Below are 141,038 nucleotides of genomic sequence, written 5' to 3'. Positions count from 1 at the left end.
TCTCACAGGAGGAGCACAGCCAGTGAAACCTTGCTGAGTGAGTGATGAACATGTGTGTGTCCCTAGCAAATACATCATTGCCACCATCCTTATGGGGCACTTCTATGACCCTGTGCTGAGTACCTTGCATAGACTGACTCCTTAAACCTCCACAACAGACTTGAGAAAAAGGAAACCAAGACCCAGAGAGGTTAAGTAACTTGCTCAAGGTCACACAGCAAGCAGATGGCAGAGCTCGGATTGACATCCTGATTCTTTTTCTTTTTAAAACAAATTTTTTTTTTAGTATTGGTTTTTATGTGCTCGTTTATTCTGCTGCGCTGGGTCTTGGCTGTGGCACACAGGATCTCCCACCTGTGTTGTAGCACGCAGAACCTCAGTTGCGGCCTGCGGGATCTTCAGTTGCTGTGTGTTAGGTCCAGTTCCCTGACCGAGGATCGAACCATGCCCCCTGCGCTGGGAGCTCGGAGTCTTACTCATTGGACCACCAGGGAAATCCCAAATGCTGAGTTCTTTTATTATCGTGGTCATTTTGTTCCTTCTCCCTTTGGGTGGGTGCAATTAAAACTTTTTAAATGGAAGTGGAACATAATCTGGGTCTCTACTTACTACACTTGCCTGTCTAGACGGTCTCAAACAGATGGTCCCATTCTGTGCTTTAACCAGTCTTCTGTTAATAGAAACCTCAACATCCATCTCCAGCCAGGTAGATAGCCAAAGGTGTGTGTAGATGGGGGCGCGGGTTAGGACCAGGAAAAGAGAGTTCAGTCTCCATACGGCCCTGTGAAGTGAGGTATGCTGTGTGGTCCCTGAGGACTAGGAAAATTTCCAGACTCCATGAGGGCAGGACCACCCACTTGGCCAGAGGTTATTTGTGCAACCTCCTTCAGTACCCTGGGCCTGAGACCCACTCTTTGTGCCCACAGTTGGGTGATATACTAGTTTCCTATGGCTACTGTACAGTTCCCAGGTGGCTCAGTAGTAAAGAATCCCCCTGCCAGTGCAGAAGACACAGGAGAGGTGGGTTCGATCCCTGGGTGTGGAAGATCCCCTGGAGGAGGAAATGGCAACCCACTCCAATATCCTTGCCTGGGAAAGCCCATGGACAGAGGAGCCTGGTGGGCTGCAGGGCCCATGGGGTGGCAGAGTCGGCCACACCTGAGTGACTGAGCTTGCATGGCTGCCATACAAAATTACCACAAATTGGGTGGGTTATAAAGAACAGAAATTGGGGACTTCCTTGGTGGTCCAGTGGTTAAGACTCTGTGCTTCCTGGCTGGGAAATTAAGATCCCACATATTGTGTGGGATGCCCCGGGCCCAAGGGGAACCCAGAAGTTTATTCTGCCACAGTTCTAGAGGCTAGAAGTCCAAAGTCAAGTGTCACCTGGGCCATGCTACCTCCAAAGGCTCTTGCCATTTAGTCACTAAGTCGTGTCTGACTCTTTTGCAACCCCATGGACTAGAGCCCACAAGACTCCTCTGGCAGTGGAATTTCCCAGGGAAGAATACTGGAGTGGGGTGCCATTTCCTCCTCCAGGGGATCTTCCCAACCCAGGAATCAAGCCCAGGTCTTCTGCATTGACAGGCGGGTTCTTTACACTGAGCCGCCAGGGAATCCCAAAGTCTCTAGAGGGAGTATGTCCTTCCTCGCCTCTTTCGGCATCTAGAGGGAGGCTCCTGGTAATCCTGGCGCTCCTTGGCTCCTTGCATGGTTGTGACCTCTGCCTCCTTCTTCACGTGGACTTCTGTGCCTTTATTCCTTTGAGTGTGTGCCACTCCCCTTCCTCTGAGGGCATCAGTCACTGCGGGTGAAGCCAACCCTAACCCCATACAACATCATCTTAGTTTCATTACATCCACTTAATAAAGAAGTGAAAGTGAAAGTGTTAGTCACTCAGTTGTGTTCGATTCTTCGACCCCAGACTGTAGCCTGCCAGGCTCATCTGTCCGTGGGGTTTCCCAGGCAAGAGTACTGAAGTGGGTTGCCACTCCCTTTTCCAGGGACCGAACCTGGGTCTCCTGCATTGCAGGCAGAGTCTTTACTATCTGAGCCACGAGGAGAGTCTTATTTCCAAATAAGGTCATATTTACAGGTCTGGGGTGGTGGGGTGGGACTTAAACATCTCTCTCTCTCTCTCTTTTTTTTTTTTTTTTTTGGTGGAGAGGGGACACAGTTTAACTCCTGACAGGTGATTACAGCCAAGGGTGTGGCCAGTTTTTCTCAGGGCCTGGAATGGATCTGGGAACTTTTTATTATTCAACCAACGAACTTGGAGGGACAGCTGGGAAACTGGCGTGGAGGAACAGGACCCTAGGGAAGAGATTTGGGGAGCTGGATTTTTGTCTCTGTGTTTCTTGGAAAATAGAAGTCTTTAGACAAAAACTCCGCTCTCCCTTGGTCTCAGAAGTATGAGAGGCGCTAGGAGCCAGGAGGGAGGGGTCTGCTGGGATTAGGGCCAAGGCCAGGTAGGGAATTTGGGGCTTATCTTGAGGGCATGGGAGGGTTTGAGCAAGGGAGAAGCCTGAGTGGATATATTCTCTGGGAAGATCCCATGGGAAGTTGTGTAGGAGCAAAGTTGGCAGCGCCGGCCCACTGGAGAGGGTGTAGATGAGGCCAAGGAACGGGTGCAATGGGGAGACACTTGGGATGGGGAGGGGCCAGAACAGGCCTTGTCTAGACTTTTCAGCAACTGAGGGAAATAAGATTCAGCGAGGCGAAGAGCAACCAATCAGGCAAATAATAACAACAACGGTAATAATAACATCAGTAAACATCTCATGATGGTTCACTCTCTGTTTTGCACAGGTTACCTGGTTTCATCTGCACAACCCTAGGCCATACAGGTATAAGGTTCTAGAGCCAGACTGCCTGGGTTCACACGTCTCTCCCCTGGCCTCCCTGCTGTGTGACCTGGAGCATATTGCTCAACTTCTCTGTGTCATCTTTCCTCATCTGAAGAACAGCCCCTCCTTCTGGGGGCTGTTGAAGAGATTAAATGAATGAATACTTATAAATTGCTTGGCCTGGGGCCTGGCATAGAGGAAGGCCTCTGTAAACACTGGCTATTATTATGCCCATTTTACAGATAGAGCAATTGAGGCTCCAAAAGAGTATTTTCCAAAGGTCACACAGAGGATCACCCTAATGATGCTGGCTCTTCTGTGTCTCCTGGCCCTTATTGAAGTCTGAGGCCTGACTCCCAGGGTCTGGCATCCTGTGTCACCTGGAGCCTGGAGTGGCCAGGAGGCAGGGTCCAGCGGAGCGGAAGACCTTCTGTGAAATCTTGTGTCCCCCTACCCCACTGTGGGACAGCCTGCAAGGGCCTCAGGTGAGCCACAAGGAAAGTGGTGAGGGCAACAGGTGCTGTCAAATCTGACTCTATTTAGCTGGTGCTATCGGAGAAGGCAATGGCACCCCACTCCAGTACTTTTGCCTGGAAAATCCCATGGACAGAGGAGCCTGGTGGGCTGCAGTCCACGGGGTCGCTAAGATTCGGACACGACTGAGCGACTTCACTTTCACTTTCCACTTTCATGCATTGGGGAAGGAAATGGCAACCCACTCCAGTGTTCTTGCCTGGAGAATCCCAGGGACGGGGGAGCCTGGTGGGCTGCCGTCTATGGGGTCGCACAGAGTTAGCGACTTAGCAGCAGCAGCAGCAGCAGCAGGAGCTGGTGCTATGGCCTTAGATGGGCTTCCCAGGTGGTCCCGTGGTAAAGAACCTGCCTGCCAATGCAGGAGACATCGGTTCAACCCCTGGGTCAGGAAGATCCCCCAGAAGAGGAAATGGCAACCCACTCGTGTATTCTTGCCTGGAAAACCCCATGGACAGACAGACCTGGTGGGCTACTGTACGTGGGGTTGCAAAGAGTTACCACAACGGCTGAGCACACACACACGCACATGGCCTGAAATAAGCATTTTAGTGGTGCTGAAAAGGTAACAGCACGGAGAAAGGAGCACCATGCATCACTTAAGGGGGGTGCTTGGGGCGGGAATCCCCCAAGGAAACCCATTTTTACCTTGGGGAAATGACCTGGGGCTGGGCAGGGGGTTTCCTAAGAAGCTCAGTCCTTGCCCTGTGGGTCTGAGTGCCACTGAGGCCTCACTCTGTGATCCTAGATGAGTCCTTGCCCTTCCAAGCTCTCCCTTTGCACATCAGCAAAACGTGCTCAACACTTGGCCCAATCATAAAATAAAAAGGACAGGAACACACTTCACCTGCACTTTGCAGAAGAGGGGGACACCACAAACAACCCCAGTGCCCAGCACAAGGGGCCCATGTGGCATCCTGAGAACTTTGCAGCTGCTTTATAAATATCCATACAACCTTTAAAATACACATGGTGCAGGTGGGGCTTCCTGAGCGGCTCAGAAGGTAAAGAATCTGCTTGAAATGCAGGAGACCTGGGTTCTATCCCTGGGTCGGGAAGATCCCCTGGAGATGGGAATGGCTTACCCACTCCAGAATTCTTGCCTGGAGAATCCTATAGGGTCACGAAGAGTCGGATGTGACTGAACAATTAACACTTTGTGTAGGTAGCGTGTGGACTGAGAAAGACAAATGTCTGACGTCTGACAAGCACTTTAAATATTTCTTGAATGGTGAGAGGAATAAAGGCATGGGTGGTTAGTTCTCACTAACTGTTGATAGGAAGGAGAGAAAGAAAAGAAAAAGAAGGCTATGTAAGACATGCACCCACGACCCAGAGTGATCATCTCTGCAGGTAGGTTGAGGTGCTGGAGAAGAGGAGGGCATTTTATTTCTCATAATTTTTAACCTTTTCCACTGCAGTATTATCGTTGTTTCCCTGGTGAGCATCTCTCTCTCTTTTTTTCAGTAATTATTTATTTGGTTGTGCTGGGTCTTAGTTGCGGTATGTGGGGTCTAGAACCCTGACCAGGGATCGAACCAGGCTTCCTGAATTGAAAACGTGGAGTCTTAGCCACTGGACCACTAGGGAAGACCCCTGATTTACAATCAATCAATCAATCAAAATTTTCACAAATAAACTAGATGTTCACAAGTTGATTTGAAAAGGAGCCGATGCATAAAAATGTTCCTTCATCTTTTTCCGTCTTTGCCCTCATAGAGAAGGACGGATGTGCTCTGGGGGTCAATGGTGGTTCTCTGAGAATGGCAGGTTTGCTGGGGTTTCAATTCCCTTCTTCATAGATCTCAGAATTTTCTATAATGAGCATGTGTTTTTCTTTCTGAACAGAAACACACACACCCACACACACAACGGCATTCAAGAGTTGGCGATGTCCCCGGGGTGAAGGAAGTCACACTTGGTGATCCTGTCCACCTTGTCACTTACTTGAGGGCTGCAGGGTGATGCTAAGTGCCACCACCCGTCCCGGGCACTGCCCGTGGGCTGAACGTATCCTGTGTCTATGGGCAGCCTGTCCTCCAGCCCCAGTGGGGCCGCTGTTCTCCGAAAGTGTGGATGGTTACCCTGCATGGCTGTTTACCGGCCGTGAGTTGGTCAATCCTTTGAGAGAGGCAGAACCTGGGCTCAGGAAATGCAAGGGACTTTCCCAAAGACATACAGCTGTGAGATCACTGGCGGCACCAGGATTTTCTTTTTGCCACAACTTTATAGAGATGCAACTCACTTACCATGCAATTCATCCACTAAGGGGTACAATTCAGTGGTTTTTAGTACATGCACTAAATTGTGCAACTAAACCCACCCTCTAATTCCAGAACATTTCATCACCGGAAAAAGAAACAGCCACTCCCCATTTCCCCCTCCCCTGGCCTCTGGCGACCACTAATCTGTTCTCTGTCTCTATAGCCTATTCTCGACTCGTACAGATGGACCATACAAATAAGCATGTGTCCTTTCATGAGTGGCTTTTTTCACTTAGCAGACTGTTCCTGAGGCTGATCCATGCTGTATTGTGTCAGTATTTCATTCTTTTCATGGCCCAGTAATATTCCACTCAATGGCCATGAGTCTGAGCAAGCTCCAGGAGTTGGTGATGGACAGGGAAGCCTGGCGTGCTGCAGTCCGTGGGGTCGCAGAGTCGGACACGACTGAGTGACTGAACAGAACTGAAGATTCCACTGATGGATATACCACATATTGTTTATCCATTCATCTGCTGGATGGATATGGGTTGTCTCCACTTTGGGGCTCTAATGAAGAGGGCTTCTGTGAACATTCCCGGGCAGGTCTTGTGTGGACCACAGCAATCTATGGGAGAGTTCAAGCCGTACCACATCCTCGCCAGCATTTTGTTATTACTGGTTTCTGATGGTTATTTTGGCTTCCCCAGTGGCTCAGTGGTAAAGAATCCGCCTACAATGCGCAGTTACGGGAGATGCGGGTTCGATCCCTGGGTAGGGAAGATCCCCTGGAGGCGGGCATGGCAACCCACTCCAGTATTCTTGCTTGGAGAGTCCCATGGACAGAGGAGCTTCTCAGGCTACAGTCCACGGGGTTGCAAAGAGTCAGACGCGACTGAAATGACTGATCACACGTGCATTTGTTATTTTTGCCACTTTAGTGTGTGTATGTATGTAACTGATACGCAACCGACATATAACAAACTGCCAAAGAGAAAGTATACCTTTTGATAAATTAATCTCTTGGGAAATAAGGAGGTTTGGGGTCATGTCATATTCTGCTTAGGCACCAGGATTTGAATCGAGGTCAGCCCCGCCCCAAGGCCAGGGTGATTTCTGCTGGTGGGGCCCACCGCCTTGGGGCGCAGAGGCTGAAGTGTCCAGTGGGCCTCAGCTCTGACTCTGCCATCTGGGTCTCTTCTCTCAGCAGAGGACAGGTCTGCAGAAGGTCTGGAGCTCCAGGCACCAGCCCCTGCGACTGGAACTCGGTCCTGCCTGCACGGAGCACCTACTGTGCGCCAGGCCGGGTCCCAGGCGCTCCTGCTACAGGAGCAAACAGAGAGGCTGCTGTGTATTCTCAGGGAGCTAACAGTTAAGGGAGGGGAGTGAAACGGTGCAGGGCGCTATGAGCGGGTGCCAGCTTAGGGGTGTGGGGGTATTTAGGGAGGCGTCCCAAGATGGCAGAGAAGAGGAGTGAGCCGGGCAAGGAGAACTTGAGTGGGAAGAGGAAGTTGCAGAGGAAGGAACTGCTAGTGCAAAGGCCCTGGGGTCAGAACGTGCTTGGTATGTTCATGATGTGGTTCAGTGTGGCTGGAAGGGAGAGAGATGGGAGAGGGCGTGGGAGAGGCGGGCAGGGACCGACCCCGCACGGCATTGTGGGCCAGGTGTTTGGATCTTATCCTAAGCCATGGGAAGCTGCCAGGGGATTTTATGCGGAGGAGAGACTTCCCCTTGGCTGTGTGTGGGAAATAGACTGAGGGGACTGAAAGGAAGCAGGAGACAAGAGGAGGCACCTGCAGGCAGCCACTTCCGCCTGGAGAGTCAGCTGAGGAAAAGCCGGTGGGAGGTGCATTTATGCGTGGGCTGGACGGGGTCGGAGAGCGATGGAAGGAGGGGACAAGGCAGAGGGAAAGAGGGCTGGTGGAAAGAAGATGGAGGAATTCTTTAGAACTCTTTTCTCGGTGGCGCCTCCCCCAGCCATCTCTGCCGGAGCCCGCCCCCCGACCTGCCCCACCTCCGTGTTCCTCCCGCCCGAGGCCTGACCTCGATGGCTCCCGCGAGAACCAAGTGGACAGCCCCCTGCACGCTATGGACCTTCCCACCCAGCCCCGCAACTCCCTCCCTGGGGTCCCTGCCCTGGCCTCAGTGAGTTTCCCCCACCAGCCACCAGCTCTGAGAGGGCAGGACTAGCAGCCAGTTCCGGGCCCAGCATGCAGCAGGCTCTCAGTCAATAGGTGGTGAATTAGTTAAAGAAGGCTGTGGATGACCTTGGTGCAGAGTATGGTACTAGGGAGCCACAGAGGAGTTTGGAGGAAGAGAGGTTGAGTTCTCACTCTCCCCCTCCTCACCCAGGCCTGTGGAAGGGCAGAGGCTCTGCGGGATCTTCACCGAGGTGGAGCAACCGCAACCGGTTCTAAAGCCCTTCTGTGAAGGTCATCACAACAGCCCTTGGGAGACACCAAGGCTCTTCCTATCACATCCCTACTACACGGATAAGGAGACTTGAGTCCCAGAGGGAGGAGGCATTTGCCCAAGTTGCCCCTGGGGTGATAATGGTCGAGCAAGCATTTGAACCCAGACCTGTCTGACTATATAGGTCCTTATTTAATCTTCTTTGTCCTCAGAAAGCTTTTTCAGGGGCTTCCCTGGTGGCTCAGTGGTAAAGAAACCACTTGCCAACGCGGGAGACACATGTTCAATCCATAGTCCAGGAAGATCCCACACGGCAACTAAGCCGGTGAGCCACAGCTACTGAGCCTGTGCTCCAGAGCCCGGGAACTGCAACTGCTGAAGCCCGTGGGCCCTAGAGCCCGTGCTCTGCACCAGGAGAAGCCACCACAATGAGAAGCTCCCACGGCAACGAAGACCCAGCACAGCCAAAAATAATAAATAAATAAAATTATAAAAAGTTTTTTCAGAAAAATAAAAATGTAAAAGTTAGCAAAAAAAAAAAAAAGATGGGGCCCAATGGGGTGGGAAAGAATTCCTCTAGGTAGAGAGGCCCTTCTAGAACATTCCAAGCGTTAATACAAACATGTATTAGCACCTGTGTTTGGTGGCCTCTATGGAAGAGACCTGAGGGCTGGATTATAAGCAGGACTGCTGCAGACATGGACAAGTCTTTGCGTGGGCATCTGGGTTAATTTCTCTTGGGTGAATGTATAGGAGTGTAATTGCTGGACTGAACAATGAGCATTGGCTTAACTCTCTAAGAAACTGTCAAACCATTTTCCAAAGCAGCTGCACCAATTTGCCTTCTGACCAGGGGTGTACGAGGGTTCCAGCTCCTCCATGTCCTCACCAACACTTGACACGGCCAGTCTTTTAGATTTTAGCCGTTCTGCGGTTTACTGGTTTCTCATCGTGGTTTTAGATTGCACTGAACCTCTTTCCAGACACTTATTCACAATCCGCAGATCTTGACTAGTGAAGATATACAATAGTCAAATCTTTTGTCTGTTTTAAAATTGGTTTCTTTTCTTATCGCATCTTGACAGCTCTTTATATATTTTGGATTCAAATTCTCTATCAGATACATTTGGCAGATAGACTGAAGAAAGAGTTGTAACATATGCTGAGAACACTGGCTGGCAGTTCTGTTGCTATCATTTCATCCCTGTGGCTTAATGTGCAAGTGTTAGGATTCAAACTTCAGCTCTGCCACTGCCTGCCTGTGTGACCTTGGGCATGGGACTTCTGTCTGTGTCCCAGTCTCTCCATCTGTAACGTGGTTCACATGAGGGTTGAAAACTCTAAAGCGGGTAAGGTACTCAGCATGAGTTAAAGGCTGGAAAAAATTAGGTTATTATTATTACTATTATTTCAAGCAAAGTCAAACAAGTTCGATGGAATATTGTGTCTTCGATTTGTTGTGGCTGCTGGAACTAAGGGAGCTGGTCTGGGTCTGAACAAGCGTGGCGATGGGGTGACCCTGCCCCAGCATCACCTTGTTGCCTCTCATGAGTCCTCGTTCTTCATCCTCACAGCAGCTCTGAGCGCTCAGAGATACTCAGCACGTCTGACCGAGAAGGAGCTGAGACCAGGGTCCCTCGTGGCCTCACCTGGCTCCCGTGGACCAACATCAGAGGTTGGCCATGAGATCAGTTCTGGGAGAGTTATGTCTCCACTGTGGCCGACTGGGGGCCAAAAGGGGTGACACATTGGGATTCAAAATGTTGTGAGAGTGGGGACTTCCCTGGCAGTCCTGTGGCTAAGACCCCCAATGCTGAGGGTGCGGGTTTAATCCCTGATAGGGAGAGCCAAGACCCTACACTCCTTGCAGCCAAAAAACCAAAACAGAAGCAGTATTGTAACAAATTCAAAAGACTTTAAAAATGGTCCATATTTTTAAAAAATCTTAGAAAAAATATTAGTGAGAATGGGGATGGAGTGGAAGTTGATCAAAGGTGAGACCAAACATTGTTTAAAATAAGTAAAATAAGGGACTTTCCTATTGGTCCAGTGGTTAAGATTCTGAGCTTCCATTGCAGGGGCCGTGGGTTGAATCCCTGGCTGGGAACTAAAATCCCACATGCTACACGGCACAGCAGGTAAATAAATAAAATTTAAAATCCAGAATACAGAATAGAGAAAACGATAGTTGTGTCCCTCTGGTGTAGTAAAGATGAGAATTATTTTAAGAAACTCCTGTGTCACGCACTCACACACAAGCAAAAGCGTACAACGGCCCCGTTTGTCCTAAAGAACTAAGTGCTTTTCTTTCAGTTATTTTCAGTCACTCTTGCCTGACTTGCCAAGTATGTGAACATGTTGTCACTGTCATACCTTGCCAGGGGTATGAGCAAGATTTGTGTTTCACTCTACTGGTTGCTTCTAAAAGTCATCATCAAACATCTGCAAAAGCCTGCAGGGCAGTTAAGTGAATATCTTCCTGTGGGCTCTGTTGATTGAAAGTCTTTCACTCACTTGAAATATACACATATATTTACTATAAAGGAGTAAAACAAGGCTCAGTTATAATAATTATTGTGAATATGGCCAACTGTATTAAAAACAAGAAAGTTCAAAGAAACATAAATGAAGCATATAAAACTGATGGTTAATACAAAATCCTAATACAATTGGATGGAGCGTCATTTTTTTTCTTCAGCAAATGATTATAAATAATTAAACGACAGTAACAGAGCAGTCACATTAATTCTAATACTTGTACCATTATGTGGTTTGCTAGCTCTCATAACAAATCATAAAATTCATAATAAGAATTTAACCTTTGAGAATGTAATGTATTTCAGTTATTTCATTTCCTCTTTCAGGAGTCTTTTAGGAAAAAAAATCTTATCGGGGCATATTTAGAAAATGAGGGAAGATTTAGGGAAAATGAGGAACCCACAAGGCCCTTTGTCCTCGCCAATCAAACTGCAAAACCCTGGACATCCTGTGAGAGCTTTAAGTACATACTTTCCATACTATTTCCTGCCTTCAGGCTACAACGCCATACGAGCAACGTGCTGGAGTTATTGCTATTCGTGCAACTGCTTCAGTAGCTGAAAAGGAAGGACGTTTTAAATTTGCCCAAATCATGAATCCTGGGTAAAAGCCCCATCTTGAGAACATATTAGTAAAAAATGTGTCTGGGAATCCATGGCCGTGGACCCAGCAAGCCACTGTCCTGCCCATGCGTCTGCTGAGAGAGGCCATCTCTGCCGCGTGGTGCCCTGTGGGAAGGGGTCCCTGGGCAGCTGACGGCAGAGAGAATTTGATCTTCCCAATTCGCTCAAAGTTTAAAATGGACTACTAGTCACTGTGATAATAAAATGGATAGAGGCAGCCCTGGAGGCTCAGGGGTAAAGAATCTGCTTGCCAGTGCAGAAGACCTGGGCTCCATCCCTGATCTGGGAGGATCCCACATGCCGCCCATGCTCCACGACCACTGAACCTGAGGTCTAGAGCCCGGGATCCACAACTTCTGAAGGCAGCGCTCAGCAACAAAGAGAAGCCACGGAAACCAGACTCACCTCAACTGAGGAAGGGCCCGAGCAGCAGCGAAGACCCAGCACAGCCAAAAATACTTAAATAAATAAAATTTAAAAACCAATGCATTAAAAAACGGACTGACAATTTTAAATCTTCTGATAGGATTTTACATTCCCTCTCCTCTTTCAGATGCATTCCATGGTGGTGATACTCAGCTTCCAGAAAACAGAGAGTTGTAACCATTAGAAAATTTCGCATTGAGCCAAAATGTATATACAGGGTTAGGAAGGGACAGCATGCAGCTGGTATGACCGACGGGGCAGAAAGGTGGCCCAGGGACAGAGAGCGAAAGGGGGGTGGCAGAAGATGTGGCATGAGTGGGGGTCTGAGCAGGGCTGGGAGACAGAGCACAGAGCGGGCGCGAAGACCCGACAGGGTTGGGAAGGCCGGCTCAGGAGGAGACGGGGCTCCCAGAAGTAACCGCTGGTGCAGAGATGAACATCAGGGTGGGGTTGGATAAAGGCCAAAGATGGGTGGCGAGAAGACCGGGGTGAATGTAAATCTGGGAGATAAAGTGCATCAAGATAATGTGTGGATCTGGAGACGGACTGGCAAGGAAGTAAGGTGAAGGGCTTAACTGAAAAAACAAGGGCTGGAAAGCGGGGCTCCGAAGAACGGGGACTAGGAGACCTGGGGCACGGTGTGTTTGATAAACGGGGGGGGGGGGATTAAAGAGCGAGATGGAGGGAGTGGGAGCCAGGAGGAGAAAGGGGGCTGCAGAAGGCTGGAGCGGGGAGGGGAGAAAGGAGACAAGATGATGAGAGGCGCTTGAGAGTGAGAACAGAGGAGAAAGAGACAGGAACCTAAGAGAGGGGACACGGGAGAGACGAGCCGAGACAACGTGTCCCTCGAGAGGCCGGAGCCGGAGGGACGGATGGAGAGGATGCAGACAGAGGCAAAGAGGGAGAAGTGGGAAGGGAGGACGGAGAGGGCGCCGGGTTCTTAGCCCCTTTCCTGGGAAACCACGGGAAAGCCTGTCTGCAGGGATGACAGACAGAAGCGGGGACAGATGACATCAGAGCGAGAGCAGAGCACAGAAGAGGGGGCTGCGGCCAGGCAGCGGGGACCAGACAGGGAGAGAAAGACCCTTCAAAACTGCTGAGAGGCACTGGGAGGCTGGGAGGTGCTGTGGAGGGAGGAGCAGGGCGACTCAGGAACGGTGTTCTGTTAACGCCAGTTGCTCAGATACAAGCACAAGTGCAGGGATCATCGCAGCAGCGACTCGGGCACACTGGGGAGATGGGGTCACCGTGCCTGCCGTGTCACCCACAGGGACCCACAGCCAAGCTGGGGGGCACGCTGGCCTGGCTCCCGGAAGCCAGGACATCGGCAGGCAGGAGGGTCTTGCTGCATGGAGGAGGGGTGACAAAGGCCAGGGAGGTGAAGGCGGCCACCAGCTGCGTCCCCTCTGAGCACGAGTGTGTGTGAGCATGAGATGGAGGAGGGGCCCTTCTGAAGGTGGGTGTGTGACGGTGATGACACGGAGAAACAGGCTTGACACCGGCTCACGCTGGCCCAAACCTTGACTGCAGCTGGAAGTAAAACGCCAATCATGGAGCGTAGCTATGGGACCCCAGGTGTACCGGGCAGGAAAGATGAGCGTGGGAGCTGAGGGATGTGGTGGTGGTGGGGGACACTGCCTAACAAATGCGGGAGCAGAGGGAGTAACCCCTTGTGGTCTGAGCTGACAAGGGTCTCCTGAGTGACGGACTGACACGCAGAAATCTGGGAGAGGCTGGAGAGGAGCTGGGTGGCAGGGGCGACTCTCGCAGGGCTGGGGCTGAATTCCTAAGTGATGGGAGTAAAAACCAAACCCGGTACATTTTTGATCAAAGAGACCGAAGAATGCCTAGGGGAAGCCTGGGAGAAGCCCAGGGAGAGCCCTGGCCGGCACAGGAGCGGAGGGGATACCAACGCAGAGGAGGCTGGTGCCGTTGCGGGCAGAACAGCTGCCTCTTGGTTCCCAGATGCTTGGAGAGGAGAGAAGCTAGGTGAGACAGACATGGTTTGAGGGGTCAGGATTGGGGGACCTCCTCATGCGAGGACCCCACTCTCCTCAGATACAGACATGATTGAGAAACCCCATCCTCCCAGGACACTCGACATGCCTCTGACAACAGAAATGGAGGGTGGTGGTGGTGGTGGCGGTGTGTGTGTGTGCCCTGGAAACAAACGTAGGCATACAGAGATTCACGGACCACGTGTTCTGCCCTGTCTTCTGACCCTGTGGGCACCTGGCGCTGGCAGCTCAGACAAGCTCGTCCAGATGCGGCCCCCCTGAGACCACCTAGGTGTTAGTGACTGATGCACCTTCACACGGAGGGGAGCCCCTGGAGGACTCCCACCACCATCGGGGGCCGGGTGCCCCCTGTTCTGAAAGCTTCCTCCCTCTGTTCCTCCTCTATTGCCCTGACCAGTCCCAGCCCTAAAAGATGGGTATTAAGACCTGGCTGGTCCCACATTACATCAATGGACCACATCATTATGAGTGTAAGGGACCCTAGTTAAATCCCACCATGGCCACCAACCTGCTGGGGGACCTGAGGGGGGGCCTCTTAACCTCTCTGAGACTCAATTTCCTCAGCTAGAAAAGGAGAATTATATAAATTCCTGGACTGGCCAGAGAGGTTGGAAGGAATGGGAAAAAAAATAATGCATGAGACACCGCTGCTGCTGCTGCTGCTGCTGCTGCTGCTGCTGCTGCTGCTGCTGCCGCCGCCAAGTCCCTTCAGTTGTGTTGGACTCTGTGCGACCCCATAGACGGCAGCCCACCAGGCTCCTCCATCTATGGGATTTTCCAGGCAAGAGTACTGGGGTGGGGTGCCACTGCCTTCTCTGAGACACCTCTAGTAAATGATAAAAAAAAAAAAACAACGCTGGCTAAGCGTGCTCTTGCCTCAGGGCCTTTGCACATGCTGTTTCTCCTGCCTAGAATACCCTTCTATTAGCTAATGGAAGTCCGCATGACTCCAACCTTCAAAGAGACTTCTCCTGACCATCCTATTATGAGCCATTTCATGCATTCCCCACCCCCCTCACAGAGCCCCTCCCCACCACCTTCACTCCCAGGCCCCTTCCTGCTTGATTTCTCCTCGCAGCACTCCCCATCTGACACTTTATTTTAGGTGTTTATTTGCCAATGTCTGGCTCCCCTACTGGAATTTCAGCCACGGGAGGGTAGGGCGTTTTGTGTTTTGTTCACTGCCTTATCCCCGTCTCTATAACAGTACCTGGAACATAGTAGGTGCTCCACAGAGAAGCCTCAAGCAGTGGACAGGTTCATTAAAAAGACCCCACACCCGTCTATGTGACTCTGGTCAGTTTCTTTCAGCTCCCGGGGCTTGGTTTCCCCCCTTGCAAAAGAGGCTCAGAGAAGCTTTTCCACCTAGAGTTTGCTAGGAGGGTCTCAGGGGATGGGCGGGTTCTGAAGCTCTCTTCGGTCCTGTGAGCAGGGCTCCATCAATTCCGGCTGGGTTTTTTGTTGTTGTTTGGTTTTTTTTTTAATGGATGTTTATGAATGTGGAATTCTCGAGGCTGCGTCCCGGGAAGGGGGCCCTTTCTGCAAGGAGCCGGCCAGGCCTCCGTGGCGCAGCCCCGCCCGCGGGCCGCCGGGCGCCCCTCCAGGCCGCGGCCCCCTCCCCCGCCGGCCCCCAGCGAGACGAATGCAGCACACGGCGGCCTTTATGGGGCCCGCAGACAGCGCGTCGCCAGGCTAACCCTGCGTGGAAAATTCGGAGGTGGAAGGCAAGGCGCCTTAATGAGGGGGCCGCCAGCAGCGGCGGCGGCGAGGGGGCGGTGGGGGCTGCGGGCCGGGCCGGAAACGTGAGCCGGGCTCCGCGGGCGCCCTCCGCCCCCGCGCATTCCCCAGGCCTCCCGGGACCGCGCCGCCCGTGGCCGCGGCGGCCGGCAGGTGGAGGGAGCCCGGGGCTCTGCGCTTTCCGCCCCGCTGGCCCTCCCGTCCCGGCGCCTTGCTGCTCTGTGCCTCGACTTCCCCGTCTGTAAAGTGGGCCCTGCCGTCTTGTGCGCACTGGGCGGGGGATTGGGGGGTTGGGGGAGGAGAGGATTAAATGAGTTGATAGATGCAAGGGTGTCCAGCCCATGGGAAGCCCTGGACAGAGCTAGTAATTTATGGGTACTATTAACTTTATGATTTCATCGGCCACAAGTTGCGGCTGAAGTATTCAGGAGGGGCTGCACATTTTGGATCTAGGGGGCTGTTGTCCAACCGCCTGCGGTGAGACCGGAGCCAGGCTTGGAGTCAGGGCCGTCCCTGAAGAAGAGGCCGTCAGCTTAAGGATAGGGCCGGGACCTGGAGTCTGACACAGCTGAGTACCACTCTGAAGCTTGAGTCAGCTGAGGTGTTGCTGTAAGCCTCAGTCTTCCCGTTTGTCAAATGGGCACGGGGCAGGCACTGGACCAGAGGCTGGGGAAGAGCAGGGAGCAGGACCACCACCACCCCCTACAGCCTGCGGACTCCTGGGCTTCCACTCCCCTGGAGGTGACAAGGGATTCCCTTGAAAGAGGGAGATGAATAGTCACACAGGTGCTTATGTAATTAGCACCCTGGGCCCTTAGGGTGGAAGGAGGGGGTGGGGAGGAAGAGAAGCAGGCAACGGGGGGAACTGCAGGGAGGGCAAGCTCCTGGAGGCCCCGGTTCAGACTGGGACTCAAAGGAGGCAGGAGCAGAGCTCAGAGCAGCCGGATGGCGGCGGCCTGTCACCTGCTCCTCCCTCCACCTGGACACCTCCACGGCTCTCAGCCCACTTCATCCAGCCTCTGCTCAAAGGTCACCTCCTTAGCCAGGCCTTCCCAGACCACCGTCTAAACACACCCCTCACCAGCACTTTCTCCTGCCCCTGGCCCTGATTTGTGTCTTGCTATTGCATTATACATCTTTTGGCTCATGTGTTTCTTCTCTTGAGTGTTCCACCTCCCCATGAGCCGGAAGAGAATGGGGATTTTGCTCACAGTTGTAGCCTCTGCTCCCAGACTGGCACACAGTAGGTGCTCAATAAATGAGGACAGTCAGTTCAGTTCAGTCACTCAGTCGTGTCTGACTCTTTGCGACCCCATGGACTGCAGGACGCCAGGCCTCCCTGTCCATCACCAACTCCCGGAGCTTGCTCAGACTCATGGCCATCGAGTCGGTGATGCCATCCAACCATCTCATCCTCTGTTGTCCCCTTCTCCTCCACCGTAGGTAGGTGCTCAATGAATGGGGAATGAATGAACGGATGGACAGAGCCAGGCATGGAGGACAAAGAAAGCCTCCCCTTTGTTTCCGGTGGCTTTTTCTGGCTTGTAGGGGACAGGTTTCCTGAGCTACAGGCAGGCAGAGGGTCAGGTGAACGGAGGGACCGGAGGCAGAGGGCTCCAGGGCCCACCGGCTGTTCCCGCCGCCGGGGCCCTGCAGAGGGAAGCTCATTTTCAACTTGCAGCAGCAGCCCCCGCGGCAGTGGGGCGGGCTGGGAGTTGGGAGCCTGCTCTGCTGTCATTGCCACTGGTGAGAAATCTCACACGTTGTAAAGGCAGCTAGGCTCCCTTCTGGCTGGGGCAGCCGGCTGGATCCGCCCTGGGCCAGCCGGATGTTTCCCAGGGTCCCCAGGCTGGCGGGTGTATCTGGTGGGGCCTCCGAGACCCTGGGAGGAAGAGGTTCCTGGCGGTGGAGCATGGACCCTGTGTTTCCAACAAACAGGATAACGTAGAGCTCCAGGTGAGCCTGCCGGCCCGGGGTTCAAATCCCAGCTCAGCCGTTTGTAGCTGGGGGAGCCTGGGCAAGATGCCCATGCTCACTGTAGTCCTTACCATAACAAGGTACAATAATAATAAAAATGTGAAATAATATAGTACCTGGACCTGGTTCAGGGGCTCTTGCCTGCTTTCATGCCATGGACCCGGTTTATGTTTCTAAATTTAGATTTCAATTTATAAATTAAAGTGTACAGGATGAAAAGGAAACCAGTTATACTGAACTAGTCAAATGTTTGATATGGTGACAGCCGTACTTCTTTGCTAACGAATTTAATGATAAGATGGGGCCTAATAACTAGGGTACTTTTGATGTTGAAAAGAGGATAAAGACTATTTCTACAACACTGGAGAGGGCTATGGAGCTGTTTGTGATTTCTGAGCGACAGAGCCACGGTCCTGCTGAGGTTCGTCTCCCAAGTCCACCTGTACGGGCAGGAAACGCCACGTTTCAGTTGGCTAATAAAGATGCACCTTTCTGGACTTCCCTGGTGGTCCAGCAGTAAATAGTCTGCCTGCCAATGCAGGGGACACAGGTTCTATCCCTGGCCCGGGAAGATCCTACAGGCCACAGAGCCACTAAGCCCGTGCACCACAGCTCCTGAAGCCCATGCACCTAGAGCTGGTGCTCTGCAGCAGGAGAAGGCACCGCGGTGAGAAGTCCGAGCCCTGCGACAGAGAAACGAAGACGCAGCGCAGCCAAATAAAATAATTAAAAGGAAGAAAAAAGATGTGCCCTTCTTTCCCCGTCCTATTTCTTGGGTCCCTGAGTTCCACTGTGGGCCCCTGGAGGTAGTGGTGAGTGATGAGGTCTGCTGGCGATGGTCCAGGTAGCCAGGAGCCCAGGTGAGTCTGGTGGGGACAGACTCAGGTGTTCTAGAGAAGGCACTGGATACAGAGTCCCTGGAGTCTGGGTCCAAATTCAGCAGCTTCTAGGAGGGAAGATGGGGCGGGGCAGTAAATGTCTGAAGCCCAGCACAGGGGTCTGGGCCCTCCTAACCCCTCCAAGGTTAGGGAGATGTTGGAGAGGAGGGGGAAGGGGGCTGTGAAACAAGGGAGGGACCATTCTGTGCCTTGGGGCCTCTCTGGGACCTGTGTCTGTGTGTAAGTCACTGATTTGCGTTGGTGTCATCGGGGTTAGGGCAGGAGTATGTGTGTGTATATTTCTATGGAAGACAGTTGGGAGGGTGCTGGTGTGTGTGTGTGTTGGGTGGGGAGTGTAGAGTGACGGCGCGTGTGAGTCTGTGTGTGGATTTGTCGGTGGGTACATTGGGGGGTCAATTCTGGGAGTGGACTGCATCTGTGTCACTTTGCTGGGGGACCCTGTAGGAGCTGGATGTCTCTGGAGTGTTCGGGTTGGGGATCTTTGCTGTCAGTTGGTGTGTGAGAACGTGGGTGCCTTGGGAGGCGGATGGAGGGATGGATTGTGTGTGTGAGCACACATCAGGGCTGGCGGGGGGCGTCCGGTGTGTGTCTGTGTGAGCGTGTGTGGCCCTGTCACCGCCGGCTCCAGGCCCGGCCACATAAACTTCGCACCCCTGCGGGCGGGCGCTGGCGGCCCCGCAGTGGCCGCGCCAGGCAATGGAAAGCAGATGGGCCGGGATGCAGGCCATATGGGGCGGGGGGCGGGGGCGCATTCTTCCCTCCCAGAGCCGCCAGGAAGCCCCCTGCCTGCCGGCCCCCCATCAGGGCGGGAGCTGGAACTGACACAGTAACAAATGTCCCGCAGCCAGCGTGGAGCCGAGGGAGGCGGGGGAGGGTGAGTGTGTGCGCGCGCGCGTGCATGTGTGTGTGTGAGAGAGGGAGATTGTGTGTGAGCTGGGGAGTGACCCAGGAGATGCTGGCTCTGGGGGAGGCTGCCGTGAGAAGCTGAAGCGGAGCCCAGCGCTGTACAACCTTGGGTACCATACGCAGCCGCTTGGTGCCTCCGTTTTCTCAGGGGCAAAGTTTTCACAGCAGGGTGGCCATTGAGGATGGGAAGTTTGGACCTACCCTGTGTCTCACGTCAGGGTAGGACCCCGACTGCAGCAAGTTAAGCAGATACCGATGTAATAGCAGCTAGACTTGATGGAGAGCAGGACACTGGAAAATGGCGAGGAGCTGGGCTCTGGAACAGGACTGGCTTGGGTCTGAATCCCCGCTCTGTCTTTGGCTGTGTGGCTGTGGGACAGCCATGGCCCCCTGCACCTCAGTTTCTCTTTTGTAAAGTGGAGGTAATGATAACAGTAACAAGAGCAGCAGACACAGCACCTCTTTTGCCCAAAAGATTCATCTGGGCAAGGTGCTTACCGCAGCAGCCAGGCTTAGGGACAGCTTTTCACTAAGTTCCGGTTGTGAGCATCAGCTTGAGAGCCTCAGCAGGCGGGGGGTGGATCTCCTGGGCTTTGGGCCATTTTGCAAGCGAGACCCAGAGAACCAAGGCACTCAGCTCACCTTGGGGGGGGTCACATAAGAGTTAAGGGGCGGAGCTGGGTTCAAACCAGGCCACCTTTCAAGGGGGCCCGGCTCCCCCCAGCTCTGTCCTGTCCCCAGTGGCAGGAGCCAGCCTCGCCTCCAGGTCCTGCCTGGCCTCAGGCAGCGCCAGGTCCAGACTCTGGCTCCCCCCTCCCTTTTGTGTGACCTTGGGCAAGTGCCTGAACCTCTCAGAGCTTCAGGGGATGATCCCTGCCCCCAGGCTCAGAGATGAGCAAATGGACAGACCGTTCTTCTCAAGGCAGGTGCCCTGGAAGTCACCCCTGTGTTCTCCTGGAGGCTGAGATGGGTGAGGGGCAGCGGTGGCTGGGGAGGGCTCGGGAGCTGAGGCTGCCTCTGGGTAGCCTTGACCCAATCTGTTCACCTCCCCAAAGGGATATTTTTCCAAGGAGGTTGTCAGCAAGCTTAACAGGATCAACATGTGTTAAGCCCTCCTTTTCTTTTTTTAAATGTTATTTATTTAAAAATTAAAAAAAAAATTTTTAATTGGAGGATAATTACAATATTGTGTTGGTTTCTGCCATACATCAATGTGAAGCAGCCATAGGAAGTCCTCATTTTCTTGAATGTTAATCCCTTATGGGCTAAATCAGCATCCACCCAGCTTCCCTGATCCTGGGTCCAGGGATTTGGGGTGGGGCCAATGCTTCGCCTAGGGGTAGGGCATGTGACCCAGCACTGACCAATCAGAGCACTGCATCCTCTCAGCAAATGAGAGGCAGGCCTGGGATTTTAGCTGGAAGCAAAAAAAAAAAAAAAAATACAGTGCTTTCTATCGGGGTGGCTGGTTGACTAGAAGCTTGGAGCGGTGGAGTTCGTCTTGCTTCTATGAGTAGAGAGTTTGAATGAGAGTGGAGCCAGGAAAAATGGAGGAAAAAACAAGTGCTGAAGATGAAAACGAAATACCTAGATGCCGTTGTGCCTGGCACTATTATGGTTCCCGCTTTGTGGGTGAGAAATTGAGGCCAAAGCCAGGGTCACACAGCCAGGCAGGGGCAGGACAGGGATTTGAACCCAGGCCGACTGGCGCCCGCGGCTGTGCCCTGAACCCCTAGACTCCACGGAGCCCTTTGGTGTCAGTCCCTCCCCCTCGCCTGGAATTCTGTCACCCAGCCTCGTTTTTTGAACTCAGCTATTTCTGATCATCCCGAGGGAGAATGTTTCCTGCCTCTGGCAGAAAAATCAGGGGCGAAATGAGAGCCCTGTGGTCTGGCCCTAAACTCAGTTTGGGCAAGCTTGGCCAGATGAGAATTCTTTCCTTCTCTCTTTTTCCTTTCCTTTTTCTCTTTCATTCTTCCTTTCCTTCCTTCTTTCCCTTTTCTTTCTTCCTTTTCCTTCCTTCCTTTCTTTTCCTTTCCTTTTCCCTCTTTCCTTCCTTCCTCCCACCCCTCCCTCCTGTCTGAGATAAAACACTGTTTACTCCAGCCCACTTCTCACCTCTGCCTGGGTGACCTCCGTCAGCCCTGCTCCAGGCCTGGTTGGCTGCATTAGACCCCAGTACAGCAGCCATCAGCAGCCCTTATTCAAACGCGGACCCCAGGACCTCGTGGATGCGGGTGTGTTTGCACATGGGGTGGGGGGCAGCGCTGGTGGCGATGAATACCCGGTGGAGATTTGGATGCAGGTAACTCATAGGACACTTCCCGAGGGTGCCCTTGGAGGCTCTTGAAGATCAAGGTTGAAAGTTATGGGAGAGGGGCGGGGGCTAGGGAGCTACTGCCTCTGAACTGGAGTGGACTGAGGCTGCGCCCTGAAGGAGAGGCCCTCCTAGTCCTTTGACTGTTTGGATTTAAGTGAAGTGAAGTCACTCGGTCGTGTCCGACTCTTTGCGACCCCATGGACTGTAGCCTACCAGGCTCCTCCATCTGTGGGATTTTCCAGGCAAGAATACTGGAGTGGGTTGCCATTTCCTTCTCCAGGAGATCTTCCGGAGCCAGGGACTGAACCCAGGTCTCCCTCGCTGTAGGCAGAGGCTTTACCGTCTGAGCCACTAGGGAAGTCTGTTTGGATTCAAGTTCCACCTCAATTGATTTTTCACCCTGGGGGCAACTGCCACAATCTCTTTGAGGCTTGGTTTACTCATCTGAGAAAAGGGAGATTCGAAAGAAAAAAGACGCAGTATGCGCTGAGCTGTTAGTGTCTACAAGGCTCTCAGCTTAGCACTCTGCATGGAGAAGGGCATTAAATCCTCCCAGCCCCAGGAGGTGAGCACTGCTGTCCTTGCTAATTTTTCAGAAAATGAAACGGAGGCTCAGAGTGGTCAAGTGACTTGCTCGAGGTCACACAGCTGGTGGGTGGCAGAGCTGGAACTTAGGCCCTGGTATCTGGCTCCAGACCCCATGCGCTCATCAGTCCTGTATCAAGTTTCAGCCTCGTTTGTGTGGTTCACTGTTGTGCCCCTGTTGCCTGGCATGTGGTCTCACCGAACATTTGTTGAGTGAATAAACGATCACCCATTGGAGGGAGCTGACCCACTGAAAGGTGCTCTGTGATGGCTCATTCTCCCTCAATGCGGGTGATGTTAAAGCAGTGGTAATCCTAGTTGGTCCTCTCGCCCTGCTTTGAGTAACAGGGATAGTTAACAGTCCTCCACTGAGGGTTATCACCAGGGTCCTGTGAGATAACCCTGGGACACTGATCCCCACAGCGTGAGCCAGTTTGAGCAGCTTCCTAGTCTCTCTCTCTCTTTTTGGCCACCCCACGCCACATGTGGGACCTTGATTCCCTGACCAGCCATCGAGCATGGACCCCCTGCCCTGGAAGGCAGAGTCACAGCTGCTGGACCAGCAGGGAAGTCCCTCTGGTCTCTTCTTCACTCTCGTTTCCTGGTGTGACCCTGTCTGCCTCATGGGCCACAGGGGGCTCTAGCTAGTGCCAAGCACACAGTAGGTACTCAGAAGAGCACAGATAGATCTGAGCGCTTGGTGTGTTGTTGGGCTTTTCAAACACTCATCATCTGACCCTCCTTTTCCCCCACAGCCAACCCCCAAAATGGGGCCCAGCACCTGGCCCCTCCGTTTGCTGAATGCTTGAATGAAATGCCCAGCTCGCTGGCTGTGTTGGCAGAGCGTGTCTGGAGCAAGCCCCGCCCGCCGCCCACGGTCTGCCCGCTCAGAGCCAAGCCTGGGTTTCCACATCTGCTGGTGCTGCCAGGAGGTGAGCGGGCCTTTGGGGAGGCAGTTCCCGGCCGTGGAGCTGGGGATCTGTGGGAAGCCTGCCAGGGGAAAGAATTTCCTTCATGGAGTTAAGCTGGGGCTGAGTAATTCCTCGGCCCGCGGCGGTGGGGGGGAGGGCGGGCGTGGGGCCGTGGAACTCACCAGCTCCAGCCCAGCCTGGAGCTCTGCAAGCTGTGGCACTCTGGCTCCAGGCCCTGCCCCCGGCGTGGAGAGAAGGGTCCCGGGGGGGCCACCGTCAGCATGGATGAGTCCCTTTGCCTCTCTGAGCCTCGGTTTCCTCATCGGTAGTGGGGGAGGGCAGCTGTCCCAGCCTGGTGGGGTTATTCTGAGATTCAGGCTGGGATGTGTTTTATCATCCTTGGAGGACGGGGGCTGTCTAGGGGTGCAGATGGCCTGCCTCAGGAGTGACAGCCCTGAGGGCCTTGGGTGAATCACTTTGCTCTGCAAGCCCCGACTTCCCCCCAGGGTCTGGGCCTGGGACAGGAGCTAGAATATTCTCAGAGGCAGGAACTTCTGAGCCATCAGTGAGACAACGGCAACCATAGTAATAATGCCTGTGCATTTCAATCACTGCTTCACCTGTTTGTTCTTTCAGCTGATATACTTTAGCTCCGTTCGTTCGTTCAGTGAACATTGGTAAATACATTTCGTGCCAGGCTAAGGCGGCCAGATGTAGCACAAACAAACACAAGATCCATGACAGCTACGAAAGACCCGGGACACCCAAGTAAATTTGAATTTCAGATAAGCAACAAGTCATTTGTTTTAGTGTAAGTATATCCCACGCAGTATTTATCAGGGTAAATATATCCCACGCAGTATCTATCAGGGTAAGTATACCCCATGCAGTATCTATCAGGATAAGTATAGCCCACTGCTATCTATCAGGGTAAGTATATCCCACGTGCTATCTATCAGGCTAAGTGTATCCCGCATGCTATCAGGGTAAGTGTACCCTGTGCAGCCAGGCCCTGTGTGAGGTATTTTGCTCACATGCCCCATTTCTTTCTCACACTGCCCTGTGAGGTGAGAGCTATCATTCGCGTTGACCCACGAGGAATTGGCGGGTCAGAGAACTGTGTCCACCTGCCTGTCCTGTGGACATCCTGACTGAGGGCTGGGACTCAAGTCCTGGGGCTGGGGGGGCCTTCAATAGAGCCCCGCTGACTCACTCACCCCCTACTCACTTCCTGGAGAGCAGTTTCAGGAACACAAGACCAGGTTGGTAACTGCATAGCACTTTCTCCCTGCCTCAGATGTCACCTGTTGGTGAAAATCCCTGTGGGTCACCCAGGGCTGGAGGCTGTCATGGCCAGGATGTGGCTGGGGAGCTGGAAGGGCTGCACCCCCAAATTGTGTGGGCAGAATGGGTGTCGAGAGGGAGGGAGACAGGGCCATAGACCCTAGTCAACAAGCAGGGACTCATGGACACCCCAGGTGAGGCCTGAACCAAGAGGGGACCCCTGGAGTCAAACCTGTCCCCAGCGCATGCCCTTGGGAAGTCTTAGCCCCTTTTTGGGCTGAACCCCATCTACTCTCAAAGAGGCATTCATTCATTTACTCGTTCATTTATTTGTACTTCTGCAGATATTTCTTGAACACCTACTGTGTGCCAGGCACTGTTCTAGGCATGGGGCATGAGGGGATACACCAGAAAACAAGAGACACCAAAAGCCTTGCTATCATGGAGCTGATGGTTTCACACGGGAGACAGACAGTAGACACATAAAAACACAATTTCAAGTGGGAAAAGTACTAGGACGAAGATAAAGCAGGCAGAAGTGACTGAAGGTGACTGCTGGGGACCCCTTGAGACAGAGCAGTCCAGGAGGACCTCCCTGAGGAGGTGACAGTTGAGAAGAGACAGCGATAATGAGAAGCAGCTGGTCCCAGACAGTTACGGGGCAAGGGCTCCTGGCAAAGCCATCAGCAAGTGCAGAGGTCCTGAGAACAGAGCATGCCAGGTGACTGAGAGAACGTGTTGCTAGAATGCAGTGAACCAGGTGGGGGCCTGGTGGGGCTGAGAGAGCAGGGATGAATCGTGGGACTGAGCAGGCCACAGTTAGAGATCTGCTTGGCTCCCTGAGTCACCTCCGCCAAGGAGCCTTCTCTGATGACCTTGGCCAAACTAGCCCTCATTTCATTCTTTCTCATAGCACTCACCGCTCTGTGGCATCAGAGTCTCTATGTATCAGGTGAACAGCAACGCACTGTCTTTCTTTGAGCGTAATTGCAATGTCAGCGGGGTAGCGTTACCTACTGGCTACCACGTGGCATGGAAAATATGGCCACAGAACCCGAGCGTGGGTGCCGTTGATGGATGGCAGGGAACACAGGCCCTGGGGTTTGTGGACTGTAGTTTTGACATGATTTAAGCTTCACAAACCAACTCTGGAACCCAAGCCCTGAGTACAATGAGATTCTCTTGAAATAAGTTAATAATCCTGGCTGACTTTCACTGGATGCTTACTGTATGCCAGGCACTGGGCTAAGCACTTTGTGTGAATGGTAACAGACACATAAAATTGACCGTTTTAACCTTTTGAAAGTGTGCAGTTCAGTGGCATTTAGGGCATTCACGGTGTTGTGCAAGCATTACCACCATCTAGTTCCAGAACATTTCCATCACTCCAAGAGGAAACTCTGGACCCATGAAACAGTCACTCCCCATTCCCCCCTCCCTCTAGTCTCTGGAAACCACTAACCTACTTTCCATCTCTGTGGACTTGCCTTCTCTGTGTATTTCGCACGAATGTCTCATACGACGTGTCGTCTCTTGTGCCGGGCACCTTTCACACGTTCATTCATGTTGTAGCACGCATCAGTACTTCATTACTTTTTACTGCTGAATAATAGTCTATTGTACGGATATAGAGGGCTTCCCTGGTGGCTCAGTGATAAAGAAGCCACCTGCCAATGCAGGAGACACGGGTTCAATCCCTGGGTTGGAAAGATGCCCTGGAGAAGGAAATGACTACACACTCCAGAACTTTTGCCTGGAGAATCCAACGGACAGAGGAGCCTGGCGGGTTACTAAATCATGTCTCAGTCGGACACAACTTAGCGACTAAGCAACAGATGGATATACCACGTTTTGTTTATTCATTCATCAGCTGATGGACATTTGTTCCTACTTTTTGGTCTGTTGTGACTAGTGTTACTATGAGCATTTGTGTACAAGTTTTCATTTGAACATCTGTTTTCAATTCTTTCGAGTATATACCTAAGAGTGGAATTGCTGGGTCATGCAGTAATTCCATGTTTAATTTATTGAGGAACCATCAGCTCAGCAGTTTTTAAAGCATCCATGACCTTGGGAAATCCTCACAACAAGCTAATGAGGGAGGCTGTGCCTTGCCCCCATTCTGCAGAGGAGGAAACTGAGGCTCAGAAAGTGGAATTCATGAGTCAACTTCACACTGATGAGAACTGATGAAACTGGGAGAGAGAAGGAGAGGGAGGCCAGGGCTGTCTCTGGTCCATCTACAGAGGAAGCTGAGGAAAGTGGTTAAAGGCGGCATTTCTCTGTTGGACTTGCTAGAATGTCAGTCCCCCTTGGTTCTTCCTGGCTGTGTGTCTTAGGGCAAGCTGACTCACTTCTCTGGGCCTCTGTTTCTCCATTCAGGGGTGTTTAGGGCAGAAATTCCCTCAGATGGTAGCTATAAGGATGGGAGAAGCCTACCCCTGCTGTTATCATTAGGAATGTTGTGATGCTCATGGCTTTTCAGACACAAGGGGAAGAGATTTCTCCATGCCTGAGATCTCATGCTCTTGGTTTGAGTGAGGCTAGGGGGTGCAGAAGGGAGTCGGGGACTCCTAGAATCTCCTCTCCAGAGAGGCTCGGGGGGCAACGGGCCCCGAGGCTGGAAGGGCTGGGCCAAGGGCTGGGCCCAGGGCTGGAAGCGGCGTCCACCTTCAAGTCCCAGATCCGTCGTGATGCCGGATGTTTCAGATGGGAAAAGAGCACGCAGTTTTCCAGAAATGCTTGGACGCCACCTCATCAGAAGCGAACGTAGCCTGGGTCCATTACGTCCCCAGAACCACGCCGCATTTTAGGCCAGAAATAATAACTCGGTTTGTTACGTGGATGCCAGCGAATAAAAAAATCTAACTTGGACATGTAACTCTAACGGGATGGAAGGGGTGACTGAGAGATTTCACAGATGAGCTTTCAATGCCAGCTTGGGGCTGGGGGTCCCTGACCCTCTTGGTTGAACTCAGCATAGACTCGGGCTGGCAAACTCGGGCAACCACGGGAACGTTTGCTAAGCACTTGCTGTATGCATCGCCTCAGTCCACCGGAAAAACGACACCGAGAGGCAGTTCTGTTATACGCCTTTCTGTGCAGATGGGGAAGCTGAAGCCCAGAGAGGTGGAGACACCAGCCCCAGGCTGAACAGCGAAGAGGCTAAGCTGAGGCTTGAGTGCAGACAGCCAGGAACCGGATGGAGCCTGCCCTCTGACCCACCACCGCCTTCCTCGGGGAAGGCTGGGAAAAAATGTTTCGTGTTCTGCAAAACTAAGTGACCGTGTCCGGCTGAGGTCACTGGCTGGCGGGTGGGAGGTTGTTGATGAGGAAATGGGGAGGGGGGCAAAGGCACCCCAGGAAGCACCCCGTGTCCCTTTTGCTGGGTACTTTACTTCCTGGACGTTGGGCCTGGCTGTTTCTTGGTGAGTGTTTGTGGATTGAGGGGTTAGCAAGAGAAGGGAGACCCCGGTTCTTGTGCTAGGGGGCTGTTGGGATCCAAGGTCCGGCCTGCAGCCCAGGGTCCCTCCTGCTTGGGAGGTACCCAGGGAATTGTGTGGTCTGTCTACGCTCCACCCAGCCTCTGCCCGATACTTGCCAGCTGGGCACCGCGGCTGCCAGCACCGTGTCCCCAGGGTGCCAGTTCCGCTTTGTGACTGTGGCTGGTATCGCACGCAGCGTCTCTGCAGCTCAGTCTCCTCCCCTGGAAAGTGGGGATAACCCCCCACCCGACAAGCTTCGGGAAGGGTTACATAGTTGGGGCCGCCGCCGCCGCCAGAAGGAGTCCACGTAGAGTGTCTGCCCGGCCCAGGGGAGGACTCCCGCGGCCAGAGCACGGCCGGCCGGGCGTCAGGCGGGAGGGCCCCCGGTGTCGGCCAAGGCTGGCTCCTGCCCGGCCGCCTGCCCGGACGGACGTTGGGGGAGGGAGGCCCCATCCCGCCAGACTCCTGAGTCACCGTTTCCCGGCCCTGCCAGCACCGCGGGCCGGGGGAGGGGGAGGGGGTGACCGAGAGCTAAGATCCCAGGGGTGGGACCGAGAGAAAACCCTCTGTCAGGAGCAAGTCAGATACAAGGGCGTCCTGGGGTGTCAGGGCGAGATCCTCCTACCTCCCTGGTTTGCAGGCAGCAAACTCGATCCCCAAATTTCCTAAGCCCCGCCCCCCATATGCGCACATACTATACGCGCCTTCATGAACTTCTTACTGTTTTTCTTCTTCTTTTTTTTAAGTTAACTAATTAATGTTATTTTTGGCTGCGCTGGGTCCTCCTTGCCGTTCAGGCTCTTCTCTTGGTGCAGTACACGGGCTTCTCATTGCCACGACGCTCGTGTGGAACACAGGATCCAGGGCCTGCCGGCTTGAGTAGTTGCCGCTCCCCGGCTCTGGAGCCCAGACTCAGTAGTTGTGTCGCAGGGGCTTAGCTGCTCCACGGCACGTGGGACCTTCCTGGACCAGGGATCGAACATGTGTCTCCTGCACTGGCAGGTGGCTTCTTTACCCCTGAGCCCCCAGGGAAGCCCTTCTTTCTGTCTCTTGAATTTGTAGATTCAAGAGACTGAGACTCAGGGTTCCAGCCTCAGGGACTTTGCACTTGTTCTTTCCTCTGCTTCAAACACTCCAAGGGACTGGCTCGACCCCTGGTCAGGGAACTAGGATCTTGTATGCCATGTGGTGCAGCCAAAAAAAAAGCCATACGGTGGGCCGTGGCAAGGGTCCGGAAGGAAGAATCAGGCACAGGTGGTTTGAGCCAGGATGCCAGGGGGAGTGGCCTCCATGTTGGTGGGTAGGGAAGAGAGGTCTCTTTCAGAAAGTGGTGCCACAGAGTTTGAAGGAAGTTAGGCTGGGGCCATGTGAGCATCTGGGGAAAGAGTTTTAGGCTGCGGGAACAGTAGGTGCAAAGGCCCTGAGGCAGGACATGGCTGGCAGCACCAGGGAGCAGCAAGGAGGCCAGTGTGGCTGGAGCAGAACAGGCATGAGGGGAGGAGGTCGGTCAGGGGCCAGGGTGGGCAGGTAAGCAGGCCATGGCAAGGATTTGGCTTTTGCTCTGAGTGAGGGGGGAGCCCCAGGAGGGTCCTGAGCAGAAAGGGCAGCAGAAGTGGGGTGACATGGTCAGATTCCAGGTAGATTTAGGGGGAGAGCTGGCCTGTCTCCAAGACACATTAGGGAGAAGGCTAGGGAGAGAGGGGTGCCCGGAAAATGGTTGGGTTGGGATCAGACAGGCAGGCAGGGTCCCCCTACGTCCCCCTTGTCCTGATTTGAGGTCCAAGCGTTGGACCAGGACCCCGCCCCACAAGGGAATCCGGGCATTCAGGGTCAGGCTTGAATCTGTGTTGGGTAGCAGGCAGCTTCTCACTGGTCAGCCTTTCTCCAGGCAGGGGGATGACCCTAATTCTCCTTACCTTCTCTTTCATGATCAGGAGGCTAACCAGGGCCTTGGTCGGGCCTGGGAGGTGGCTCGGTGGAGGGGGCCTTTCAGAGCCTTGCAGGGGGGAGAGGTGATGCAGAAACCACAAGCGCGGGACAGAAGTGGCCTGGAGCCAGCTCAGCACCCACCCCCACCCCAGACACACACACACAGACACACACACAGAGACTTCGTGTCTCATCCCTCTGGCCCTGGCTCCCCCCACCCCCAACACGATCAGGACCGTGGGATCCTGTCCAGAGCCTCGGCCAGTGAGTCAGCAGGAATCACCCCAGACGGGAGCCAGTGCCCTGGTGCCCAGACCAGAAACCACACCTGACCTGTCCAGCTGGGCAGGAACAGGGACCAAGTGGGTGGAAGAACCCCCCGGGCAGGATAGCTGGGGGGAGGTGGTGAGCTAAGACCCCCAGACCCAGAGCAGCTCTCGGCCGCCTGCCCCCGAGGGTTCCCAGCGGGGTCTAAGTGACAGTTTGAGCAGGGGTTTTGGCTGTTCTGTCCCGTGCCGCTGGGGCCGTGAGGGTCAGCCGGCCTCTGCTGCCTTGGGTTGGGTTGTCGTGGTGCATCCTGTCCCTTTCACTGTACTGTTTGTGTTCCACTGTGTGTTGCAGTCTGTTCCAGGGCCTTCCATTCCTCTGTGTTCTTGTTTGCTTAGTCAGGCAACAGATGTATATTGGGCACCTACTATGTGTATGGGTGTGAGAACTGGACTACAAAGAAAGCTGAGCACCGAAGAACTGATGCTTTTGAACCGTGGTGTTGGAGAAGACTCTTGAGAGCCCCTTGGACTGCAAGGAGATCCAACCAGTCCATCCTAAAGGAGATCAGTCCTGGATGTTCATTGAAAGGACTGATGTTGAGGCTGAAACTCCAGTAGTTTGGCCACCTGATGCGAAGAGCTGACTCATTTGAAAAGACCCTGATGCTGGGAAAGATTGAGGGCAGGAGGAGAAGGGGACAACAGAGGATGAGATGGTTGGATGGCATCACTGACTCGATGGACATGGGTTTCGGTGGACTCCGGGAGTTGGTGATGGACAGGGAGGCCTGGCGTACTGCGATTCACAGGGTCACAAAGAGTTGGACATGACTGAGCGACTGAACTGAACTGAACTGAGCTATGTGCCAGGCAGTGTTCTAGGTGCTTGAGTTACAACTTTGAATAAAGCAAGATCCTGCCTGAAGGAGTTCATAAAGAGACTTGTTATTTGTTCGCTAAGCTGTGTCCGACTCTTTGTGACCCCATGGCCCGCCAGGCCCCTCTTGTCCATGAGATTTCCCAAGCAAGAATACTGGAATGGATTGCCGTTTCCTTCTCCAGGGGATCTTCCCGACCCAGGGATCAAACCTGAAATCCTGCATTGGCAGGTAGACTCGTTACCACTGAGCCACCAGGGAAGCCCGTATAATACTGTACTGATTTTAGGCAAGAATATTGGAGCGGGTTGCCATTTCCTTCTCCAGGGGATCTTCCTGACCCCGGGATCGAACCCACATGTCCTGCCCTGGCGGGCGGCTTCTTGGTCATTGAGCCTGGGGACAAACGAAAGAGCAGCATCAGGTTGTGGTGAGAGGAGTGGAGAGAAGTGAAAGACCAGTGACATCATCGTAAACCAGAGCTGAGCGGGGAGGGGCTGCCTCAGCAGTGAGCTGGAGCGTGGGCCTCACAGAGAGGGTGCCATTTGAGCAGAGACCCGAAGGGGCTGAGGGAGGGGGGCCCCCTAGCTATCTGAGGGTCAGGAAGAGGATTCCAGGTGGAAGGAACAGCAAGTGCAAAGGCCCCGAGGCAGGACCGTGGCCGACGTGTTCCGGAAACAGCCAGGAGGCCAGTGTGGCTAGAGCAGATAACCAAGGGAATGTTAGGAGAGATGGGGTGGGAGAACAAGTCTTCCGTGCATTTCAAGCAATTCAAGGATTTCCAAGAATATTTTTGCTTTCTCCAACAGATTTATAGCAGCAAACCCCCACCGTCGGAGATGCATCTGCCGGTATTCTGGGCCAAGCCTTTGCTGTTTGGGGCCTGATCCTGCCAAATGGTCTTCCTGCTGCCTCCCAAGCTGGGCCAGCTGTAACAGGGCCTGGGACCGGTTCATCCCTTCCTTCCCTCCTTCCTTCATTCCTTCCCTCGTGTATCCATTCATTCCACCAGCATTTACTGAGCTGGAATAGTGAGGAGGGAGACAGATGCTATCCCCACCCCGAGATGCTCAGAAGTCCTGACGGAGGATCCCAGAAAAAGCTGCAAGCACAGGCTGCCTGTGAAGAGGGAAGTAACACCCACTCTAACCATAGCAGTGAATGCCTGGGGCCCATCGGTTTTCTGAGCCTTTACAGAAATCAGCTCATTCATTCTTACAGCAACTCTGATTGTCCCCATTTCACAGCTGGGGAAGTCAAGGCGCAGGGGCATAAGGAGCAGGATGGGCAGAACCAGGCTTTGTCCTTGGGTACTAGGTTCGAGCCCTGACCTCCCAAGGCATCCCACTGGTCATCAGGTCTAGGGAGAGGGGCCTTATTGTCCAGTTCATACTGTTGTTAGTGTGAAAGAAAATGTTTAATTAATAAGATGTTGCAAGCACAGCCTGGGTATCCACTGTGAGAGCAGGGATGGCTGTGGGGTGATATCACATGGGCAGGCTGGGGGCCATCCGGAGAGGCTTCCTGGTAGAGGCCAATGCCAGGCAGGGGGGAACAGGAGCGACAGAGCTCCTCGTGGTGCTGGCGGAAGCCTGGGTCCACTGGGGTGCCCCGAATAGCAGGTGCCTGTGTGAGCGCGTGGGGTGTGTGTCCAGGTGTGGCGGTGTGTGTTTCTCTCTGTGCATCCATCTCGTGTGCCTCCCTTGGGGCTGTCGGTGCTTCTGTCGTTGCTGGTGCCTCTGCCGTGCACGAGTGTGTGTTGTGTATCTGGGACTCTGTGATTGCTCACGCACAGGGTCACGTATGTCATGCGTCTGTTGCGGGTCAGGGGTCAGGTGTGTACTGAGTGTCGTATGGCTGCTCTCTACCTGACAGGGGAGGGGAGATGAGTGCGCCTGTGATTGTGATGTGATCTGTGAAAGTGTCTGGGTTCCTGTGGGTGCGGGGCCGTGGGCAGGACCCTGCCTGCAGACGCACCCCAGAGCATCAGCCGTGTTCTGCATCACAGCAGACAGGCGGGGTGGGATGAGTCTGACCCCCAGGGCAGGAGGCTGAGGACCCTGCCCCGAGCCCACTTCTCCATGTCCCCCAGATAGCCCCAGAGCCACAGGAGGAGGCCTCGGCCCCAGAGTAGCTCACCTACCCTCTCCAGGCTTCACAGTGCCTGCATTGGGTCAGAGGCCCCTGTAGAAGGTGTGGAGTCAGGGGGCAGCAGGCTTTCACAGGAAGCGGGGGTGCTGGAGCAGCCGGGGGGCTCATGGGGAGCATGAGCAAGGCAGACCAGGGTTAGTGCCCGTGCCTGATGGGGGCCGTTACATGCACCGAGCTCACGCCAGAGCACCGGATGAGACAGTATGCTCTCACACGTGCACAGATGGCATACAGAAGGACAAGTGAGCATTCGAGGGTAGACACCCGGGGACAGACAGACACACGTATGTAGGGACAGATGTGAGTGCAGTGACACAAAGGCACATGAGTGCACAGGCAGGCGCTTACACGCGCAGAGGGTGGGCCACAGGGCTCGACGGGGACTTGGCGGCAGGCAGGAAAGGAGGCCCCATGCCCTGGGAATCGGGAAGTCTGGGTTTTGACAGAAATCTGGGCTGAGGAATTGTCGTTGTTTCAAACCCTATGGGAATTGAAACGACTCTTCCGTCCCTCTGTGGGTCTGACTTGATCCGAGGGTCCCCAATATTTGATCTCTGTCTGTCGGCTGAGGCCAGAGGGGAGCTTGCTGTGTGTCCACGAGAAGTTCCAGGCCCCTCTGTGTTCAGTTCTCCAGGGCTGGGCCTCGGGGAGGACACATGTGGTGGAGGCCTGGGACTGCCGGGGGAGAGCCAGCCCAGGACAGAGGAGGCACTGTCCTGCCTGCAAAAGTCATTTCTCACCCCCACCTCCACCCTACCCGTCTCCTGGCGTCTGTCAGGACCTTAATGGATAAAACATCCTGCCAGCGCTCAGGCCCTGCCCTCCATCCTGAGACCAGCGCCAGCTACGGGCCAGTGGCTCTGGGCACCCGTGGGTGGAGGGGCTGGTGTCAGAGTTGGTCTACCAAGTCCCAGAATGTGGCAGCTCTCAGCAGGCCATGGGCATTGTGGAAGGCTTCCTGGAGGAGGTGGTGGGGCTGGAAACTGCTGGCATTATGGAAGGCTTCCTGGAGGAGGTGGTGAGGCTGGAAACTGCTGGCCTGGGAGTCAGACACCTGGGCTCAAACTAGACCCCTCAAGATCAGTGACTGTCATCTTGGTCACATCTGTGTTCCCAGCTCGCACTCCAGAGCCTGGTACACAGTAGGCACTCAATAAATTTTTGTAAAATGAAAGGACAGAAAACAGTAGCTTTGGAGAGCATCTTCCCTATGTAAGAACTGTGAACAACCCTAAGCTATGCTACGTCAGTTGCTCAGTTGTGTCTGACTTTTTGCAACCCCACGGACTGTAGCCTGCCAGACTCCTCTGTCTATGAAAATCTCCAGGCAAGAATACTGGAGTGGGGTGCCATTTCCTTCTCCAGGGGATCTTCCCAACTGAGGGGTCAAACTTGGGTCTCCTGCATTTCAGGTGGATTCTTTATTGTCTGAGCCATCAAGGAAGTCCGAACAATGCTATGAGGTCCATTTTATTATTTTCTCCCACTATATATATGAGGAATCAGGCACAGGGAGGTTAAATCCTTTGCTCAAGGTCACACAGCTGACAAGTGACAACTCTGGGTTCAAACCCAGGCATTTCTGCAAAGCCTGGTGTGCTTCACTCTCAAAGGATTCAGTGTCCACCTCTCTTACGGGACTGAAGGCCACAAAAGCAGAGCTTGTCTGTTTAATCCCTGCTCATATATTTTGCCCTGGCACATAGTAGGTGCTCAACAAATATTTGTGGACTAAATGACAAGAGCCCTGTCTCTCTGAGTCCTCAGACAAGTCACTTCTCTTTGAGCCCCAGTTTCCTCATCTGTGGGACGGGGCAGTTTAGATGCTGGGAATCCGGGTTTTCCCAGAGCCCTGTCTGGATGGGTAAAGACTGCCCTGCAGCCTCTCCAACTTTGGACCCCAGGGGTGACCACGCTGTTGGCCCCAGACTTGGCAACTCACCCCAGTAGGCAGGTGCAGGGGCTGGCTCTCTGGGCCCAACTTGGGGCTGAGAACCTTCCAGCTCCTAGCAGGATAGGACCTGAGCTCATACGTCTGGCCGCCTAACAGGTCTGAATTTCCACTGGGTTAAGCAATGCCCCACCCCACCCCAAGGAAGGAGATCGGAGCCCTGTTAAGTGGAACAGCTGCTGAGTGCAGGGTCCATCCTCTGAAACCTGGCCACTGGCCCCAAGAGGTGGGGCAGCAGGGCTGTGCCCATTTTACAGATGGGGAAACTGAGCTTCCCAGAGGGCCAGCTGCTCACCCAAGATTCCAGAGCCCAGATCCTCCTGTTTCAGGCCCTGTCCTCTGCCTAACCCTTCAAAAGAGGGAAAAGCACGAGAAGGTTCCCCCCAGAGCAGGAGGGGGTCTGATGCCCCCGCAGACAGCAGGGAGGGTAGGCTCCATGCTCTTTAAAGGCCCCTGGTCTTTTGTGACCCAGGAGCAGCTCAGCCTAATGTTCAGATGAGAACACTGAGGCCCACCTTGCCCTGTGCAGTGAGCACCCCTCTTCCCTCCTCGTCAGCCAGGCCCCCCCCCCAGACATCCTCCCCTGTTTCCTCCTCACTTGGATGCTCCTCCTCTTCCAGGTTTCAGTCCAAACCTCCCCTCCTCAGAGCGCCCTGCAGCTGACCTCACCCTGAAGCCCCTTTCATTTGTCACCCTTATCATGTCTGAATCATTGGGTTGGTTTCTTCCCTAGCTTGTTAATTCTGTCTTCTCAGTGGAAGATCATCCCCCGAGAGCTGGCGTCTGTCTCATTCTTCTCCATCTCCAGACCCAGCCGAGGGCCTGACAAATCCATATCTGCTGAACAAGTGTTTTTCAATGAATTTGGACTTGGCTAAGTGCCTGATAGGTTTTCAGCCAAGGCTGTAGAGACATTCGATGGTCCAAGGAGGGACGAGTTAGAAGAACAGGGAAAGCGCACACACCGGAGCTCTAGTCTTGCTTGCTGTGTGACCTTGGGCAAACGCCCTGCCCTCTCTGAGTCTGGACGGCCATTGTCCCAGCTGGAATAAAGGATGATCAGAAACTGCCCCTTGAGTGGCTGGGAAGCCTCGGTAAACTGTGAAAATTGGAACTGGCCTGCCCTCAGCAGGCGCCCACACGCTCCCTGCCCTGGCACCCTGAGGTTCCCCAGCTGCTCGGGGTCAGTGGAGAGGCAGCCCACCAGTGTGTGTGTGTGCTCAGAAGGAAGGAAAACGTGAATTGGCTGCTCTCTCCTCAGGCCAGGGCACGGGTCTGCCTGGCCCAGGTCACGGAGCTCAGACACGGAGCCGGCAGGGTGGAGAGCAGGCACCCCGGGGCCTCCAAAACCATCCGTGGTCGTGGGCATTGGGAGCACTTGCAGGGCCTGAGGGTGACGGAGCGGGAGCAGGTGCGGAAGCAGGTGTCCACTCTCGGCATCGCTGGGGGTGGGGGCGGGCAGTGCCCCCACGGCTGCCCAGAACCGGCCTGGCTGGTCGGACACCTGTCCTCTGATGCTTTTGTCGGGAGCTATCACAGACATGAGCCAGGCTGGGGGTGGGGTGGGGGGATGGAGAGGAGGGAGGTGGGGCCTGAGGGTTGCATAAGAAGGGGCTGGGGGAGGGGGACCCGGAGGAGCACCCCAGCCCTGCTCCTTCAGGCTGGGACGACCGGCAAGTCGAGTCAGTCCTCTGAGCCTCTGTTTCCTCATCCATAACGTGGGGCTGAAACTCCTCTGTGCGCAGCGTCTGTGCTTGAAAGTCGCCCAGGCACATGTGAGGGGCGGGGGGCAGGGGGCCCTGAGGAATGCTCTGGGGCCTCAGGCTGCCCACCCCCTAACAGACTTTATCATTCTTTCACTGAAAAAAAGGTTCCTGGGCACCTACTGTGTGCCAGAGCCATGCTGGGGACATTGGAGTGGACGGGACCCATGAGGACCCTGTCCAGGGGGAGGAGACCCACAGGCGAAAAGAATGAGCCAGAAAATTGCAGGGTCCTCCCTGACAGTCCAGTGGTTAGGGCTCTGAGCGTCCACTGCAGGGGGCGCGGGTTCGATCCCTGGTCAGGGAACTGAGATTCCCCTCAAGCCACACGCTGGGGCCCAAAACCCCTCCAGACGGTGACATAGGCAACGAAGAATTGAAGGAAGGCGGTGTCAGAGGGTGACGAGGTGGGGGCTGCTTTAGGTGGGGGGTCGGGGAGGCCTCTCTGAGGAGGTGACCAGGCGCAGGGGTGGCTTGGAGGAGGAGCAGCTCCAGAAGGGCTTGTGGGCTCCAGTTGGCCAGCCCCACGGCGGGGCAAAGGGCCTGAGATGCAGCGAGAGCTCAGAGCTGCTTAGCCTTTGCAGAGGAGCTGCCGGGAGGCCCCTGTGTTGAGGGGATCTGGCCCGAGGGGACCCTCCCTCCCTGTTCCCAGGGGTCGAGGCCAAGGGGCAGGGCAGGGGCCAAGCTGAAGGAAGTGGGGCCAGGACCCCCGGCGGGTAGCCTCTAGGGGGACTGCCAATATCCAGAGTGCCGGTGACAAGACCCAGTCCCAGGCGGCAGGAGGTGGGGGCCTGGGCCTTCATAAACAGCCACGGCTCGTAAAGCTGATCAAAGCTGCGGGCCTGTCCTAGCCCGGGCGACTTCCTGTAGGGCCCGGAGCCGCCCAGCTTGTGGGAAGCAGCCTCTCTGGCTTGCTCGAGGGTCTCTGTGTGGTGGAGGACGGGTCCCCGAGCTGGTCTGGCCTCATTGTCCCCACTCTCATCTGCGGGGCTCAGCGGAACCTCTGGGCAGCCTGTTTCGTTCTGCGTTTTTGATAAGAGCTCAGCCCCTGGAACGGAGGATCTGGGAGTCCGAGCCCCAGTCCTGCCACTGTGTGACCTCAGGCAGTGAACCCCCCGCCCCCAACCCTAACAATTCAGTCCTCAGCTTTCAAATGGGGTTAATGGTAATATCTGGGCTTCCCAGGTGGCACAGTGGTAAAGAATCTGTCTGCAATGCAGGAGGCTCAAGAGACACGGGTTCAGTCCCTGGGTTGGGAAGATCCCCTGGAGAAGGGAACGGGCTCCCACTCCAGGACTCTTGCCTAGAGAATTCCATGGACAGAGGAGCCTGGCAGGCTACAGTCCATGGAGTCGCAGAGTCAGACACGACTGAGCAACTGAGCACGCACACACACAATGATATTAGCCGCTTCAACATCCTAGAGCCGAAGTTTAATGATGTAATTTATAATGATAGTTTCTTGCTCATCTAAAGATGATGGTAACGATCCTCAGGCACCCCAGTGGAGCAGCCATATCCCAGGGAGCAGGTTGGACTGAGGTTTGTGGGGCAGAAAGTGAGAGTCTGAGCCCCTCCACCGCTCCTCCTGCGTGGGTCTGGGCAAGGGGAGGCCCCAGAGGCGAGGATTCCCAGCTTGTCTGGCCACACCCCACATCCCCGAGAGAAGCAGCACTTCCCAGGTCTCGGGCAGGGCCTCCTGGGGCCTAGCCTGGCTCTGGAATCCCAGGCGTCTCACCAGCTCTCGCTGAGGCTCTGTTTCCTCAGCAGACAAAGAGGGATGAAAATCCCCTGGAGGATGAAAACAGACCCAGGATTCTGCCTAGTCTCCCCAGCTCCCCTCCTGGTCCAGCCCGGTCCCCGCCTGCCAGGATTATCACAGTGACCTCATCCGAGGCTCCCTGCATCCCACATCATCCCCTTGCATTCCCTTTCATCCCCCTGAATCCCTCCCGCATCCCCCTACCGTCCACCCTCTGCCAGAGAACCTGGGTCAGACCACATCCTTCCTCTGCTTAGAACCCTCTGGGGCCCCCACTCGGCACAGAAAGCACCCCCACCGCATGCAACCCACAGGCCCAGCCTGGCCTCCCCCACCCTCCCCTTCATTCTCGTCCAGTCTCAGCACATAAAACCACTGAAGCCTGTGCTCAGACTGCCCTTATCAGCTTCTAACACACTATATAAAATACCGATTTATGTTGTCTGTCTGCCCCGTGAGCATGTCAGCTCCATGCGGGCAGGTTTTTCTTTTTTTTTTTTTTTCTTTTTCTGTTTTGCTCCCAGTTATATCCCCTGTTCCTAAAAACAAACGGTTAATAAGTGTTTGCGGAATGCCTGAATGGATCCTTGTTCAGCTCTGGGAGGCAGGCGCTATTGTTATTTCGATTTTATGAAGGAGGAAAGTGAAATTGAGCAAGGCAGGAAGTGGGTGAGTTGCCCAAGATCTCAGACAGCTGGAGTAGGGGTGATAATAATAATAATAACCCAGCTAAGACATATTGAGCTCCTTCTATGTGCCAGGCACTGGGATGTTGGAATAGAAGGTGAAAGCCAGGCACATGGGCAGTGCTTTATGTGGGATGACTCTTGGAATTCTCAATGGGACTTTCTGTAGTAGGGATGGTTAAACCCACTTTACAGATGAGGAAACTGAGGCTCAGAGGGATTATGTAGCAGGTCTCTAACAACAATAGAGACAATAACCCCAGTTTACCAAGCTCTGCTCTAGGCACTGACTTCATATCCAGGATCCTTCACCTGTACCACGCCTTCTATTATACTTTACCACAAAGAAACCCACTTCTGAGAAACGCGGTGATTTGGCACTGGTTGTAAGACGGGATGAGAGTTTGAGCCCATTGCCCAGGTTCTCCTGTCCCAGGACATGCCTGGCGCTGGCAGGTGGAGACGCCCCAGTACAGAAACCCATTACGTGTTCAGTGCCTCAGAGCCTCTCTGGCGCCTTAGTGCCTCTCTGGTGCCTTAGTTTCCCTAAGTCTCTTTAGGGTCTGTGGGCTCCCTTTCTGTTCTTAGTTGGGACTCCCGTTTTCTCTAGGGAGGGGCTGGAGACATGGTAGCAACTCTGCTGTGTGACCCAGGGCAAGTGGCTGTGCCTCTCTGAGCTGCCAGCCTCGACTGACTCCATGGAGTCACATTTTGCTGACAAGGAGGCTCTGGGCTGGGAAGGAGTGAGGACTCATCTTCCGAGGCCGGGCACCTGGGGGCACCTGTTACCAGGAGGAGGTAACAGCCACCTTCACCCCTGCGCCAGGCCTGTTCCCTTCCCATGTGGCCCCATTAGAGCTCTGCAAGCCCCCAAGGGGTGGGTGCAGCCCTGACCACCTGGCCTATCCGCCACTATTCCGACAGCCTTAAAACAATGTTTTTTTAATTTATTTATATTTTCGGCCACCCTGGGTCTCTGCTGATGCGTGGCTTTCCGTTCCGCAAGCAGGGGCTGCTCTCCAGCTGCAGCACTTGGGCTTCTCATTTTGGTGGCTCCTCGGGTTGTGGCCCTCGGGTTCTAGGGTGCAGGGGCTCAATAGCTGTGGTTCCCAGGCATAGGCATGGGGAATCTTCGCGGAGCACGGATCAAACCTGTGTCCCCTGCATTGGCAGGTGGATTCTTAACCACTGGACCACCAGAGACGTCCCTGGCTGTCTTTTCTCACTGGGAAAGAGAAGTGAATAATCAGGCCACACGCTCCAGCCACCCCTCGACCCCCGCCAGCCAGCATCCCTATCTTTCTTGAATCTGCTTCCTTCTACCTTCTCCCGAGGCCTGAAATCAATGGCAGCCCCCCGCCACCCTCCATGATCCATTCTCCTGACATTCAATCCCTGTGATTCAGGGCTCTGCCTCTTGTGCAAACTGGGTACTGATTGGGAAGTGAGAGAAGTACCCTGCTGTGGTTCCCGAGCCCAAGGAAGCTAGGGTATCTTTTGCAGAGGGCTGCAGGGATCTTTCCAAAGGCCTCCCCATCATACCCTCGCCTGGGGTGACGACGGCTCAGTGGGTGGGGCACACTCTGTGTGCCAGTGCCCCTGTCTTACAGGAGGAGGAGCTTGACGTCAGTGGGCCACAGCCACCTGCCTGGGGTCACATAGCCCGGAGGTGGCAGAGCTCTGTGACTACAGAGCGGGAGCCTGAGGCCCCAAGAGGGGAAGGACCTTTCCCAAGGTCACACAGGCCCTGTTAGGATCTAGATTCCCCACTGAGGCTGAGCCAGAGCTGCTGGAGACGCTGAAATCCCAGGCTAAGCTTTCCCACGGCCCTGGGATGGGGGTGGGGGACTGCCTGGCATTTCCTGTTTGGGCAGGACCTGAGTGGGGAGACTTCCCGTGGCCCTCCCTGCTCTCAGGAAATAATCCGGACCAAGGGGCCTGGCCCGTCTTCCCCAGGATGCAGTGAGGGGCAGAGGCTGGGAGCTGGGCTCCTGCGTTCTAGGCTTTCTCGCCCTCATTGTCTGTGTGTCCCATTCCTGCCTGTCCCCCCAACCCCATCACTCCACCCCCGAGTCTCTGCATCGTCGGGAGTCGCCATCATTACTATCCAATGAAGAGATTCAGCGGAAGTCCCAGGCCCTCAGGAGTCCCAAGGCCATGACCCTGGAGGATCACTTCCCCCTTCCGAGCCTCAGTTTCCTCCTGTGTTAAATGGAGTCATTGTGCGGATGGAATCAGAAATGCCACCTCAGCACTTTGGGAACTCCGCTGCCCGGAGGGAGGGCGTCATCAAGGTCCTGACACTGACCTGGCGTGCGGTTTCCAGGACGGAGAGCTGAGGTCGAGGAGGTCAGGAGACCCACGTGAGGACACAGCCGGCCAAGGCCGCTCCGCTGCCCTTTCCCGGGAGGAAGTACGCGGGCCGAGAAGGCACCCACAGTGTCAGATGCTCAGTCCAAGCCCTGGGCCTGCCATTGCCTGCCTCTGTGGCTTCGGGCAGGCCACCCAGCCCCGCTGAGGCTCAGTTTTCTCTTTGGCAAAATGGGAGGAGCGAGCCTGGTGGTGGGACTTAATGGGCTAATGAAGCATGGAAGCCACCAATGGTGGAGCCTGACACCCAGCAGGCCTTCGATCCACAAAGTCTCCTTCTGGAGAGGGGGCTGTGCCAGGGCATCTTGGCCCTGTCTGGGGGGCAGGGTGGGCTCCTAGATGGGAAGAGTCGAGAATGCAGCTGGGCTTGCCGGGGCAGTGAGGCCTCTGTGAGAGAAGGACCCGGGTCCTCTGCACCTGGGCCCAGCTTGCTGCTGCCGCTGCTCTCTGCTCCCGACCTGGTGGGGCCTCTGCTGCCTGGCTCCCCATGCTCACCGGTGCTGCTCTCCGGCCACAGGGGCCCCCCCTTCTGCTCCTCCCTCCTCCAGCTCACTGCAGCCTCAGTTTTTTGCACCTTCAGTTCTCTCTCCCTGGATCACCTTTTCCCGGTGTTTTTCCACCAGCAGACGTTTTATTTTTAGGTTCTATCATTAGAATCTAAAACCGGACCTTGAATATTTTAGGCATTTAATAAATATTAGGTCCGTGAATAAATGACTAGATTTTGATTTTTGATCTCATACAAGAGTCTTTGTGTTTTAATAGGCCCATTCAACCCGTTTACATTTATTGTTTACAGGGCTATGTTTGTGTCATCCTGAACTTCGCTTTCTGTTGACTGAATGAGTGCATGAATGAAGCAGAGAAAATTGTAGGTTGCTGGGGTGGGCTGAAATTGGGGCTTCTCCAAACTGCCCTGGGCCATCCAGGGTAGAATGGATGTGGAACTGACCCCGGATGCCTCACTCTTGCAATTATTTATTCCACTGCCCGTGGCCCCCAGACAAGGGCTTATCTTCCGTCTCTCCCAGGCTTCCCTCCTCTCTTCCCTCCACCTGCCCCCAGGACGGCCCAGGGTTTCAGTTCTGGGTTCTAGAGCCAGATCTGTGTGCCCAGCTCAGGTCCCCCATTCACAGGGGCATGGCCTTGGCTTACCTTCCTGAGTCTTCCTTTCCCCACCTGTAAAGTAGGGGTCCCGGTATCAGCTTCCCACGGTGACAGTTGTTGGAAGGATTAAATGGAAGAAGGTGGGTCGAAGGGCTCAGCACAGCGCCTGGCTTACTGTAGGCACTCAGCACGCCCGAGGCTTTATTATTTTGTGGCTGTGCCTCAGTTTCCTTCCATTGTGAATGAGGCGGCCTGTCATTCCCTGCTAAGCACTCAGGGTTCTGTCTCCACGTTCAGAGCTGGAGGGCTGTTCAGTCTACCCTCTCGTCTCTGTCTCCCCCAGCCCTTAGAGAAGGTCATCTTCCAGGACTTGAGGGGGTCCCCGGAGGCCTGACCCACCCCCAGGATCTGCGGAGAGGAGACAACGCAAGCTATAAAGAGCGGTTCATTCCTTCCCTGTGGCCGTACCAGCACCGTCCCATCACACAGATGAGGAACCCGAGACTCACTGTCTCACTGAATGCCCAGAAATGCCCTGAGCACCCACTGTGCTCACAGCCTAGTGGGAAAGACAGGGAGAATACAACTCATGGTGACCTAAATGGGAAGGAAATCCAGGGAAGAAGGGATACACTCCATGTGTGGCTGGCTCACTTCACTGTACAGCAGAGACTAACACATTGTTAAGCAACTATACCGCAAAAAAGAGAAAACTTTAGATCAAGTGCCTCGCCCAGCCCTCTAAAAGGCTCCCAGAGAGCGTTCCGACACCTCTGTCTGTTGTCGGGGGGCGGCCGGGGGACTGTTCCCTTTCCACAAAAGGAGAAAGCCAGGCCAGAGAGGGCCATCCCGTGCAGAGCCGCCAGCTTCCCAGGGTGGGGCAGGCTTCCTGCCTTTGCTGGGCTGCTGCCCCTGCTGGGAAGGGAATAGTCTTCCTCGTGGGGATCCGGCTCCGTGTTCAGGGCGTCACTTCCTCAGGGACCCTTCCGGGCTGGGAGGGCAGGTCCGCACCCCAGGGCTTCCTCTTGTTTAGCGTGCGTGCCTCTCACTCCCACGGCTCTCCCGGCGGAGCGAGTAGTGGCGGTGCTTCCCCGGGGGACTCTCCCAACCCCCAGGGGTCCAGCCACCTGCAGCAGGTGTGTGGCCGCTCCCCCAGCTGCCGTGTTTGCAGGATGCCTGCGTGGATGACCGGCATCCTCTCTTGAACTTCAGCTCTGCGAGGACAGGCATCTTTGCCTGTGCCCTTCACCAGTGGGTCCCGGTCGCCTGGCACATAGTAGGTGCTCAACAACTATCTGTGGAGAGAAGACAGGAAGGAAGGAGAGAAGGGAGGGCGGGAGGGAGCGGTTGCAGTTCGTTTACCCAGCTTTCATCTGTTCCTTCAGCAGGTACTTATGGAGCGCCACTGTATGCAGGGCCGGCAGCACAGGTTCCTGCCCTCAGGGCGCAGACTCTCTGGTCACGAGCAATTGTGACGTCAACTGGTAAAGGGGAGGAAAGATGGAGCCAGAGACAGGCTGCCGGAAGGAGGGGTCAGCCGACCAGGCGGGGCAGGCCCGGGGCTCCTCGCCCCGCCCCGCTCTCCCTCGGCTGCCAGATGCTGGGCTGTCGTAACTGCGGGCAGCCCGGGTTGCCAAACACCACCACAGCTGCGTCACTGAGAGCCTGGGGGGTCCAGAGGCTGGGGGGTGGGCAGCCCCCTTACCCAGGCTGGTTTCAGCCCCCAGGTCAGCCAGGGCTGGGTCAAAGGTCAGCCCCGTATCCACGCTTAGTCACTCTCCGCAGTGGGGCTGCGTGGCTACGTGCTGCTGTGGTTTGTTTTCAGCTTGCACCAGGAGTTCAGGAATGAGGCGTGAGCATCCACATCCCTACCTCCAAGAGAGAAATGAAACATGCCGGGGCCCGGGGAGACCTCAGGGCCTCCTCCACGCCCTCCCTCCAAAGGGGCCTTCATCCTGAGCTTGGCCTTCAGGACCCTGTGTGTGACATCACAGTGTTACCTTGCTGACCTCTGTGTGTCCCTGGGCAGGTCACTTAACCTCTCTGTAAGGTGGGGGTGATAAGAGTCCCTGCCTTGGAGGCCTGGTGGGAATAAATTAGCTATCTATCTGTGTCAGGCTCCCATGAGGGCCTGGTACACAGTAGGCGCCAAGTAAGCACCGGCTGTGGTCCTTACTGTCCCTGAGCCTCCAGAAGAGGGGACAGAGTGCTGTCGCTGGTGTGAGGGTCACTCGGGGTGAGGCCAGCGGCCACGTCAGCGGCTGACTGTGGCGTGGTGGCGCTCAGGTGTTCTAGTTCATTCCGTTCCCCTTCCTTTGGGTTTGCCCTTCCCACCAGCTCTGAAAACCCGGAGTCACCCTGCCCCCAGCCCCAGGCCTGTGTACTGAAGGATGGGTCTGTGGAGCGAATGAAGGGGGCTCAGTTTCCTCATCTGTACAATGGGTCTTACAGGCCCAAAGAATGAGCAAGTGCCTGAGGACAGTGGGTGCTTTGGGAACCCGTCTGTATTTCCTCCCTTCCCAGCTGTGCTCCTCTCCCCCTCCCCTGGGGAGGCGGCCTGGACCCCACCCACCTCAGAACAGGTGTTTTGCCCACAGATCTGGGCTCCCCATTGACTCTTTCGTTCATTCATACCTTCACCCTGTCAGTAATTTTTTTTTTAACTTTTTGGCCACACTCCATAGGATGTGGGATCTTAACTCCCCGGCCAGGAGCTCCCCTGCATGGGAAACACCCAGTCTCAACTACTGGACCACCAGGGAAGTCCCTCAACAACTTTTTTGAGCATCTACTAAACTCTAGTCTGCAGGGATATGGAAACAAAGAAAACAGGCAAAAACCTCTGTAGATATTCTGTTAGTAGAGATAGCCATCAGAGATAGTGTGAGTCAAGCTAAGATTCTCAGGGGCCCAGGTTGTTGGGGGTGGGTGGTCAGGGGAGGCCCTGCCTGCCTCAGTCTGGGCACTTGGGGAACGCTGTGCGATCAGACCAGAGGATGTAGCCAGGTTAAGAGTGGGCGGGGGTGTCCCAGGCGCCAGGACTGGCCCCTCCAGCAGGTGGGAGAGTGAGCATGGTAATTCGGGGACCAACCTCTGGCTTGGCCTGGATGGGGGCAGGGAGAGAGAGGGCAGGGGGGAGCTGGAAAAGGCCTGACCTGACTTAGGTTTTACTGTTGCTCCGGCCACAGTGTGGAGCCGGGACTGGGGGAGCACGGTGGCTGGAGGCGGGCAGACGGGAGGGGAGCCTGGAGTCCTGTCCACCCATCAGAGAACAGGAGGGAGGTCAAGTAACCCCGGAAATAGGCCCAGGATGTGGCAGCTGCGGATTCCTCCCTTCTTCTGGGGAACTGGATCAGGCATCAACATCAACTCCAGCATCACCACCATCACCTCCAGCATCACCACCATCACCCACAACATCATCCTCCAACACCACCTCCAGCATCACCTCCAACGTCACCTCCAACATCATCCTCCAACATCACCTCCAACATCACCACCATCACCTCCAGCATCACTACCAGCATCATCACCATCACCTCCAACATCACCACCAAGACAACACTTGGGCAGCGGCCGTCAGCCGTTGCACTGCTCACTCCTTTGTCTGGCCAGGCACTTCCAAGATGGGACCTCCCCACAGTTCCATGTGGCGTGACATCCCATGAGGGTGTTCACAGCACATTTAGCACCAGCCCAAGATGGAAATCAGAGAAGGCAATGGCACCCAACTCCAGTACTCTTGCCTGAAAAATCCCATGGACGGAGGAGCCTGGTAGGCTGCAGTCCATGGGGTTGCTGAGGGTTGGACATGACTGAGCGACTTTACTTTCATGCATTGGAGAAGGAAATGGCAACCCACTCCATTGTGGAGAATCCCAGGGACAGGGGAGCCTGGTGGGCTGCCTTCTGTGGGGTCGCACTTAGCAGCAGCAGCCGCAAGATGGAGATAGCCCAGTGGTACATCACCTGTCACCCGTCAAAACCACCAGATCCATCCAGAAAGCAGAGGGAGGGGCCGGATGGTGAAGGATTTTGGAGCACAGACCTGGGAGCCCGCCTGCCCGAGTCTGAGTCCTACCTCTGCCAAGCACAGCTGTGTGGCACTGGGGAGATGCCTTGACACTCCATGCCTGAGTTTCCCCATCTACAAAATGGAGATTAGAACCTCCTGATAGGATCGCTTTACCTTTCTGATGCATTCATTAATCCATGTAAAGCATATGGAACCGTGCCCAGCACACAGTAAATCCTTTGGAAACCTTTGCTGCCGTTATTATTATTGTGAACATTATGGTTATTATTCCTCGGCAAAGTGAAAGTCACTCAGTCGTGTCCAACTCTGCGACACCATGGACTGTAGCCCGCCAGGCTCCTCTGTCCATGGAATTCTCCAGGCAATAATACTGGAGTGGGTTGCCATGCCCTCCTCCAGGGGATCTTCCTGACCCAGGGGTTGAACCCAGGTCTCCCTCATTGCAGACAGATTCTTTGCTGTCTAGTGGTAGAAATATGGATTCATCCAAGGGAGAAGAGGCAGGCCCAAATGTAAAGTGGGCTGCCAGTTGGAGAAAAAGGCAAGAAGAACAACTCGATTGTGTGCGTAGACGCTCGCAGCCTCTCAGGAGATCTGAGACACTGCAAACACTGGATTTGGTGCAGGGAGTGCGGACTCGCGGGCAGTGGAGAGCCACCCTGACTTCTCACTCTATGCTTTTACACCCTCTGTGCTGAGTTCCGTGTGTGTGTGTTTCCTCTGTGCGCTTGCATGTATATTCAAAACCAAACATGCCAGAAAGCAATTCCGCGCGAGGTTCCCTCCGGGAAGGCCCCGGCGCTCCCCACCCCCACCCTCTCCACCCACCCCCGCGTCCTGGCCTGTGTGTGTGGCCCAGTCTCGCCTGCTTTTCAGAGCTCTAGGCCTTGGAGCAGGTCCGAACTGGAGTGCCCTGCAAGAAACGGGGCTCCTCAGAGACCCCCAGAGCGACCTTGGCTCCGGGTGGTGCGGGGTGTGGGGGCTGGAGGGGGTGGTCCCGACCTGCTGATGAGAACTCCAAACGCTCCCAGCCCCGGGGCCGCTAATCGCTTCCAGATTGGCCAGGTCAGGGCCAGGGCCCCCGCCGCCCGGCTCCATAAACAGCCCGTCGCTCCAGATGGCGGCTGGCTCCAGCCTGGCGAGCAGGTTCACGGGGGACTGGGGGGCCGCAGCAGGTGGAGGACCCCCGCCCGCCTCGTCGGGGCAGGGAGGCCCCTCCCGCCCGCCCCGCTGCCGCCATCCCGGCTGCCTAGAGGCAGCACACCGGGGCCAGGAGTGGGAGTTCAACCCATTCCTCAGAGGAGAGAAACCGAGGCCCTGAAGGGGCCAGGGACGGGCCCAGCTTGTTGGTGGACAGAGACGTGAGGATCTGGGGCTGGGGCTCGTGGGTCTGCTCGGCTCTGTGAGTCCAATGCACAGTGGGGCTGCAGTAAAGACCCAAGTGAGGAAACAGGGAAGAAGAGAGGGAAGGGGGAGGCATTCTGGCCCCCTGGGTTCAAATTCTGACTCTGACTTTTAGTCCCCGAAGGAACCAATTGTTTCTGCTTTCTGAGCCTCAGTTTTTTCATCTGTGAAATGGGGATGGCCAGGGTGCTGACCTTGGCAATTGCAGGAACAGGGACCTGGCTCTTGGGGGCCGCGGGGCAGTGTGGGCCGTGTACGTTGCAGGCACTCCGTTCTGTCTCTCTTTCGCCCTGAGTCTCCTTCCAGTCCTGCTTCTCCCCCACCACACCCCCGCCAGAGAGCACAGGGGCCTCCTCCAGGAAACCACCTTGACTGCGACTCAGACCTCTCGCTTTGTGTCAGGTACTGGGCCCTTCCTGTGGCCCTCCCCAGCTCTGTGGCATGCCTGGCACCTGTGCTATTTGCCCCCCTGGCAGGTGAGGAAATCGAGGGTCAGGAGGTACCTGTACTGTTGCCCCGGCCCTTGCCCCTGCAGGTGGAGAAACGGGGGCACAGTGAGGGGCTCACCGCCAGGAAAAGGCAGAACTGGGTGTTCTGGAGGCTTCGCCGGGCCCAAAGTCAGGAAGCCTGGCCGCGTCCTGCCACCTGTTGGCACAGGAGCCGAGGAGCCGGGCCTGCAGGCCCCAGGAGGGTCCTGGGTCATGCTCCCCAAAGAAAGGGGTATGTGGGGAGTCCTGGCCTGATGGTCTACCCACCGCCGCCTGGAGCCCAGGCTGGCCCCAGTGTCCCTCGGGGGCTGGGCAGGAGCCTTGCTCGCTGAGCAGGGACACAGCTACTAGCGGGCCGAGCCCCCCGGTTTTCCCCGTCTTGATCCTGGTATCCATCAGAGAACACCCCGAGTATAGCTTTGTTGAATGAGTGACAGAGGAGGCAAAAGATCCATCACATATAAGCCAGGCCAGGCACAATTCTCCACAGTTAACTTAGGGTAACTTCTTTTTTCATTTAATTTTTTGCCTGTGCCACACAGCATGTGGGATCTTAGTTCCCCGCCCAAGGGGAACTGCAATGGAAGCATAGAACCCTAAGTCTTGGGCTGCCGGGAATCGCCCAGGGTAACTTCTTTAACAGTCTGCGGGAGGCACTCTTACAATTTCCATTTTACAGAGGAGGCTCAGAGAGGTGGAGTACCTTGCCCAAGTGCACACAGCTAGAGCTGGGCTTCGCACCCCGGTCTTTTAGGGCCAACGCACACGCTCTCTACCACCGTTGCCCCTCCCAGGGCAGCAGTAAGCCCGAAATGAGTTCAGTGGGCACCAGGCACATAGTAGGTGCTTTCCCACAGCCCCGCCCCCCTCTCCACCATCACCTGATGCCTGGATTCACATTTCGGCCCGGCCTGGAGGTCAGTGGCCTGTTCTGCCTCGTGCTGGAGGAATGTTCGCGGTGGCCGCGGCCCGGGTCCGAGAAGAAAGGCGGCCTTGTGGGCGAAAGGTGAGCTGCTGGGTGGGCGCGGGGCTGTTTACCCAGAGCTGGGCGTGTGGCTCGGGGTGGCGCCGCTGTCAGCCGCGCCGGCTGCCCCGGGCCTGTGCTGGCCTCCAGATGTGAGCTGGCTCCAGCCGGCCGGGGCCCCCCCACCCCGTGCACAGAGGGGCTTTATCAAAAGCGGCTGTGAGGAGGCCCGGGAGGCCGCCTGGCTCCAGCCTGCTGGCTCCACGCCCCGGGCCTGCAGAAGCCGGGCGAGTGGGCTGGGGCCGCGGTGCCCAGGGCTGCCTCTGCCCTCCCGCCAGCTCCTCTGCTCTGCGCGGGGCCTCCGGGGGCCCAGACGGAGAGTTACAGCCCCCTTGTTCCAGGAAACTGAAGCTCCGGGAGCAGTCTGGAGGGGTGACAATGCAAGAAGATGTCTTTTAATTTTCTGCATCCCTGGGGCGAGAGGTAACCGACAGAAAACAAAGCACAAAACTCAGTTCAAGTCAGGGGGTGCTAAGGGAGTAGCGAGTGAAGACGCTCGTGGGAAGGATAAATTGCAGGTTCAGGATGGCGGTTCCTGTGAGCCAGGAAGAAGACTCTCTCACTGGGTCCCCGTTCTCTCCATATTTTCTTTCTTGGGTTGGGTGGTAGGGATGCTATTCTTTATATTTTCTTTGCTGGCCTGAACTATTTTGTATTCATAAATAATAATAACTGAAGGGGAGAAAAAGGAAAAGAAAAAGCCAAGTCTTCTTCCTGTTTCTGACCCTCAGCCTGCCGCTGTTAAGTGTCTTCTGGTGCTTTCCAGGGATTGTCTGGGAATCCACAAACAAATCCACATTTCTCTTCTTTCCTATTTTGTTTTTGTTTTACAAATAGTATCAGGGGCTTCCCAGGTGGCTCAGTGGTAAAGAACCTGCCTGCTGCTGCAGGAGACACAAGAGATCTCTGGGTCAGGGAGATCCCCTGGAGGACAACCTGGAAACCCATTCCAGTATTCTTGCCTGGAAAATTCCATAGATGGAGGAGCCTGGTAGGCTACAGTCCATGGGGTTGCAAAGAGTCAGACACAACTGGGCACACACTCACGACATACGCTGCAGCACTGAGCTGTTTTCACTTAACAATACTATTCTGGGAACCTCCCTGTGGCCTTGTTCTTTTTTTACGGCTGTGTAGTATTCCCCCCAAGGCAATGGCACCCCACTCCAGTGCTCTTGTCTGGAAAATCCCATGGACGGAGGAGCCTGGTGGGATGCAGTCCATGGGGTCGCTAAGAGTCGGCCACGACTGAGCGACTTCACTTTCACTTTTCACTTTCATGCATTGGAGAAGGAAATGGCAACCCACTCCAGTGTTCTTGCCTGGAGAATCCCAGGGACAGGGGGAGCCTGGTGGGCTGCCGTCTATGGGGTCACACAGAGTCGGACACAACTGAAGCGACTTAGCAGCAGCAGCAGCAGTATTTCCCCCAGGGAAGGCACTTTGGCTTACTCTCCAGGCTCCCCGTGATGAACTTGTAGGTTGTTGCCTGTTATCACTACCACACACCACACTGAGGTAGACCCCAACTCCATACATATCTTCTGGGACTTAGGCAAGTCTTTTCTTTCGTTTTTTCAGGCAAGAATTTTCTAGATGATGAGCTCTTAGAAGAATCCTAGAGGAGTCCTATTTTCTCTTCTGAGAGTCATGCTCATCTGCCCTCCCTGAAGACTGTTTCCTTGAGTCTGCCCACCAGCAATGGTGCTGACTAGGAACCCGAGACCAGGAGCCAGTCAGCTCTTCTGTGGGGGGAGCAGGGAATGGCTTCACAAGGAGTCTTTGGTGAAAAACCAAGCCAAAACCTCCCTTTCTGGGTTTTGTTTCTCTTTGAATACAAAAGAGAAACACATTCTTTTCAGAAACCTTAGCAAATAAAGAAAATTTAGGGGAAAAAAATTAGAAAAATAAAGCCTGCCTCCACCCCCATCCTCACGCAGCCAGCCACCAGGGGGCTGGATACAGACCAGGGTTTGGGCCCTGGGTTGAGCTGGCTTCCTCTCCATCCCCACACCTGACTTGCTGTGTGACCTCAGGCAAGTCACTCAGCCTCTCTGGGCCTTGTGTCCTCATCTGTAACTGGGGCTCCCACGGGTGCCAGTCTTGAAAATCAAATGAGATCACAAGGGTAAACACAAAACGCTTCATAAGCAGAGGTTGTGGCAAGTTTCCAGGACTTTCTGGGATCTTAGTTCTCTGACCAGGGATCAAACCCATGTTCCCTTCAGTGGAAGGGCAGAGTCCTAACCACTGGACCACCAGGGAAGTCCCTGCTCCATTGGGCCCACAGCCCAATGACACCCAGGATGGACATGTCCAGACCCAGCTCCATGCCCACCCACACAGATCCCACAGCTCCGTGCTCCCTGCTCCTGCTTCCAACTAGACCCAGAACCGATGGCTGCTCCCCAACACCCACCAGCAGACCCCTCCTCACAGGTGTCCTCACTCCCTGCCTCTCTTCCTAACCATCTCCACTCACAGGCCAACGGGGCGATCTGCCCAGCAGCCACCCCCCAACCCTGAGGTACACGCGGTCGCATCTGGGGACGTTTTGGTTGTCACAGCTGGCAGTGGGTGGCGGCCAGAGGTGCGGCCAAACTGCCTTCCCACTCCCAGGATGGCTCTGTGGCACAGAACAGTCTGACCCCAACATTTAACAGCAGAGGATGAAGACCTTGTGTGAGCTCCAAGTCGTGTCTGTTCTCTGCACTCACCTTCCACGGCTCGCTCCCAGCTCAAACGGAGAACAGCCAAAGTCCTCACTGTGGCGGGCGAGAGGCCCCGAGGAGCTCCGTGACCACCCCGCCCTCCTGCCTTCCAGCCCTCCGCTGCAGCCACAACCAGCTCCTCCCTCTTCCTTGGACCCTAAGGTGACCTCACACCACAGGCCTTCCCTCTGCTTTTCCCAGACATCTAACAATCCCTCCTCCCCTCCCAACTCTCTGTCAAATGTCACCTCCTCCAGGAGGCCGCCCACCCTGATCTGCCTATTCAATATCTGCCACCGCCTGAACCTTCCTGCCTTCTTTCTCCCTGGCACTGAGTCCTAATACCTTACTGATTTGTCTGTGTCTGTTGCTCTGCCTAAAACACAGGCTCCACAAGGGACAGACAGGGCTGGCTTCTTTACCACTGAGCCTGTAACACAGCCCCCATCAACACACAGTAGCTGGTCAATAAAGGCTAGTGGATTGACCAGTGGGCTCAGCCTCACATCAAGAAGGCTGAGAACTGAACTGATGCTTTTGAACTGTGGTGTTGGATAAGACTCTTGAGAGTCCCTTGGACTGCAAGGAGATCCAACCAGTCAGTCTTAAAGGAAATCAACCCTGAATCTTTATTGGAAGGACGGATGCTGAAGCTGAAACTCCAATACTTTGGCCACCTGATGTGAAAAGCTGACTCATTGGAGAAGACCCTGATGCTGGGAAAGATTGAAGGCAAGAGGAGAAGGGGACGGCAGAGGACGAGACGGTTGGATGGCATCACTGACTCAATGGACATGAGTTTGAGTAAGCTCCAGGAGATGGTGAAGGACAGGGAAGCCTGGCGTGTTGCAGTTCATGGAGTTACAGAGTCAGATACGACTTAGCGACTGAACAATGACAACTTACCCTCCCAAGTCTGTGGTGTCCGGGCAGCAGCTGTGGACAGAAGAGCTGGAAGCTGACAGTTTGCCCCTGGAGTGGAGACCCAGAAGGAAGTCCCTGAAGCCATGGACTGGAGTCTTCCACATCCCTGCCTGCCTGCCTGGTTGCTGGTCCCCTCACCAGGGACAGCAGCGAAGATGGAGGGGACCCCAAAGGCAACTCCCCAACCATTGCCAGCATTTATGGGGCACCAACTGTATGCTCCACTCTAGACTAGGCAATGTAGAGGTTGTACCGCACTGAATTCGCAGCCACAGACTGTCACTTAACCATCTCACTGGCCCAGGGTAGGCAGGGTGACACTAGTCATCCATGTATTCAAACAGTGTGAAGCACCTACTGTGTACCACTGACTGTGCTGACTGCACCTACCTGCCAAGAAAGATAAGTCCCAGAGAGTGGATGTGGAGAAAGTCAGTGCGTTTTTCTATCATCAAGGCTTTCAATGATCATTGCTTGTTTACAGAAAGCATTCTTTTTGTAAATAAATAGACTTGGAGAATTCCCAAGTTCAAAAAATACAACCCTATCATCTTCGGATGCCGGGAGGAAGTATAGGGGGCCTTGGGAGCCCCAAGGGGGCGCCTCTGGGATCAAGGAGGCTCCCAGGAGAGGGTGAGTCCTAAGCTCAGGCCCCAGGTCTTGTGGGCAGGGACTCAGAACCGGGAGGAGGGTCACTGCCCAGGCCTACCCCAAGGCTCCTCCTCTGGTTGTGGGTGTCCCGAGTCCAAGTTCACTGGTGGAGTTTACTAGAACATCTCTTCTGTAATTAGCTGTTTCTGTCTCTCCCCAGCCCAGCCCTGCCCTGTCTGGTCAGCTACTCTGTCCCCACGGCCTGGGGCACACAGTAGGCACTTGCAGTGAGCTGAATGGTGTCCTTCCCCCAGTTCGCATCCACCGGAAGCTCAGAATGTGGCCTTATTTGGAAATGGGATGTTTGCAGATGGCATTAGTCAGGGATTGTAAGATGAGATCACACTGGACTGGGGGAGCCTAAAGTCAACAGCTGGTGTCCTTATGAGTAAAGGACACAGACACACAGAGGCCACGTGAAGAGGGAGGCAGAGACTGCAGGGCAGTGTCAAGGGGCCAGGCAGCGCCCCCAGGGGCTGGAACTGCCGGGGAGGATTCTTTCCTGGAGCCTTCAGAGGGGACAAGGCCCTGCTGACACCTTGATTTCAGAATTCTCCAGAACTGTAGGAGGATGAATTTCTCTCTTTTTCTTTTTTTAAATATGTATTTACTTATGGCTGCGCTGGGTCTTCCTGCTGCACGCAGGCTTTCCCTAGTTGCAGGGAGCTGGGGCTCTGCTTTGTTGCAAAGTGCAGACTTCAGAAGTCATGGCATGTGGGCTGAGTGGCTCTGTGGCACGTGGAATCTTCCTGGATCGGGGATTGAACCTGTGTCCTCTGCATCGGCAGGTGGATTCTTATCCACGGCACCACCAGGGAAGTCCAAGAATAAATTCTTGTTTCAAGCCCCCAGATTTGTAGCAGTCTGTTATGACAGCCACAGAAAATACACACAGATTCCTCAGTGCATACAGGTTCCTCGCATGGATGATCACGTGGACAGAGGAAGGAGCCAGGAGCCGCTCAGCTTCAGCAGGTGGTCCGGACCAGTCATGTATAGCCCCATGACTCTGTGTCTGGGTTTGCAGTCTGGGGTGCCTGCTTGGATTCTGGGGGTAGGGGGTGCTGGAAATGAGTCTAGCCAGTGTGGAGGTGGCTGTGAGGAGCTGTTGAAGTTGGCTGGCTGAGCTGACAAGGAAATCAGGTTCTGCAGGCATCACTCCCTCCCAGCCCCCAAAACTCATGTCCACTCCCCACTTGGACGCCTGGGGCTGAGGTTCTGGGGACCTCACCTTCCACGACACAGATGACTTTCAGACACGCTGCAGCCAGCATGCCTCCCCACATCCTGGACACTCCGCCATGTGTCCACCCAAGAGACTCGCGGCGCCTTCCGTTAGAGCCCAGAGCCCAGAGCCCAGGACGCGGGGAGGGAAGTTCTCCACCTGTCTGCCCTTAGTCCCTCTCACTGTGGTCTCTGGAGGTCGGGAGATGGCGGGATGCAAGGGAAGAGCCTAGAACCTGACTCTGCGTTGAGTGATGGGATGGGTGAGTGCTTGTCCCACCCTGAGCCTCAGTTTCCCCATCTGTAACCGGGGGAACGCTGTCAGCTTCCCGGAAACTGCCGTGGACAGTGGATGAGATGAAGTCCGCCTGGGCGGCCAGGGCACCTGCCCCTAGGTGTCCACTAAGAGGAGGCGGCCTGTGGTCCAGCTCTCCCAGAGCGTGACTGTCCCTCTGATCCTTTCAGAGCCCAGCCCCCTGCCCCGTGGGCCTGTCCAGTGACCCCACAAGGCCACCCCACCCCTCAGGAGCTCCATGTCTCCAAAAGGACCAAGGCTTGGATTTCATGCCCATAAAATGCCTGAAATCAAAGCAGAGCTCACAACATGGAAGGTTTTTGAAGTCAGCTCAGGACAGGTGGCATGAAATGGCGCTTCTCTTGGGATCTACCATAAAGCAGGGTCTATGGCCTGGGAAGAAGGGTAGTGGCTGGGCAAAAGGGGCACCTGGCATTTTAGCAGCGATCTGAATTCCAATGAAGGCTTAGTCGTCCCAAGTTTTAGAAAAGACAACTGGGAAAACTCAACTGAAAAGATCCCTTTGCTTGAATTCGAGGCAATGAGGGACCCCATGGTGGAAGGGTGGGGACTTAGGTTCCGAAGTGACAGTTCTGATCCCTGCTCTGACAATTACTGTGTGACATTGGACAAGTTGCTTAACCTCTCTGTACCTCAATCGCTTCATCTGCCACATAAGGGATGAAAACTGATCCCTCCCTCAACCGGTTGGGTGAGGGAGATCCGAGGGGCTTTATGTGACGTGCGGCCCCACCCCTGGGGCATGTTATTATTGTTTTTCCTAGTGACACAAACGTTCACGTCTCCGGACTTAAGGATCTGCTGAGCCAGCCCCTTCGCAGATATGATCTCACTGAATCTTCCCTTGGAGGTGTGCTCCCTCGCCACAGCTGCTGCTCAGAGAGGTAAGGACACTTGCCTGGGGGCACGCAGCTGGCGCGATGTGATATAAACCCCAGTCCTGGCTGCAGAGCCCATACTCTTAACCATTTCTCTCTGGGAAACAAGACAAGCTAAAGGAAAGAGACCTCATCATCCCCAGCGTCCACACAGGCTAGAGCAGAGTTTCTCTGAGCTGGGTACCACCACGGACGCTGTGGACTGGCTCACTGTCTGGGGTGGGGAAAGACTGTCCTGGGCACGGTAGGATGGTAGGATGGCCTCTACCCATCAGATGCCAGTAGCACCCCCTCCCCCACCAGTTGTGACAATCCTAATGTCTCCAGATGTTGCCAAGGGTTCAGGGACAGGGCTGCCCTTGTCCGAGAACTGGCTGGAGTGAGCGTGTTAACATACTGGCATGTTTCCTTCTGGATTTTTTCCCCTACATTCACACACACACACACACACACACACACACACACACACGACATTCTTGCCTGCTCCTCAGATTCCAGGACCCCTGCACTCGTCTCGAGAGCCCCCCCTCCGGAGTCAAGACTGTAGCAGCTGCAACTGATTTGTGGTCCGGCCACAGAGCAGAGATGCTCAGACCCCCATTAGAGCCCCCGGCAGCCAGCTGTGTGTCTCGGGTCACCGACACCCCTCTGAGCCCCGGGGTGCGGCCCACGCCCTCCTCCCACACAAGGGCTGTGCTGGCCTTCGGGAACTCGGGTTGTCCCCGGCATCCGGTCAGGGCCGCCACTTTTGTGACTCATCTGAACAGAGCTGTGGTGGGTGCAGAGACCCCCCACACACGGCCCTTGCAGATTCAGTCCGGCCTGGCGGGCTGGGGTCTGCCTCCCTGGGCCTGGCTCACACCAGGCTCCCTGCTCTGCTGGGACTGAGGGTGTCATGTCTATAATTTTGCAGGAAGCACAGGCCTTGGGTATAAATGTCCCAGGACATCAGCCTGTCGGTCTTGGGCTGGGAGTGAGGAGGGAGGGGTAAGAGCACCCCTGGGGCTGGGTTTGTGGCGGGGGTTAGGGGTGGGGGACTCAGGGCTCTGAGTCATGGCCTGTGGTCAGGCTGGGGGCACTGAGGTTCTGGGGCCAGAAATCCGCCCGAGTCACCCAGCATCGCTAGCCTCTCCCACCACCTCGGGGGCCTTCGGGATGGATGGGGGGAGTGGGGACACCAGGAGCTGCAGTGGCTCGTGGGCCCCCTCAGACAATCACTGAGACCTCAACTTCTCCTTCCATAAAATGAGATCGATAAGGTGTCCCTGCCTCGTAGGGCTGTGGGTGGTATTTCCATAAATGTGCCCAGCATGCAGAAAACTGGAGTCAATCCTTGACTGTTACTTTTTTCTTTTTAATTAAAAAAAAAAAAAAAAAAAGACTTATCTGCTTATTTTGCCCGTGCTGCGTGGGCTTTTCTCCAGCTGTGGCGAGTGGCGGGGCTGTGCAGCTCAGCAGCTGTGGTCCCGGGCCCTAGAGCACAGCTCCATAGTTATGCGCGGGCCAGGTTGCCCTCCGCCTGTGGGATCTTCTCGGATCAGGGATTGAACCTGCGTCTCTTGCGTCGGCAGGTGGATTCTTTACCACTGAGTCGTGTCTACTATTCTTAATCCTGAGGCCATCTCTCTTTTTCCTGCCCAGGGGGCACAGAGGGAAAACTCTGGACCCTGACCCTGCCAGGTTCAGATCCCAGCTCATGTGGCTCACCCCAAGCTAGTGACTTAATCTCCCAGAGCCTCAGTGTCCCCATCTGTCCAATGGGGGCCCCGACCACAAGGGAGGATGGGTGGGAAGGACATGAGTTCGGGGGTGTGCACTCAGGCACTGTGAGTTATTCAGTCCATACTGAGTCACTGGACCTGGCCAGCAGGTTGAGTAGCTGATCATCTCCCTGGTGGAGGGGGGCAGTGGTTGGGGGCAGGCAGTTAAGGCAGTGTGACGGGTTCGAGGCCACGCTGGTCAGAGCTGAATCTCACTGAGTGGCTCAGAGCTGCATGACCTGGGGCCTCGGGTTTACCCTGTTACCATCAGAAGACCCCAGGGCCGCGCAGCAGAGGGCTGAGTGAAACGTGGGGTCCAGTCCCGAGTCTGCTCTGAGCCTCACATGAGGCTGTGCCCCCCAGGAGGCAAAGGATGTCCTCACCCAGGTGGGCTCCACGTGCAGGACGGGGACCTCTTCCTGCTTTGAAAGCCGCGGTCAGGCTGCAGAGACTTCCCCATCTCTGTCTGTCCTTTTTGACCCCCACCTGCCCCGGGAAGCTCAGACACAGGCCCTAAACTCCACTTCATGGCACCCCCCACCCCGCCCTGGCTGCCCCAACGCAGCTAGCTCTCTGCTCAACTCTCGGATGCAACGCGGTGTAACTCTCACACCTGCCCCTGGACGCCCCCCACCAACTCGCTGCTCCTGAGCCTTCCCTGGGGGCAGGAAAAGGCCATTTCCTGGGCTCGGCCCAGGCCTGGGGGCACCCCAGGCTCCTCCCCTCCCAAACCCCACATCCACCCCTGGAGCGATCCCCGCGGCCCCGATGTCTGAACATTCCACATCTCAGGGAACCTGAAAGGGCAGGGAAAATAGTGAGAGGCAGAAGATGGGACAAGGCGCCCCTTCCCCGATCAGCAGCATGTTGTCCGTGCCTGCCCACCGCCCGCTTGCTCTCCGGGGGCGCCTGGGGGGCTCCCTCCTCTCCTCGCCACCTCCCCACTGGGGGTCTGCTTCCGGCTCCTCTCTGGCCTCCTGTTCCACCCTTGCCCCTGCGGCCTGCAGGGACTCCGTGAATGCCTGGGTCCCGCCGCTCCTCCTCCGCACAGCTCCTGCCTGCCTCGGGGCAGAGGGGGCTCTCGCCGCGGCCCTGTGGCTCCAAGCCTGGTCTCCTGGGGCTCAACCCCCCCTTCCCCCTCACCCACTCTCTTCCAGCCACACTGGCCTCCTGGCGGTTTCTCCAATCAAGAACGCAAGCTCCAGCCTCGGGGCCTTTGCACCGGCTGTTTCCTCCACCAGAAAGACTCTTCTCCCAGGTGCCTACAAGACTTGCCCCCGTGCCTTTCTCAGGCCTGTATTCGAATGCCACCTTCTTGAATCTCAGGCTTTCCCTGACTGACTCCTGTCACCAGCACCCCCTCTTCTTCCTCCGTGTCCTTCATGGAATTTATCACCAGCCACTACGCTGCGTAACTGAGTGTTCACTTGCTTATTGCTCCGCCTTCACCACATGCAGAAGGCCAGTTTCGTGAGGGCAGGTGTTTCTGCCTAGTTTATTCCCTGCTGTGGCCCCGGGCCTAGGGCAGAGCCTGGCACACCATGCTGTGCTGTGCTCAGCCGCTCAGCTGTGTCCGACTCTTTGCGACCCCATCGACCCCGCCGGCCTCCTCTGTCCGCAGGATTTTACAGACAAGACTACTGGAGTAGGTTGCCGTTCCCTTCTCCAGGGGATCATCCCAGCTCAGGATCAAACTCAAACATCTCTTACGGCTCCTGCATTGGCAGCAGGTTTTTTTTTTTTTTTTTTTTTTAACCACTAGAGCCAGCTGGGAAGCCCAGCTGACACTCAGCAAGTGTGAAAAGTGAGAGTCGCTCAGTCGTGTCCGGCTCTTTGCGACCCCACGGACTATACAGTCCATGGAATTCTCCAGGCCAGAATACTGGAGTGAGTAGCCTTTCCCTTCTCCAGGGGATCGTCCCACCCCAGGGATCGAACCCAGGTCTGCCGCATTGCAGGTGGATTCTTTACAAGCTGAGCCCCCAGGGAAGCCCGACACTCAGTGGGTGCTTATTACACACTTTCTGAATGAATGACCAGGGATGCTGCTGCGTCCCTGGGTGAAGTGGGAAGCTCCAGGGAGCCCTATGGTTCGCGATCGCCCTGTGACTGTCGCACACCGTGTTCCCTGGAATCCACGGCTGGGTAGGCGTGTTCTCAGTGGGGGTTTGAGGGAAAGGGGTGGCTGAGGGTCCTAAGTGTTTGCAGTCAGATTCCCAGAGCTGGGTGCTTTTCAGGGGCAGGGCGAGAGCGGGGGACACGGGGGCTCCGGGGTCTGGCTTCAGGCCTCTGACCACAGTGTCAAGTTTGTGGAGTGAGAGGGTCAGGAAGCCACAGTGAGAACAGTGCGGCCGGAAGTGGCCGTCTTCGGCCTGAATTATCTGGGAAGACAAATAATCGCGTTCCCAAGAACCCATGGCCTGGGCGCCGGGAGCCAGTGCTGGGGCTGAGGGTGGGGGTGGGGCTGGTCTGGGCAGGTGGGCCCCGCTGGAGGTTCAGAAGGTTGAATCCTCAGCTCAGGGCGACCCGAGGGAACTAGGGTGCAGACTGGGCCGGTGCAGAGGCCTCCAGACTGTGAGTGTCTGGGGCGTGGCAGCAGGGTACGGCCTCTTGGGAGGGGAGACCACCGCTGTAGGCTGGGGTGCCCCTCAGGGAGGCCCCTCCAGCCCCTGGAGCTGCCTGAGCCTCACCTCCTACCAGGCCTGTTCATACCCATCCCCCAGGTCCTGGTGGGGGCAATGGGCCAACACAGGGGACCGCTATGCTACAAGCCACAGATAAAACCCGACAGCCCTCCTTGGGATGGTCCCAGGGCCAGACCCGGGGCAGACGACGGTGATTGATAGTAATAGTAATAATAGTAGCTCATATTGTGTTTCAGCCACTTTCTTGCACTGTCCCGTTTAACCCTCACGTCACCGCATGAGGCGACCACGCTCACTCTTCCCACCACAGCAGTCCTCAAGGGCCTGGGAGGGCTGCCTTCACCCCACTGCTCGCTCCTACCACAAATACCCTCGCATACTTGTGCCCAGCTGCACTGACTTCCTTGCTGTTCCTCAGTCCCGCCAAGCTCATGCCTGCCTCAGGACCTTTGCACCTGCTATTCCCGCCTTAGAGGTCATCTCTGACCACCCATGTGAAGCAGTTCCCACCCTTTCTCCTTTCTACCACGTCAGCTCACTGTACTGTTCTTTTTTTTTTTTCTAAAAAAATTATCTGTTTTCGGCTGTGCTGGGTCTTGGCTGCAGTGTGCGGGCTCTCTAATTGCAGCAAGCAGAGGCTACTCTATAGTTGCGGGGCGCAGGCTTCTCGTCGCAGAGCACAAGCTCTCAGGCGCGGGCTCAATGGCCGTGGCGCACGGGCTTCATTGCTCCACGGCCAGCGGGCTCTTCCCACACCAGAGATCCAACCCGTGTGCCCTGCACTGGCAGGTGGGTTCTCAACCACCGGCCCACTGCCTCACTGTCCTGCTCTTACAGCCCTGATTCTGTTGTGAAATTATCTTGTTGATTCATTATCTCTGTACTCTCTGTCTCCCATGCCTGGAATGACGGCAGAGACTTTTCTGTCCATTTCTGCATTCCCAGTGCCTGGCGCAAAGGAGACCTTCGGAGACCTTCAGACAGACAGACAGGCAGACAGATGTCCATTCTCTGTGTGCTGCTCATGACTGCATGGGCCAACTGGCCATCCTTCAAGAAAGATGGTATTTCATCTAGGCTGGACCCCAGCCCAGGGCAAAGGTGAGGTGGGGGCTTCTGTAGCCCCCAGATCACTGCCTTCCTCTGGGGACAGGCCTGATGTTCCCAGAACCTCCTGCCAAAACTCGACCCAGGGAAATCAGATATCAACTCATTTCCCTCTCCACTCCCTACTCCTGGACAAGGCACGTGGACTCTGGACAGTTTCTAGGCCACAGAAAAGGGGGCTCAAGCCATATTGAGAGAAGACATCTGGGACTGTACAGGGCCTTTTCAGCCAGAGATGGGCCTGGACAATTCCCAGCCAGGCTGAATATGAGGCCAGAGTGTGTAGGGAGAGACTTGGGACCAAGGTGCTGAAACCAGGGCAGAAGCAGCTGGATTCAACAAATCCCGGGTCTATTCTTCCACTCACTCGTCAAGCGTCGCCTCCCTGGTGCCCAGCACAGGGCGTGGTGCAGCACATCCATGTGCCCACTGATCCATCGGTGCAGAGTGCCCATTATGTGCCAGACACTGACAGCTGCTACTATGGCCACGTGGCACGCCTCTTCCCGCCCCAGGGCCCTTGCTCCATGGTTCTCTTCACTCAGAATTGTCCACCCTGCCGAGTTCTGGGCATGCAATTTCTTCCACACATTTGAAAACGCTACCTCTGCAGAAAGGCCCTCCCTGCCCAGGGTGGCCTTCCCATCTTGTTCTCTTGCTGGGATATTTCAGGTATGTGCTTAATACTTTGAAATGACATTGTAAATTCACCCTGACTGTTTTGTCTCCTCTATTCCAAAAGGGAAGTCGCTCAGTCGTGTCCGACCCTTTGTGACCCTATGGACTGTAGCTCGCCAGGCTCCTCTGTTCATGGGATTCTCCAGGCAAGAATACTGGAGAGGGTTGCCATTTCCTTCTTCAGGGGATCTTCCCAACCCAGGGATCAAACCCAGGTCTCCTGCATTGCAGGCAGACACTCTAACCTCTGAGCCAACAGGGGCAGCGATTTTAGTTTGCTTTGTTCTCTGCTGTGACTCTGGTATAGAGATCTGCACACAGAAAGAGCTCAATAAATGTTTGTTGAATAAATGAATGAACAAGCCAGTGAGTGAAAGCTCAGGGATAGGGTTTGGCTCCTAACCCAGAGGGAGGAGGTGATCTGTAACCTGAGGCCTGAGGGAGGGGGAGAGGGTGGGCTGGTGAAGACTGGAGGAGAAGGGTTTTGTCTTAAAATGCTTTTCTCCAAGGGAGGGTTAAAAGGTAGCTCAGAGGTGGTAAGGTGATTAAAATGTTAAAAGCCTTTAATCTATTGACACCATGAAAGTTGAGATATTTTACTAAATCTTGATGTCTGGCTTCTGTCTCAAAAAACGTAAAGATATGGCCATCCTGAGCTCTCATTCCAGAGGCAAGAAGGTCCGTTTCCCAGCTTGTAACATCAGCTCCTTCAAGCCTTTGAGTTTGTGACCCCTGAAGCCAGAGGCCAACTTGGCATCGCTGCAGGACCCCACCGCGAACACCCGGGCTGGGCGACCTTGGGGACGCCTTCTGAGTCCTAGGTTCGTCCTCAGTAAAAGTGGGCTGGTAGCGCAGGTGCGCTGGTCCTCCAGGTGTGGGGTTGGGGTGGATGTGCGCCAAACGCACACGCCCAGATGCCTGCGAGGCCGCTGAGAAGTGGTCCATCCTGTCCCGCCCTCTGGGCGTCCGTCTGCAGCGCGTGAGCGCCCTCTGCTGGCCCGAGCGGGGGCGCAGCCCTGAGCCTCAACTTGGAGCCCTGGGGCCTGCAGACCTGGAGAGTTTGTCTCTGGGGCAACAGGGTGATTTCACAGTAGCTTGAAGGGTTTGCTGTGTGCTGAGGACCGTGAATATCTCACGGGCGCATAAAACGTTACGTAATGCTTAGCACAGTCCTGTGAAGGGAGCCCAAGGGCTCTGTCCAGAGCCACACAGCCATAGGTGTACTGGGGTTGGCGTACATGACTCCAGGTCATATGCTGAGATCCGGAGAGAGAGAGGTGACAATGCGAGCCTCTCCGCTCACCCACCCGCGTCTTCACCAGCTTTACCTGGAGCCGCCAAACTCCTTACTGGGCTGGTCCCTCTGTTCGCCCGCCCAGTTAGCAGTCACTCTGCGAGTTCTCGGCAAAGCCGCCGGGACCCTGCCCTCGCCACTGCCCTGGGTCTGGAGAGGAAGGCGAGGCCCCGCTCTGGAGAAGGATTCCTGAGCTCGCGGAAACCTTCTCAGTGTGTCCCCAGGACACCTCTCGGTGCTGGAGGCAGGGATGTGGATGAGCCAGGTGAGCACCGACCTGCATGGTGCCCGTTCCAGAGAGGGAAGGAGGAATCAGTAACCGAATCAATCAGTTCGTTAGGTATGAATACTTGCCAGGAACAAAACAGCATCGACTAATGAGGACAGCCAGCCCGGAGTGGCTGCTCTAGAGGGGCCGGGGCTCTCTCGGGGGTGGGGGGCGTACCTGTGCTGCCTGTGGTGGGAGCCCACCCCATGGACACGAGGAAGCAAGTCCTGGGCCTGGACACCAGAGGGGCGAGAGATAGCCACATTTCGCCTGGGGGTGACGGGCGGAGAGCCCAGAGAGGTGGCCCTTGGGGTAGGAGGGGGAGGCATGGGAACTGGCTGGGGGAAGCGAGAGGTTTCCGAAGTGCCAACCTAGTGCGCTGGCGGGCTGCTGCCGCGTCTGCGCTTCTCGAAGACCCCGGGGCGCGGTGGGTCAGAGCACAGAACGCAGGCCAGCGTCACCCAGCCCCGCTCCGCGCGGTGTCAAGAGGCCACCGAGCCGGCCACCTGCCTGTCTTCCACCCTGCTCGCCCACCGGACCCTGAAGCGGACAGGCCTCGAGGAGGGACAGAAAACGTGTTCCGCCCACCACCCGGAAGGGCTTCTGATCTGAGCTCTTTGCATCCCAATGGCCCGCGGTGGCTGGAGAGGGCGGCCACCCATCGCTGCCCCCGCCAAGCCACACAAGGGCCATCTGTTTACGCTTCAGATGACGGTCTCAGACAGCGAGGATGTCTGTGTGTGAGGCACTCCTGCAAAGCAGGAGGCAAAAGGAACAGAGATGACGTGATTGAGAGGGATAAAGGGCTTCTCAGCTCGAGAAAAGATACTCGGCGTTATCACGTGAGAAAGTGCACGGGAAGCCATGAAATAGCACGATTCAGCTCAAAGACGGGCGGGCAAGGACGCATGAGCGCAGATAAAGGGAAGGGAATGGAAGGAACCATCTTGCGTTGTTGGTGGGAGGGCGAGTTTGCTACTTCTTCGTTTGGAGGCAGTTTGAAAATGACGAGATTAAAACTGCCCGTGTCCTTGGCCGGAGAAGCCTGTTTCCAGGCATTCCCTCGGCGCGGGTGCGGCCCGGTGCGCTGAGGCTGCTGGGCCGGGGCGGAACGTCAGGGATGACCTCGGGGTCTCCATGAGGCCCCGGTCCCTGTGGGTGGCACACGGTGTACTGGGCGCTCAGCAGCTGTCCAGGGGCCTTGAGAGGTCCTGTGGGTGAAAGACACGTCTGGGGCAAGAGCGGAGTGGAGGCCACACGCCCAGTTATGCTAAGTGGGGGAAAAAAAAAAGAGAGCGGGCGCTGGGGAGCGGGTCACGGCTTGCGCGTGCGTGCTCGACCTCGGAAGGCTGTGCAGCGCTCCGGGACTCGCCTTGACGGGCGGGGTCAGGAGAGGGGGGAACCTCACCTTCCGTTCTGCCCCCTGCTACTGTTTGAAGCACTGTCCAGGTTCCTGTAGTCTCTCTTTGGCGAACATAAAAGTGGGGTCTCCAGCTCAGATTTCTCATCACTAGAGTAAGGGGCAGGTTAATTTTTTTTTAGCAAGGGAACTGATGTGATCTCTGTCCTTCACTGCTGGGGTGGCTGCCACCTCTGCTTATCACAACCAAGATACTCTGTGCGTGCTGTGCCAAGTCGCTTCAGTCGTGTCCGACTCTGCGGCCCCGTGGACTAGCCCGCCAGGCTCCTCTGGCCATGGGATTCTCCGGGCAATAATACTGGCGTGGGTTGCCATGCTCTCCTCCAGGGGATCCTCCCGACCCAGGGATCAGACCCAAGTCTCTAACGTCCCCTGCATTGGCAGGCAGGTTCTTTACCACTATCGCCACCTGGCAAGTTCAAAGTACATACACTGGCCGGGCATTGAACCTGCGTCTCCCTCGTGGGAGGCAGGAATTCTACTACTGAACCACCAATGCCTTGTAGACAAGACTCTTTACTCGTCAAACCTAAAATGTTCATTCATTTTTTAACATCTTAACATTTCTGGAACTGGGACGTTCCTTACAATCAGTGGCATCTTTATAATTGGCAGCATTTTTTTCTTGGTAGTGCATAAAATAACGGTCCATCTCACAGAGCAGGATCTCAGACTCAATGAAATGTGGGTCTGTTTCTTGGGGCCCCTGCGGCCACCCCATTACTTGGCACCTTCCACCTGGGCCACAGGGGTCCTGCCCATGCTCTGAGGACCCACCACATGCCCCTGGGTAGAGCTTCCAGGACTGCAGGCCTCCCAGGGGTCAAAGGCCACCAAGATGACAATCTGGGGAGGAGAAGGTACAGCTGGTGATGGAGCTTTACGTCCTGAGGCCTTAACTGTGGCCAGCAAACTGCGATGGTTCTATACAGGAATGAAAAAAATGTGTGTGACACACTAATGTTGGGAGATCTCACATAAAAATCTGTATCAGAAAGATTACACCTAAAATTAATATAATACTGTAAGTCAACTATACTTTAATTAAAAAAAAAATCTGGCATTCACTGAGCCCACATTCCCAGCACGTCAGGCACACGCCAGAACCTGGAAGACATGGCCGGTGACTTCCAGTGCCAGGGCCAACAACTCCAAGGCTGGTGCTGAGTGCTAAGTCCTCCCCTCTTTCAAGGCCCCCTGCAGCCACTGGGCCGGCAGCAGGTAACTTCATGGAGCCCCCAGGAGGAGGCCCCAGGGGGTATGTCCAGTTGTCACCCCCATAGCCCAGAGCCACGTGCGGCCCATACAGCCCACCCTAGCATCTTCCTGCTCTCAAATGGAAAGAAGAGATGCTCTCACAAGCTGCCCTTCCTTAGAATGTTCTCTGCTCGAATCCTTGACGTCAAGACCCGAGTCCTTCACAGAGTTCTGTGGAGCAGGTGCGGGCCAGGGAAGGGAAGAGGACTGAGTGTCCACTTGCCATGGGGGTGAAGGGGTGGGAAGGGCAAGAGGCCCAGCAGGACTGGCTGGCCGCCAGCCAGAGGAGCGGGCCCTCGGCAGGGCCGGGTCTGACCTGATACCACCCATGTTGCTGCTTCACAGCCGGAGGCAGCAGGGCACCGGTACCCCTCACCCACCCCCACCCAGGGGCCCCAGAGCTATCTCAGCAGAGAAGCAGCTCAAGGGCGCTGCCCTCCCCACAAGGTCGTGGTCAGAGGTCACGGGGCAGCGGAGACCCCTCGCTGGTTTGCTGGTGGTCAGGGGGGTGCTTCCCTCCCCAGCACCATCAGGCCTGCAGGTCCACATCGTGAACAGTGACAGCGGAGGGACCTTCTCTCATGGGCAACCTGGCAGGGACTGGGGATCGGGGGCCACACCACTGAAGAAGTACTCTCTGCACCTCGCAAGAGCGCTTCCTGTCCGCCCCAAGTGTAGGCCGTAAGCTTGAGACCACTTGTGAACACACCGGCCAAGATGAGGGGCAAATCGCACGACTGTGGGACTATCCATAGACCAGCCTGGAGGCTGTGCCAGGAGGCTCCAGGTGAGTCCCGAGGCTCTAGGCCCAGTTCCCCGTAGCCACCAAGCAGGTACCGGGTGCAGAGTCTCTGCTTTCCTATCTGGAGGTCCCCGCACTCGTAGCTGGGGGTGTCCTGGCAGCATGCTGAAGCTCCCCTCCTCTGTCTCCCTTGTGAGCTGACTGAGGGTGAGGAGCCCGCCGATGTCCCTGGCCCGACCCCCTTTCAGGGCAGCTTGAGGCAGCAGCTCACTCCAGAGGGCGAGCTCATGAGGGCCGTTAGCAGGAGGTCTGGCAGCCCTTTCTGGAAGGTGGCCCGCTGTGATCCACCCGACTCCCTCCAAGCAGTCACTGACGTCCGCTCTGGCCCCAAGGGACAATCTGGCTCCTGGCACAGACACCTGGGTGGTGCCTGCTGGTGGTCAGGACCGTGGCAGGGAGCGCAAATTCTGAGTCAAGATGGCCACGGACACGTCCTCACCCCTCACACAGTGGGTGGCAGACACACTCTCCATCCGAGCAAAATTCTTGTTTCAAATGCTAGGAACACATGGGAGAATTGTTTTTTTCTCTTCCATCCAACAGACAACTAAATCCAGCTACTAAGTACTAATAGTTGTTACTAGCAGGGACTTACTAGCTTGAGTTTCACAAAGCAACATTTCAAATCTAAGGGAAAACCCTATCCCTCCTTTGCTGGTTTTTTAAGACAGGGGTTGGCAAACTATGGTCCATGGGTCAGATCTGGTCCACTGCTGATGTTTGGCCCTCCAATGAGGAACGATCTATACAGAGGAACGTCTGCGATTGATCTGGTAACAGGGAATACTGACTCCGAATCCCAATTACACTATCCCCTAAAGAAAAGCATTCCATTCTCCTCAGTGTACCTGTCACCATTACAAAAAACTGTACTCAATTAGGATGTTTTGAATTTCATCCAAAAGTTGTGGAAATTTTGTTTTCTCGTTAAATAAACACATAATTTCTTTGATTTTGCCTCTTGGCCAATAAAGCTTAAACAGTTGGGAATTCTCTGGCTGAAGAATGGTTACAACTCTGCCCTCGAGATCTCACAAGCCAGAAGGAAAAAAAAAAAGCCTAAATGTTAATACTAACTTGGACCCACTGTAGAAAAAGTTCCCCAACACCTGCTTTTGGAAGTCAAATTGAACACCAAAGCATCTAAGACATTCAATTCTAATCCTGAATAAATTATATGCTGAGGAAGAAGAGCACAGCTTCTTAAATATTAACGCACACTTCTTTTTATTATATTAAAATCAGGCAATGGTCTGACAATAAAAAGACTGCTTATGGAATACTGTTATGTTAAACTTTACTTACAGGATGTTAAACCCTTAGAACTAAGGTTTCCTCCAGAAAAATATTAATGGAAACATCAATTGCTTTTCAGACTTGATAGTTGCTGCTTCAAAAGGTGGTTTTACACAGACACTAAAAAAAAAAAAAAAAAAAAAAACCCTTGGAGCACAATGAATTGATTTTATTTCGGTAGGCATCCACATCTCAGCATTTAGTGGTCCTGAACAGAAAAGTGGAAAAACGCAGTGATTCGCCAGGAATTTCGGGGGTCTGCCGTGCACACCGAGGTCTTTCGTGATCCCTGCTGAGGGCCGGGAGAAGCAGCAGCACCAAAACCAAAGTATGCACCGGATTCAAGGCTCTTGTCGCTCCAGTTGTCAGCTTCCGAACCAGACCCGCGTGGACTCAAAGGACGGCCCAGTGAGAGCCCTGTGTGAAGCTTCTTCCATGTTAGAAAGCCAAAGCCTCTACAGGAAAAGGACAATTCATTCAGAGGGGTCGTGTGTGCTTCCAAGTGGCCTTCCTCCAAGTTTAACCACCAAGGAGGCCGCGAGCTGGCAGGCCTGAGTAACCCTGGTGACTGTTCTTTTCACCTTATCGAAACCTGAGCTAAAGAAACGCATCAGCTGACGATGACAGCAGAGGGTGGCAAGGCTGAGAACCCAATATTCATTTCCCAGGCTGGTGGAGAGTAAATTGTGGTTCCAAGACTAAATGAGGGGAGGTCAGAGACTCTTTCCAACCTTACCTGATGGCTTCTGGCCAAAGCAAGGAAGCATCATGGGAAGTGTTGGGTGGTGGTGGTGCAGAAAGGGACTTGAGGAGGAGGAAGGAAAAAGCAGCACCCCTCGATTAAGGTGGGGGGAGAAGATACGGGGAAAGCCCTGAATTCGTCACCAAAGGCCAATTTCAGAGGGGAGCAGAGGGGTTACAATCTATGCCTCGGCCAAGGGCGGCAGCGGAGGGTGGGGGGAGGAGGATTGATGGCTTGGAAGAGGGGCGTCACTTAAGACTTAGAGAGACCACGGATGCGGACAGAGCAGCCCACAGGCCAGCAGTGTCCCCCAGGCCGTGACCTGAAACCTTCACGCCTACTCTAATAAGCCACGCCTAGCTGCAGGGCTGTTGCAGGGAGGCGGGTGGGGGCGCGGAGAGGCAGAGACCCCAGGCCGTGGAATCAGCAGCAAGGTGGCTGTGTGATGTGTCTTTTCACAGTTGAGTTAGACGTGCCCCACCGGTTAGGATGGGAATCAATTTAAATATCACTTTCTTGATCCCAGAAGTTCAGCTATGTGGACAGTGGTTACACTTGAAAGGATGATTTGTTATAGCACAACTTATATATTTCAAATGGACAAAAAAAATTAGTATCATTTACAGTATCTTAAGATAAACTGCCTTTGAATGGGAGCTTTCTTTCCAGTACTTTGAGGTCTACAAGACGAATCTAGAAAATTTACTACTGTGGAAACTGAAGACTGCTTAAATCGAATGGGGGCAGGGGAGGGCCTGTGGTTTTTCTTTTTGATTAATTGCTGTAACACTGTCCTTCAGGCGGCTGAGGAAGTTTCATATTTTCTTTAGACATCATTAGGCGCCGAAGCTCTTGCAGGACGACCTTGATGCTATACGAATTCTGCCACTTTGCTAGCACTGATATGGCTCTCGGGTCCACCTACAGAAAGGCAAAGAGAAAACAAATTACTGTCAGGCTCTCCAACAGAAGGAAAGCTGTGCACTGGAGCTAAGCTACAGCAGGAAAGTGAGTGAGCAGCATTTTTCAGGTGGGACTCGCTGGTCACCCAGCAGGACTGACATGCAGAACGCCCACGGGGTTCCCTCCCTCCCGCTGGTCTGCTTTGCCCTTGTTGGGTCCCAAACCCTCATGGCCTGGAAGAAGGGAATTAAGGGCAAGTAAAAGCCGCCTTTACAGATGAGGCACCGACGCCTGGTGAGGCTCAGCTGGCTGTGAAACGATGGCCCCACCTGCTGGGCCAGCTGCGGCCACCGCCCAGGGCCTGTCCTGCCCTCTCTGTGCCCAGGTGGCGGCCACCACCCAGGGCCTGTCTTGCCCACTCTGTGCCCAGGTAGTGGCCACCGCTCAGGGCAGTAGGGAGAGCGAGGCAACAGCAGCCCGGACCCGGGCTCTGCAGACCAGGGCCTGCCCAAGCCACGCCCCCTCAAGTCAGTGCAGTGCCCCCCTGGAGAAACGCCTCCAAGCGGGAACTTCTCCTGGGTTCAGGACATCAGGTGGGCCTCAGAGGCTCGAGTGCCTTCGGCGCGCGGCGCGGGGCCACCAGCCGCCCCTGCCCTGCTTTTACAGCGCTTACTGTGGTGTCGCCACCACCAGCTGCTTATGGCAGATGAGACTGGTCTCCATTCACAGCAGTGAAAACAGTGGCAAAAATAAGAAAGCAAAGCCATTACAAGGAAAAAGTATTATATGTCCGTGGTGCACAAATAAGGCCCGTGGGGAGAAGTGTGGCATTGGGGCGGTCTTTCCCCTCTCCCTCCATTTCCTTGCCTCTACCTCGTAGGGGTGTAGCAGGCAGGCTGAAGGAGCGCTCGTCTCAAAGTGACCGGCACAGGCTGAGTGATAACAGCCCAGAGCCAACACCGTACAAGTTGTGCTTAAACACAACTGGGAAACAGGCCCTCACTCCAAAACAGCATGTGTGCGTCCTGCAGTACATGTCATCATCCAATAACCAAGGGACAAATGCAGTCAGGCCCCAAGTGCCCCTGACATTCGAGCACAAAGAATCTGGGGGATCCCCAGGGGACGAGGAGGGGAAGCAGAAACAACTTACCACTCCATTAGAACTATTAACTCCATTCATATTAATTTTTGTTACAAATCTTACAAAGGGGGGTGCTTCTGGGTATTTAGGTCCACATTCTATTTTAAGGCTGTATATTCGGTTTTCATAAATTGTCTGGAAAAAAAATAGAAGGCATAGCCATGTCAGGCAATTACAAAGAATTAAAAAACCGCACAACTTCTGAAACCCCATTTATTCCCCATGCAGAGCTGGTGTGTCTGCTGTCACCACTCAGAGTCTACTCGCTGTTTGCTAAGTTAGTCGTAATCAGTCCCTGCACCAGTGCCTATGAATCCTGGCTTTGGGGGAATATAAAGAAGCCAGGAAATTTAAGCTAGTGTCACTGAAGTTTTAGGGTGGTATCATTAGGTCCAATCAGATGGACTTGCTTTTATGTTCATTTGTCTACACTCTGGAAAATGACGTGTAAGAGGCATCCTTCATTCTGGGAAGTCACACCGATGTCTACTCATGCTGGGATCATCAGCCAAGGCACTAAATACCATCATGTACAGAGTAAAGAACAAGCAACTCTATAGAGAACTTTGAACTCAAGCACAAGGTCGGGGTGGGCACAGACACAAGGGTTGCCTCCCAGTCCTCACCACCAGGGCTGCGCTCTGGGACGGGATCTCAGCCACGGGCACTCCATCCCTGCTGCCTTTAGGACCACCCGAGATGCCCGGCATAGAGGAGGTGTGTGGGGGGAGGGGGCTGAGGATGCCAGACCTGCCCAGGAGAAATGGTCCTTCTCCGAGCGCCAACTGAGCCTCCGCTGAGAAACACCGAGTCCTACCTCACGCCAGGGAATGGCTCCCTTGTCACTTCTGCTCGGTGAGCAGCGGAGTGCGCCGCCTTCTCCAGGCAGTTCCTTCTGCCTAGAGCACTGAGCCCCGACTCGGAACACCTCACAGCCTTCGAGACCCAGTTCAAACAGCATGTAAAACAGAAGGCTGTGCACGGTTTTCTCATGTGAAGCTGTGTTATCATCATCTGCATGTCTGAAGACCACACCAAAGCGCGGCTGACACCTCCCGGTCAGACTGGCCCCCTTGCAGGGAGACCGGCCTCCTCCGGGGCCCTCACCTGCACCCTGTGCCCTCTGCAGCCCGTGCTGCCCAAGAAACGTCTGCTGTGTGAACAGTGACATCTAGCGGCCTTTGGGGGGAGCACATTAAGAAGGATGATTCCAAGGCTTGAAAACATAACGTCTAAAATAGTGGCCCGTCCCTAGCTTAAAAACTGGAACATATATTTTAAGATTCAGAAGGCATAATATTCCCATAGAAGATTTTCACATCCACTTCACAGGGACCTCAAGCTGTAAAAAAAGCTCAACTCAGGATTTCCCCCGCCTGCCTTCTTCCCTGGTAAGCAGGAGCACCATCCTGCAGTTACAGCAAACTGGCAGCCAGCCATGTTTCAGTAAGCCATCCCTCATTCCTTACCCCAGGCATCAGAAGGGATGGGATGCACACCCACCCAACTTTCCTCTACTGTCACGCCTCCTCCAGATCACCCAGGCCTCTGCCTTCTCTTGCGCCCCTAGCACCTGCTCCCCAGACAGCCCTGTAAACTGTGCCTGTGGCCTCACCCCTCCAGTGGCTTCCTGGAGACCCGAGAAAGGGGGGCCCGGTTCCTGGACTGGATCCCACGAGGCCCTGCCCTCCTCTCCATTGCTTCTCCTTCCTCATCCCGCCCCTCCGGCCTCCTCGTCACACTCTTCAGAAACACTGAGTTCTCTCTTTGGGGTGCTCACACGAGCTGCTGCTCTGAGCCTCGCAGCTCAGCTCCCATGCATGTTCCCCTCAGAGTTCTCGAGACCCCTCATCTGAAGCCTGACGCCCAGTCACCCGCCAGACACCCCTCGCTAATCTCAGAACAAGGAGGGCAGGGGCCTCAACCAAACTGGTACTCATCTGTTTATTGAATGAATGAACACTGCAACTTTTCTGTAAATCTGGAAGTATTATACAATGAATGTTTGCTTATTTATCTATTTATATTGCAATACAGTTGATAGTATTAGTTCCTGGTATACAACAGTGACTGAGTATTTTTGTAGATGATACTCCATTTAAAGTTATTATAAACTATTGGCTACATCCCCTGTGCTAATCAATATATTCTTGTAGCTTATTTTTATTCATGGTAGTGTCTCTCTCAATCCCCCACCCCTCTTTGCCCCTCCTCCCTTCTCTCTCCCTATTGGTAACACCAGTCTGTTCTCTGTATCTGTCTATTTCTGTTCTACATTCATTTATTTTTTAGATTCCACATAAAAGTGGTAACATACAGTATTTGCCTCTAACTTATTTCACTAAGCATAACCCCCTCCGGGTCCATCCACATAGTTTGAAATGGCAAAACTTCATTCTTTTAAAAGTGTTTTTAAGACATAGGAGACATGAGAAAGTGAAAAAGGTATTGGCTGCAAAAATACGCAAAGCACAGCACAAAATCTAAACTGGCATAAAGATGATGACGCCAGGTGCACTGGTCAACCACTGCTCAGCTCAAATGCTATAGTTACCTGGCAGGTGCGCTCAGCGTACAAGGGGCATATGCTGTCAGAACAAAGGCTGGGGCCTCTCAACGGGAGACGGGGTACAGCCTGAGAGGACCCCCATAACGGAGGCCATGGACAGACAGCAATGTACAGGAGGTATGGGAGGAGACACGTCAAACCACTGCTCACGGTGAATCTGGGGATGATTAACCCCCGATTTCTGCTAGGGGATTTGAAAATCAGGGAAAAGCTTGGGAAAAAAGACACCACACTAGGTATTTTAACAAAGAATTTAATATAGGAAATCGGTTAAACCTGTATCACTGGACTGAAAAAAGTTTTGAAAGAGGAACCTGAACAAACACAGAGGTAATGACTGCAGGGACCAGATACTACCTTTGTGTTAGTTTAGGGTTATTGCCTTTTTCCCCGCTGAAGGCTGGGGGACAAAAGAAGAAAGCTGTAGCTGATCAGATCCAGGAGCTCGGAGGAAGAGGGTTCCAGAGTTGAACCCAGGTCTCTGAGGAGGGGCTGCTGTGAGGCTGACGCTGGGGGTGCCCCCCAAAGTTGGAGGAACCCCCAAAAGCTGGAGGCCGGGACCCACTGCTGATGCCAGGATGAAGGGCAATCACCAGCGTGGCGCAGACAGAGCAGAGGCAAGCAGGAAGGAACAAGGCTTCCTCTCTGCCTTTCAGGCTCTCTGCTGTGTCCTCCCCTGGCGCCTGACAGGAAACCAGCTGACAGAGGAAACATGTAGCTCACAGATGCCAGCGCCAGGATCCAGAGCAGAGCAGGGAAGGTGGGCTTGGAGCTCACTACCCAGCACCTGCCCGGCCCGCTCCGGACCGGGCAAGACCAACTTCCTCTGCACAAAAACTCTGCTCCCGTCAGTCAGGGTATCCACATGAGCCACAGACCCTCCGAGGGCAGTGCTAATTATTTGTTTCTTGACTTCAATCACAGTGCCACCTGAATACTGTACAGCTGAAGACTTAAGTTGCTGAGCTGACTGCACAATCGCAATAAAAAACAAAAAGGCAAAAAGGAGGCCCTCTTTCCTTCCCCTTTGCTTTCTGTTCCCATCAGGGCCTCTGGCCCGAGGCCCCATCTTGGCAGCGAGAGCTGTCTCTGGGCTAAGCCCCTGGCCTTTCGGGGCTCCTCCAACCAGCTCTGTGGGCCCCACAGGGACCAACAGCAGAGGGTGCCTGTCCTCCGAGTGATAGGTTTCAGTGGTCCTAGTGTCCCCTGACTCAGCCTTCCAGACCCAGGCCGTGGTTCTTTTTTAGTGTTATCTGTGTTCCCCTGCCGGTGCTGCTAAGTTGCTTCAGTCGTGTCCGACCCTGTGCAACCCCACAGACGGCGGCCCACCAGGTTCCCCGTCCCTGGGATTCTCCAGGCAAGATGGGGATGACCCAGAGAGATGTTGTGGGGAGGGGGGTGGGAGGGGGGTTCATGTTTGGGAACGCATGTACACCCGTGGTGGATTCATGTCAATGTATGGCAAAACCAATACAGAATTGTAAAGTAAAAAAAAAAAACAAAAAAAACACTGGAGTGGGTTGCCATTTCCTTCTTCAATGCATGAAAGTGAAAAGTGAAAGTGAAGTCGCTCAGTCGTGTCCGACTCCTAGCGATCCCATGGACTGCAGCCCACCAGGCTCCTCTGCCCATGGGATTTTCCAGGCAAGAGTACCGGAGTGGGTTGCCACTGCCTTCTCCGTGTGTTCCCCTAGTAGGCTTTTTTCCAGCCCAACACCTATTTGATCAACTTTCTATATTAAATTATCTCTGTTGAAGTAATATTTAGTATGGTTTCTCTTTTCCTGACTGACACAAAGAATTAAATGGTACAAAGTGAACTGCTTAATCTGTATTGTTTGAAAAACTTTATGAGAATACATTCACGTATCAGACATGTAACCAAAAGCTTTTAAAAAGGAGACAGGTATACTGATATGGAAAGATGTCCACCATCTGTTAAGGTAAAAAAAAAAAAAAAAGCGGCAAAACATTAAGCATAGCAAGGTCTCATTTTTATTAAAGTGGTTATGTATTTAGGTTTGTGTACCCACAGTAAATGCCAGGAGAAACACACCACATGCCACGTGACCAGGGTTTATTCTGTGGAGAGCATAATGAAGCGGGGAAGGGGTCACTTCACAGACTCCTGTAATTCTATTTGTTTCTAAGTGTGCACAGAACACTTTTAGATAAGTATGTGTATAAACACACAGCTAGGCTCTAAGCCAGCCATAAAAGCATCACCATGGAGAACTGCAGAGGTGTAACAGTGCTGCTCAACCAGGGCGATCCCCATTCCTGTCCCACTCCCGAAGTGGTGGGAAGCAGGCTGCGCCTGGAGACGCTTACGACCGTTACAACCCAGGGGATGCTGCTAAACACCTGTCTAGTGACAGGACAGCTCCAAAACTAAGAGCCACGCAGCCCAATATGTCAGTAGTGCCAAGGCTGAGAAACTCTGCTCTATAACCCGGCTACCATTAGCAGCCCATGGGCAAAGAACAAACCCTCTATAGGAAATGCCGGGGACAGACATGTTTGCTGAGTTTTGCAAGGGGCACTTGGACAGGAAGCTTTGCGCTTAGGTTTGGAAGATTTCCTTTACAAAAAGAAAAAATATGTATACATATCTATTTTCAAATAGCTAACATACTCATATGATTAAAGCACACTCAAAGAGTGCAAAAAGGTATTAGGACTAAGTCTCCCTGCCCACCCGGCCCTAGCGAGTGATTCCTTTTGAAGAACACAACCACCGACATCAGCTTCTTCTGTTTTCCAAAGTGTTCTCAGCGCACAGAAGCACAAGCGTGTCCTCCTCCTCCTCCGCCCTCACCCAGCCCGACCCCAAGTGACAGCATGTTCTGCACACTGCTTTGTACCTTTTTCCCACTTAAGTATCACGGAGATCACTCCATTTCAGCACACATAAATCTGTCTCATTCCTTTGAAAAGCTAAACAGTACATTCTATGGTCTACTGAAAGACACTGAGGTGGTTTCCAGTATTTTGCTAGTACTGAAAATAATGCATGAGATAATTTTGTACATACAGGATTTGGGGCAACACATTCAAGAGCAGAGGAGTAGATTCCTAGCAGAACTGCTGGATCATTTGGCACACGCTTTTTAAATACCGGTGGAGGATTCTGTTGAGTAACACAGCAAAAATATAACAGGGAGAGGAGCTCCTCAGTGCTCTATTTAGAAGCTTTCATAATGAGGCTGGCTCTTCAGCTGCACAGCATATACCTTGTACGTTAACCACAAAATAGACTGGTCACAGGCAGCACCTAGAAGCAGGCAGTTCTTTTTATGGCTTTGCTTTTAACCTTAGGGAACAGAAACTGTAAGAGTAGAAAGGCCCGATAATAAGAACTGGTAAAGATGGAGAGAAACGCACACCCCATGTCCTACCGGCAGGAGTGTGGTGCAGCTACTCTGGAAAACAGTTTGGCAGTTGCTTGAAAAGCTAAACAAAGTTGTCATATGATCTGACAATCCCACCCTTATGTATATACTCGAGAGAAGTGAAAACATCTGTCCCCATAAAAGCCTACACACAAATATTCATAGCAGTATTATTTGTAATAGGAAAAAGTGAAAAAAATTCAAATGTCCATCAATTAATGGATAAACAAAACTTGGTATATCCATTAAAAAAGAATATTATTCAGCCATAAAAAGGAAAAAACTACTGGTAAGTGGTATAACACGGATGAACCTTGAAAACACCACGATAAGTCAAAGCCAGTCATTAAGGCCACATATTGATCCCAATCACATGAAATGTCAGAATTGGCAAAGTCACAGACAGAAAATCAGATTGTCAAGGGCGAGGAATGCGAGGGTAGAGGGCAGAATGGGAGTGCCTGCCGATGGGCATGGCATGTCTCTCTTGGGTAATGAACATGCCCTCAAGTTAATGATAGTTGCACAATGCTGAATGTGATTTAAAAAAACCCACTGAACTGAACACTTTAAAAGTATATTCTATGGAAGCTAATTCTCCATTGTGAATTATGTCTCAATTAAAAACAAAAAAAAGATGTGAAGCCTATATGGGAAGTACCCTGCATACTGTAGCTACTCACTAACAGCTTCCTTTGGAAAGATGTCAATTGAAATTCAGGGTAATCTAAAGTGTTTTAGATGGAATAGGATATCTTTAACAGAACTGAGTGTTCATTTTATTTGTTCATGTGTGTGTGTCAGCATATAACTCAGTGGCACCACTGAGTGTATTCACTCAGCACACTCACTAGTGGTATAACTTAGTGTATTCACTGTGGTACACTGGTTCATCCTTACTACGTTAAAGTCTGAAAATTAGTCTGTCGATTAACAAATCTATTGAACAGCTACCTCATTCTGAGTCATTTCTAGGTGTTCTGGAGAGTAAAGAGGAGGGAAGAATAGTTTTCATCTTCAAAAAACCTAAACCATTCTTAAGAAGAGATGAAACGCAGTGAAGGAAACCATCACTATACAAAGGGCTTGCAGAGACAGCAAGAGATGATCTGTGTGAAGACAAAAGCCTTCTGCATCAGGTTTCCCCTAGTACTTAGGAGATTCAGAAAATCCTGATTTTCACAGATTAAAAAAAAAAAAACAGATCAAAAAATGAGTAAAAGCAGACTGCACATTTTTCAACCACCCCCACCCCCCCGCAAACAAAACTACAGGGTCAGAAAAATGACTCAGAAAAGTAAGTGGCAAAGCCAGTCATTCACTCTGAGCATCTACGACAATCTAAGATGAACAACAGGTTGTACTGCACTGAGCGGGCCCCACACTCTTCCCTTCTCAGCCAGGGCCACATCTACCTCCAGAACTAGTGCAGAGCCTTGCCCGAGATGAACAGAATGACTATCCTCAAGCACAAGCAGACACAGGAAAGGGCCTGCTATGCTTAAAATCTCCTACAGCTTGTCTGAAACAAGTGTCATGTTACTGGAATCTATGTCTTCATTCCCACATCAAATTATTACTTAACACTAGATAACTTTATAATGGGAACAGCTGAAAACTCAAAATGTAAATAGGAAGGAAGCAATATAGGCTAGTAGTTAGGAATACAAGCTCTGGGTAAGACCCGGTTTGGGAAGTATCAGCTAAGTGACTCTGTGCAGACTTCTCCAAGTTGGCTTCTGTACAGTGGAATGCGACTACCCAACAAGAGTGTCCTAACAGCGGGCTCTTGGGAGAATAAAATGATGTTTCTGGGGAGTTGACTACATGCCATAAAAAAAGGTTAGCTGGCATTATGAAGACTGGGAACTCTTGCTAATTACGCAGCTTAAGGGACGTCACATTCCTCGTCCCCACTGTCTCTGTCTTCTTTGCAAAGGTCTCTGGGCTCAACAGTGCCTGGAACAGACCAGAGCAGACCACGCAGGCAATGACCCTTTGCTGAGTGGCCCAACGAACCAGGACACAGACACATGACAGGACTGGGACGCGATGAATAAAATCCACAACCCAGAAGGCTTTCCACAGCCCATCTAGACCCTGCCTTCAGGAACGCCGCTCTGGCTGGAGCCTTGTTATTTGTAAGCCCAAGAATCTGTTCTAAACTACATCTAAAGGTACAATTACCTCAAACCTCACTGTCTACATTGTCATGTAAATCACACTATGAGTCTGAACAGGTTTTTGCTTACCATTTAGAGGGATTAAACAGCATCAGAGGAGGCTCAAATATATAAACTGAAACTGGTCAAAAAAGAATAGCCACATTTCAGAAAATACACCACTGGTGAGCTTTTCCCGTGACAAGGCTAACAGTTTAAAGGAGGCGCAGTGCATGTAAGACAGTGACATTTATCGCCGCAGCGCGACGCTTACTCTTGGAGGCCCAATTATCATCCCTGTCCATCTCGTAAGGGTCATGTCTTCGTCATCTTCTAGACCCCAGCTAACTGTGCCATCTCCTACTCCTTTCTGGCCTTCTTCGAGTTCTTCCAACAGTCGGAAATTGCGAGGGACTTTTACTCCTAAAATAAATGGAAAGAGATTCAAGATACTAGCAACTCCAGGGGAACTTGCAAGCCTAGAGCTGGTCGCTCGTCATCGCTACCTGACAATAAAGACGCTCACATGCACAACCTGCGGGAACCGCGCCTCGAGCTTGCCTCGAGCTTGCCGCTTACGGAGCTCTCGGTACTGACGAGCACAAGAAGCGGGGGCACGGGGTTCCTTACCGGTGCAGTGACGACTAAACCATGGCTCGGTGCCGGGACCTAGAAAGTGCCCCGCCCCCGCCCCTGGAGCGCTGACAGACTCCTCAAAGGTTTTACAAGGCCAAATGCTCATGTGGGCCCCTGAGTCTGACATGAAAACCATAAGTAAAGTGTTGATACAAGCGCCTTGGAAGAGCAGAGGCTACTTCTTTTGTTTCACTCTTGTTCTGCGTCTCTAAGCGTGTGCTCCTTTGCTGGAATGACTCTGAGAACTACCTTAGAGGGAACAGTTGCCCTACCCCGAGCACCTAACAACAGCGTCCCCTTCATCAACTCAAGAGTCAAGTGAAGGCAACGGACGAAAACTTTCAAATATTTAAGTCACAGTTTCTCTCTCGTGAAAAAAGCTAAAGGAGGGTAGCCACTTCTCTGCTTCACCTGTGTCTAGAATCCCCCAAGCCTGGCAAGCAGCTCAGGGAAGCAGGCACACAAACACCTGTCCAGGTTCACACCACTGGGCCCAAGTTCAGGTTGAGGTGCGCACTGCTTCTGGGTGTCTTTCAGAACAGAGCCTAGGTACTGGGGCCAGCTGGGGGTGCTGCTCTCCCAACCAGGCCTGCCCACCTGCCCCCCACCTCCCCTGGCACTCAGACTATTTCCTCCGGGAAAAACTTGGGATCCAGGCAAGTTACCAGCTTTCTTTACTGAGCCCCCAAGGCCAGACTCTCAGAGCCAAGCAGCACTTCACGGATGATTGTGAAGAAAGACCCACTTGGAAGGGCTCAAAGCTGTGGGAGGTGTTTCCAGTATATTTTAGTATTTTCCAAAGTGCAGAACCTGCTACTATTAATTCGACTGGAATAAATATCTGAGGACATCAGATACTTTTCCAGGCACCAGGAAATAAGCTGTGAACAACACAAAAATGCCTGCCCTCATGGAGCTTACATTCTAGAAGGAAATACATGCAAATTATTAATATGATAGATGGTGGTGTTCTGGAGCAGAGAGTACTGATGGGGGAAGTTACAATTTTAAATAGGGAGTAGGATTTATTGATAGCTGAAAGGAGAGTCTTCCAGGCAGGGGCAAAGGTCCTGAAGCACAACCTTGCCCAGAGTGTCAAAGAATAGCAAAGATACCAATTTAGCTAAAACCAAGTCAGTGAGATGGAAGATTAGTAGGAAATCAGGGGCTCCAACTGTGAAAAAAAAAACACTGGAGTTGTGAACAGAGGAATGACAGGATCCAACCTGTTTTTAACAGGATCCCTCTGGCGGCTGTATGAAGAATACAGTGCAGGGAGCTAGGGCAGAACAGGAGGCTCTGGCAATAATTCCCACAGAAGCTCGCAGGGGATGGCAGTGAAGGTGGTGAGAAGCTGTGCTATTTCAGAGGCCTGAGTGGTGAGATGTGCTGTCAGGCTGCCTACGAAGTGCGACAGAAAGAAGAGTCTATGGCCCCGCAGCGTTTTGAAGATGGTGCATGAGTGAACGCTTCACTCTGCAGTCACGTATTTAGTTTTGAGAATAGCCTATTTAGGGCATGTAATATTACACTAATTTTTCACTTATGACAATGATAAAATTTTCCTTTTAAGAATAAATATAAGCAAAAGACTCAGCTGACTGAAGAAAAATATTAAACAGCACAGATGGTACTTGAAACTTAACAGAAAAGTCCTGAAAGCATTCTTGAATGGTCCATTTGGAAAACACTAGCATTTTTCACCCGTAGACTAGCCAACTGGATTACTCAGCTGCACTGAATAATCCAGTCTCCTCCAGCACACACAGAACTAAAGGAGGTTTTTGATATTATAAGCAAGAAGCCAGACGATAGAATGTCTCTTGTTTAGAAAAGAGTGAAATCATTAACAATCCTAACTAATTTGGCTCAGGGAGAAAACTCACTGCGCATTGCCACTGCTATTACACTGGTTGATATATAACCCTCTCTAATAAAAACAAATATTCCAACAGCACGGAGTCGCACTGACAGGAAGATGGATAAATATCTGAGGTAGCTGTTCACAGATGGGGTGATGGGCTGACTTGTGTCCCCTCAAATTCATACACTGAGCCCTAGCTCCTGGCATCTCAAACATGTCTGCAAACAGCCTTCCAGAAGGTGATTAAGTGGAAATGAGGCCACGAGGGTGGGCCCTGCTTCAGCCCGCCTGGTGTCCTTCTGAAAAGAGGAAGCCCAGGTGCCCAACAGGCACGCACACCTGTACGGGGTAAAGACCACACGAGGACCCAGTGAGAAAGCGACCACCTGCGAGCCAAGAAGTCGAACCTGCTGACACCCTGATCTTGGACTTCCAGCCTCCAGAATTCTCAATTTCCATTATTTTAGCAACCCAGTCTGTGGCACTCTGTTCTGGCAGCCCTCGCAAACTAATACAGACGCTAAGTGACGTCTTAAGAAATTTGGAAAGGAAACTAAGATAGTGACAGTGATTATCTCTGGGTGCAAGAATTATGGGTGACTCCAACTCCCTTTCTATATTTTATGATTAAAAAAACCCAAAACCACGATTGTGGTATTTGACCAAGAAAACACTTAGGAACCATGTCAACCAAAGCACACTTGTGATCTGCTTTGCTCGCACACCTCCCCCCGTGAGTCACATGGGTCACGCTCCCTCCCCTTCTACAAGCCTTTAGTTACAGGGCACCTGACTGCAGTGAGGACTGAGGGTTTCCTGAGAGGGGGAGTCTCACCTAATGGTATTCCCTAAGAGACTAACTCTAAGTGGTCTGTGTGTTACCAAAACCTGTTCAAGTAAAATGATCAACAGCAAAGTCCAGTAGTTCCCAAGGCTAAGCCATTCATCACTGAATGAAGTTATACACGTGATCTCTATTTCAACTTACTCTCTTTGGCAAGATAAAAAATGGGCGTTTTTTTTTTGGGGGGGGGGGCAGAGCTGTGCCAGTTTGCAGGACCTTAGAGACTGAGGCCAAGGAAGGTCCCAGAAAGCACCAAGTCTTAACCGCTGGAGCGCGAGGAAATTCCAGAAAAACTGCTATTTTTTGGTGTCAGATCTTTAAAGTCAGGTTGGATTAATTACTTCAGGTGTAACTGTTCCTCCTGTAAACTTTAGCAAAGGATATCCTTATGGCTGTAAATGTTCCCTCTTCATCTAACAACCAGGTCTAATTAGGAAATCCTTTTTGTAAAAGAAATTTTTTTGCTACACCACTCGGCATGTGGGATCCTAGTTCCCAACCAGGGACTGAACCCGAGCCCCCTGCGGGGGAAGCAGAGTCTTAACTGCTGGACCGCCAGGGAGGACCCCCTGATTAGGAAATCTTCATCCAAATATCACAAGCTCGTTGCTATTAGTTTCAAAGCAGGTAGTGAATCCAAGTTATATCTTTCTGATGCTTCATTTTTTTTTACTGGTGAAGTAGGGAAAAATATTATATCAGTAAAGAATCTTGTACTTCCAAGTACTTTCCCTGGATTAGACATTCAATTACTTAAAGCGTGCAGAGCCCACATACACAACTGAACAACAACAAAAAATGAGGCAGTTAAATTTATTTTAGTTAGCATTTGGAACAGTAACTGAGCGCCACAAAGGACAAGGTCAGCTTTTGTTACTTCCAGACTGACATTATAGGATGATTCAGTTTGAGTCAATTATGAAACAGGCATTAAAACAGCCTAATAAATGACAAACTTTGGATTGGCCAGTACCTACTAGGCAGTCTAGAAATAGTCCAAGCAGGAGTCGGAATATACATATAAATATCAGAATAACTGTAATAGATACTGATTAATTACAGTAAACATTTATTCTATCTGAATTGCAGTTCTCAACTTTTTTGGTCTCAAGACCCTTTTATACTTTTAAAAATTTCTGAAGATTTCAAAGAGCCTTTGTTTATGTGGGTTATAGCTACTGTTATTTATCAAATTAGAGAATTAAAACTGAGAAATTGTAAAAATATTTTAACTCACTTAATAACTAACCACAACAAACCACTATGTGTTAAGATAAATAACAGACAACTATATTTTCCAAAGAGCAAAAATAAATTGGTTAGAAGAGTGGTATGGCTTTGCAAATTTCTTTAAAATGTCTGGCTCAAAACAACAGGAAGTGTTAAGAACTGGAGAATACATGTCCTGTCTAAAGGGGACAGTCACTCCTTTGCTCTGGCCAAGTGTCTGTGGTTCACATTCTGCTTATGAGCCGCCATTCTGCAACATCTGAGGTCACCTAATTGTTCTCAAAAATCCCTTTGAGCCTTAACACCCGAGGTTTACCTCAGAGTATATTTTAACCCTCTAAGGGTAAGAGTACGTAAAGACTGATAAAGGATGTATCTGGCATCGGGCAGTTATTTACTCAGTTAACCTTTATTTAGCTAAATCTTGAAGAATTTAAGTCCATAAAGTGGACAGCTTTTTAAGAGGGCTGTTACTTTTTAGTTAATTTTCCCTAAGCCATAAACGTATTTTCACTCAAAAACTGACTAATAGCCTGGGGAAGAACAGCCAGCAGAAATCAGGAACTGGAAACACATACAAAGTACACAGAGATTCATTCAGCTTTTTCTCACCTAAAGAGAAGCGGCTGATGAGTGCCTGGTTAGCGGATATACTGAACTCCATAAGGCGGGAGGAGAAGGGGACGACAGAGGATGAGGTGGCTGGATGGCATCACGGACTCGATGGACGTGAGTCTGAGTGAACTCTGGGAGATGGTGATGAACAGGGAGGCCTGGCGTGCTGCAGTTCATGGGGTCGCAAAGAGTCGGACACGACTGAGGGACTGAACTGAACTGATCTAGTAAAGAACCGTCTAGGGTTCTACGTTCCATGTGTCTAAAACTGAGCTCACTCCACAAGCAAAATCCTCACATTTTAGGACAGCAATTTTGAAAGCTGGCGAGGCTTTTTAACTGTTTCTCAACACTCCCCTACCCATAAACTGGTCAGTAATATATATGTACACACACTTTTCAGTACAGTGATGACCAAACACTCACCCTATGCCAGACCTTACAAGGGGCTATGAATGAAAGACAAAACAGGGGCCTCCCAATCAGAGTATGAAGTCTCACTATGGACACAAGACACACACACGAAGTCCAATAAAACAAAGCTATTAAAACACAAGAGAAACATAATCACAAGACAGTGTTTCTTTAACCTTTGAGAAGGTCACAGACCCCTCGGAATATGACGAAACCTAAAGAGGTGGGGCTGTGTTTCTAAGAGGGACTGGACTTTATCCTGAAGGTAATTAGTGGGGAGCGGCAACAGGCTCTGAGCAGGGCAAGAGATAAGGCAAATCTCCGAGGTCATGTTCAGGATGTGCTGAAGGGTTAGAGGCCAGGTTAGGGATGTGTTACTCTGAACATCTCAGGAGCAAATATTGGGACAACAGAACAGGTTATCAAACAACTTACAGGCTGAGGTAGGTGGGATGTTAAGAGACTTAAGGTAGCACATATTAACTTGTATGACTGTGGTGGTGGTTCTCATTTTTATACATGGTAGGCTTTAGATGAATATTTGTTGACAAAAAAAAAAAAACTGAGTGAAAAATAAAAAGGTATGTAAAATCCATTTTATAAAAGATAAACACAAAGTCAACCCATGCTTCCCTACATGTCTCCCCGACCCAGGGATCGAGCCCGTGTCTCCTGCATTGAAGGCGGGTTCTTTTCCTCTGAGCCATCGGGGAAGCCCCTTATATGTGTATACTCACATAAATTATCTTTTGATGCCATGGAAAGTGAAAAAAATGAAAGTGTTAGTCACTCAGTCTTGTCCGACTCTTTGTGAACCCATGGTCTGTAGCCTGCCAAGTTCCTCCATCCATGGAATTCTCCAGGCAAGCATACTGGAGTAAGTTGCCACTTCCTACTCCATGGGACCTTCCCGCCCCAGGGATCGAGCCTGGGTATCCCGCAATGGGGGCAGATTCTTTACCCTCTGAGCCACCAGGGAAGCCATGGAAGGAGAATCACAAGCAGAAGGATGTCTGGCGACCACTCTATTCTGAAAAGGCTGGTCAGAGTCACGGTGAAGTGACCTCCCACAAGCAAGAATCAGAACCTAACTTCAGAGAAAACTCTACAATCTCTCAGCAGAGGATTAAGGGCCTAGGCTCAGGTCCACACTCCACCAATTACTAGCAATCTAGCTGAGGGACCATGCAAGTTACCTTGAACCTCAGCACAACAGGGGTGCCGATACTCCTTGCTTCTGCAGGAGGTGAGGAAGAATCAATGCGCTGAAACCTATAAAGCACTTGGTGTTATACCAGGCACAGAGCCTGAGTTCCCTCCGTTGGCACACCATCACAGTATAAAAACCCTCACTTGATCCCATATCCCCTTCTAGCTACTAGTACCTTGTTTTGCTCGTTTTTAGCAAAAAAAAACCTCAAGGGGGATGTCTTGACTCCTTGTCTTCAATTTTTCACCTGACCTGCACCTACTCCACTCAACGTTCTCAAACTGCTCCCCAGGGCGCCAGGCCCCTAGCCAAGCCCTGTGACAGACATTCAGTCCCCACCTCCCGATCTGGAGCACCGGCAGCACCCCCCTCGGGTCCTGTGACTCCTCCCTAAGCCTTGGGCTCTCTGCAACCTCACGCAGTGAGGAGCCTCATCACCCTGACCTCCCACCACTGGCTGCCAGGCCTCAGTGCACAGCTCACTGACCGCTGGTTTTCTGTCTACTTGACTCCCCAAGTGATCTTACCCAGATCAAGGACGCTAATAACTCTCCAATAAGAAGAGGTGGCAAGAATACACAGAAGAACTGTACAAAAAAGATCTTCATGACCAAGATAATCACGATGGTGTGATCACTCACCTAGAGCCAGACATCCTGGAATGTGAGGTCAAGTGGGCCTTAGGTAGCATCACTACAAACAAAGCTAGTGGAGGTGATGGAATTCCAGGTGAGCTGTTTTAAATCCTGAAAGATGATGCTGTGAAAGTGCTGCACTCAATGTGCCAGCAAACATGGAAAACTCAGCAGTGGCCACAGGACTGGAAAAGGTCAGTTTTCATTCCAATCCCAAAGAAAGGCAATGCCAAAGAACGTTCAAACTACCGCACAATTGCACTCATCTCACACGCTAGTAAAAGTAATGCTCAAAATTCTCCAAGCCAGGCTTCAGTAATATGTGAACTGTGAACTTCCAGATGTTCAAGCTGGTTTTAGAAAAGGCAGAGGAACCATCTATTTCTGCTTTCTTGACTATGCCAAAGCCTTTGACTGTGTGGATCACAATAAACTGTGGAAAATTCTGAAAGAGATGGGCATACCAGACCACCTGAGCCGCCTCTTGAGAAACCTGTATGCAGGTCAGAAAGCAACAGTTAGAACTGGACATGGAACAAAAGACTGGTTCCAAATAGGAAAAGGAGTACATCAAGGCTGTCTATTGTCACCCTGCTTATTTAACTTATATGCAGAGTACATCATGAGAAACGCTGGGCTGGAGGAAGCACAGCTGGAATCAAGATTGCTGGGAGAAATATCAGTAACCTCAGATATGCAGAGGACAGCACCCTTATGGCAGAAAGTGAAGAAGAACTAAAGAGCCTCTTGATGAAAGTGAAAGAGGAGAGTGAAAAAGTTGGCCTAAAGCTCAACATTCAGAAAACGAAGATCATGGCATCCCGTCCCATCACTTCATGGCAGATAGATGGGGAAACAGTGGAAACAGTGTCAGACTTTATTTTTCTGGGCTCCAAAATCACTGCAGATGGTGACTGCAGCCATGAAATTAAAAGACGCTTACTCCTTGGAAGCAAAGTTATGACCAAGCTAGACAGCGTATCAAAAGGCAGAGGAGACATTACTTTACCAACAAAAGTCCGTCTAGTCAAGGCTATGGTTTTTCCAGTAGTCATATATGGACATGAGAGTTGGACTATAAAGAAAGCTGAGTGCCAAAGAATTGATGCTTTTGCACTGTGGTGTTGGAGAGGACTCTTGAGAGCTCCTTGGACTGCAAGGAGATCCAACCAGTCCATCCTAAAGGAGATCAGTCCTGGGTATTCACTGGAAGGACTGATGTTCAAGCTGAAACTCCAATCCTTTGGCCACCTGATGCGAAGAGCTGATTCACTGGAAAAGACCCTAATGCTGGGAAAGACTGAGGGCAGGAGGAGAAGGGGATGACAGAGGATGAGATGGCTGGATGGCATCATCGACTCAATGGACACGGGTGATCTCCGGGAGTTGGTGATGGACAGGGACTTCTGGCATGCTGCGGTTGATGGGGTCGCAAAGAGTCGGACACGACTGAGCGCCTGAACTGAATTTATATTTCAAATTAACTGCCTGCTAGCCATCTCCATTTAGATGCCTAACAGGCCTCTCCAACTTGATTCCAAACAAAACTCCCTTGCACTCCCCAAAAAACAAAAACTACCCACCCCTCGATCTCAGTGTATGGCACAGATTTCCCAGACTAGAAACCCTGGAGTTACAGTAAGAAATCTTTCCCTTATAACTCTATACTTAACCCATTTCCAAATATATCCCCAGCACGACCGTCTTCACCATCCGGACCGCAAGCACCGCAGCACACGCCGCCTCAGCCCCCTGGTTTCTGTCTACTGGCCATTCTCTACAGCAAGCTCTCTGAAGGTAACTCAGATGCCATGGCTTCCTCTCACCACCCTCTGCCGGCTGCCCCTTCCAACTAGCCCCAAACTCCTGAGCTCACCCACAGAGCCCCGCTGACTTCCCTAACATCATTTCCTGCCTCCCTTCCCTTGCTTCTCACCCTCCTCCAGCCACACCAGCCTCCCTGAGCTTTCTGAACAGGCCATCTGATGTTGCTTTTGCACTCGATGTTCGCTTACCCCAGAATTCTCTGTCCCAGAGCTGGGCATGGTGGGGGGCTCCCTTCTTCATCTAAAGTCTAACTTCCCATTCCCTTATCATGCTTTATTTTTCTTCACAGCATCATTACCACTCGACATTTAAATGTACAGTATTCATTTCCACTTCATTAGTTGTTTATTGTCTGTCTCTCCCATCTGAACATAAATTCCTTGAGAGTAAAACTTCTGTTTTGTTCCCTACTGAATTTCCAATACATCAGAGTGCTCTGCCAAAGCATGTACTCAAATGCCTGCTGAATGAATGAATGGGTAGCTGGGTGTTAGCTACGGATGTTGTTTGAGAATGAATAATGCTCAGTGTCACAAAATTCTGACTCTGGTTTATTTTTGGAAACATGGCAGGGAAATATTCACAGCACTATTAAAAGGGAATCTAATATTATAAAGATTATCCAAGGGACTAATACGGATTTTAAATCACCCAGGAAAGCTATACGTTAAATTCTGAATATGAGGATATGAGGAAGAAACACCGATCTTCAACAAGGAGCTGGGCGGTCTGGAGAGGGCCTCTGAGAGCCGCTTGCCCCCACCCCATGGTCCTTCACACAATGACTGTGCTGTACCTTTTCTTTTTCTTTAAATTTCATTTTCTTTCCTTTTTATTGTCTGACTCACTCTCACAGCTTCTCAAGCTAAGGGCTGTGACTCATTCCACTCCACCTCCCCAGGATCTGGTGTGCTCCCTGGCATGCAATGGTGCTCAATTAATGCTTCCTGACTCAAGAAAAGGCAGCACCTCTTCCTCTCCTATCATAACCTCTAATATGGTCTGCTGTGGCCAACATACTGAATACTGATACTATATAAGTGAGATACCAAAGGTTCTTTATTTTGAGGTAATTAAAATTCAATAAGTAGTTTTATTTTTTAATGAACTGTGATCAAGACTTTTAGAGAATCCTCCGTTTTTTTTTTCTAAAAGAGGAAAAACCGTTTCTCTCCCCAGACCACACAAGTCAAGGATTCTTTACAAATTGAACTTTGCTTCATTAAATATATATGAAAGCATGTTACTGATATTTCAAACCATTTAGAAACTGCTTACAAAGTTAATACACCAGTATTTTCTATAAAACAAGAGCATTTAGCTCTGAATGGCCTGACCACACCCTTCTTCTAGAACCTCAGGGGCAACTCCAGGGATAAAAATCCAAATACTTGTCAGAGATCCTACAGACCCTGCGAGTGTATCAGTCACAGGGGGACTTCATCCCATCCCAATGGGAGAAAATAGGTTCAAAATCATGATACGTTACTTTAAACAAAAGACTTCAGTGAATATATTAAAAATTAAATCCATATATGTCAAAACCCAGAAGTACTAACAGGTTAGAAAAACTCAGTAACACTCTACCATATTTTCTTCCTCTGGCACTCAATCTACTGAATTAACCTAAATTTTAAGATTCCTAAAATTTCTAAAATCTCCTAAAATTTCACCTAAAAGGCAGCTGAAAAAACAGCTTCAAGAGACAATACCTTTACAAGAGTATGTAAAAATGGACTCTTGTTAATCTTAATAAACTGTAACTATTCAAAGGTTAACTGTGAAAATGTTAAGATAACTTTATCAAGGTGCTAAAATAACACAGCAATCCAAGATTCATAAAAAGAAAACATTTGTTACTGTTACTTCAGAATTCTTCTTTCCAGAAGGATTTTTCCTGGATCTGTGTCAGTATTAACAGTCAGCCAGTTAGTCTCTTGGCTAAATATAAACTGAAAAGTCAGCAGCTGCAGGATATCATGAAGAAAAGATGACAACCAGGTTAAAAAAGCATGAATAATTGATAGGGTTTTACAGCACGTCCTAGTAAAACATTTAATGCAGTAACGTGAAACATAGTAACATATTAAAATATTTGTGGCACAAAAAGAATTTTGAAGCCCTTTAAAACAAGTGGCAGGTATCTCAGCAGGTCAACCCTGGAAAACCCTGGCCTGGCTTGGGTCTTGATTTAAAATGGCAGCGCCTCACAGGTCTCTCTGGAAAGAAAGCCACCAGCTGAAACTGACTTGGGTGCCCATTCAGGGAAGACAGTGAACTGAGCTAGGAGTTTGGTGGTGCTACCATCTGGGAAAACAAGGATACCTGGAAGGTGAAGCACCTGGATTAAATGCTCCTGACATAAAGTGAGGGGGCAGGTAACTTTTATTTCTGAGCAACCAGCATGTGAAGTCTGGGTGCCTACTTAGGACCTGTCCAGAGGAGGATATTTCTTCTCTCCTCTCTAGCAATGATTCTCCAAGTATGGTCCCCAGACGCGCAGCCTCCACATCACCTGTGAACCCACTAGAAGTGTGAATTCTCAGGCCAGACACCAGAACACTACACTACAGCACAGAATTATCCGATCGAAAACTGAGGGTAGAGCCCAGCAACCTAACAAGCCCTCCAGGTGATTCTAACATGCTCCAGTTTGAGAATCGGAGAAGGCGATGGCACCCCACTCCAGTACTCTTGCCTGGAAAATCCCAGGGACAGAGGAGCCTGGTGGGCTGCAGTCCATGGGGTTGCTAGGAGTTGGACACGACTGAGCGACTTCACTTTCACTTTTCACTTTCATTCACTGGAGAAGGAAATGGCAATCCACTCCAGTGTGACTGCCTGGAGAATCCCAGGGACGGGGGAGCCTGGTGGGCTGCCGTCTATGGGGTCACACAGAGTCGGACACGACTGAAGCCACTTAGCAGCATCTAGGGGAAGAAACATCCCCCCTTTTATCATCCTTTAGAGTCCAGGCGATGTGACAACAAACAGCTGGTGACAAAATGCAAGGCCCCATGTCTCTCTGCTGGGGTGATGAAGGCCAGAAAACTGCATTTCCTCTGAAAGGGGTGGAGACAAAGAATAAGGTGGTAAGTGTCTCAGGACATTAGGGAAGGAGAGGACAGAGCTAATGCTATTATAAAGTCCCTCTGTAAGTACCAATTCATCAGGGCAAGAGCTTTCCTTTTTGAAAGGTTGAACAGGCATTTTCGCTTCTGTCCTTCTGGATTAGTTCACTGCGACACTGAGTGTCTGTTGAGCGCCTGCTATTTGCCAGGGACCATTCGAGTGCTAGGGACACAGCAAAGAGCAAGGCAGAATCCTGTCCTATTGGAGAGGCCCAGAAAATATGCTTAGAAAAAAACACTCTCAAACAAACAAAAACACCCCGAGAAACCTTCAGACAAGGTTAAGCAAGGTTGAGAAGAGAACAGAACAGAGCTGTGATGAGCGAGAAGACCAGGCTGAAAAGGGTGGGAAGGACGGCCTTTCTGGAGAGCTGAGACCTGAAGGCAGAGAAGCAAGCAGTCAGTCATGTGCAGGCCAAGCTTCCCAAAGCGGAAGGGCAGGAGCAGAGGTGCTGTACCACGCAAGGTCACAGCAGGCAAGGCCAAGACCATGGCGGGCCTTGAGGGCCATGGGAGAGAGACAGATTTTATTCTAAGTGCAGCACGAAGGGCTTTCTTCTGGGAGTGGCAGTTTCTGTTTTCTCATCTGTGAGAAGTCATTCTACTTCCTCTATAGAGAATGGATTGGAAAAAGGCATGACTGCAAGCAGCAGGCCTTTGCTGTCTTCTAGGCAAAAGGAAGGTGACTCTGGTAGGAACCACTGTCTCGGTGGCAATAATGCCCAGAGAGAGGAGGAGGATTTGGCGTCTATTCTGGGGTTACACCTATGGATTTGCACAGGGTGAAAGTGACAAGAAAGAACCCTACTCGGTGTTATTATTATCCACCCATGAGGGAACCAATCTGCCAAGGCAGGAATGTCAACAGACCTGCCAACGGCTGAAGGAACTTGAGATGCCCCCAGCTGGAGAACAGGCAACAGGGGCTGGAAAAACGCTGCCATGGCCAAAGCGCAGGCCCTGGAGCAGAGCTGCCCCAGTTCTGCACCCTGGATCCCCCGCCCTGGCTCTGGGCTTCAGGCAAGTCATTTCTCTCCTCTGGGCCTCAGTTTCCTCATCTTCACAACAGACACCTGCTTCAAAGGGTTACTGTCAGAAACAAGCTGATGTGTTTAATATAGCGTCTAGCACACAGTTAGCCCGAGAAGTGCCATTTAAAAAGTCTGAAAGGCCTGCATGTAACTGAGGACCAGGACTGACAGACTTTGTACACGACATCACAGAGCCCCAACGAGTGTGAGTTATTGAGTGTGAAGTATAAGCAAGAGCAAGCAGTGGCCTTCACTCTCATCAGACAGCACACAACCCAGAATGGGATAAGAAGTGGTCAGGGATGCTACGAAGAGTTCCTGCTACAAGTGGCACTAACTTCTCATTAAAGCCCATTCTCACCAAGATTAAACACGCCAAGACCAAGGAAGAGCACACGAGCAAATCCACGCCTTTCCATTTCCTTCCAAAGGTGCTGGAGTAAGCTGGGGAAGGAACCGGAGTCAAAACCTCCGGCTCTAATCTTGAGTGTCACCACGCCTCAGCCAGCCACCAATCTCCCTTGGGAATGCCATGGGGCCAACACCTCCCCTGGAGAGCACACAAGTTGTGGAGAGTTGAATGAGATGATATAACAGGTAAGTTAAAGCATGAGGAAACCTCTAAAACACTATATGCAATGTGAAAGAAATAGTTTTAACATCTCTCCGTCACCCAATGTGCTGCTCTGTACTTCCTGGGGACTTTCAGAATTAGAGACTTGAGCGAGGGCGAGAGAAAGAGAATACAGTGGGGGAAGAGGGTGGTTTTAAAGTTCCTATGGAGGGGAAAATCATGGCCATCACACCCTGGCAGTCCCTAAGAGGAACCATAGGTTGTTTTGGCCCAACATAGCGTTTCCTTCCATCACTGGGGCAGACCGGTACTTCTTCAGCTGAGCACCACGTGACGTTCTCTTGAAAGCAGAGTCCCTGTTGTACAAAAGGCACCTACCTACAACTGGCACAAGAAGGTGCTCACACAGTGAGACACACGGGAAGGAGACCAGCTAAGAGACTACCCGTTCTCATCTGCCAGCTCCAGCTTTCTGGGGAACACTCTTGAACGGAACGAAGACCGTAAGCTCCACCGCCCATGTGGTGCCATGTTCGTAAGAGGGCTGTGTGTATGAGGCCGCTCCAAAACATGCGGGTTTAAAATGTAACGGGCTTACTCTCCTGGCACTACACTTTTGGTTAACTGTCAGGGTAGCCTGTGGGATGCTGGGTCAGAGGAAAGACCTGGCCGCCAAGGGTTACTCTTTGAGACCCTGCAATCTTGGTCAAGGCAGGAGGAAGTAACCTGTCCTAACTCGAGCATCTTGAGGACTCTGGTGGGGTTTTCACAGTTCCACCCTCTAAGATCTCTGCAGAAATCACACACTGCAGAAGCAAAAGAGGCAGAAAGGTGCTGTCACCAAGTGCTGAAAGAACTGGCCACGGGACACAGAGCTCAGCCCTTACAGGAACTCAGAGGCTTCACAGCTGCTTCCTGGGACACAGGGGCCCAGACTCATCAAGAGGCTTGTTCTAAAGCTGCCTCAGGAAGGCCTCGGGGCCCCTGACCACACCTGAAAGACTTTTCAGGGTTAGAAAGCAGAGGGGCCTGTGCACTTGTTTTAGTTTAACCCAGCAGTCTGGCCCAAGTCATAGCAATACGATCTTTCTGCTTCCCACTTTAACACTCTACACTCCTCTTACTGCCTGGGAGTAGAGGTCAGATCCTGTCATTCTTCTCTTTTTAAGACCCTCATTCATTCACTCACCAAATATTTACTGAATGCCTACTTCAGACCAGGTGCTTGTTCAATGGCTTCCTTTCCCACTGAATAAAATCCAAAGCCCTCTCTCTCTAACCTATCTCTTTAACAAGCCTCCCTTGCACACTAAGGTTTTCGGTTCTTTCAATCTGCCAAGCGGATTCCTGCCACAAGGCCATTCCACTCACTGTCCCCCAACCCCGGCCTGTGGCGCACACTGCCAGCTCCTTCCATCATCTGCTTCAGTTCAAATACCCGCTCCTAGAGAAGCGTTCCCTGACCACCTCTCCGGACAGCACTGCATCACACAACTTCCTTCATAGCGTTTACTGCTATCTGAAATCTTAACTATGTATTTCTTTAATGGGCTTCTCCTTGACTAGATTAGAAGCTCTTTGAGGACGGGGCTATGTCCACCCTGTTCACTCTCCATAAAGGGGCATAGTAAATTCTTAACAAATATCTGTTGAATGCACAGACAAAGGAGTTCTCGGAAGTCCAGTTCCAGGGCATCTCAAAACCTGTTCCCTGTTCCCTAAACCATGCCAAGTGCTCTTGTATGCCACCAGACAGCAGCTGACGATGTTTTATCTGATGACCACAACATTTATGAAGCACTCTTCAACTGGGAGGATCTCAAGAAGTTAGAATTAAGTAGCTGTTAAACCGGATTATAGATAGCCAATCTCCAGTCACTGCCAAGGAGCTGAGCGGCAATACCACCGTAAGGACGGCAGCTATGGGCACTGCAGTGTGAACGGCCTCCCCGGTCCACAGCAACCTGGCCGGGTGTTACTCCGCTGCGAGGAGCCTCACGGCAGTCTGGCCTGACTCAGCCTCTCTCTCTTCTGAGAATGTCCGTGGCAGTCTCTTGGTAAATGAATTGACTCAGCACTGTTCCAATTGAATCTAAATCCAGGAAAGGGAGGTGTGGTTTCCTCTATCCTTCAGGAAGACCCCATGGCTTTCAGTGTAAAACACAGCTTGTGGTAGGTGACTTTGGTCAGACCCCCGACGTCCAACTCCTTCCATGCCCATCTAACAACCAGACAAAGATGGCCCCTCAGGACACCAGAGGAGTCACATGCGGGGAAGACGGACTCCCTCACCCTGCTCGCTTCAGGCCACCTATCTCTCCTACAGTGCGGCTGCGGCCTTATGCAGCTGGAGGATTCCAGCGCCCAGCCCGGTGGTCCTGTTTGTTTCCTCCCTCAGAGGTCGCCCACGGTCAACTCATCTGGGAGGACTTCTTTGACCAATTTCACTTTGGCCAAACACCTCAGGGGACACCGTGCTCGCCAAAAGGGAGACGCTCCGTCACTCCCAAATCCTGCACTTCCAGAATCTGACTCTCCTGCCTCACTGGCCCCTCTGGGGGACCTTCCCCAAACAATCATCATCCTGTCTCCTCCAGAAGGCCACTTGAGTCCATCCCCTGCTCCCCAACTGTGAATGTTCACTCTGAAACAGATTCCTTCAGGACTTGATCCTCTGGAGGATCTTAGGGGAGTACAGAGCAAGGAGTCCAAAATGCATGCTGCTTCCCTTTGCCTACCAGAGTCTGGAAGAACTCCCCCTGGCCCAGAGTGCAGCCCCCTCAATCCCTCTTGCATCTCGACTTTCTTCTCCAGTTCCCATTTCATTTATTCCTCTCCCCATGACCATCCAGCCACTGGGGAACTTCTGACCTGAACCCCCATATGTTACCAATACCTGAAAGAGCGGAAGAGAGACAGTCTCCATATGACACACTCCTAAGGTATGTTTCTTCTCTAAGAAGAACATCTCTGAAACCGGATTTCCAGTCTCACTCACTGCATGGGGCTTCCTTCAGTCGACCCTTCCCCTAACACACACCTCAAGGGCTCCCAACTCATCTGTTCTTCACCCAGGATCGCAAGCTTCCACCGACCGCCCTACTCAGAGCTCGCCTCCTAAAACCTAACATCTATCTCCTCAAATAGGGGCCTGGTAATGATGGGGCCATTGCACTTTCAGCTGCTCCAACCAAATCCCTCTGGAATCTGAGAAATCCCTCTCCCCTTCTCACGTATCCTGTGGAGATGCCCTTAATCCCAGCTCCCCCACCGCAAAAGCTGCCATCCCAAGACGCCCCCTTTCTAATCGGTGTAAAAATTTTCTCAGCTAACCCAATCCCCTAAACTCACACGGATCACGCCCTTAAACAACGGGGCATCCTATCAGTCACCCCTCAGGATCCCGTCTCCTTCCCTCATTCTGCCTCAGGGGCTTCTCTGAAGTCAGGGCCAAACGGACATCCCCAAGGCTCCTCCCCCCGCTCAGACACCCAGCATCCAATAAAGGACTTCTATCTCTTTGGGGGCTCCTCCTTGTCCTCTAGGGGACCCCTCGATCTCGTCTAAGCAGCCGCCAGCCCCCGACTCCTCCGGAGTGGCCCTAGGCTCGCCCCTCGCCCGCTCCGGCCGTTCTGCAGCGCCGCAGGGCCGGGCCCTTCCTCTCCGCAGGGCCCTCACGCCGCCCGGGGGAGCCTCGGCCTCACCGCGCCGCCCACAGGCCCCTCAGGCCCCCGCCCGTGCTTCCGGCCACCGCCTGCTCCTCCTCCCCGCTCAGGCCGCCCGCGTCGCCGCCGCGGGGCCCAGCGGACAGCGCCCCTGCAGAGGCCCTGGCCCCGCAGTAGAGGCCCGTGCGGGTCTCCGGCCCCCGGCCCAAGCCCATGCCCCCTTGGCCGGCTGGGCCCGGCACCCCCGCTCACCCGAGCCCGTGGTGGCTGCCATCTTGCGTCGCTGTCGCTCAAAGGCCGGCCCCTTCTTCACCCCTCACCGTCCCCGGGCTCTTCTGCGCAGGCGCGTGCGCAGGCGCGGACGCCTCACTGACGCCTGCTCCGCGGGCCGCTCGACCCGTTTCCTGGAAGGTTTTTTTTCTCCTGCCCTTTTAGAGCGAGGAAACATTTGCGTGCGTGAGGGCCCAGCAACCTGCAAGGCCCTCCAGACTCTGGTGTGAGGCAGGTATTGAGGTGCTTGGTGAGAAGGGCAAGGGTGATCAGACTGGGAAGGGTGTGACTAAAAGACCGTAAAGCTTTAAAAGAGCGCCTGTTGTCATAATCTATGATACAATGTAATCTGAAGAAGAAGAAAAAAAACCCCACCAAAACCCCAAAACCTGAATCACTATGCTGTACACCTGAAACTAACACCATATTGTAAGTTAACTATACTTCAATAAAAATAAGCAAATAGATGCAAATTTATAATATGGTTTAAAAGCACTTATCTTGCCCTGGGCTTTTTCCTCTGTGAGGTTTGGGTTAAAGTGAAAAATGAGGGTGAGAGGGGTTAAGATATTCATATAAACTCAGCCCTTAAGTCAGAATTTGAACCCAGGCCACATGTCTTGCTTCCAAGATCAATGCTTCCAGGTCAGAAGGGGCTTGAAGCAGGGCGGTTAAAGGATTCCAGGGCATATATATATAGTGAAAACATGCACTAATTCACTAATTCACTCAAATATTTACTAAGCATCTACTGTGTGCCAGACACTTTCACAGGTGCTGTGGATGGATATACATCCCTGAAGAAGCAAGCTCCTGCTCTCATGGGCTTACATTTTAGTTGGAGGCAGGAAGCAAGTAAACAAATAGGGAAGAATCTAACTATAATAGGATAGGAAATAAACCAAGGGAGGAGTGGTCAGGCCTCTTATGGAAGTCACATTTCAACAGAGGCCTGAACAATGGGAAGCAGGTGGTGGGAGTGACATGTGCAAAGGCCCAGGAAACATATATTGGCAAATGTTAAATTCAAGAAGTTGACTCCTCTAGCATTTAAGTGGTCTGAGAAACCCTTAAGTGGATGTGAAGACTGAGGCTGGAAGAGAGGAAAGGTTTGCCTCAAGGTGGCACAGCTACACATTGGCAGAGAAAGGACCAGAACTTTCAGTACAAAGGAACAAGGAAGCTGGACGCCTGCACCCACGTCACCTGGTTCTGACAGCAGAGCCTCCTAAGCATCTCTCTACCCCATCCACGTCTAGGCTCCTCTTGTCTCCCACGTGGAGGATCCCAGCAGCCTCCATTCTTGCCCCCATGTTCCATTCTCCTTATGACAGCCTGAGTCTGCTCAGTTGCTCAATTGTGTCTGACAGTAGCCCTCCAGGCTCCTCTGTCCATGGAATTCTCCAGGCAAGAATACTGGAGTGAACAGCCATTCCCATCTCCAGGGGATCTTCCCCACCCAGGGGATGGGTTGCCATTTCTTTCTCCAGGAGATCTTCCTGACCCAGGGATGGAATCCAGATCTCCCACATTGTGGGCAGACTCTTTACTGTCTGAGCCACCAGGGAAACCCCTTCCCACTACTGGTCACATGCAGTCATCTTGACATTATACCCTCTATCAAGTGATTCAAATTTACCTTGAAGGGCACACAAAATATTTGCCCTGGACTTTCAGTCACTGTACAATGTTAAATAACAGATGGGAAGCATTTGGGTTCCTAAAGTGGACTCACCTCTGGAGTGAAATTTTCTGGGTTCGAGTTCGCCACTCACTTGGCTGTGTGATTTGAGGCAAGAGACTTGAACCTCTCCTGGCATCAATCTCCCCTTCTGAAGGGTGATAAGGATACCAGTCTCATGGGATTGCTATGGAGATAAAATGCGCTGATAAACGCTTGGGCACCCAAAGAGGAGGGGACATCTGCCAAGCTGTCAAATTCAGCTTTTAATCCTCACAGCTCAATGACACGACAGCTCCCAGGAATATCCTCATTTTAGAGATGAGGAAACAGACGCAGAGCTAACAGGTGGGGGAATTAGGGTTAGAACAAAAGCCCCTTATTCATGATGCGCATATGTGTTTACCCGCATAGATTCCTTGGTTCCCGTGGGGAATGTCTGTCAAGCGAAACTGACCATAAAGAGAATTTCTGCACAGTCCGCCCGGTAGGAGGACTAGGTGAAGCGCGACAGCCCGGGGCATGCTGGTTGTTGTAGTCCGGCGGCGCGGCAGAGCCTATTGGGAGTTGTAGTCCTCCGCGTGCTAAAGCGCTCTCGGAGTCTCAGCTAGTCCCCTGAGCCGCATCGCTCTGGCGCCTGCGCCCTAGCCTCTCCCTGCGCTTGAGCTGGTAGCTTCGGCTGATGCCGTTGAGAGTCCCGTTTTATCGGATGCGTGGGAAGGTGAAAATGGCTAATACAACTAAAGAATTTAGAAAACAACCTGACACAGTGGAAGGGCTACAGAAGGATTGGCTGCTGCTGTCAGTATTTATTTCCTCAATGACCTTTGCAAAGTTGGCTGTTATCTCTACGTTTGTCAGACTTGGAAACAGATTCGGTGGAGTAAGATGGCTTCCCCAGGTCAGGCAACAAAAGAAGTAAAATCAGGTTTGGAATCCAGTTCTTTTAACCCTGGGGCGCTCGGTGTTCCCTCTGCGGTGAGGGAGCTGAAGCCTGGGAAGTTTTAAGAGAAATGACGTGGGCAGGTTTGCATTTTAACAAAGTGCAGCCTGGCTGCCTCAAGGAAACTGAATTGGGCTTCAGCAAGACTGGAGGTGAGAGGTTCAGAGAGGAGGTGTACCAGGCCAGTCGTGTCCTGTCCTTCAGAAGCCTGGTTTTGTTTAGGAGGCCGAAGGGTGTGAATCCAAGCCAGTCACCGGCACTGCCATTTCCTCTTGCCAGTGGTTGGTCCAGGGGTGTGCCTATGACCTAGATCTTTCTGACCAGTGAATTGGGGAGAAGGCATGTTTGGAAGTTTCCTCTCATGAAAATAGCTGGGGAGAAAGCCTTATTTGTCCCCCTCCTTTTTTCCCCTATAATATGATGTTGTGATGGTTGGAGCTGTGGCAGTCATTAAGATACCACGAGGCACAAGCCTGATGCTGAAAAGCCAACACACCAAAGATGCCAGCACAGAAAAATGGCAAGAGCTAGGTAGGACCTGGATGATGTAGTTGAGCAGCTGAACAAATCTCAGAGCTGCCTACCTATAGGGTTCTTAAGACATGTGATTTGATTTAGGTCATACCTGAATGGTCTAGTGGTTTTCCCTACTTTTTTCAATTTAAGTCTGAATTTGGTAATAAGGAGTTCATGATCTGAGCCACAGTCAGCTCCCAGTCTTGTTTTGCTGACTATATAGAGCTTCTCCATCTTTGGCTGCAAAGAATATAATCAATCTGATTTCAGTATTGACCATCTGGTGATGTCCATGTGTAGAGTCTTCTCTTGTGTTGTTGGAAGAGGGTGTTTGCTATGACCAGTGCGTTCTCTTGGCAAAACTCCATTAGCCTTTGACCTGCTTCGTTTTGTACTCCAAGGCCAAATTTGCCTGTACTCCAGGTAGCTCTCAACTTCCTACTTTTGCATTCCAGACCCCTATAATGAAGAGGACATCTTTTTTGGGTGTTAGTTCTAGAAGGTCTTTTTTATTTAAAAAAATTTTTTTTTAATTAATTTTTTTTTTTACTTCACAATACTGTATTGGTTTTGCCATTGACGTGAATCTAGAAGGTCTTATAGGTCTTCATAGAACTGTTCAATTTCAGCTTCTTCAGCATTACTGGTCGGGGCATAGACTTGGATTACTGTGATATTGAATGATTTGCCTTGGAAATGAAGAGAGATCATTCTGTTGTTTTTGAGACTGCATCCAAGTACTGCATTTTGGACTCTTTTGTTGACCATGATGGCTACTCCGTTTCTTCTAAGGGATTCTTGCCCACAGTAGTAGATATAATGGTCATCTGAGTTAAATTCACCCATTCCGGTCCATTTTAGTTCACTGATTCCTAAAATGTCGATGTTCACTCTTGCTATCTCCTGTTTGACCACTTCCAATTTGCCTTGATTCATGGACCTAACATTCCAGGTTCCTATGCAGTATTGTTCTTTACAGCATTGGATTTTACTTCCATTACCTGTCACATCCACAACTGGGTGTTGTTTTTGCTTTGGCTCCATCTTTTCATTCTTTCTGGAGTTATTTCTCCACTCTTCTCTTCAGGCAGTGATCAAGACCATCCCCAAGAAAAAGAAATACAGAAAGGCAAAATGGTTGTCTGAGGAGGCCTTACAAGTAGCTGTGAAAAGAGAAGTTAAAGCAAAGGAGAAAAGGAAAGATATACACATTTGAATGCAGATTTCCAGAGAATTGCAAGGAGAGAAAAGAAAGCCTTCCTCCATAATCAATGCAAATAGAGGAAATAGAGGAAAACAACAGAATGGGAAAGACTAGAGAGCTCTTCAAGAAAATCAGAGACACCAAGGGGACACTTCATGCAAAGATGGGCTCGATAAAGGACAGAAATGGTATGCACCTAACAGAAGCAGGAGCTATTAGGAAGACGTGAGAATACCCAGAAGGCCTATACAAAAAAGATCTTCATGACCCAGATAACCACGATGGTGTGATCACTCACCTAGAGCCAGACATCCGGGAATGTGAAGTCAAGTGGGCCTTAGGAAGTATCACTACAGACAAAGCTAGTGGAGGTGATACCGTCATAACAATCCTTCCCTGGTAGCTCAGCTGGTAAAGAATCCGCCTGCAATGCAGGAGACCCCGGTTTGATCCCTGGGTTCAGAAGATCCCCTGGAGAAGGAAAAGGCTACCCACTTCAGTATTCTGGCCTGGAGAATTCCATGGACCGTATAGTCCATGGTGTTGCAAAGAGTCGGACACGACTGAGTGACTTTAACTTCACTTTCACAACGACCCTATGACGTAGGTACTCACCTTATAGATGAGGAAACTGAAACAGAAAAGATTAAGTAACCTGTGCAAAGAATCACACTTGTAAGGGGCAGAGCTGGGATTTGAACTCTAGGCTCTTAACCACCACTGTCCTGCCTCCCCACCCCCACACACCACGCTCTGCCCCCCAGCCGGCAAAAAAAAAATCTGAATAGAACACATACAGAGTAAGAAAATGCAATAAAATAGCCAATTCCACTCAACATATTCTATTTCTGTGATTCTAAGAGGCAAATTTTATATTCAAACATTTCTGAAATCAGGTGCATGGTACAATCAATGATATCTTAGATTCAATGAAATACAGTAAGAGAAATGCAAATTAAAACCACCTATCAGATTGGCAAAGAACAAAACACTCGATTACACCGTGTGTTGGCAAGGGTGTGAGGAAACTGGCGCTCTCAAAAGTTCTGAGAGTTTAAATGGGCATGGCCTTCGTCAAAGGCAATTTTGGCATGAGCGATAGGAAGGTAACTTGCAGACATCCCTAACCCAGCCATTCGATCCCCAGGAATTGACCCCTCAGGTCTACTGGCCCTCATGAGCAAAGACTTAAGTCCTTCAGTGCACACCACAGCAATTTGTATTACCCAAGACTGAAAATGACCTCAAAATTTAACGGGTGATGCGTTATAAAAGACAGGTCCATTTTGAGGTTGGAATGTTATACAGCTGTAGAAAGAAATAAGGAAGGAAATATGGAAGTGGTTGATATTATTTCCAAAACATATTGCATGAAACAGGCAGGGTGCAGAACTGTGTATGTAATATTCTACTCACTGTGTGAAAAGAGTGGGGGCCAGCCATGCCTCTGTGACTGTGGAAAGGACTTGCAAGTGTCTCATCCAAATGGTGGCCTCTGGGGATAACTGAGGGCTTGGGGGAGCATGAGTGGGGAGCACTCTGGATCTGGAGCTGGTCCATTTTTCTCTATAAAGGGCCAGATAGTATTTTAGGTTTTGTGGGTCATTTGGTCTCTTGACTCTGCTGCTGTATTGAAAAAACAGCCATAGACAATATGCAAATGATGGGTGTGACTGTGTGTCAAAGAAAACTTTATGACTGACGCCGAATTTGAATGTCATTTGTTAGGAAAATATTCTTTACTGCCCCCACTATTTAAAAATAAAAGTGCTCATGGGGACAACAGAAAAACAGGTGGGCCAGATTTAGCCTACTGGCCACAGTCAGCTGACCCCTGTATTGTTCACTACTCTTAAAAAAAATACTTACCTATATTTATTTATTTGGCTGTGCTGGGTCTTGGTGGAGAAGGAAATAGCAACCCACTGCAGCATTCTTGTCTGGGAAATTGCACGGAGAGAGGAGCCTGGCGGGCTACAGCCCATGGGGTTGCAGAGAGCCAGGCGTGAGCCAGAGACGGAGCATGCGCGCCGCGTCTTGTTTGAGGCGTGCGGAATCTTCGGTGCAGCATACAGTATCTTTCAGTTGCTGGCATGTGGCATCTAGTTCCCTGGCCAGGGACCGAAGCCAGTCCCCCTGAATTGGTAGTGTGGAGTCTTGACCATTGGACCACCAGGAAAGACCCCTATTACTCTTTACCTTATTCATGGCTTACCTATTACAAAATTATGTTTAAAAGGGTACTCCAAATTGTGAGGTTTATCGAAAGGGAGTGAAGTTAATGTTGGGGGCAGGCATGGTGCCCAGAACCCCTCTAAAGACAAGTCAGCATAGGGGAATGCATAACATTTCCCAGTGGAGCTGGGAACCCATCGTTGGCGCTGCCACCTGCCCCGGTCCACCACCAGATAGCAGCACACACCCAACTAAAGTCAGGCGGTGCCTGCACCAGCCAGGAGGAGGAAATGGCACCCACTCCAGCATTCCTGCCAGCAAAATGCCATGGACAGAGGAGCCTGGTGGGCTACAGTCCGTGGGGGTCACCAAGAGTCGGACACGACTGAGCAACTGAGCACCCACCAGCTGGGAAGTTGTGAGCAGACGTCCACCTAGACACCTGTTTTATTTTGCCCGTGGTAACGGAGCCAGCGTTTTAAAGCATCTGGCTTTTCTGGCTCTTCTTTAATCAACTGATGTGAGTGGTCTTTGCCCTCTGGGGCCTCGTCTCCGGGGCACCCCACTCCTCGGTGTCAGCGGCCGTTTCTCCTCCTGCGACGTTGCTGGTTTCTCATGGGAGACACACTGGAAACCCTGCCTTCCCACCTTCCTGCCTCCGCCGGGGCTGCAGGTGTGTGTGAAACCTGCCGGAGCTCAGCGTCAAACCAGGGCTCAGATTCCAGCCCCGCCATCGACCATCTGTGTGACGTTTGATATGTTATTTGGCTCTGTGCCTCAGTTTCTTCATCTGCAAAAAAATGGGGCTAAGTGTACGGACCTCTCAGAGCTGCAGGGACCACCCACAGGGACTCTCGCTCGGGGCTCTCCACCTCTGGCCCATGCTAAGTGAGCAGCGGGTATTAGTCAGCATTTCCTGCCCCGTTTCTCAGTGGGAACTTGTTGGAAAACTCCCATCTCACAAATGACCCCAACTTTCCCAGACGTGACACAAAACATGCTTCGCTCTGGTTTAGAAAAATACGTTTCCAGTCCTCGGGATTCAGGAGCAGCGAGACCGTCTGAGTCTGAGGCCTGGCTGTGTCTTACTAGCTGTGTGGTCTCGGGCAAGCCACTTCACTCTCTGAACTCGGGTGTTTGTTCTTGCTGGCTTCTGGGAGGCTCTAGAAATATACTGCCTGCAGGGCCTGGTAATAGGAATTAGTTCAGTCGCTCAGTCGTGTCCGACTCTTTGCGACCCCATCAACTGCAGCATGCCAGGCCTCCCTGTCCATCACCAACTCCTGGAGTTTACCCAAACTCATGTCCATTGAGTCGGTGATGCCATCCAACCATTTCATCCTCTGTCATCCCCTTCTCCTCCTGCCTTCAATCTTCCCCAGCATCAGAGTCTTTTCAAATGAGTCAGCTCTTTGCATCAGGTGGCCAAAGTATTGGAGTTTCAGCTTCAGCATCAGTCCTTCCAGTGAAGGACTGATCTCCTTTAGGATGGACTGGTTGGATCTCCTTGCAGTCCAAGGGACTCTCAAGAGTCTTCTCCAACACCACAGTTCAAAAGCATCAATTCTTCGGTGCTCAGCTTTCTTTCCAGTCCAACTCTCATATCCATACATGACTACTGGAAAACCATAGTGTTGACTAGATGGACCTTTGTTGACGAAGTAATGTCTCTGCTTTTTAATATGCTGTCTAGGTTGGTCATAACTTTCCTTCCAAGGAGTAAGCGTCTTTTAATTTCATGGCTGCAGTCACCGCCTGCAGTGACCATCTGCATTGTCTGCACTGTACCATCTGCAGTGATTGGTGCAGGGAATAGGAAAGCAAGCCCTGTAGCCCCAAGGCTGCTTATCTGGCCCTGATTTCGGCTCTCTGCCCCACCCACACAGTTCAGTTCAGGTCAGTCACTCAGTAGTGTCCGACTCTTTGAGACCCCATGAGTTGCAGCACGCCAGGCCTCCCTGTCGATCACCAACTCCGAGTTCACTCAGACTGGCGTCCATCGAGTCAGTGATGCCATCCAGCCATCTCATCCTCTGTCGTCCCCTTCTCCTCCTGCCCCCAATCCCTCCCAGCATCAGAGTCTTTTCCAATGAGTCAACTCTTCACATGAGGTGGCCAAAGTACTGGAATTTCAGCTTTAGCATCATTCCTTCCAAAGAAATCCCAGGGCTGATCTCCTTCAGAATGGACTGGTTGGATCTCCTTGCAGTCCAAGGGACTCTCAAGAGTCTTCTCCAACACCACAGTTCAAAAGCATCAATTCTTTGGCGCTCAGCCTTCTTCACAGTCCAACTCTCACATCCATACATGACCACAGGAAAAACCATAGCCTTGACTAGACGGACCTTAGTCGGCAAAGTAATGTCTCTGCTTTTCAATATGCTATCTAGGTTGGTCATAACTTTTCTTCCAAGGAGTAAGCGTCTTTTAATTTCATGGCTTCACTCACCATCTGCAGTGATTTTGGAGCCCCCAAAAATAAAGTCTGATACTGTTTCCACTGTTTCCCCATCTATTTCCCATGAAGTGATGGGACCGGATACCATGATCTTTGTTTTCTGAATGTTGAGCTTTAAGCCAGCTTTTTCACTCTCCTCTTTCACTTTCATCAAGAGGCTTTTTAGTTCCTCTTCACTTTCTGCCATAAGGGTGGTGTCATCTGCATATCTGAGGTTATTGATATTTCTCCCAGCAATCTTGATTCCAGCTTGTGTTTCTTCCAGTCCAGTGTTTCTCATGATGTACTCTGCATATAAGTTAAATAAGCAGGGTGATAATATACAGCCTTGACGCACTCCTTTTCCTATTTGGAACCAGTCTGTTGTTCCATGTCCAGTTCTAACTGTTGCTTCCTGACCTGCATACAGATTCCTCAAGAGGCAGGTCAGGTGGTCTGGTATTACCATCTCGCTCAGAATTTCCCACAGTTTATTGTGATCCACACAGTCAAAGGCTTTGGCATAGTCAAGAAAGCAGAAATAGAGGTTTTTCTGGAACTCTCTTGCTTTTTTGATGATCCAGCGGATGTTGGCAATTTGATTTCTGGTTCCTCTGCCTTTTCTAAAACCAGCTTGACCATCAGGAAGTTCATGGTTCACATATTGTTGAAGTCTGGCTTGGAGAATTTTGAGCATCACTTTACTAGCGTGAGATGAGTGCAATTGTGCGGTAGTTTGGGCATTCTTTTGCATTGCCTTTCTTTGGGATTGGAATGAAAACTGACCTTTTCCAGTCCTGTGGCCACTGCTGAGTTTTCCAAATTTGCTGGCATATTGAATGCAGCACTTTCACAGCATCATCTTTCAGGATTTGAAATAGCTCCACTGGAATTCCATCACCTCCACTGGTTAACACCTTTTCTTTCAGCAACCATCCTTTCCTCCTCCTCTCATCCTGTGGTTGGGAAATGTTGATCCCACTTCTGCAACTCTAGGTGGGTATTTCAGCCCTAGCCAATCAGAACACTACCATCCCACTCCAACATGGTTGGTTCAGGAATAGGGATGTGACCCAATCCAGGCCAGTAAGAGCCTGCCCTGGGACTTTGGCTGCATCTGCTGGGAAGGAAAACATTTTCTACTGAGATATGGAGCTGGTCCAATGTCAACCTCGACTCGCTTGACAGAAAATAGAGCTAGACAGAGACACCAAGTTCTGATGAATCATGTGTACCCCGGGGTCCCACCAAACCTTAAGTCAGAAACACCTCTAAACTTTTCAGTTACATGAATTATTTTCACTACTGATTTTTGCCTGACAGTTATAGTTTCTGTCATTTAGAGATGATAAATTCTAATACCCCTTCCTTTTGTGGCCCCCTCAGATAGTCTCAAATCAAAAGTCTACACTGGTGGTTTTCTTAGAACTACAGGAGAATCTAGTTATCTCAAAATAAAACTTTTTTCAAAAGTCTAGTGGTGGGCAAAGTTTAAGGAAAATAAAGTTATGGGTCACATTAAAAAAACTCTATCTGTGACTGCTCTAGAGTTTTATCATTCTCTGTCTCCAGAAGGTTTTTGTTTTTCCTTGTTAACATTATAGAAACTATCTAGCCCAGACTAGATTAATTGTAAATGCCTGTGTGTTCACTGCTGAATCCCAGCGCCTGGCATATAGGAGGTACCTTGTATTTGTTCAGTGAATAAATGAGCAAGATACTTGTTTAACATGTCCAGTCTCCCCATTTAGCTGTCCATATAGTTGGTCCCTATTTTTCAAACCTCATCTTCCACTGTCCCCTTGCTCACTCCAGTCCAGCCGCATTCTTTTAAAAACCCCAGGCACGTGCCTGCCTCGGTCTTTGCACTACTGTCCGGCCAGGAGGGCTTTTCCCACAATTCTTTCCTCAACTGGCTCCATCTCCTCCTCCAGGTCTCAGCTCAGATGTCACCTGCTCAGAGAGGCCCTCCTTGACCTGCCAAAGCAGCCTCACCCCGCTTTTCCCATGTCATCCCAAGCGTTTCATTTTCTTCACAAATCACCATCTGAATGTCCGTGTGCATTATGTATGTTTATTGTCTCTCCCCCCAGGAAGTCGACTCCACCAGCGAGGTCCTTGTTTGTCGGCTCATTTCCACGCTTGGCGGCAGTAAACCTTTGCAGAAGCGATTCCTCAGTAGGGTTCTGCCTCCATGTCTCTACCCCCATGATCTCCGACATGAAAATTCCTCACGGAATCATGGGGCCCCCTTCTAAAAGGGTCTGGAGCAGATGTCAACACTGATTCACTGTCTCGGGGGACAAAGCCTCCATCTTAGCAGAGGGCTGTGGGTGAAGCTGGGAATAGGGGTGGGTGGGGCCTCACCCTCCAGCCTCCTTACTTCCCCTCCCCCAGCCAATCAGGAAACAGGAGGCAGCCCAGGTTAAGTAGACTCTTGCTGCTTTGTTATAAATATATTATGTACATCCAAAACATGACATTAAAATATTACTCCGTGTTACAGAAAAGATATTAAGGCTTTCTATTATTTACATTAAACAAGCAAGCACCGTTAAAAAAAAAAAATAACCGAAACAAAAAAGCCCCACTCTTCCTTCTCTGACATACCCTCAAGTTAGAGGAGACACCCTGTCCCTTTCCAATGACCAAGACCCTTTGCAGGGGCTGTGCCCTTCGAAGACATCCTCCGATTAGAAATGTCAGCTCTGGGTGGAATCACACAGATGGGGGAAGGGTTGGGGAGCACAGAGTCCACTCGATCAGGAAATTTCGGCTTCATCTGGCCAGCTGCCCCCAGACCCTTGCTGCACTTTGCCGCCCTTGGGTGGACAAGCTAGGCTGAAGGTGGTGACTGGGCAGGCTGTTCACCGAGGCCTTTGGAGTCAAGTCTGCAGGGCCATAGCGGGGTGACGGTCCAGGGACAGTCAGCTGTGCCTGGGGGCTCCTAGAGCCCTGGCAGGCAGACAGATAGGAACAGGTAAGATGACTCAGTGCTCCGATACCAGCCACGCTGAAGGGCTGCCCAGTGGGGCAGGGGGTGGTGGGCGTGTGGGGAGTTGGGTTGTGTGAGCTTGTCCTCAACCCAAGGGATGGCTGAAAGGGTGGGGCTCTTTTTTTTTTTTTTTGCAGTCAGGCTTGGCAGACAGAGCAGCTCAGGTGGCTAGGGAGGGGCCAAGGGGAAAAAAAAAATGAAGGAAATGAAAAAAATCAGTGGCTCAAGTATTGTGTCACAAGGGGGGATGGGTGGGCTAGAGGTGCCCGGGCCCAGCCCAGGAGGTGTGCTCTCCACCTGGAGTGGCCAGCGCGAGAAGGCTGGAATTTGGCAGATGGCTTCAGTTTGGGGGAGCTGGGGAAGGTTGGCAACGAGGTGGTGCCTGGAGGAGTTATTTGATCTTCTGCGCCCATTTCATGTCATCTGCCCGAGGCTTCTCGCCTGTCAGGGCCTGGATAATGTCCTCCAGGCGTCGCCAGAAGCCCATCCTCTCCAGAGGGTAGTTTAGCCAGCCTGCAGCAGAGACAGGGCAGGGGGGTGTGAGGAGGGGTTGAATGGGAGAGCAACAGTAAGAGCACAGAGAGAGACAGCTGGCCCTGCCTTGGGCAGCAGAGGAACTGGGAGTAGGTCTGCAGAGGGCAGGGGAAAAGGGCTAACCAAGGAATCTGGGGATGAGGGCTTCCCATCAATGGGCTGAGGGGCTGCTCAGACATACACCTTCATCCCTTCACTCACCTTCTTACTGAGCTCTTACTATATGCCAGGCATGGAGGCAGTGTTTCCTATCATTTGGCTCTAACGCCACCTCTTCCAGGAAGCCTTCCCTGACTACCACTTAGCAGCCCTCCAGGCCTGTCACATCACCCATCCTTATTTCTTTACAGCCTTCATGATAACCTGTAACCATCCTCATTAATTTGTCACTTCCCTGTTTAGTGTTGGTTTTGATCTCCAGCTCCCAACCAGAACCCCATGTTCTTTCACTGTTGATCCTGTTAGATCCCAGGGCCTAGGATGATGCCTGGCATGGTAGCTAAGTGAATAGTCTTATTTCCATTAAATAAGCCTCATAATCTTATTTAATCTGTATTACAGTCTCCCACCTGAACCTTGAACTAGGTATTATTATGAGTCCCATTTCCCACATGAGAAGACTGTCTTGGAGGGCAGTCTCCCAGTTAGTACCTGGCCAAACCAAGATTGACCCCAGCCCTGGCTGAACAATTAAGTGATCTCCAGAACAGCCTAAAATTTACCCCTCTCCACCTGCTCCTAAAAAGCATGACTTTAGGATGTACAAAAAAATATTTTCTGTGGCTCTCAGTTCTGCTTTCAGAAACGCAAAAACAAAAACCCTACAAAATACCTGACCAAACTAAACCAAAGCAAACCCAACCCCTGCTCCAAACCCGTAGGTGTCGCTTACTGAGTACCCGCTACGTGCCAGGCACTGCATCTGCCATCTGACCATTCACACGGCAGCCCTGGCAGGTGGTCTGTGAAGGAGTGGCTGTAGCCTCATCTTGTGAATGAGAAAACTGATAACCAGGGAGGCTTGTGAGCCTCTGAAAGTTGCCTATGGAGGAGGTGAAGGTTACCCAAGCTGGCCTGACTTAACAGCACCCGTGATATACTTAACCTTAAAAAGATACCCACGGACCCCGGAAAACCTGCTTGCCTCACCTCCTTGGCACTGGCTCACTGACTCCGCATGTGGGCCTCCCGACTGCCCCCGGGGCACATGTTCTGGCCTCAGGGCCTTTGTCCTTGCTATTCCCTCTGCTTGGATCTATCTGTCATTTATCCGCAGGGCCCCTCTCACAGTTTTCAGATTTCTGATCTCCCCCCGACTCTCTGCTCTCCACCCTGCTTTGTCTGTCCCCATGGCATCTCCCACACCTGGAGTTTGCCAGCTCCCCTATCCTGGCCCTCACTCCACGCCAGCCTCCTCGCTGCTCCGGAAACAAACCAGGCGTGTGTGTTCCTGCCTCCTTCACCTATTGCTCCTGTTGCCTGGAGAGCTCTTCCCTCCAGGTCTCATGACTCTCTCCCTCAGTTCAAATGCCACCTTCTCTGGGAGGCCTTCCCTGACCAACCCATTTAAAGGGGCAAAGCTCCCTATTTCCCTCTGCTACCCCCTTCTGTGTTATTTTCTTCCTTGGCAGTTAGGACTGTCAGATGTAGTACTTATCGCCTGGGATGTCCCCTCTTAGAATGCTATAAAGGTAGGGATTTTTGTGTTTTGTTCAGTGCCATGGCACACAGTAGGCACTCAATAAATATTTGCTAGATGATGGGTGGCTGGCATCACAACTCTACGAAGAGGGTGTGTGAGTGTCTATCTTATTTATGGCTGTGTCCCTGGCACCTAGAAGGGTGCGTGGCACATAGTAGGTACCCAAGAAATGTGTGTTCTGAGAGAAAGTTCCTCCAGGACTGTGCCGCGTCCCCCCGTGACCTCTGCCCCTAACCCTAAGGACGGAGCGGCAGTCGGAGTGGGGGCAGCCCGCCCCTGCTATCCTGTGAACGCACCCGTGGTGATGCAGAAGTAGGTCTCGTGGGGGGAGACGTGGTGGATGCGATGGTGTCTGCGGGGCAGGATGATGTGCCAGTCCTGCAGGAAGGTGACCCAGCGGGGCAGCCCGAAGTACGTGTGTGACCACTTGTGAATCTGGTTGGTGAAGGTGCTAAAGATGACTAGGCAGAAGACGAAGCACTCCCAGGGGTACAGCTGCTCCAGGACTTCTGCAGGGTGGGGAGAGGGTGGGTGCCCACGGGCCCCAAACAGCTGTCACATAGGGCAGGGGCCCACTGCCAGCCTGGCCCTCACCCCTTGCCCCTGGGCGGCAAACTTCCCGGGATGGCAGGCACCCTGGGCTCCTTCTAACCTCCCACATGGCCTCTGGCAGGCTCAGACTCTCCTGTGGCCTCAGTCTTCCCTTCTGCTCAGTAGGCAGAATAGGAATAAGCAGAAAGAATGGTTGAGAATGTGGGCTTTGGAGTGAGGCAGGGCTGGGTGCAAGTCCCTGCTGTGACATTTCTTGACTGTGTGAACTTGGGTCAGCGACTCTACCTCTTTACATCTCAACTTCCTCATCAATGAAATGGGAATAAATCTTGGTCCAGATTCCCTAGAAGCAGAGCCTCGCTGAGACGAGGACTCATGTGCACGTGATTTATCTGACTGGGGAGGGGAATCTTCTGAAAAACACCCAAGGGAGTGAGGAAAGCAGGACAGGGCAGGGGAAGAGTTAAGCAAAGATGGGATGGGGGGAGTCTTGTCTCAGCCTGATCCGGGGGGGCGGAGGGTGGATTCTGAAATGCTGATGACTCCACAGAGTGAGTCCCACTCAGAGGCAGGGGGCTGGTCTTTTGCAGGCTTTTTGGGTCACTGACTTCAGGCTTATCCCAAGGGGAGGGGTGGGACCTGTGCTGGCAGTTCTCAGAAGGGAGCTCACAGTCGCTCAGAGCAGCGGGGAGAGGATGTGGTCAGACACCACACACACTCAGCCCATCTCCCCACAGGGCCTGCTCTGAAGACCAGCAAGGTGTCAAGCTGTTAGAACAAGAGCTGGCTCAGAGGAAGGAGTCTTCCCCCATCTCCCCCTGCACTGAGGTCACTGAGGCTCAGAGAGGTGATGGGACTTGCCTTGGGACAAGTTCCCTTCCCCAAATAGGCAGGGCAGAGATCTGAACTCAGGAGTGAGTTTAGATCAGGCTATACATACTCTTTCCACTAAGCCCAGGCAGCAAGATCAGAAGCCCCCAGGGCCAGGCAGGTGAATTCAAATGAACAAGGTTGGGGGTGGGGGCGGGCGGAGGTTAGGACTGCAGGGAGCATCGGGGACTGTGGCAAACGGGAGAGCATGCATCTTGTGCAAGGGGGACCCCACAGCTCAGCTCCGGCCCAGTGCAGCCAAATGGGAGCCAGGACACAGGTGGCCAGGTTGGATTGTTCAAGAGAAGTTGGAAACAGATCTTTATGTCAAATATCCCAATTTTACATGAGGGCAACTAACTAAACTTTTGTAACACTGAGGGGTGAAACACCCACACAAGCTATGGGAGGCTCGCGGTGGGGGGTTGTGTGCTTCTCCTCGAGGGCTCTCTGGAGGTTCCCCCGCTACCAGCTGGCATGCTTACCTGGGCTCCGGGTGCGGAACTTGTAGGCCATGTTTAACAGTGGCAGCAGCGTCAGCAGGCAGTTGTCCCCGTTGGTCTCGATGAAGTCGTGCCGGGTGATGGCTGTTGGGTCGATGTGATGCTCCCGGAATGGCCGGATGAAAGCCTAGGTGAGGTGGGGGGATGGGAGAGGGGACACAGCCGACCAGTCAGCCCCTCTCCCTGACCTCCTGCACACACACTCCGCGCGGGAGCGCCTCCTTGTCTTTGGCACGCTGCCCCAGCACGGCACTGCTGTGGGTCCCTCCAGCCGTCAGGTTCTGGGTCTAGCAGCTTTAGCAGATGGGTGCAAATGACCTGGTGGGACCTCCGGCTGCCTGTCCCTCTGTGGGCCTCAGTCTCCGGACCTGGGCTATGGAGGGGGGGTTGGCGACAACCTCCACCCTCCTCTCCTACCCTGAGGCAACTGAAGAGACCCCTCACACTGACAGGCAGGTTTTTCCTGTATCCAATCCCTCCTTCTGGTAACAGCCTCCGCTTCTTCTCTTAGTACCAGCTGCTCCAATCAGGCTGCCTCCTTGGACCCCAGCCTGGCCAATCAGAGCGTCCCATTCCTCTGGCCAGAGTGACTGGCTGTGTGATGGCCATGTGACCCAAGCGAGGCCAATGGGGATGAGCCGTGGGACTTTGGTCCTAACTATGGGAAAGGGGGCGGTCTCCGCGGAGCACTGAGCTGGGAGGATGGACCTTGAGGCGATGAACGGTCATCCCGGCTACCTTAGCAGGGGAGAGCCCACATGAGTGTGGAGCCAGCGGAGGGGGAAAGCAGAGACAGGCGTGGAGAGGGACGGGGTCCAGAGAATACAGTCTATTCGTCCTACTGGACCCAACCACGCCCTAATTTGGCTTCTAAAATTTTTGGTACACAAATCAGTACCTTTCTGTGGTTAAGTGTGTACCAGATTTTCTATCCCAATCAAAACGTCTGACTGATACCAGATAAAGTTCAATGGAAACGAACAGTGAGGTGCAGCAGGGCAGGCAGAGGAGAACAAGATGCAGTATGGCCCCCAAGTTCAAGGGGGTCCAGTGAGGTGGACATGTATCAGAGCTCTCTGTCCCAGGCCTGATGCTTTTGCTTCCAGGAAATCACAGGGGATTCCTGTTCTGGTCTTGAAGGCAGGTGAGCGGGGGTCAGGCTGGAACCATGGTTCCCACATTACAGGTAGGAAAATGGGCTCAGAGAGGAAAGGGGACTCAGCTCAGGTCAGACAGCCCCACCTTCTCCTGGAGGAGACAGGCTGGGCTTCAGGGCTGGGTCAACATACCTACCTTCCCCACGATGGGCAGCTCCACGGAACCCCAGGTGTCGGCTCCCCAGTGCACCAGGCCGGACAGGAAGTCAGCAAGGAGAGCCCCTGCGACTGTGGACAAGAGGAGGGTGAGCTGGAGGTGGGGATGGGGGGGTCGAGGGCATGTCCCTGCCCGCTCCCCACCCCAACTCAGGAAGTCATTCGCTCAGTCATTCAGGTTAGGGTGTTCCCTCCTCTCCTTGGGACACTCTGCTCCCTGTGAATGGAGCAGCAGTCTGTCCCTTGACCTGATCATCCCCAGGGAGACGTGGGGCCTCACTTCCTAGATGAGGCTGGAAGAGTAAACTGGGCTCAGATCACCCGGCCTTTCCCTGTTAGGAGCCGGCTGGCACTTTCTCTCTGACCCACAATCGCCCCGCTCTACTCCAGTGCTACTGGTGATAGATGGCAAGGTCATTCTGGGGTTTGGTGTCAGGAAGGACCCAAGGTCCAGACAGGAGCCACAGCCTCGCAACCCAGCTTTTACCAACAGTCAATGTGATCACTGGGCCCCCAGCAGCCTTTTCAGAACAAAGACCCCTCAGCCCCCAAACCACATGCTCACTTGAGGGTTCAGTACAATCCAGAGGGTAAGTGCTGTCACGCCGGGACTCACATGCCAGCTGTCACTCGCCAGCTGTGTGACACTGGGCATGTTCCCTAACCTCTCTGTGCCCTAGTTTCCTCTAGCCAGATGAGAATGAGGAGGATTAAAAAAGAACACGGCAGCTACTGTTTACTGAATACTTTCTCAGTGCCAGACACGCTCGATCTTCATGAATTCTCACTATCTATTAGAAGCTGGTACCATCTTTATTTTTACTTAATAGGGAAACTGAAGCTTGGAGAACAGAACTAACTAGACTGTGGTCGCATACATGGCCAGTGGCAGAGCCAGGCTCTTAAGCTACCTTGGGGTCCAAATATCTTGGTAGGATGCACCATGACACCGTCCACACAGGGAAACCAAGGCAGAGTGGCCAGCCCGCTGCCCAATGTGGCGCCCCAGTACCACCCCATCCTGCTCCCCACCGCCTGCGTCTCAGCCCTGCTGGCATATTCCCCTTCCCTTACACCCCCTTACAAGCCTTTGGGTCTCTGCACTTGCTCTTCACTCTGCTGGAACATTCTTTCCCAGAATGTAACGCAGCTCACTCCCTCAATTCCTTCAGATTTTTGCCTCAAAGTTCCCCGGAGGACACCTAATCTAAAACCGTAAGCATGCCCATCTCCCAGCATTTCCTGCCTCCTTTCTTCTCCAAGCACCTATCACCTTGGACTTCATTTCTGTTTACTGTCTTCCCCTATAAAAATGTCAGCTCCCCAAAGTCAGGAATTTTCGTCTTTCATTTATGGCTGCATCCCACTTCTCGGCACACAATATGGGTCAGCACACGTGTTGAGCGAATCGATGGGAAGTGCTAAGTACAGTCTGTAGTGCAGAGGGAGCCCCCAATACTATTATTATCTTTGCTGTTGTTCATTTAGTCCATAAAGGCAACATTCTGCCAGGGACCTACTGGCCCTGCACTAGAGCCAGAGATGCATCGGACATTGGCTGAACTCATGTCATTGGGACAGAGATAAGGGGCAGGGGAGTTTGCCAGGGGGTACAGTGGAGAGGAATCTGCCTGCCAGTGCAGGGGACACAGGTTCAGTCCCTGGTCTGGGAAGATCCCACATATTGCAGGGCAACGAAGCCTGGGCACAAGCAGAGAGTAGCCCCCGCCCGCGCACAACAGTGAGGACCCAGCACAGCCAGAAAAAGAAAAAAATAAGGACAGGGTGAGGAAGGGGTGATGCTGCCTGGGGGCCGCGCTGGGGAGGGGGTGCACAGGGCTGGGCAGTCGTGCTTCTCAGGGCGGTGGAGGGAGGGTGGGCCCGGCTGGGGAAGGGGCTGGTGAAGGCTGGGAAGCCCAGGGCTTTTGCACTTGCTGCTCCTCTATCTGACGCCCCACCCACTCCCTGAGACCCCTGAAGGGCTGGCTCCTCCTCCGTCTTCTAGCTCAGGGTAAACATCACAAAGCCCCCGGGCTAAAGCCATCCTCCCAGGCAGGTGCTCTTGGTCACATCTCCTTGCTTTGTTTCTTTCACAGCACTGGTCACCATCTGAGGGGACAGCCTCGTTTATTTTCCCCACTCCTCGGATGAGGAAAGGGGCTCAGGGAGGTTGAACCACCTCCCTGAGTGGCAGACCTGGTTTGAGGTTAGTCTACCAGTCTCCAAAACCAGCACCCTTTCATACCCTTACACTGTAGGTGTAGGGGCATTAATAGAGCTCCTGTTGCATACGCAGGATGCTGTGTACACACTGCCTTGTGTCTACCGCGAGGGAATAGTGGCACTGGGGCCAAGCTAAGGGGGAGCAAGATCAAGAGTTGGAGGCACTGCTGTGTGACCCTGGGCCAACTCTTTGCCTGCTCTGGGCCTCAGCATCTTCCCTTTGCCAGCGAAGGGTCGGCGGAGGTGCCTCTTGAGCCCCCGTCTCGTCAGCCTGAGCTAAGGCGCTGCCTCAGGAGAACGCAGCCCTCCAGCAGGCTCCCTTATGGTGCCGTTTTCCTCCTCACCTTTGGTCCACGCAACCACCAATCTGCTTCCCATAATTATACACTGGTTTTGCCAATTCTGGAACTTCACATAGATGGATCCTTATGGGATGTGCTTTTTTTGGGTTTAGCTTCCTTCCCTAGCATAATGCTTCTAGAGGCATCCATGTGGTTGTCTCAGGAGTTCATCCTTTTCAGTGCCAAATAGTATTCCACCACCTGGATGTACCACAGTACATTTATCCATTTTGCTGGTGGACAACAAGGCTGTTTCCAGGTTGGGGCTGGAATGACTCAGCTCCTGTGAACTGTCATTCACAAGCCTGTGTGAGGACATATGCCTTCATCTTTTTTGGGTAAAGATGTCAGCCATCTACCTACCTATCCATCTCCCCACCCACTTGCTTATTTAGTTTTACTTGATATTTATTGAGCACTTATAGTTACCAGGCCCTGTGCCAGCACCTTAAATGTTTTATCTCTCTTAATCCCTAAACTGTACCAAGGCAGGCCAGTCCTAAGCCGGTTACAGATCTCATCTCCTTAATCGTCCTAAGCACTTAATCCTTACAGATGATGTGTGTGTGCTAAGTTGCTTCAGTCACGTCCCACTCTTTGCGACCCCACGGACTGTAGCCCACCAGGCTCCTCTGCCCATGGGATTCTGGACAGGATAGGGGCAGGCAAGGATACTGGAGTGGGTTGCTGTGCCCTCCTCCAGGAAATCTTCCCAGCTCAGGGATAGGACCTGCGTCTCTTATGTCTCCTGCATTGGCAGGCGGGTTCTTTACCACTAGCGCCACCTGAGAAACTCCTTACAGATGATAATGATAATAAAAACAATACTAGAAAAACGTTTTATAATTACAGTTAACACTAAGGTGCTTCCCGTGTGCTGGGTCCTTTGTCAAAGGTGTTAAAAAAGTGTATATTGGGAATATAAATCCCCACAGATTAAACATGTGCTGTGCAGTGACTTCTCTACCAGGGGAATAATAATACGAAAGGGAGGTGGTGAGAGTAACTTTAAAGGAACCTGACGAACACCACTTGAGCCTGGTGGTCAAGGTCAATGTCATGGGGATCAGTCATGCTGATAGTATATATCCTTGCTATAGATGGTGAGGAAAATGGCACTTGACCTCTGGACTCTTCCTCCCCAAGACACACAGCCCATTAACAAAAACGCTAGACAAATCCCAGCAGACGAGCACCCCACAAGACACCCGCACTCCTCCAAGCTGTCCAGGTCACTGAAAACAAGGAAGATCCAAGAAACTCTCAGCTCAGGAACCTCAACGGACATGACAACTAAATGTGATGTGGGATCGTGGATGGGATCCTGGGATAGAAAAAGGGCAGTAACTAAAAATTAAGGACATCCGTATACGCTGCTACATTTAAAACGGATAACCAGCAAGGACCTACTGCACAGCGCAGGGAACTCTGTTCAATAAGCGGTAGCTTGGATGGAGAGGAGTCTGGGGGAGAAGGATGATCTCTGTGGCTGAGCCATTCTGCTGCACACCTGAAACCATCACAATGCTGGCAACTGGCTATCCTCCAGCATAAAACAAGAAGCTAAGACACAACCAACCAACCAAACAAAAACACCCGAGACCACACCGTTCAGGGTTCCATTTACATGAGATATCCAAAATATGAAAATCTACTGATACAGAACGGAGATCAGTTAGGACTTAATGGTTAAGAGGTACAGGGTTTCTTTGCAGGGTGACAAAAGTGTTCTAAAATTGAGCATGGTGATGATTAGGTAACTTGATAAATTTACTAAAAACTACTGAATCGTGCACTTTGTATGGGTGAATGCAATATTGTGTGAAACAATATGACGACAAAGCTGTTACCTAAAAAAAATTTAAAACTGAAAAACACTTAAGGACCTCTGAATAAACTATGGACTTTACTTCATAATAATGTACGCATATTGGTGAATTCATTGTAACACACATATGACACCAATATGAGGTATTACTAATAAGGGGAACTGGGGCCAGGGCTTCTATGTGAACTTGCTGTATCTCTCTGCTCATTTCCTGTAAATCTAAAGCTGTCCTAAAAAAAGAAAGTCCATTAAAAAAAAACTGTATCATCTCACTTCGTGTCCACTGTGATAGGCCCCACCACATCCCACCTGCCAGAGGAAGAAATGAGACCTGGAGGGTAAGGAGGGGTCAGAGCTGCTGGTCGGTGGCCAGGGACCAGAGAGAGGGATGTTCATGATGATGCTGAGCCTCCATGTCCAGGTCTGAGACAGGAACGGTATTTACGTCGCTTAAGTACCATCAGCTAGTAACGGGCAAATGCAAGTCCTAAGGGCTTCCCAGGTGACGAAGTGGTAAAGAATCCGCCTGCCAGTGCAGGAGACACAAGAGACGCAGGTTCCATCCCTGGGGTGGGTAGATCCCCTGGAGAAGGAAATGGCAACCCACTCCAGCATTCTTGCCTGGGAAATCCCATGGACAGAGGAGCCTGGCAGGCTGCAGTCCATGGGGTTGAGAAAAGTCAGACACAGGGAGCGACAGCGCACAGCGCAGGCCCGTGGGGTACATAGGCGGCCCCCAGTGCAGCCACAGTTAGTAGTTAAATATCGCTCCCCTCTCGGAGCCTCTGCGGTGTCATCTGTCCAGTGACCAGCCCCTGGCCTTTTCTGGCTGCCCAGCAGGGAGGAGGAACGTGGGCTTTACAGAGATGCCAGGAATTATTTTTGGAGAGAAGAGAGTCACCCCCACCCCCCACCCCTGCCTCCGGGAGGAAATGGCTCTGATCTATGGGCCGTGGCCGTTTCCAGAGCGTGAGTCCAGGCTTCCAGGCCTGCTGCCCGAGTCCTCTTTAACAGGAGCAGGGCTGGCAGAGGCGGGCACACAGAAGCTTCTTTGTCCCAGGGCTGGTGTCAGCGCCTGGTGGCTGGCTCACCCTGGGGGCGGCCTGAGCCTGGTCACCACCCTGCCTGCAGGACATGGGGCCAGGCTAGGAGACCATGATGACTCACCCCGGCCACCCTGAGACCCTGAGACCGCTCCCTGGGGCCTCCACTTCCCCACAGGCCACGCGCTGGGACCTCTCCGCCTCGCCCACCCTGAGGCCTGGTGCGGAGATGGGGCTGAGACAGAAACAGACACTGCTGAGGGCTGGTCCTTGAGGTGTAGCGTGTGTGTTTAGTCGCTCAGCTGTGTCAGACCCTCGGTGACCCCACGGACTGTAGCCCACTAGGCTCCTCCGTCCATGGAATTTTCCAGGCAAAAATACTGGAGTGCATTGCCATTTCCTCCTCCAGGGATTGAACCTGAGTCTCCTGCAATGCGGGCAAATTCTTTCCCTGCTGAGCCATCAGGGAAGCCCTGGTCCCTGCGGTCCAGGGGCCAAATCTTGTCTCTACCACCTTTCAGCTCAAATCCAGCTGAGACTCCTCCTCCAGGCCAGACTCCTGACCAGAGAGGCCGGCCACGACCCGAGGCCCTGTGACTGCTGGATCACTGCTGACCTCTGCACTCACTGTGCCTTCCGTCTGGAATTTCTAGTCCCTCCTTCGGGCACCAGCTCACCACCCCCAACATTCTCCCTGCACTTTCCCCAAGTGCAGGAAACCGCTCAGGGCTCCCGCGGTCATCCCTAGGTCACTCATCCGCTGCGGCCAACGCCGTCCTTGTGCGGGCTGCTGAAGACCTCCAGGGGGACAACTCCGATGGTCCCTCGTGGCCCCATCTTGCTCCTCTGCTTGGTGGGTGCTCCTCGCTGACCCCAAGTCTTCTGAAACACCTTCTCGTCTAGGTCTGCGCTACCCTGCCGGCTCCTCATCTTTCCTCTTGGCTGGCTCTTCTTCCTCTTCCGGCTCTGGAAGTCCTGGGGGTCTCAGGCCTCTTCTCTGTTCGCACAGAGCACCCCCGGGGGCCCTCCGCCAGCACCTAGGCTTCAAACAGCATCTCTCCTCCCGGGACACCGGGATTTCCAGTTCCGGTTTCCTGCTTCCCCAGGCAGCTCCTTTCTCGAGGCTCCTCCACTTCCCTCCCGGCTGTTGGTGATCACTTCCCTCAGGCCGCCAACCCGTCTCCCTCTCACCGCCACAGCCAACCTGTCAGCACCTTCTGGCAGCTCACCCTTCACAGCGCACCGGGCTCTTACCACTTCTCAACACCTCCGCTGCCCTGCTGGGGTCTGGGTCACCACCTTTGCCTCTCCTCCAGACCTCTCTGTCCCCACCCGCCTACCCTGCTGCATCAGATGATGTCAGCTCCAAGGGGAAAAGGGCAGTTTCCATTCCAATCCCAAAGAAAGGCAATGCCAAAGAATGTTGAAAACAACCGCACAATTGCACTCAACTCACACGCTAGTAACATGATGCTCAACATTCTCCAAGCCAGGCTTCAACAGTACATGAACCGTGACCTTCCAGATGTACAAGCTGATTTTAGAAAAGGCACCAGAAAAGGAACCAGAGATCAAATTGCCAACATCCACTGGATCATTGAAAAAGCAAGAGTTCCAGAAAAACATCTATTTCTGCTTTCTTGACTATGCCAAAGCCTTTGACTGTGTGGATCACAACAAACTATGGAAAATTCTGAGAGATGGGAATACCAGACCACCTGACCTGCCTCCTGAGAAATCTGTATGCAGGTCAGAAAGCAACAGTTAGAACTGGACATGGAACAATGGACTGGTTCCAAATAGGAAAAGGAGTATGTCAAGGCTGTATATTGTTACCCTGCCTGTTTAACTTATATACAGAGTACATCATGAGGAATGCTGGGCTGGATGAAACACAAGGTGGAATCAAGATTGCCGGGAGAAATATCAATAACCTCAGATATGCAGATGACACCACCCTTATGGCAGAAAGTGAAGAACTAAAGAGCCTCTTGATGAAAGTGAAAGAGGGGAGTGAAAAAGCTGGCTTAAAGCTCAACATTCAGAAAACAAAGATCATGGCATCCGGTCCCATCACTTCATGGGAAATAGATGGGGAAACAGTGGAAACAGTGTCAGACTTTATTTTTGGGGGCTCCAAAATCACTGCAGATGATGACTGCAGCCATGAAATTAAAAGACACTTACTCCTTGGAAGAAAAGTTATGACCAACCTAGAAAGCATATTAAAAAAGCAGAGACATTAGTTTGCCAACAAAGGTCCGTCTAGTCAAGGCTATGGTTTTTCCAGTGGTCATGTATAGATGTGAGAGTTGGACTATAAAGAAAGCTGAGTGCCAAAGAATTGATGCTTTTGAACTGTGGTGTTGGAGAAGACTATAGATTCCTTTGGACTGCAAGGAGATTCAACCAGTCCATCCTAAAGGAGATCAGTCCTGAATATTCATTGGAAGGACTGATGCTGAAGCTGAAACTCCAATACTTTGGCCACCTGATTCGAAGAACTAACTCCTTGGAAAAGACCCAGATGCTGGGAAAGATTGAGGGCGGGAGAAGGGGACGACAGAGGATGAGATGGTTGGATGGCATCACTGACTCAATGGACGTGAGTTTGAGTGAGCTCTGGGAGTTGGTGATGGGCAGGGAGGCCTGGCGTGCTGCAGGCCATGGGGTCGCAAAGAGTCGGACACGACTGGGCGACTGAACTGAACTGAACTGAACTGAGCTGAACTGAGCTGAACTGAACTGGCTCCAAGGGGGCCAACTGCCAGTGCCTTCTCACGGCCTGCAGGATAAAACTCCCAAGTTCAGACCACGGCCTTTAAAGCCCTGTGCGGCTGGTCCCCACGGGCCTCTGATCTGCCTCTGGCTACTCTTCCTCTGGTCAATTTTCTCCAGCCACACTGGCCTCCTTTCTCTTCTCCAAGCGTGTGGGGCTTACCCCAGACTCGAGGGCTTTGCCCCTGCTCTCGCTCTGCCTGGAATACCCGAGAGAGAGCCGCCTGCCCGCTCCCTCACCGCCTTCAGGTCTCTGCGCAAATGCCACTCTTCCAGAGAGACCTTCCCTGACCTCTTCCCTCTCATCTTCCCTGCCAGTTTCTGCCAATCTTGACTTTGCCACCCAGGATGGCATCATCTATCTGTATTTATTAACTGGGTACCTTTTCACGGCTTCTGGCTCCTTGGCTTTCTGGGGTCTGCCAGGGGCACCAGAACGCCTGGGAGATAGCAGCAGGCTAGGGGTGGCTTCTGTACGCTGGCACAGTACCCTTCCTTCCGGTGTGTCAACACAGAAATCAGGGTGACTACTTAAATCGATCAGGAACTGTGCAAACACTGCTATCAGAGGATTGTAGGCTGTTATCAGTCCAGAAGCAAAGGTGTTTGGTGGAAGAGCTTGGCTGATAAGCAGGTGAGAAATCTCCTGACCCCAGGGCTGGAAGATCTGGCCCCAGTCGGGGGAGGGAGGTGGTGATCTACCAGGGGATGTCCAGCCTCTTGGCTCACTCAACCCACCCGAGGGCTCTGGTGCTATGGGTCCTTTGCCCAGAGTGGGCCCGCTGCTGAGAACACGCTCTCCCTCCTGGTGGAGGCCATACAGTCCCTAGTCAGGGAGTCTGCAGTTTAGGAGATGGGCAGGTCTGGATACACCATCCCAGACCCTGCTGCTGCCCGACAGGGAAACCACCCGGGTCCCAGAGCAGGTGCCCGAAACTCTCGCTCGGTTGCCGCCTACAGTGCAAAGAGCCCAGGGTGAGCTTGGCACATGGTGGTGTTTGTTGTTGTGCAGTTGTTCAGTCGTGTCTGACTGTAGCAACCTCACGGACAGCAGCCCCCCGGGCTCCTCTGTCCATGGCATTTCCCCGGGAAGAACACAGGAGTGGGTTACCGTTTCCTCCTGCAGGGGACCTTCTGGACCCAGGAACCGTATCCGCGCCTCTTAGGTCTCCTGTACTGGCAGGCAGGTTCTTTACCACTCGTGCTACTTGGGAAGCCCTTGGCATGCAGCGGTCTCGGGAAATATCCACAGTTAAGCTGACCATTGAGAGGCAAGGTCTGAGCCCCGGGGAGGGGAATGTTGGGCGGTGTCCCCTCCCTACCTCGACCCAGCCGCTGCCCTCTCAGGAGGGATGCGTCTGGCCCTCACAGTGGCCCCAGCCAGCAGGTACTACAAGCAGCCTCACTTTCCAGACATGGCAGAGAGGCTCAGGGGTGTAATGACACTTGCCCACGGCCACAGAGCCCGGGAGTGGCAGAGCTGATGTGAGTCCAGGACATAGCAGTCCGCTTGTGATCGCCCCCAGACGGGTGTTGGGGCTCACACTGTCGACACCCCCGCCCTTGAATGTGCTGCCGGGGGTGCAGGTCCTTCTTGCCCCTGGACAGAGGGGGCATGTCCGGCTCCGTGGGCAGGGCCCGGCTCCTCAGCACTAACGGGTTACCCTCTTTCCCTTCCAGTTGGTCCAGCCCCCCAGCACATGCCCCCTCCTACCGCAGACCCCGATGGCTCAATTAGCAGGCCTGAGTGCTACTGGCCTGAGCGGCCAGAATGCTTTTAATGAGACTGTGGAAGCTGAACACTTGGGGCCGGCTGGCTGGACCAAGGGCACAGCGGCCACCGAGCCTGGGGTCAGGGTGACAAGCACTGGAGTTAGAGGGGAGAGCGGAGGGGCAGAGGGCAGGCAGGAAGGAATGACGTCACGCCAGGACCTGGGCGTGGAGACAATGAATTAGAAATCGTGTCGTGCTTTCCATTTTGAGGGGTGACCCCGGCCGGTCCCCGCTCTGAGGCTCAGTCTCCTGCTCTGTGTAACGATGCCAATGATGGCAGTGCCTGTCGCCCAGGCCGTGGACGCCTGAGGACAGACTGGCGGAAACCGCTCGGCAGGCACCGATGTGTGTAGGTTGTCCATTCATTCACTCACTGCTTTGGTGCGTGTTTATAGAGCACCTACTGTGTGAGGCATCGCGTCTGGGGACACAGCAGCGAAGACGCACAAGTCCTGACTCTCAGGGAGCGGATGTGTGACTGGGGGAGGCAGGGGACAAACAAACAGAACACAGGACAGAGCGGGTGCGGGGCGCCCGGCAGGGCTGCTGTTGTGAGGGAGGAGCTCCCTGAGGGGGACGAGGCAGTGAACCACGCAGGGCTCCGTGGGAAGAGCTCGAGCTCAGGAAGAGCACGTGCAAAGGCCCTGAGCTAGCAGCGTGCCTGACGGTGCCCGGGGAGGCACCGCGGGGAGGCTGGTGTGGCGGAAGCGGGGTGAGCCGACAGGAGGAGGGAAGTGAGAGGGGGAGGGCTGGGGGCTGTGCCAAGGAGCTGGTGTTCTGTTCTAAGTAGACTGAGGACCACAGACCAGTGGTGTGACCTCATGGGGGGTCCGATGGGATCCTCCCGGCTGCCTGTGGAGAGTGGACAGTGGAGGGCTGAGGTGGAGGCGGGGAGACCACGGAGGAGGCCTCTGCCACAGTCCAGCCTGGAGGATGGTGCTGGACCAGGGAGGGGACGGTGGATGCTGGATACAACTCAAAAGCAGAGCCAGGAGACTTGGTGATGGTGTGGATGTGGAGTGACAGAGGGGAGGAACTCAGGATGACACCCAGGTCCCTGGGCCAAGCACGGACACAGCTGCCACGTGTGTGCGATGGGCGACAGGGTCCCCACAGCCCGAACCCCATTCCTGTGCGCGCACGATGTGTGAGTCGCCATCAGCGTGGTGCAGACACTAGGTAGGTCCCTGGCCCCTGGGGAAACCGAGGCAGGCAGCGGGGCTGCGGGCACTCACCCACGCCCAGCATCACGAGGGGCGTTTGCTCCCAGCGGGCCAACAGCAGGAGGTGGACCACGTTGTGGGCGATGAGGCTGAAGCACAGGACCACGCAGCACCACTCCTGGAAGCGCTTGCCTGTAGGGAGAAGGGGCAAGAGTGAGTACAGGGCGGCGGGCCAAGGCCACGAGATCAAGGATCACAGCCAGGCAGGGCCGGTCTAGGGAGGGTTCTCTGACTGTTTTCCATGAGTCTGCAGTGCAGACTGCAGGCTGAATGCATGCCCATTTCACAGAGTGTCCCTGAGGCTCAGAGACTGGGACGGTCTGTCCAACGTCATATACTCTGGGCTGACTGTGTTAAACTAAACCCTTCTGCACACAGGCCTGGTGCCCACGAGGCTGGCCTTACATGTGCCGAGTCTTTGGCAGACAGGACCAGAACGTTGATCTCGTGGGCCCCTTTGGGCTCTCTCTGGAGACCCCTGAAGGAATTTTAATGAGCTTCTTTTTTTTAATTCTTATTATCCTATCACCTGCCCCCTTCTGGTAGGCAATTATTTGGAAGCGCTACAAACAGCTTTTAATTATGCATGTTCAGACCCTGTCCCATGTCCATCAAGCGGGGCTCCAGGCAATGAGTCAGGAATTCAGGAGAAACCAACCACGGTTATCACTTCCACAACTCCAGCCACAGGGCCGATGAGGAGGTCTCAAGCTCTTAACATCTCCAGGGGCTGGACAGGCGGTTTGAAGCAGTGAGGTGGGCTGGGTGGGGGCAGTGGGACACCGCAGCACAAGCGCCCCTCCTAGAGCAGGAGGCACTAAGTGGCTGACCACTGCCAGGACAGGGAGTGTGGGCCCAGGGAGGTCAGAGGCTCTAATTCTCAAGAGGAGCCAGAAATCAGGATGCAAGTATGAAACCATCTCTATAATTTTGGCATGTATTTTTAATATTCTGTGGGCTGGGACAGGCTGATTCACTCAACTGCAGCTTTGTTGACCATATCGAAACACTGAGAATAACCTCAGTATCCACTGCCTGGGGAATCAGACAAGTTAACTTGGTTTACAGTGTCCCTGTTGCTAGGCAAAAAGCCTGGGTGACTGTTCCTATGTGGCTGACGGAGGGACTGGATATTCAGGACAAACTGGTAAGTGCAAACAGCAAAGTGCCAAACATCCATTTACATAAAAAAAGAGAAAAAAACAGCCAAACAACTGTAGAGTTAAGACTGTCTTTTTGCCTCCTTTTGAATTTAAAATTTATGAATGTGCTATCTTAGCAAAAATCTCATAATTATAAATTAAAATTTAAAAACGCAAAAGGAAATAAAAGCACCGCCTGCGTGCATGTGACACGGTCCCCAGGAACACTGTTTTCTCAGGCAGCTGGTCTCAAGGACAGATCTCCTCTTGCAGGTCTCTCTGTGGAACCTCCACCTCCAGGAAGCCATCCACTCTTCCTCCTTTAACGCCTGGGCTCCCTGACCATGGGGCCCATCATGAGAAACTCTGCCTGCATAACCTCCATCCTCCTCTCCCTAAATGTCAACTCAGGAGGCCTAGGACTCTGCCTGCCTGGCACAGCAGGCCCCTGACATGCGTTGGTGCTTAATAAATGCTTGTAGAATAACAAATTCCTAACCACGATCCTAGAGGAAAACCACCAGGCTTTGCTTCTGGGCACCTTTCACTGAAGCGGTGTGACAAGGACCAGGCTCAGAGAGAACGGGCCTTGTCTGGGAGGCACAAAGCAGACTGCGCTCCAAGCCAGAGCCAGAACTTCCACCCTGTCAGAAGACCAAGGCTCCGAGTGGGCGAAGGACACGCCCAGGGTCGTATCCCTCGTACAGACGAGGACCTGGGGGCCCAGATAGGGCCAGGATCCTCCAGGCCTCACATGGAGGCAGGTGCAGAAGCCCCTCGCCGCCCACTCCGCAGTCAGGGGCTGCTTCCTTGGCACCCCGGGGCCCTGCCACCCCAGCGCCCCAACCTGGCGTCACCATGACAGGACCCTGAAGGGCCTTCCCTTCTGTGCCTCTGGTCTGCGGCCAGGACCGGGGGCTCAGAAGCAGCAAGCCGGGAGGGCCGGCGGTCAGGGACGGGAGATTCCGCAGTATGATCTGCCGCCCCCCAGCCTGCAGCGCCAGCAATGAGATTAAGTGACAGGAACAGTAACCAGGCCGATCGCGGGCTGGGCACAGCGTGCAGCCCACGCCAGAGACTGCAGACCCACTCCCTCTGTCCTGTCTCATTTATCCATCTGTGGCTGCACTTCAGTCCTTCCCAGCATCAGGGTCTTTTCGAAGCATGAGATGGTTGGATGGCTTTGCATCACTGACTCAATGGACATGAGTCTGAGCAAGCTCCTGGGAGGTGGTGAAGAACAGGGAAGCCTGGTGTGCTGCCGTCCGTGGGGTCGCAGAGTCGGCGACCACTGAGCGACTGAACAGCAAACGGCTGCACTGGGTCTTCTTGGCGAAACACCGGCTTTCTCTGGTTGTGGGGTGTGGGCTTAGCTGCCCTGCGGCATGTGGGATCTTCCCGGAGCAGGGATCGAACGCACGTCCCCTGCACTGGCAGGCAGATTCTTTACCACTGTAACACCAGGGAAGTCCCCCCGCTCTGCCATGTTTTGCTCTTAGTTTTTTTTAAAAAAGGAGCTACGCTTAAAAAAAAAAACAAACCCTAAATTCCTATTTTCCTGCTTCCTTTAAGAAAACAGGCTCTGGCCACCCCAGGTCTGAGCCCCCCTCAGATGGGGGCAGAGCTCCTGGCTTACCCCAGCCCTCTCTCCTCCCTGAGGCCTCATCCTGGGGGGCTTCCCCTGATGGCAGTGCTGGCCAGGCCCCTGCAGTCATCTGGGTTTTCAAAGATGAGGCACAGTCTTTCATTCAAGTCTCAGTGCCTCGAGGGAGGAACTGTGTGATCTCACTTCTTGGATGAAGAAACTGAGGCTCAGCAGGTAAAAACCAAGAGCTGGGTTTGGATCCTGTGCCTGTAAGTGGGAGACCTTAGCCTGGACGTTTGGGACTGTCTTGATTCCAAAGGTAGCCCAACTCTCTTCCCTTGCCATGGACAACATCCCAAAATCTGAATATTTTCCCATCTAAACTGTCCTCTAGGCTCTGGAGTCTTCTGCAGAACAAGTGCCTCAACTATGACCCAGAAAAAACACATCTATTATAACAAGCATTCACAGAGCACCTCTTCCATACCAGCTACACTGCCAGGGAGGATCCCAGCCAGCCCAGCCTGCTGTACACCAAAACCTGGGGGCTATCTTCCCTGACCTTCAGAGGGGAAACTAGGCCTGGAGGGAGGAGGTGTCCGAAGCCCCTTGAGAGTCGCCAAAGTCAACATGGACAGTGAGCCGGGCCGGGACCGCACGGTCAAGGGGTCTAAACGGGGTCACATCACAGATGGGCAGACTGAGGCCGGGGAGGGGAAGGCCTTTCCTCCGTATAGAGGGCGCGGGCCACCTCCAGCACAGCACCAGGCCTTGCTTCCCTGAGCCAGCCCCTGGCCTGACCATGATCGGAGCCGAGGGACAGAGGTGATGCCTGCTGGCCTGGGGAAGGGCCAAGCTGGCGTGTGGTGGCTGTGCAGGGGCGGGGCGGGGGGCACCTCTGCTTTCCTGAGGACAGGTCACAGCCGGAGGCCTGGCACCGGGCCTGCCTCTTCTGGTTTCAGTCAGACGAGCCCTGGAACTTGCCCTTAAGGTGGGTCCGGGCCCACTAGGACAGGGAGGTCGGGGGACAGGAGGTAGCGGGGAGGCAGGGACCAGAGAGACGCAGAGGAAGAGAGACAGATGGGAGAGAATGGCATCAGAGACACAGAGAGGTGAGAGACAGGGAGAAGAGGAGGAAAGAGAGAGATGGGGGGTCTCTACATACACGGAGATGGAGAGAACGAGTGTAGCCAGAGAGAGGGAGAGACAGATACCCGGGCCAGGAGTGTGACGGACCAGCCTGGCCAGGAAGGGGCCTCGGGAGGCCCTCTGGGGACAAAGCCCAGCTCAGCTCCAGGATGGTAGGCCAGGACCCCCACCCGGCACTCCTGACACCCTTCACCTCACCCCCACACCCACGCTGAGTGCCTGTGTCCCACAGGCTGGGGTTGAACAGGGGCTCCGGGAACCTGCCAAGATCCACCCCTGGAGTCGGCGTATCCACATAGCCAGAGGTCAGCTGGTACCCGCCAGTTTGCAGGACACCCACCTCGCCTCTGGGCCTGCCCGTGAGGCTGGGGGAGGCCTGCCCAACCTGCCCAGCCGTCACAAGGGCTGCACCTGGCAGATGGTCTGCAAAACCCAAACTTGGACCCTCTATTGCTCCCAGGCCCCAGGCGCGTCCTCAGGGCAGACTCTCAGGGTCCAGGAGATCGGGCTGAGGCTCTTCACCCCAAGTTGCCCCGATCAGACCCCTCACGGCTCTCAGCCGACACGAGGCCCATCGTGTCTGCCGCCAGCCCTGCAGGCATGCTGCCCGGCCGCCCTGGAACATGGGCCCCCTCCCGCACCCCCACCCTCGGCAGGCTCACCTCCACAGCAAAGGTTCGGAACACGGAACCCAGAACGCCCCAGAACAGTGTTCAGGTTCTGGCCCTGCTAACTCTCTGTGTGACCGTGTTCATCACTCTTTGTTTGCTAAGCCTCAGGGAAGGTCTTAAAGATGGACAGGGTGCAGCCACTCCAGGCCAGGCAAACATATGGTGTCCCTGGCGAGGCTGACCTTCCCCTCTGGTGAGCAGAAGCAAGCCAAGTCCCAGGCAGGACAAGCACTGGGAAGAACACGTGTTGGGGGTGGGCTATGAGGAGGCTACAGGGGTCTCCGTTTCCTCCCCTGTAAAACGGAGTTGATACCAGGACACTCCTGAGACAACTGTAAGGAGGCTGAAATGAGAGCATAGGGAGGAAACGCCCAGCACACAGTCAGGGACCAATAAATGTCAACTATGTTAACTGCCTCATTGTTGCTGCCAGCTGTCACGGTACCAACCTACCTCTGGCCCTGTGAATCTCAGGAATCCACTCCCAGAACCCTTCCTGACTCTGCCCTGGTTCCCTCTGCTCCAGCCCGCGGGCCGCCTCAGTCTCCCGCAAACACTTCAGGCTCGCTCCTAACCTCAGGGCCTCTGCACTTGCTGTGTCCCTGGTCTGGACCCATCCTTCCTCAAATATCTTCAGGCGTCCCTCCCTTCTGGTCTCGGGTCAAATGTCACCTGTTCAGGGAGGCCTTAACTACCCCCCCTAAAATGTGACTGTCCCCAACTTCTCCCTTTTTGGCTATTTGTTCCGCAGTACTTGCCACCACTGGGCAAGCAAGCTATTTCCCTTATTTACTGGGTTTACAGAAGCCCAACTCTGTTTTCCCTGTTTTGTTCACCACTGTTCCCCAAAGGGTTAGAACAGGGACTGGGACAAGGGTCCCAGTGCTCAGCATGTGTCCCTGGTCCCTTACGTCATAGGCCAGGCCCGGAGAGATGGAGGTGCTTCCCCAACGTCAAGAGACAGAGGCAGGCAGAGGGAGGCCTATGGAATTTAGAGAAGCCAGTCTCTTTCTGCTTCACTCCCCCTCCCCAGGCACTCCCCTTGCCCCACCCAAACTCCAAGTCGGGAGGAGGCAAGGCCTCTGATTGCAGGTTTGGGGGACTGCAAGACTGTCTGCTCCCTTAAATCCCTGAGGGGCTGTCCTTCAGACGGTGAGGGGCACTTGGGGAGACCAGAACTGGACAAAGATGCAATCATGGTGGAATGAGAAGCGGAGTCCACAGGGGAGGCTTGGAACACCTTTATGATTTCAAGGTCTGCAGGGTTTACTTGAGTGGGTGGAGCTGGACACCAAAGGAAGGGGCCTTTGAATCTTACCCTGGATTTCCAGGTGGTGAGCCTGAGGACCACAGAGATGAGGCAGTGTACCCCAAGTCTCACAGGAGAGGTTGGGCTATGGCACTAATAACAGGGATTCCCTATTGTTTGCTAGGCACTGCAAACAATGATCTCATTTCCCCTTCCCAGTGACACTAAGGAACCGATAAGCTTTATCATGTACCCATTTTAGAGGTGAGGAAACTGAGGCTCAGACAGGGCCAGCACCTTGGCCCAGGTCACACAGTTAAGAAGCAGAGTCAGGATGCTTAGTCCAGGCTGCCCCAGGCAGCACCAGAGGTTTTAGGTCCACAAGCTGGGTGCTGGGGGAACTGGTTAAAGACACTACGGCATCATGGGCCAGATGCCCAAGTTAGGTTTGGAAAAAAAAAAAAAAAAAGACTCAGAACATGAAACTGCAAATCCAGAAAGGCCTCTGGTGATCTACGGCTCAGGTCATAGAGACAGCTATGGCAGAGATGGTATGCAAACCCTGGCCAGTCAGGGCAGAAAGCCAAAGGTGGTGGCGGACTCATTCTCACCTCAGGCAAGGGATATCTATGCGTGGTGGCCCCCTCCCCCTCCCCGGGGTAAAAGGAAAGATGTCACAATGTTTGACAAATAAATAAAGCTGGATGAGCTGGCGACACCCAAGCATAGGGGCCTCTCAGTCACCTGACTCTGGAGTTCACAAAGGCAATTCCTTAAGCCCTGGGGACACTTGGCTCTGCTGGGGCCTGGCAATGAGATTCCTGAGGCTCAAGTGGAAGTCAGAGAAGGGGTGGAGGTCATTGCTTGCTAGAGCAGAAACGGTAGGCCCAGCAGGCAGACACCGGGACCTTGTCGGGGGGGGGCAGAAGCAGAGCAAGGGTCTCCAACTTTGCGGTCTGGTCTGTGGACAAGTCCTTATGGAGGAGGTTAATATAAACATCTACGTGGGGGAGAGGAAGTGGCTGGGACTGGGGTTTAAATTTTGAGAGAAAGCTTAAACTGGAAGGTGTGCAGGGAGGCTCTCACCAACCAGAATTTCAAAATACAGGGTGAGAGTTAATTTGCGGGGTGCGGGGGGAGAGGTGAGGGTCTATAAACTGAAGCTATAAATCTAGGATGGGGCTTTGGAGGATGGGCGTCTGGGGCATTCGGTACGTGGGGCCCCCTGAGTTGAGGTTCCCAGAGCAGACCTGATATGCTCAGATTTGTAAGGTGAAGTCACTACAGCCCAGGGCCCCGGCAGGGGTGCAGATAGGGCCCTAGGGTGTGAAATCTGTAATCTGGGGAACCTGGGATAGGGTGTAACTCTTAGGAGGGGGGCCAGTACATGTCGCTGAGGGGGGGTGCCTTCGGCTTGGGGTCCTGGCGTGGTGGGTCCCCAAGACTAGGGGCTCTTTACAGCCGCGGGGACCCCGGGCTAGGATTGGGATCCGACAGCGTGACGGGAGCTGTTCGTAACCCGAGGAGTTGATATGGCAGCTCCTTGATCCGGGGGACTGTCTTTGCATCCAGAAAGCCCCGTGGCTGGGGTTCTGGTTTGCGCTTGGAAGGGGCGCTGGGGTGGGGTCCCCAGACTTAGGGGCGCTACTTGCAAGTTAGGAGCCGCGGCTGGAGCTCTGCACCGGGGGCTGAGGCTGGGGTTCCGATCCAGAGGACCAAGGATCGCGGCCCCGCAGCCCAGGCTGGCTGGTGACTGCGGGCCGGGAGAGGGGGCCGGAGGTCCTACCTGGGGAGTAGAGCGCGGCCAGCTCGCGGGCCCCGGCGTGCTGCGCGCCCCAGCGCCGGCAGGACGCCTCCTCATCGTCTTCGAGCTCTGGCTGCTGGCCCGGTCCGTCTTCGGCGTCCGCCATGGTCCCTCGCCCGGCCAGCCCGGTGCGCTCCGCTGGCGGCGGCGGCAGGGCCGCGGAACCGCGGCGAGATCACGCCGCCCAATGACGGCCCGGCCCGGGGCGCGGCCGCGGCGCCGGCGGGGGTCTCGCCCGGCCGGGCGTCACAGCCAATGGGGTCGCGCGCCGGGGGCCGCGCCAGCCAATCAGCGGCCGCCGAGCCGCAGCCAACCGCGGCGCGCGAGGGGCGGGCCCGCAGCGTACGGAAGAGCCGGGCGGCGGCGCGTCTCGGCAGCTCGCGCTTCTCTGCACGTCGCCGCCGCACTGTGGGTCCGAGCGCGCTGACGGCCCCGGGAGGGCTGTGTTTACCCCCGCGGTGCCCCAGGTGCCGAGGGCCGAGGTCTGAGGGGCCATCTCTTGGGCACTCTCAGGCCGGCGTCTGTGACGGGCAGGGGACGCGCGGGGAGGGTCCCCTGGCCGGGGAGGGGAGGCCCCGTTTGGAGGGTCCCTGGCCGGGGCCGCTTTCAGGGTCTCCGAAGACCCCGAGCGTCGCCCCTCACCGTGGGTCCCGCTCGCGCGGTGCCCCCGGGGACAAGCCTGACCGGGGGCTGGGGGCAGTGTCCCTCGGAGGGAGGAGACAGGAAAGTGATAAGAGTCTCTGTCAGATTTGGTGAGCGCTGACTATCTGTTGGGCGCCGGGCCAAGAGCTCGACCGCAGGGTGTTTTTTACTCACAGTCCGGAGCTGGGTGGCCTCCTCAGAGGCCCCTGTCACCGCAGCGCCCGGAGGTGCCCGCTTCTCCGGTCACTGTGACATCACCGCGCCTTCCCAGTGCTCGTCGGAACGGACGGTGCCAGGCTCCCCCCTCCCCAGAAAGCAAGCTCCCCAGGGCTAAGACGTGCTGAGTTCACAGCCGTTCTCCCACGTCCCTGTCAGCCGAAGTGACGTGAAGTGGAAGTCCCTCAGTCGTGTCCGACTTTTTGAGACCCCATGGACTATACGGTCCATGGAATTCTCCAGGCCAGAATACTGGAGTGGGTAGCTTTCTCCTTCCCCAAGGGGATCTTCCCAAAGGGCTCGAGGAAATGCTTATGGAGTGAATTAAGTCTCAAATGAATTTATTACCTCAGCAGGACCTCGACCGGTCTAACCGACTACAAAGTACACAGTAATTGCTCACATAAATTCCACACCGCTTCACCCACCAAATGGGAGCTAAGACTGTTCAAGAGGTGGGGGAACAGGGAGGGGAGGTTAAGACCCCATTCTGTCTTTTGGAGGCTCCATCCTTGTTCTCTAAAGGTTTAAGCCCTGGATTGTCCCGGTGCTAGGAAAAGTCAGTCACCCCAGGAGTGTTTCCTGGGCGTTCCCACCCTGGGCGGCTACGATCCCCGCCAGACCCACGCCCCTTTTCTGTTTCTTTGTATATACCACCTCCCAGGAAAGAAAAGCATGCTTCCTTGGCAGGGAGAGATTGTAGTATGCAATTCTCCTCCTGCTGAATTCTGGCAAAACTGACTGCCTTTGCCTTCTTTTAGTTTACACAGTTCAAATTTTCAATCCAGGAGATTCAGGTGCCTTGTGTTGGGATTGACTGAATCTCAGATTTCAGGGACACACCCTTCCAAGCTCTGCCTGTGTCCCAGACCTCCAAGCAGGATGAGGTGGCTGGTTCCTGCTGGTGTCGGGAGCTCCCCTAGTGGCCAGCACAAGATGGGTGATGGACAGACAGGTTATTCATTTGCTCAGGGAACACATTTGTTAAGCACCAACCTGACCCAGGTTGCTGTAGGGAAAGGACAGGGAACATGACTGTCATATTTTCTCTCATTCTGTGATTGTCTTTTCACTTTCTTGGTGGTGTCCTTTGATAAAATATTTTTACTCTTGATGAAGTCTTACCTACTTTTTTCTTTGTGCTTTAGGGGTCATTATTTTCTCATTTTTAAAATAACTTCATCATTTTCCACTGTGTGGCTAGATCATAATTAATTTAACTAGTTGTTTATTGATGGACACTTGGGTCATTTCCTATCTTTGAATGTTATAGACATTTTGCTCAATGTCATTTTGGCATGTGAAGGTAGGTCTATTGAATTCACTCCTGAAGTGGGATTGCTTTGACAAATGTTAACTGCTTAGCCATTTTGGTAGATATAGATAAACCTATTTGTAGGTATTCCAAGGCTAAATTTGCCTGTTATTCCAGGTGTTTCTTGACTTCCTACTTTTGCATTCCAGTCCCCTAGAATGAAAAGGACATCTGTTTGGGGTGTTAGTCGTAAAAGGTCTTGTAGGTCTTCATAGAACCGTTCAACTTCAGCTTCTTCAGCGTTACTGGTTGGAGCATAGACTTGGATTACTGTGATATTGAATGGTTTGCCTTGGAAACAAACAGAGATCATTCTGTCGTTTTTGAGATTGCATCCAAGTACTGCATTTCGGACTCTTGTTGACCAGGATGGCTGCTCCATTTCTTCTGAGGGATTCCTGCCCGCAGTAGTAGATATAATGGTCATCTGAGTTAAATTCACCCAATCCAATCCATTTTAGTTTGCTGATTCCTAGAATGTCGATGTTCACTCTTGCCATCTCTTGTTTGACCACTTCCAATTTGCCTTGATTCATGGACCTGACATTCCAGGTTCCTATGCAATATTGCTCTTTAAATAGCATCAGACCTTGCTTCTATCACCAGTCACATCCACAGCTGGGTATTGTTTTTGCTTTGGCTCCATCCCTTCATTCTTTCTGAAGTTATTTCTGCACTGATCTCCAGTAACATATTGGGCACCTACCGAGCTGGGGAGTTCCTCTTTCAGTATCCTATCATTTTGCCTTTCATACTGTTCATGGGGTTCTCAAGGCAAGAATACTGAAGTGGTTTGCAATTCCCTTCTCCAGTAGACCACATTCTGTCAGACCTCTCCACCATGACTCTCCCGTCTTGGGTGGCCTCACAGGCATGGCTTAGTTTCATTGAGTTAGACAAGGCTGTGGTCCTAGTGTGATTAGATTGACTAGTTTTCTGTGAGTATGGTTTCAGTGTGTCTGCCCTCTGATGCCCTCTTGCAACACCTACCATCTTATTTGGGTTTCTCTTACCTTGGGCGTGGGGTATCTCTTCACGGCTGCTCCAGCAAAGCACAGCCGCTGCTCCTTACCTTGGACGAGGGGTATCTCCTCACCACCACCCCTCCTGACCTTCAACGTGGAATAGCTCCTCTAGTCCCTCCTGCGCCCGCGCAGCACAGCCACCGCTCCTTGGACGTGGGGTTGCTCCTCCCGGCCACTGCCCCTGACCTCGGACGTGGGGTAACTCCTCTTGGCCGCCGCCCCTCGGGCGTGGGGTCCTCCCGGCTTCTGCCCCTGATCTCGGACGTGGGGTAGCTCCTCTCGGCCGCGCTAAGTGCGCTGGTTGCAGCCACCTGCGCTAAGTGGATGTGAGTCTGAGTGAACTCCGGGAGTTGGTGATGGACAGGGAGGCCTGGCGTGCTGCGATTCATGGGGTCGCAGAGTCGGACACGACTGAGCGACTGAACTGAACTGATTGGTAGGTAGGTAAGCAGATATTGCCATTGGAATCATAACTAATTTATATTCCCACTAGCTGTGTTCAAGCATGCCTGTTTCCCACAGTCTTGCCAAGAGAGGGTGGCTAATTAAGTAAGTTAAGATTAAAATTTCAGTCTAGTTATACTTAGCACACTTCAAGTGCTCTATAGTTACATGTGGCTGGAGGCTAATGAATTAGTGCAGATATAGAACATTTCCACTATTGCAGACAGTTCTATTGGGCAAATTTTAGTAAAGAATTGTACAGTGGCCTTGACCTTACATTTTAGTAGGATCCTTGGGCTGTTTGTGGGAGGTGGGCTCAGAGACTGAGGAAAATCAGGAGACCAGAGAGGAGGTGACTGCAATAGTCCCACGTAGGAGGAGTTGGAAGGTCAGACTAGAGTGACTGTGGAGGTGGGAGAAGTGGTGGGTTCTGGATGCATTTTGAAGGTGGAGTGGCCAGGACTTGCTGGTTGATGTCATGGAGGGTGAGGGAGAGAAGTCAAGGATGACTCTCAGGTTTCTAGCCTGAGCCACTGGAAGGATGGAGGTGCCATTGACTGAGCTGGGGAAGAACGAGGTGGGAGCAGGTTTGGGGAGGGGGAGACCAGGAGCTATGTTCTGGGCATGCTGCATGTGAGATGCAGGTTGGACATCCCAAGTAGCGATGTCCAGCGTCATCGAGTAGTTATTTCTGACCTAGAGAGTGACACATGATTTTGGTCATCAAGTTAGAGCAAAGCCAGAAATGAGGGAAGACACAGAATTACACACCTAAGATGGGGACAAAGGCCAGGGGCAGAGATGGGCAGTGGAGGAAGCCTGGTCTTTGAAGCTTGGAGTCTCACAGCTGTGTTTCTGAGCCTCTGTGGGTCCATTTTCCTTCCTCGAAATGGAAAGAATAGCACTTGATAGGTTTGCTGTAAGGTTCACAGTGAGCGCCATGAGAGGTGGGGTTCTTGGTAGAAATGTTTGTTACGTGTGAGTATCAGGGTGCTAGGGTGAGGTCCACAGCCTCTCCTGGTTGTCAAGGCCGTGCTGACTCTCCAACCGCATTTCTTGTCACCTCCCAGGGTCATCCCCCTGCTGGGCATTTTATAGACACCAATAAAAGCAAATAGAACCCTTTCTGGGAGATTCCTGGGGCCCAGTTCCTAGGCATAATCTTGCCTCCCTTCCCTGGGAGCAGGTGGGAATAGCAGATGAAAACTATGTTTTAAGAACTAGAGTAAAGCATCGATGATTAAAAAAAAAAACTTTAAAAATAATAATTTCTAAAAAATAATTTAAAATTTACAGAAAAGTTACAAAAATAGTACAATAAATTTCTGTATATCACCTTCATCCATATCCCTCAATTGTCAACATTTTACTGCATTTATCATTTTTCTCTTTCTGTGTAATTTTTTTGAACCATTTGAGAGTCAGTTACATAAAAAAGATACAGTGTCCTTTTACTGCTAATTACTTCAGTGCGCATCTCCTAAGAACAAGGACATTCTCTTACAGGACCGCCGTATCGTTTCCAAAATCAGGACGTTTAATGTTGGTACAGTCTTACAGCACCATTCTTATTGTCCATATTCAAATTCCACTAATTATCCCAATAAGACCTGAAATCCTTATTCTTTTTTTTAAATTTACTTTTAATGGGAGGATAATTGCTTTACAATGTTGTGTTGGTTTCTGCTGTACAACAACGTGAACGAGTCATGAATATACATATATCTCCTCCCTTTTGAAACTCCCTTCCTCCCCCGCCATTCCGCCCCTCTAGGTTGTCACAGAGCCCAGAGTTGAGCTCCCCGTGTTGTACAGCAACTTCCTACTAGTTATCTATCTGAAATCCTTTTTCTTACACTAGTGATTACCAAGGTCATGGACCTCTTCCAAAGAGATAAAACATGCACCTGTCCAAAGAGAAGAAAATCAATGACAGCCATGAATCTGCTGAAAGAATCTGTGCTCATAAATCCTGCTTACAGCCTTTGTACGTTGAGAGCAGTACTTCTCAACTGGGATGATTTTGCCCCCCAGGGGTCATTTGGTAATGCCTTGAAGCACTTGTGGCTGTCATACCTCGGGGTGGTGATACGCTGCTGGCATCTCATGAGTAGAGGTTCGGAATGCTGCCGAACCCTACCAGGCACAGAACAGAGAATTCTCTGGCCCAAAATGTCAGTAGGGCTGAGGTTGACAAACTGTGACCTATGGGTAAACTGGGGATAAACACCTCCCTCAGTTGTAATTGGAGCACCCCCCAGATCTACAGTTCACCCCAGCAATTCTCTCTCCCCAGCTACCCTGGAAAACCTTGCTCCTATAGGCATAGGAAGGGTCAGCCAAGTCTGTTTGTGATGGCTTCAGATTGGAACCAGCCCCCATTGCCCATTAGGAGGAGGCTGATAAATGGTGTAGTCACATGGTGCTTCCTTTGGCTGTTTGCGTGCATGCTAAGTCACTTCAGTCGTGTCCGACTCCGTGCGACCCCATGGACTGTAGCCTACCAGGCTCCTCTGTCCATGGGGTTCTCCAGGCAAGGATACTGGAGTGGATTGCCATGCCCTGCTCCAGGGGATCTTCCCACCCAGGGATTTAACCTGTGTCTCTTACGTCTACTGCACTGGCAGAGAGTGTCTTTACCACTAGCGCCATCTGAAAAGCCCTTGGTTCTGTTTGCTTCTCTGTAAAATGGGGTTGGGGAGATGGGCTTGGAAAATCAAAGTCACGCAGTCATGTTCAACTCTTTGTGATCTCATGGACTGTAGCCCACCAGGCCCCTCTGTCCATGAAATTCTCCAGGCAGGAATACTGGAGTGGGTAGCCATTCCCTTCTCCAGGGGATCTTCCCAACTCAGGGGTGGAACCCAGGTCTCCTGCCTTGCAGGCAGATTCTATACCAGCTGAGCTTCCAGGGAAGCTTCCTGGGCTTGGAAGGATGCCAGGAATCCTGGGCCCAGCTGCTGCTTTGTGACTATGGGCATCACTCTCTGACTCATGCATGATTGATGTATTGGGATTATGCGTGTACATGTCTCCAAGCTTTTATTGACAGGAGGCTGCCCTGGAATGTCTCCCCACTGGAATGGAGGGCAGGGCCTCTGCTGAGTCACCTCTGGCCGTGGGAGGCTGGCTCTGGGTATGACTCATTTTAAAAGCAGCTGCCATTTCTTTTCTTTCTTTCTTTCAAAACGTTTATCCTTTTATTTGCTGGTTTAGACCTTACAAACAGTATGAGTGGTTACTGGGCACTTGAAATGTGGTAGTCCGAATTGAGATATACTGCAAGCATAAAGTACACATTGCAGCAGCTGCTGTTTTCTTAGTGCCAAGTATAGACCAGGTTCAACTCTAAGCCTATACTGTGACTCTCACAAAACTCCTGCATGGGATTAGCACACTCACTTTCCTGTCTCCATTTTTTAAATGAGGAAACAGGCTCAGAGAGGTCATGCCACACAGCGTGGAAAGGCAAAATTGGGATTCAAACAAGAGGAGTAAGATTCCAAAGTTTGTGTTATTTCCCGTCTGCTGCACCTTCTCCACACACGGTAGACAC

At 52.7% G+C, this 141,038-nt stretch overlaps 2 protein-coding genes and 2 long non-coding RNA genes across 10 annotated transcripts; 2 read left to right on the top strand and 2 right to left on the bottom strand.

Annotated features, from left to right (window-relative positions):
- Window positions 1–54,633: 54,633 nt before the first annotated feature.
- Window positions 54,634–57,551, top strand: LOC120869109. The gene is made up of 3 exons (XR_005722435.1): window positions 54,634–55,290; window positions 56,108–56,227; window positions 56,713–57,551. It is a non-coding gene; the product is annotated as an uncharacterized LOC120869109 (long non-coding RNA).
- An 11,104-nt stretch (window positions 57,552–68,655) lies between these two features.
- UBE2V1 (ubiquitin conjugating enzyme E2 V1) lies at window positions 68,656–97,677 on the bottom strand. Of its 7 annotated transcripts, XR_005722423.1 has the most exons (5): window positions 97,589–97,636; window positions 90,802–90,902; window positions 79,935–80,083; window positions 71,547–71,672; window positions 68,656–70,411 (listed from the first exon to the last, which is right to left on the bottom strand). XR_005722423.1 is itself a non-coding variant. In XM_040248190.1 (4 exons), the coding sequence occupies exons 1-4, from the start codon at window positions 97,608–97,610 to the stop codon at window positions 70,265–70,267; spliced, it is 444 nt and encodes a 147-aa protein (XP_040104124.1). In that variant the 5' UTR covers window positions 97,611–97,677; the 3' UTR covers window positions 68,656–70,264. The 7 variants fall into 7 exon arrangements, 6 of the variants coding, with proteins under 6 accessions (XP_040104124.1, XP_040104125.1, XP_040104128.1 ...); XM_040248190.1 differs by lacking the exon at window positions 90,802–90,902 and having other exon boundaries at window positions 97,589–97,677; XM_040248191.1 differs by lacking the exons at window positions 79,935–80,083; window positions 90,802–90,902 and adding an exon at window positions 92,937–93,155 and having other exon boundaries at window positions 97,589–97,642.
- A 9,753-nt stretch (window positions 97,678–107,430) lies between these two features.
- On the top strand, window positions 107,431–109,772 carry LOC120869100. Its single transcript, XR_005722425.1, has 2 exons — window positions 107,431–108,854; window positions 108,975–109,772. It is a non-coding gene; the product is annotated as an uncharacterized LOC120869100 (long non-coding RNA).
- On the bottom strand, window positions 108,993–134,061 carry PEDS1 (plasmanylethanolamine desaturase 1). Its single transcript, XM_040248184.1, has 6 exons — window positions 133,823–134,061; window positions 126,253–126,372; window positions 115,012–115,103; window positions 113,701–113,845; window positions 112,090–112,302; window positions 108,993–110,070 (listed from the first exon to the last, which is right to left on the bottom strand). Exons 1-6 carry the CDS (start codon window positions 133,944–133,946, stop codon window positions 109,949–109,951), a joined length of 816 nt encoding a protein of 271 aa, XP_040104118.1. The 5' UTR covers window positions 133,947–134,061; the 3' UTR covers window positions 108,993–109,948.
- Between the last annotated feature and the right edge of the window lie 6,977 nt (window positions 134,062–141,038).

The sequence above is a fragment of the Oryx dammah genome, unplaced genomic scaffold (assembly GCF_014754425.2).
Source record: "Oryx dammah isolate SB20612 unplaced genomic scaffold, SCBI_Odam_1.1 HiC_scaffold_10, whole genome shotgun sequence".
Lineage (NCBI taxonomy): Eukaryota > Metazoa > Chordata > Mammalia > Artiodactyla > Bovidae > Oryx > Oryx dammah.
This window is presented reverse-complemented; position numbering and strand designations above follow the sequence as displayed.

Excerpts from the sequence above, each read along its gene's own strand:
- UBE2V1 (XM_040248189.1), bottom strand. The coding sequence starts at position 97,091 with ATGAGGGAAGGAGACGGGATCCTGAGGG. Across the intron at positions 80,084-97,063 it reads AGGAGACGGGATCCTGAGGG|GAGTAAAAGTCCCTCGCAAT; the intron begins GTGACTGATAGG and ends CATTTATTTTAG. Across the intron at positions 71,673-79,934 it reads TGATAATTGGGCCTCCAAGA|ACAATTTATGAAAACCGAAT; the intron begins GTAAGCGTCGCG and ends TTTTTTTTCCAG.
- PEDS1 (XM_040248184.1), bottom strand. The coding sequence starts at position 133,946 with ATGGCGGACGCCGAAGACGGACCGGGCCAGCAGCCAGAGCTCGAAGAC. Across the intron at positions 115,104-126,252 it reads CCTCGTGATGCTGGGCGTGG|TCGCAGGGGCTCTCCTTGCT; the intron begins GTGAGTGCCCGC and ends TCTTGTCCACAG. Across the intron at positions 112,303-113,700 it reads GTTCCGCACCCGGAGCCCAG|AAGTCCTGGAGCAGCTGTAC; the intron begins GTAAGCATGCCA and ends CCCACCCTGCAG.